General features: G+C 40.0%; 1 protein-coding gene and 1 non-coding gene across 6 annotated transcripts; both read right to left on the reverse strand.

Moving 5' to 3' along the window:
* Positions 1-16223: 16223 nt before the first annotated feature.
* On the reverse strand, positions 16224-83508 carry ZNF280C (zinc finger protein 280C). Of its 5 annotated transcripts, XM_005594561.5 has the most exons (19): positions 83372-83508; positions 75058-75104; positions 61787-61933; positions 58632-58697; positions 58395-58531; positions 54270-54381; positions 51190-51360; positions 50938-51044; positions 44938-45161; positions 43425-43582; positions 42128-42228; positions 41214-41360; positions 34841-34972; positions 29936-30246; positions 28711-28851; positions 22874-22936; positions 18794-18912; positions 18614-18650; positions 16224-18493 (listed from the first exon to the last, which is right to left on the reverse strand). In XM_005594561.5, exons 2-19 carry the CDS (start codon positions 75086-75088, stop codon positions 18478-18480), a joined length of 2220 nt encoding a protein of 739 aa, XP_005594618.1. In that variant the 5' UTR covers positions 75089-75104; positions 83372-83508; the 3' UTR covers positions 16224-18477. The 5 variants fall into 5 exon arrangements, 4 of the variants coding, with proteins under 4 accessions (XP_005594618.1, XP_005594619.1, XP_073885279.1 ...); XM_005594562.5 differs by lacking the exon at positions 41214-41360; XR_006695044.2 differs by lacking the exons at positions 16224-18493; positions 18614-18650 and adding an exon at positions 23305-23356 and having other exon boundaries at positions 18861-18912.
* A 42206-nt stretch (positions 83509-125714) lies between these two features.
* Positions 125715-125821, reverse strand: LOC123571416 (U6 spliceosomal RNA). The gene has a single exon (XR_006695581.1). It is a non-coding gene; the product is annotated as a U6 spliceosomal RNA (small nuclear RNA).
* Positions 125822-144179: the final 18358 nt, after the last annotated feature.

The raw sequence follows: 144179 nt of genomic DNA on the forward strand, positions 1-144179 counted from the left end.
CCCACCCCGGACTTGCTCTCTGAGCCAATGAGAGCTCTTGGTAGTTTTCCAGCAGGCGAGTCCTATAGTTATTTCTTATACATCTGGTCCTATTATTGATACGAAAGCTCCTTGTCCAATTGTGAAAGTAACTAAAAGTGGCTAGTAAAGACTTGTCTACAATAGCTCCAGGTGGATTTCTTTGCATGAAAGATGGTGTGCTCCTTCAGGAGTCTCTCTTGCTGGAATCCCGCTCTGAGGGGGTCTCGGGAAGACAGCTCCTGAACACTTTCCTCTGTCAGGCGTATGGGGCTCTGCTCCTAGACAGCGAAGGGTAACACACACCAGATGTGCTTCCCACTCAAATAAAGAGCTTGTCTGGTCCCGCCTGGGTCATCCTTGCAGCCCTCTCTACCGCATCCCATCCCCACCTGGCCTCAGACTCAGTCCCGCCCCCAGTGGCCTCAGACTCAGTCCAGTCACCAGTCTGGTTCTCATCACTTGACTTTGCCTGGATCTCAGTCTTTGGAATCTGCCTACCACTCCAGTTAGAGCTGCTTTTCTTACTAGTTGTCCCCATCCAACTCCCAGCCCCAGAATCTCCCCCAAAGGGCTGGGCTCCCATTGTCTGTGGATGAGCTGTGTGCCGGAAGCCTGGTTGCTATGCTTCTCCCAGATGCAACACCCCATTACCTTGTCTCACACTCCAGACGCTGACTCCTTGCTCAGGACACAACCTGCTGTTGTGTTGCCTTTTGGTTGCCATCACCTGTCTTGCAGGGCTAGGCCACTGCTCAGTTACTACAGGTGCATTTGTCTGTCCTAATGGGTACATTTCCGTTTGGGTCCAGACCCCTCTTGGTCAGGCCTCTTTCTTCAGTTACAGGGGCCAAGGATGACAACGTTCCTAGTGTTATGAGTCCTCTAACCAGGATCGCCTCTGACACCTTCTAGGCTTCTAGGCTTTCTTTTCTTTTTTCTTTCTTTTCTTTTCTCTTTCTTTCTTTTTTTTTTTTTTTTTCCGAGACAGAGTTTCACTCTCGTCACCCAGGCTGGAGTGCAATGGCACAATCTTGGCTCACTGCAACCTCCACCTCCCGGGTTCAAGCAATTCTCCTGCCTCAGTCTCCCGAGTAGCTGGGATGACAGGTGCCCACCACCATGCCCAACTAATTTTTGTATTTTTCTAGAGATGGGGTTTCACCATGTTGGCCAGGCTGGTTTCGAACTCCTGACCTCAGGTGATCTGCCCACCTCGGCCTCCCAAAGTACTGGGATTACAGTCGTGAGCCACTGTGCCTGGCCACCTTCTAGGCTTTCAACAAACATTCATTGAGAACCCACTATGTGCCACTATTCTGAATCCTGGCGTTACATACATGAACAAAGTCCTGCTCTCCTAAAGAAGACAGACACTAAATAAGAAATGAGGCCCCTAAACAAGCTCATTTGAGAGAGTGATAAGGACTCTCAAAGCAGGGTAAATGAATTGAAGGTGACAGATATGGGGGAGGGCAACATATTGCTGGAGTGGCACAAAAGACATCTTTGAAGAGATGCCACTTAAGTTGAGAAATGAATGAAGAAAAGCAACCAGGGACACGTGCAGTGACTCATGCCTGTAATCTCGGAGCTTTGGGGGGCCAAGGTGGGAGGATTGCTGGAGCCCAGAAGTTCAAGACCAGGTTGGGCAATATGGTGAGACCCTGTCTCTAGAAAAAAACATTAAAATTAGCCCAGTGCAATGTTGCGTACCTGTAGTTCCAGCTACTCGGAAGGCTGAGGTGGGAGGAACCCTTGAGCTGGGGGTGTGAAGGCTCCAGTGAGCCAAGATCGCACCAGTGCACTCCAGCCTGTGTGAGAGAGTGAGATTCTGTCTCAAAAAAACAAACAAACAAAAAAACAAAACAAAACAAAACAAAAAAAAAAAAAAAAAGGAAAAAGAAAAAGAAGAAGAAGAAAAGAAAAAGGGAGAAGAGAACCCCAAGCAGCAGAAACAGCAAATGTCAAGATCCAGAGGCAGGTGGTGTAACGTTGGTGTGTTTGAGGGACAGAAAGGGGGCCAGTATGGAGATGGCTGGAATAGAGCAAGCAAAGGAGAGTGGCAAGAAATGAGGTACAGAAATAGGTAAGGCCAGGTCTACGGGGGCCCTATGGGCCATGACTGGGAGTTTTCTTTTCTTTTCCTATTTTATTTTTAGAGATGGAGTCTCACTCTGTTGCCCAGGCTGGAGTGCAGTGGCACAATCTCAGCTCACTGTAACCTCCGCGTCCCGGGTTCAAGTGATTCTCCCGCCTCAGCCTCCTGAGTAGCTGGGGTTACAGGTGCGCCACCAAACCCAGCTAATTTTTGTAGTTTTAGTAGAGATGAGGTTTCACCATGTTGGCCAGGCTGGTCTCAAACTCCTGACCCCAAGTGATCCACCGGCCTCAGCCTCCCAAAGTGCTGGGATTACAGGCGTGAGCCACCATGCCCGGCCTCCTATTTTATGTTTTTGAGACGGGGTCTCACTCTGTCACCCAGGCTGGAGTGCAGTGGCACAATCTTGGCTCACTGCAGCCTCGATGTCTCAACCCAGGCAACTCCCCCTTCAACCTCCCGAGTAGCTGGGTCTACAGACATGTACCACCATGCCCAGATAATTTATTTTTATTTTTTGTAGAGATGGACTTTCACTATGTTGTTCAGGCTGGTCTCAAATAGCTAGTGAGATCTCTTTTGCAGCCCCAGAAGATGAATGATGGCAACAGTACGGTTGTATGAAGGTGCTCAGGCCTCCCTCAGATTGAGGGAGAGGATATGGGAATGGCCTTGACCCACAGCATACCCAGTAGAAGGGGACCCAGGAGGTCAGAGAATCATGAGACTCTTTTTTCTGTGAGGTTGGTGAGGAGTGGAGGGATTCAAAGGAAGGAGAGTGCCTCCAGCATCATTTGGCCTTACTGTGTCTCTGGAACTAATCATGTTGGTCCCTATCTTTCTTCTACGGCTCCCCTTCACTATCTACATTCGTACCTTTGGGACTTTTCCTGTGCTACAGAGACAGAACCTGGAGAAATAATTACTAGCATGTGAATGCCTATAATGTACCAGGCACCATGCTAAAACACTCTACATTCATTCACTAGCTCATTTAATGCTCCTTCAACTCTATGGAGCAGGATAATTATTTCCATTTATTTATTTGTTTGTTTGTTTATGTATGTACGTATGTATGTATGTATGTTTTGAGACAGAGTCTCACTCTGTCGCCCAGGCTAGAACGCAGTGGTGTGATCTCAGCTCACCGCAACCTCCGCCTCCCGGGTTCAAGCACTTCTCTTGCCTCAGCCTCCCGAGTACCTGGGATTACAGGTGTGCACCACCACGCCCAGCTCATTTTTGTATTTATTTATTTATTTTTAGTAGAGACGGGGTTTCACCATGTTGGTCAGGTTGGTCTCAAACTCCTGACCTTGAGGTCTGCCCACCTTGGCCTCCCAAAGTGCTGGGATTACAGGTGTGAGCCACCACACCTGGCCTCCATTTTTATTTTTTATTATTTATTTTTAGTGACAGGATCTCGCTGTGTTGCCCAAGTTTGAGTGCAGTGGTGTGATGATGGCCCACTGCAACCTCAAACTCCTAGGCTCAAGTGATCCTCTTGTCTCAGCCTCCTGAGTAGCTAGTACCATAGGTGTGTGCCACCACACTTGGCTAATTAAGGAAAAGTTTTGGCTGGGCATGGTGGCTCACGTCTGTAATCCCAGCACTTTGGGAGGCCAAGGCAGGCAGATGACCTGAGGTCAGGAGTTGGAGACCAGCCTGGCCAACATGGGAAAACCTCATCTCTATTAAAAATAAAAAAATTAGCTGGGCGTGGTGGCACGCGCCTGTAGTCCCAGCTACTCGGGAAGCTGAGGTGGGAGAATCACTTGAACCCAGGAGATGGAGGTTACAGTGAGCCAAGATGGCACCACTGCACTCTAGCCCGGGTGACAGAGCAAGACTCTGTCTCAAAAAAAAAAAAAAAAAAAAAAGAGAAAGAAAACGGTTTTTGTATAGAGATGGGGTCTTGCCATGTTGCCCAAACTGGTCTTGTACCCCTGGGCTCAAGTGATCCTCCTGCCTTGGCCTCCCAAAGTGTTGGGATTACAAGAGTGAGACACCATGCCTGGCTGATTTCCATTGTACAAACAAAGAACATGGATGCACTGAGACTTAGTGACTTGTCCAATGTAGTAAGTAATGAATGGGGATCTGTCTCACGTCAATCTCGGCTCTTTCTATGATATTACACTGTCTTTCTAGCCAGTTCCCAGCTCTGGGACTCTTGTAGGGATGCCAGGTTTACCCCAGCCAGTTTCCCTGACCCATGGGGGCTTGGCCAGCAGGCCATTCACTACCCAGGAGGCCTGTCTAGGACATTCCTCCCTGAATCAGATGCCGCAGACTGGATACCTCCAGGAAGCCTAGTGGGTTGACACTTCTGTCAGCTCTGGAGTCTTCAGGATGTCCTTGCCTTGGACAGAAGCTGGGGACCACACAGCCAGCTAACTCTGCTGCCCTGTCTTTGGGGCTATAGCATCTTGCCACTGGGCCCCCCAAACTATCCTTTCCCCCAAAACCTGCTCATTTGCTCACGCCCCTGGATCCAGCCTGGGGACTGTCTTGCCAGGGTCCTTCCATCAGAGAGCCCAGGACCAGATGCTGCTCTGAGCACCACCACCCAGAGCAGTGCCAGGGATTGATGCCCAGCCCAGAACAGCTGGAGCAGCCCCCACCCCTTGAGGGAAGCTGACTGAGCCCACCCTCAGTGTGTGCTGGGGGCAGAGGAGAGAGCGCAGATGTGCTGAGAGCTCCCTGGAAAGCAAGGCTCAGCTGCTTCTGCAACTGTCACCAGCAGAGGCAGAGAGAGGCCAGTATTTATCCACTTGTAACACCTGAGCGGACATAATTGCCGCCTTACCTTAAAGAGCCCCTCCTTTATACACCATCCCTCATTGCCTCACTGGAAGGGGCCTTGCTGCCTCTGAAAGGGTCTCCCTAGTCTCCTGAACCACCTCCAAGTCCCTTGAAAATCCCAGCATGATTCAAGTGGCACAGCCACATGAGTTAAAACCTTGTTCTGGGCCGGGCAGAGGCCGAGATGGGTGGATCACCTGAGGTCAGGAGTTCGAGACCAGCCTGGCCAACATGGTGAAATCCTGTCTCTACTAAAAATACAAAATTAGCTGGGAATAGTGGTGCATGCCTGTAGTCCCAGCTACTCGGGAGGCTGAGGCAAGAGAATTACTTGAACCAGGGAGACAGAGGTTGCAGTGAGCCAAGATCACACCACTGCACTTCAGCCTGGGCAACAGAGCAAGACTCCATCTCAAAAACAAAAAAAAACAAAAAAAACCTTGTTCTGACTCCAAGTCATCTTGACTTCTGTGCCTCTAAGAGGCGGTGCTGGGGCAGAAGTACTGAGATGGGTTCCCAGAGATTCCCCTAGATTCATGGTTCCCAAATGCCAGTTCACAGCTGACAGCATGAAATCAGTGAGGGACTTGCTAAAGTACAGACTCCTGGGGCTGCAGTCCCCAACACTCTGGTCAGGTAGATCTTGGGGGCAGGCCCAGGAATTAATTTGTATTGTTAGAATGTCCACAGCTGATTCTGATGTGCCTCCAGGTCTGGGGCGGGGGTGGGGTGGGGGCAGGGTCGTTTCCCTTAGGTTTCCTAGTGAGCCCTAAACTCAAAAATGACTTTTCCTGAGTCAGAGCTTCAAAGCCAGCTTTATGAACCCCAGGGCGATCTGGGTAACGGGGGAACTCAACCTGGTAAAGTGGATCTTTTCAGGCCTTAAACTTAGGGTAAGTGAAACAGTTCCAGTTATACCCAATGTCCCTGGGTTGTTCCCTTGAAACCAGGAAGCAAGAACCTCTTAACTATAAGAGACAACCGAAGACTAATCCCGAGAATAATCTGAGTACCAACCAATCTGGACATAAGGCTCAAAATGAGATTGAGAAAAAATAGATTGCATGTCTGCCGCGCGCCTCCTGCTGGTAAGATTAGTGAAGGCAGGAGGCAGGAAAGTTTCTAGTATTTTTCTGACCGGTACTGACCATTTCCTGGGATGGACGCTCAAACAGAAGGAGCTAATCCTGGTCCCAATCTGTGCATTTAGACACCTGGAACTAGAGGGGTTACTCATAAAAGGGAATGGGCTGGGAGTGCCCTGAAGCTACCTCTGCCAAATCACTAGGGCTTAACTCTCCTAAGGGGAGTCTGTGAAACCTACTAGCCTGGCAGCAGGGAGGGACAGAGAGGAGACATTGAGAAACACCTCACCTGCCCAGGGAGACAGATTTTGAAGCTAAATAGGTAAGCAGCCCTGGTAGTCTTTTTTTTTTTTTTTTTTTTTTTTTTTTTTTTACGGAGTCTAGCTCTGTCGCCCATGCTGGAGTGCAGTGGAGCAATCTTGGCTCACTGCAAGCTCCACCTCCGGGGTTCACGCCGTTCTCCTGCCTCAGCCTCCCAGAGTAGCTGGGACTACAGGCGCCCGCCACCACGCCTAGCTAATTTTTTGTATTTTTAGTAGAGACGGAGTTTCACTGTGTTAGCCAGAATGGTCTTGATCTCCTGACCTTGTGATCCGCCCGCCTCGGTCTCCCAAAGTCCTGGGATTACAGGCGTGAGCCACCGCGCCTGGCCAATCCTGGTAGTCTTTAAGAGAGACCACTGGCTAGGCGCGATGGCTCAAGCCTGTAATCTCAGCACTTTGGGAGGCTGAGGTGAGCATATCACAAGGTCAGGAGTTCGAGACCAGCCTGGCCAACATGGTGAAACCCCGTCTCTACTAAAAATACAAAAATTAGCTGGGCGTGGTGGTGCACACCTGTAATCCCAGCTACTCAGGAGGCTGAGTCAGGAGAATTGCTTGAACCCAGGAGGCAGGAGTTGCAGTGAGCTGAGATCGTGCCACTGCACTCCAGCCTGGGCAACAGAGCAAGACTCCGTCTCAGAAAAACAAACAAGCAAACAAACAAAACCACCAGAGGGCATAGAGAGACGCCCCTAAGCCATGATGTAGTTGAACTAGAATGAGAAATGGACCTCGTAACCTGATTTGAATCTATAGGTGATACTTAATCCCTTCCCCATCGATAAAGTAGGTACTGTGACCCTCTGAATTTAATCTTAAAGTGCTGGAGAAAGTTTCAGGTACAAGCATAAATAAAAAACCTGGGCCAGGCACGGTGGCTCACGCCTGTAATCCAGCACTTTGGGAGGCCAAGGTGGGTGGATCACCTGAGAGCGGGAGTTTGAGACCAGCCTGGCCAACATGGCAAAACCCTGTCTCTACTAAAAATACAAAAAATTAGCCAGGCCTCGTGGCCCATGCCTGTAATCCCAGCTACTTGGGAGGCTGAGGCAGGAGAATTGCTTGAACCCGGGAGGCAGAAGTTGCAATGAGCCAAGATAGTGCCATCGCACTCCAGCCTGGGTGACAGAGTGAGACTCCGTTTCAAAACAACAAATCAAACAAAACAAAACAAAACAAAACTGGCTGACCTGACCCCTACTCACCAATTTCAGGTAGAAACCCTGGAGCTTCAGAAAAAGGAGAGGTACCCCAGGTATTGTTCTTCCTGTTTATTTAGGGAGATCACCAAATGAGAAGGATGGTATTGGACCACACCTAGTTTTCAGTCTCGATGCTTCCAGTCGAAATAATGACAATTATTAATAGCAGCTAACACTTATCTAGTGCTGTGTACTACTAAGTACAATGTTATATGCTTAATGTGGACCATCATGCTTAATCTTCATATCACAATTATCTCTGAGGTACAGAATGATCAAAGCTTCCTGCCGAAGGCCACATGACTGCCAAGTGTTGGAGCAGACTAGAACTGCATGGTCTGCACCACAATGTTAATTTCCCTTATCTTTCTCTATTTCTCTCAACTCTGAGAAGAGGATGTGCTCCTGGGCCTGAGGTTAATGGTCCCATCTCTGCTTCATTTAGGATTAACTAGTAGATTAGATGGGAGTTGATGTTAGATGCCAGATATTATTTTATCAAAATTCAAGAAAATCCTGTAAAAATGATTTTCAATTCCATTTTGCAGAGGTGGAAACTGAGGTCACTTGTCATTCAGAAAATAAATGGTTATCAGGAAGTACTGACTTGCTCACATTATAGAGCTCCATTTTGCTTGCCCTGGTTTTAATCAAATCAGAGCATTTTCTTTAATGGAAGGTCTGTACTATTCAAAGCTGACTTTTGATCTGTCGACAAGTAAACAATCCTTATCTGGAGATCGACAACTTCATTCCCTTCATTCTTAGCTGAATTCATTCTTAGGTCAGGCTTAGGCCCAGAACCTGGGGGTAAGGGCTGAGCAGGCTCCTGAGGAACAAATCATCCTCCCAGGAGGGGAGGGCACTGCAGGGGGATGGAAAGTCTAGGAACGGGTGGGCCAGCTTGAACAACCGTTAACTTTTTAAAAAGAGGTATTTTAGAGGAGCTTCCTGCACCATTTGAAGGATGGGAAGAAATGACCTCTAAGGTCCTTTTCAGTTCTCCATTCCTCTGAACAACAAAAATAGTGTGATTGTGCACTGGTTTCTATGGCCATTGCATGTTAAGACAGCTATGAAGAGAATGAAGTTTTAGGTCTCCAGATAAGGACTGTTTACTTGTCAACAGATCAGAAGTCAGCTTTGAATAGTACAGACCTTTCATTAAAGAAAGGGAAGAGAGATTAAAACCAGAGCAGGAAAAATGGTGCTCTATAGTATGAACAAGCCAGTGCTTCCTGATAACCATTTATTTTCAAAATGATGTTCCTCAGTTTCCACATTTGCATAATGGAATCGAAAATCACCTTTATGGGATTTCCTTGAATTTAGACAAAATATAAAATGTATTTTGTGCATAAACATTTGTGTATTATTCCTTATCCAATTCCCCTGACATAAAGGACACTTGGAAAGAATGAAAATGGAAGATCATTCATGTAGTTCCCAATCATTCAGTTTTAAAAATGAAGCTGTGCTGAATATGTCCCCCTTTTAAATTATTCAAAACTGAAGTAACTTGACCACAAAGTCACTTGGAAGTTACTAAGAGAATTAAATCAACTTTTTGAAATTACTTCAAATTGTGGCCTTTAAGGATTTGACTCAATCAATAAGACAACTGGTTAAGTAGTTATGTTTTCCAAGCTTGGGGTATCTACTAATTTGTCAAGGAATCTTATGTTCTGAGGCGCTGAAGGTTTGCTAGATAGAAATATCCCATTCTGTTATTTTATCAAGAAAAAAGAAACTTGTACGACTTAACACTTTCCTTTGATTCTATGTTATGATAATCTATTTAGGTGGACATACTGGAGAAGATAGACGAGGGGAAAAATGGAGATAAGGGGAAAACAGAAAAGGACAATTTCAAGACTGAGTGAAAATATCCCTACTCTCTGAGAAAGCAAGGTATTTCTCAATCATTTTGAAAGTCCTACAAAAGGAAAGAACACTTTACTACCGCTATTTAAAATTACATGTTTTCGGCCGGGAACAGTGGCTCACGCCTGTAATCCCAGCACTTTGGGAAGCCGAGGTGGGTGGATCACCTGAGGTCAGGAGTTCGAGACCAGCCTGATCAACATGGTGAAACCCTGTCTCTACTAAAAATACAAAAATTAGCTGGGCATGGTGGCGGGCGCCTGTAATGCCAGTTACTCAGGAGGCTGAGGCAGGAGAATCGCTTGAACCTGGGAGGCAGAGGTTGCAGTGAGCTGAGATTGTGCCATTGCACTCCAGCCTGGGTGACGGAGCGAGACTCTGTCTCAAAAAAAAGAAAAAAATTACATGTTTTCATATAATTAATTGTATTGAGTAAGTAGCCAAGATTTCATTGATTCAAGATTCATTTCTTTCTGGAAATGAATTCCTGGTAATAATGAGTAAAGAAGTTTCTTTTAAAGAAGGGGTTCTTTAGCACAAAAGGAATGCTTCCCTCCAGAGCAGACAGGATTCTGTACTAGTTTTCAACAAGGCAGTGTCGTTTCATAGTCCTTAGACAGAAAAAGCCAGAGCTACACTCATTTCTGACATGAGAGAATTACGCCACATGTAATTGAAGCACTGTGATAAGATGTCATCCATCCGACAGTTTGAAGGAATGTACTTCAAGACCTGGGAATTATAAGCCAAAGTTACGAATAACCACAATGTTGATGGATTGCCACTAAAACTGTCAGAGAAGATTCCACTGATGTGTCGTTTCCAGGGTCTCAGCAGAAGAAGCAGTAGTGACAGTAACAGCAGCAACAGAAATAACAGCACCAACAGCTGAAGCAACAGCAGGAGTAGCAGTAACATCAGCATTGTTTATTCATTGTTTACTCTGTCATGCCAGAGCCAAACGTTATACATATATAATATACAGATGGTCCTCAAGTTACAATGGTTTGACTTATGATTTTTGTTGTTGTTGTTGTTGTTGTTGTTGAGACAGAGTCTTGCTCCCTTGCCCAGGCTGGAGTGCAGGGGCACACTATCTTGGCTTACTGCAACCTCTGCCTCCTGGGCTCAGGTGATCCTCCCACCTCAGCCTCCAGAGTAGCTGGGACTACAGGTGTGCGCCACCACACCCGGCTAATTTTTGTAGTTTTAGTACAGACGGGGTTTCGCCATGTTGGTCAGGCTGGTGTTGTGGGAAGTCAGGGACCCCGAAACTGAGGGACCTGCTGAAGCTGTGATAGAAGAACATAAATTGTGAAGATTTCATGGATGTATCCTGTCAACATGTGATGCCTCCCCCGGATACCCAGCTTTAAAATTTCTCTCTTTTGTACTCTTTCCCTTTATTTCTCAGATCGGCCGACACTTAGGGAAAATAGAAAAGAACCTACGTTGAAATATCCTGGGCTGGTTCCCCTGATAGGCTGATCTTGAACTCCTGGGCTCAGGTGATTTGCCTGCCTCTGCCTCCCAAAGTGCTGGGATTACAGGCATGAGCCACCACGTCCAGCCAACTTACGATTTTTTGACTCTATGATGCTGTGAAAGGGATACACATGCCTTCAGTAGAAACCATACTTCAACTTTTTTTCTGGGCTAGCAATATGCAGTAGGATATCATCTCGTGATGCTGGGCAGTGGCAGAGAGCCATAGCTTTCAGGCAGCCACGAGATCACAAAGGGTAAACCACCAAAAACACAGCATACTGTGTTGCCAGTTGAGTTTGCCCAACTGTAGGCTAATGTAAGTGTTGTGAGCACATTTGAGGTAGGCTAGGCTAAGCTACGATGTCAGGTAAGTTAGGTGTGTTAAATGCATTTTCAATTGATGATATTTTCAATTTAGGATGGGTATGTCATAATGTAACCCCACTGTAAGTTGAGGAGCATTTGTGTATATATATTCCTTACAACAACTTTGCAAGAATATCATCATTACATGCCTCTCACTGATGAGGAAGCTGAGACTGAACAAGTTCAGGTAATTTACTCAAGGCTACACAGCTGTTTAGATACAAAACCAGGATTGAAACCTAGGACTGTGTTATTTTGAGGCTGCACTCTCTTCGGCAGCCCCCCAGCCACCGTATATCATAGTGGTATGGATAGATATTTTTCAGTGTGGAGGATTGGAAACAGTAGGAGACATGCACAGCGGCCTCTCCAAGTCTGTTGATATTAAGCTTTTTCAGGTGGTCAAATACCAAACTGACAAGAATCAGACTGCAGAAGGGTTTCAAAATCAGAGAAGTGTATGAGTATCAGCATGAGGTGAACCATGGTGTGGCCAAGTATAGGTAGTATAATTTAGGGGAAATATCTTAATACTATTAGATTGGTGCAAAAGTAATTGCGGTTTTTGCGCCCTTGAACGTAATGGCAAAAACAGTGATTACTTTGGCACTAATCTAATATTTATAAATGACAATCACGACTAAAGTGAACCCAGGAGCACTGACATTCCTTAAAAATATTAGTCTGGTGAGCTTGAGAAACCAAGAAATATAATGGTATGCCTATCTTTAGTACTATGTGCTTCAACTGTGACCCTCAAGAAAGCCACTGGGTTAGGAAAAGAGTTAACAGTCACTGTGAAGGTGGTGTGAGGAGGTTGGAATGAAAAACTGGGTGAAGATTGGAGCTACTTCTATCTGAATAAAATTAAGATAAATAAAATCAGGAAAGGTAGTCACAAGGTAGCAATAATCGTAACAATGTTGGATTGCATTCCTGTGTGCCAATCACTGTTCTAAGTGGGATATACATATACTGTATTCACTCAATTAATTCCCTCAACTCTGAGTAGCTGCTATTACATGCAATTTACAAATGAGGAAAACGAGACAGAGCCTAAAGTCACACAAATCTAATCATTGGTAGGGCAGGAACTCCAACCTAGGCAGTCTGCTGCAGAGCCTGGGCTCTAACCACTCCACTGCACTGCACCTTTAAGGGTGCAGAGAGGGTTTACTGCAGTCAGGTATTGAATCTCGGACCTTGTAATCCTAATATTAAGAAACTCTCTTGAAGCTGTTTAAGCAGGAAGACTTTACAGAGTAAGAAACTTGTTAATGGATAATAATAGGCTGAAAATACTAATAGTTCCAAGAAAAGTAGGTAGATTAATAAGCCAAGCATGAGTTATAGAGAGAAGCTAGATACGATTAAGTCTGAAAGTTCTCAAGTTTGAAATCGTGTAAAGTGACTGTCGCAGTTACGTATTCCTTAGGTTTCACAAACACAATGACCATACTATTTTTCCTGATATAATTTCTAAAAATATGAAAATGACTTTTTGACAGTCTTGCTCTGTCATCCTTGAGTGCAGTGTGTGGGTTTACTTCTGGACTCTCATTCTATTCCACTTCTCTATGTTTCTATCCTATGAAAGGACCACACTGTTTTGATTACTTTAGCTTTGTGACAAGTGTTTTTTTTTTTTTTTTGATGGAGTCTCACTCTGTCACCCAGGCTGGATGCAGTGGTGCGACCTTGGCTCACTGCAACCTCGGCTCACTGCAACCTCCACCTTCCAGGTTCAAGTGATTCTCCTGCCTCAGCCTCCTGAGTAGCTGGGATTACAAGCGTGCACCACCACACCCAGCTAATTTTTGTATTTTTTAGTAGAGACAGGTTTTTGCCATGTTGGCCAGGCTGGTCTCAAACTCCTGGTCTCATGATCCACCCGCCGCGGCCTCCCAAAATGCTGGAATTACAGGCATGAGCTGCGGTGCCTGGCATGAAAATGATTATTGCTAGCCTCCAGTTACATATTCCACCTTAGAAGTGGTTCATGAACACCCTCGACAGTGTCTGTTCTTGTTCCCTTCGTGTTCATGAGTTCTCATTTTTAGCTCTGAGAACATGTATTTGGTTTTCCGTGCCTGTGTGAATATTTCATATAAATGGAACCATACAACATATGACCTTTTGTGACTGATTTCTTTCACTTGTTTAAGAGGTCCATACACATTGTAGCAAGTATCAGTACTTCGTTTTTTTGTGGCTGAAAAATATTCCATTGTATGGACACACCATACTTTTTTTTTTTGAGACAGTCTTGCTTTGTCACCCAGGCTAGAGTGCAGTGGTGTGCTCTCAGCTCACTGCAACCTCTGCCTCCTGGGTTCAAGTGATTCTTGTGTCCCAGCCTTCCCAGCACTTCAGGCGCCCACCACCACACCCAGCTAATTTTTGTATTTTTAGTAGTGACGGGGTTTTGCCATGTTGCCCAGGCTGGTCTCAAACTCCTGACCTCAGGTGATCCGCCTCCCTCGGCCTCCCAAAGTGCTGGGATTACAGGCATGAGCCACCGTGCCTGGCAACACACCGTATTTTATCCCTTTATCTGTGGGTGACATTTAGGCAATTTCTATCTTTCGGCTATTGTGAATAGTGCTGCTATGAACATGCATGTCCAAGTATCTGAGTCTCTGCTTTCGACTGAGTATATAGGAGTGAAATTGCTGGGTCACATGGTAATTCTACACTTAACCTTTTTGAGGAACTGTCAAACTGTTCTTCATAGTGGCTGGACCATTTTACATTGCCACCAGCAATACATGAGGGTTCCAATTTCTGCTTCAGGGCTTTTGCACTTGTTTCCCCTCTCTAGAAAGCTCCTCTGACAGATACCCAGGTGGCTCACTTCCTTACCTCCTTCAGGTCTTTACTCAAATGCCATCTTCTCAAGAAGGCCCAACTTGGCCTTCTTGGCCATTTACTCAAATGCCATCTTCTCAAGAAGGCCCAACTTGGCCTTTAAACCATCAAATTTAAAATGGCAACCTCCCAACCACCAACCTATACATTACTATCTCCCTTCCCTATTTTTCTCCATAGTCTTCATCACCATTAACATACTATAAGTTTTTATTTTCTATTGTCTGTCTCCCACAACTGAAATCTAAGTCCCAAGAAGCCAGAGATTTCAGTTTGTATTTCCAACAAATAGAACAGTGCCAGGCACATAGTAGGTAATAAATATTTACTGAATAAATGAGACCGAGGGGCTGGCACAGTGGCTCACGCCTGTAATCCCAGCACTTTGGGAGGCTGAGGCGGGCGGATCACAAGGTCAGGAGATCGAGACCACCCTGGCTAACATGGTGAAATCCCGTCTCTACTAAAAACAAAAAATTAGCTGGGCGTGGTGGCAAGTGCCTGTAGTCCCAGCTACCCGGGAGGCAGAGCTTGCAGTGAGCTGAGATCATGCCATTGAACTCCAGCCTGGGCCACAGAGCGACACTCTGTCTCCAAAAAAAAAAAAAAAAAAAAAAACAAAACTGAAAGAGGTGTTTTGCCAAAATGTGACAAAAAGAAGGGCAAGAATCTAAGTCTTTGTCATTTAGTTTTTTTTTTTTTTAATAATAATAGTGATGGACTGAAACTGATCCAATCATACCTTTTATTCAGTTGAAAACAAAAAAGGACACATGCATGAGATGGCTATTTCTGAATCAGGTGAAATAACTCTAACAGCCTCAAGGTAAAGAGGGATCAGATTGTCAAGCTAAAACTCATTAACACCTATTAAAACTCAACTGCTTATAACAAGTAAGCTTAGCACTGACTGCATAAATCGTTTTCTTTAAACAAAGTAAAAAAAAAAAAAAAAAAGTGATGCTATGGGACACATAACTTCCAGAGCATTAAATTTTAAGAAAAATAACCTGATACATAGTATAATAAAATCCTATGGAAGAACAAAGCTGTACCTCTACCTAAAATACTGCTATAGCAAGAATGTGGTTTTTTGTATTTTTGAACTGTCAGAGACAGAAAATATCTGTAAATTAAAAGAGGACCAATGCTAAAAATGCAAATAAGTTGCCATATCTGGGAAAAAGTTTAAAACTTAAAGTTAGGTGTCATTAATGCTGAATGGAAAATGGTTTTAAATGGCAAATTTTATACTACATGTATTTTACCACAATAAAAAATAATGGGTAGGAAAATGGTGTTTGACAAAACATTCTAGAGACAGGTATGGAAAGAAAGAACAGAGTATCACCAAGTCCACGACTATGACATAAGCCCCTTTTGGAGATTTGGAAAAATCACTTACAGCAGAAATCTGTTCGGAAAATTAAAATTAATCGATTCAACTCCTATGAATTACAAGTATACTACATGGCAGTGGCCACTGACACTGGCTTTCAATGTTTCAAAGTATATCATCAAAGCAGTTTTGATTTTTTTTTTTTTTTTTTTTTTTTTAAAGACAGGGTCTTGCTCTCTGGCTTAGGCTGGAATGCAGTGGCATGATCATAGTTCACTGCAGCCTTGAACCCCTGGGCTCAAGCGATCCTCCTGCCTCAGCCTGAGTAGCTAGGACTATAGGTATATGCCACCACACCCAGCTAATATATTTTTTTTGTGGTAGAGACAAGAGTGTTGGTATGTTGCCCTGGCTGGTCTTAAACTCCTGGCTCCCACCTCAGCCTCTCAAAGTATTGGGGACTACTGGCATGAGCCACTGTATCCAGTCCAGTTCTAATTTTGGAGTTAAAAAACACCCACATTGAGTCAAACGACTTCAGAGCCTACCCACCTTCACGATTATTAAGATCACAAAGGGGGCTTTTGCTAGCTGCTCAAGACATTAGTAAAGTATAAATAGTTTGCTTTTAACTGTGCTGGAGGAAAAAGTGCAAGATGTGCTCGGTAGATAAAGCTTTCCGTCTGCGGGTCAAGCAATCAGGCTCCACGGAACTAGGAGCAAAGCAATGCTCCTATAGTTGTATGACAGCTTTTATATGAAGTTATTTATTAGAAATTTCCAAGGCACTTTAACAATACAAATTTTATTAAAAAAATAACATCAAAACTGTTCAGCAAATCTATATTCAATGTAACCAAAATAAACAAACAACAAATTAAAAAAAATATACATCTATATATATATGAGCAAGAAACAAGTGCATTTTTTGGTCCCAATATTTTTTGAATATATTATCTTTATCCAGAGGAATTACATTAATGGCTAAGAAGATATTATGTATTAGATGAACAGAAATGTACCTTTAAAACTTGTTTTAAGGTCTGTAAGAAGAGCTTTGCCAATTCTTTATGTCTTTGAAATCAGAATCCCTAAGCTAATGTTAATGATAGGCCCAAGATAGAGCATGTAATAATGTCTAATGGTCTGGACAAGTATGAAATTAAGAAGCTACCAATAAGTAGCTACACGAAATCTGTAGACAATTCTAAGAAATGTCTTGGGAGTTTGAAATAAAAACAAAACAAACACAAATAATTCAAAAGTAGACATAAAATGGACATCAGCAAATTTCATGAATCTGGGACAAAGAAGTGACAGAAAAACAAAATAGAGTAAAATAAATTTGATTAAGAACAATATAAAACCAAGCTACCAAAGTAAAATAAAAAAAAATGTTTAAAAATGTGAATATTGGCCGGGTGCGGTGGCTCATGCCTATAATCCCAGCACTTTGGGAGGCCGAGGCGAGCAGATCACAAGGTCAGGAGATCGGGACCATCCTGGTGAACACGGTGAAACCCCGTCTCTACTAAAAATACAAAAAATTAAAAATTAGCCGGGCGTGGTGGCGGGTGCCTGTCATCCCAGGTACTTGGGAGGCTGAGGCAGAATGGCGTGAACCCAGCAGGCAGAGCTTGCAGTGAGCCAAAATCGCGCCACTGCACACTCCAGCCTGGGACACAGAGCAAGACTCCGTCTACCAAAAAAAAAAAAAGAATATCAGTATTGCTGAAAATTCCTATAACACTGGATAAAACTTTAAATGAAAACATGAATAACTGACTTTGTGAACCGTAACTGTAGAAATTTTGTTTTTCCAAAAACAAGAAAGTAACCTTGGTTCCCAATACAACCAGAATTTTGATATTCCTTGGACTGCATGTCTGCTAGAGGAAGATTAAAGAGCAGCAGCCAAAATGGTTAAACGTCAACCTGGATGTTGAAGCACTGATCTAAAAACAATATAAAACCAAGCTACCAAAATAAAACAAAATGTAAAAAATGTTTAAAAATGTGAATATTAGTATTGCTGAAAATTCCTAGAACACTGGATAAAACTTTAAATAACATGAACTGTGACTTTGGGAACTGTAATTGTAGAAATTTTCTTTTTCCAAGAACAGGAAAGTAACCTTGGTTCCCACACAACAAGAATTTTTATATTCCTTGGACTGCATGCCTGCTAGAGTAAGATTAAAGAGCAGCAGCCAAAATGGTTAAACGTCAACCTGGATGTTGAAGCAGTGATCTCATGGACTTTTCTTGGTTAGAATCGACCCATAAGCTTAAGATCAAAAGCCAAAGCCCCCAGTGGGAAGTTGTGCTCTATTTGGTGGGCCTTGAGGTCATCTCTGGCCAAATCAGCATCAACCTTATGGGAGGTCAGTCAGGTAGGAAGGGACTCTCCCCAAGATCTGATCTCTTAAGGCCACAAACTAGAGGAGGTCTCACAGTCAAATAATTCACATTTCTTGGAAAGAAAGAACAGGCATCAGTCGTGTCCATCAAAAGGGGACACTGTCCAGGAGTACCCTGGATATTTTTTGAAACTTATGCGTTGCTTCTTCATTTGAAAAATATGAAAAACAGAACAGTAATGAACAAGGAATGAAGAAAAAATGGCTATCTGACCTAAACATGTAAGACTTATAAGAAATTAAGAAAGCAGACAAAACAGACAGAAAAAGATGAACAGTCATATTATCTGGAATGTAGTATTATGAAGGCAAGTCAAGTATAGCAGAGAAAAACAAAAGGTATTTTTGGAGAGAGCCAATTGGAGAAAAAAATGTGTTAAGGTATGTTAACCTGACACAAAGATAAGGTGGAGTGAGAATCTAGTGGCATTTGAAAGCTGAAAAGAGCTGAATGAGAGCTAGTGTCATGAACTTGGCTGTTTAACTGCCTTTTGTGTGAGAAAACACTTCAGAACTTTGAACTTAGGAACTTCCAACTTGTCTTGCACCAGGTTGCACGAACTCCATGGAGCAGGAATCTATTTCAATGAGCAGCTTTAAAAACAAAAACAAAAACAACTTTAATATTTTTCATTTATATTAATGATACATTAAAAAATACAACAGTGCTAAAGTCCATCAAAGCAAACCGCACCGAAGGAAAATTAAACTTACCCAGAAATGGGTTCAGAAGTTGAGGTACTTTCGGAAACTGAAATCAAAAAAGTTTTACATTTACAATAGTGTATATGAAGAGTGAGACTATCAATGTAATACATGGGTCCATATGGTGTCTGATCAAAAATACTGAAATAAGTATCAGAAAATCAAAGAAACACAATTATATATACATACCATTCTCTATTATAACTTGGCAAGTATGAGTTTTACGTTGACTTAAGTGTTTAGCCATGCGATCTAAGCCAGAAGAATCAGCTAGGAAATCACATTTAAGGCACACTAGAGTAATGCCCCTATGAAAAAAAAGAAGACAGTAAAAAATATTATCATTTATGAAAATCCATAATTATATTATGAGCTCAATAATTATTTTTCCATGTACTAACTTGATTTGCATTTTAGTCTCCACAACCGTCATTTTCCAACTTTGTTATATAAACTTGATATATCTAAAATGGTTCTCCAGAAAATGGCATTGCTGGCCGGGCACGGTGGCTCATGCCTATAATCCCAGCGCTTTGGGAGGCCGAGGTGCATGGATCACCTGAGGTCAGGAGTTCGAGACCAGCCTGACCAGTATGGTGAAACCTCGTCTCTACTAAAAATACAAAAATTAGCTAGGCATCATGGCATGCGTCTGTAGCCCCAGCTACTCTGGAGGCTGAGACAGGAGAATTGCTTGAACCCAAGAGGCAGAGGTTACAGTGAGCCAAGATTGTGCTACTGCACTCCAGCCTGGGTGACAGTCAGACTCCGTCTCAAAAAAAAAAAAAAAAAAAAAAGGAAAAGAAAATGGCATGGCCATATTCAAATTATGCTAACATTTAGTGCTTTATAAATTGTCACAAACTTGTGCCTAGCTGAAAGCTAGGCATCAAGAGACTGACTGAAAGCCCAGTCTCCCTTAACAACTTAGGTAATGTGTGCAAGTTATTACTTGCAAAGCAAGGATGTAATATTCATTCACTGAAATATATAAATATACATTTGCTGAGAACCTTCTTCACCCACACTGTACTACTAGGTATTGTGGATACAACAGTAACCAAAAAAGGTACAGTCTGTGGATTCTGCAATCTAATATCTTAGTCAAATGAGGATAAAATTAGAAAAGAAATGTGAAGGTTTTAAAATCATGTAATTATCATCATCAGTTTATTTACAAAGCATACATATACTTTTGAAGTTCATCAGATACTTTAAACTTAAATATTTCACCTGTATAGGAAACCAGTGGCATACCCTGCATTGACTTCTCTAGTTTTAACAACCTGTTGTGGATTTACACCTAGCCAGAACTCCTGCACATCAAAAACTATCTTCATAAAACTGGAATCATGTGCTTTCCCCATGAAATTTAGGCGGAAAAGTCTCTCTTATGATGCCATTTCCCTAATACTGGGGCTCAAATTTCTAGTTATCTCTGACTCTCTTCTTACATAAAACATTCAATATTTCAAACATTTTATGATATTAACAATTTATTGAGTACTTACTCTATGCCAGTCTGAGGGTTTTAGACATATTGTCTGATCTAAATCTCATGGCAACCCAAAGAGATAGGTGCTGTAATTATTACCCTTTTACAGAGGACAGAATTAGTTTCAGTAATCTACTGAGGCCAGGATCAGGTTGGAAATGGAGCCCTCTGATTCTGAAGCCCATGCTCTTAAACATGATGTGATACCACCCCACCACCTTAGCCCAGGGCTTTATTAAGTAAGTCTTAACCACTACAATAGCCTTAACCAGTCTATGTGTCTCATGCAGCTACAACTCATCTTGTATACTCCTCCAAAGTGATCTTCCTTCAGCACCCTTGATTCTATTCAAAACATCAATGGCTTCCCCCCCAATGTCTTCCAAATGAAAATTAAGCCCAAACTCCCTAGGCCTTGTTTTCAAGGATTCAACAATCTGGATCTAAGTTCAAAACTATCTCCCCAGACTGATCTTTTTTTATTTTTGGAATGGAGCCCCACTCTGTCGCCCAGGCTGGAGTGCAGGGGCGCGATCTCGGCTCACTGCAACTTCCACCTCCTGGGTTCAAGCGATTCTCTTGCCTCAGCCTCCGAGTAGCTGCGATTACAGGTGCACACCACCACGCCTGGCTAATTTTTTTCTATTTTTAGTAGAGATAGGGTTTTGCCATGTTGGCTAGGTTGGTCTTGAACTCGTGACCTCAGGTGATCCACCCACCTCAGCCTCCCAAAGTGCTGGGATTACAGGCTTGAGTCACTGCGCCCGGCCAACTTTGATCTTAGTATAATACTATGCTGTATGAACTTTGTGCTTCATCCAAATTTTACTCCTAGTTACTCCAAAATTACTCCATTGTGATTCAGAAGAATGTGTAGTTTGTTTTTTCCTTTCTGAACTTTTATTAATGTTATTTCTGCCAACTAGAATGCCCCTGTGCCTCTTCTTTTAAGTAGAAACCTCTCTCCCCTTTGAAATCAGTATCTCTTATTGCACTTACTAGGAACCTCTTTGTATTACTGTAGTTATTTATGTTCACACCTTTTATCCCTTTAATAAATTGTACATTCCTTGACGGTTGGTACAAGCCTTCTTCTTCATCATGGTCATCTGTATAGGACTTGCTACATTGTGTTATACATGATAGGTGCACAATAAATAGCTAAAGAATGAATATTTCATTTTAACAAAATAGTAATTATGAAAAAATTGTTTATAGAAATATAAAATGCTATGTCCATACACAGATTTTTAAAAAAATTTTCTGAGACTGAGGCTCACTCTGTCACCCATGGTGGGGTATAGTGGTGCAATCTTGGCTCACTGCAACCTCTGCCTTCCAGGTTCAAGCAATTCTCGTGCCTCAGCCTCCCGAGTAGCTGGGATGACAGGCATGCACCACCATGCCAGGCGAATTTTTGTATTTTTAGTAGAGATGGAGTTTCGCCATGTTGGCCAGGCTGATCCTGAACTCATGGGCTCAAGTGATCCACCCGCCTTGGCCTCCCAAAGTGCTGGGATTACAGGTGGGAGCCACTGCACCTGGCCCATACACAGAATTTGACCAATTTTCTATTTAGATGTGAGAGCCACTCGAGTTGAAAAAAAAAGCACCTCAGATCTTTCAAATCATACAGTTCATTTAAAAACTAAGCATACAATTGAGCTTGACCATCACGTGGTAAAAATCAAAGTGAAATCTCATTTTTAGAATTAAATCTCTTTTCATTCTTACAAAGCATTTTTCAGTAAAGGTAACACCTAATATATTTTACTCTTTTCTAATTCCTCGAATTCAATGTTTTAAAAATAGCATAAATTTTTTTTTTTTAGATGGGAGTTTTGTTTGCTCTTTTGCACAGGCTGGAGCGAAGTGGCGCGATCTCAGCTCACTGCAACCTCTGCCCTCCGGGTTCAAGTGATTCTCCTGCCTCAGTCTCCCAAGTAGCTGGGATTATAGCCACCATGCCCAGCTAATTTTGGTATTTTTAGTAGAGACAGGGTTTCGCCATGTTGGCCAGGCTGGTCTTGAATTCCTGACCTCAGGTGATCCACCCGCCTCGGCCTCCCAAAGTGCTAGGTTTACAGGTGTGAGCCACCGTACCCGGCCTAACACGAGTATGTTTTAAAAATACAATAAAAATTTCCTCTATGAGCTCTTGGTCCAACATTATCCACATAATTCATTTTCAACATATACATTAACTTATTCAACAAATATTTACCAAGTGCCTACTATGTGCCAGGTACTATGTGCCTGGCAAACATCTGTCAACATGAGCAAAATAATTAACAAAGGAAGATGGAGTCAAAAAGATATCAAAATAATGTAAAAAAATAGATGTTTTAGTGGATTCTGAGCTAAGTGTGTGTGGTGTAACCAATGGTAATTATCAATGCCTTTAGAAATATTTATCAGTACTTTTTTCTGTACAGTAAACAAGTTATATACTTTAATTCTAAAAACATTAAGAATTATGAAGGCTATATATTGATTTCAAGTATTATGGTATTTTCAAAAACTTCCTTCTATTCAGATATGGTTGGAGAACCTTATTTTTGTTATTTTACAAATGCATATGTAAGAAGGTTTCATCTTAATGCTTGACACTACAGAGAGTTTAGTCAGAAATGATAGGCTATCTCTCCAACTTTGGTCTAAGGATATAATAAACAGAACTCTATCATTTCCAAAGTAGGCACTCCAACATCATTTTTAAAAAGTTACTGCAATATTTCAATGGAAAGAAAAACAAAAAAAAGATCAATGATTACCTGAGAGTTCCTGAATGCTTCTTGAAAATACAAAACCGTTTACCTGGATGGTTGCTATGAGAGCTTGAGAAACACGAGACAAACAAGATTTTATTAATTTTATTATACAACGCCATATTAATTTTATGACCACATTTCAAGCCAATGCCTAATTTCTTAGTTTTGAATAAAAGATCACGATCTAAATAATAAAATGCTGTTGGTTATTGCTATAATCTGAATTTCTGTGTCACCCCAAAATTCATGTTAAAATCTTAACCCCCAAAGTGATGGTAATAAGAGGTGGGGCCTTTGGGAGGTGATTAGGTCATAAGGGCATAGCCCTTATGAGATTAGTGCACTTATAAAAGAGATCCTAGAGAGCCAGTGTGCCCCTTCCACCATGTGAGGACGCAGTGAGAAGGTGCTGACTATGAGGAATGGGCCCTCACCCAGACACCGAATCTGCCGGCACCTTGATCGTGGACTTTCCAGCCTCCAGAACTGTGAGAAATAAATTTCTGTTGTTTATAAGCTACCCAGTCTATGGTATTTTGTTATAGCAGCCTGAATGGACGAAGATAGTCATCTCTGTTTAATTCAAGAATTTTAACTTACATTCCACTTTACCTGTATATTTTCTAATTACATATTTCCCTGAGAATTTTCTTAGATGATCAGTATCTCACCATTAGTAAAAAAAAAAAAATGCTTGAGTTAAAAATGCAGTGTCAAATTAAAAATTTTTTAACTATTAAGAGTAAGAACAATTTAAAAGATATTTGATAATGTATTTTGCTATGATAGAAATTGTTAAAATAATTATTTTTTGTTTCAGAGTCTTGCTCTGTCACCCAGGCTGGAGAATAATAATTATTCATTACATTTTAATCTTAGTATGTTTGGGGAGGGGGATAATCTGAATGATCCTGGAAGTAAACACTACTTGAGATAAATGCCATTGCTTAATTCAATAAACATGAAACATTTAAAGAATCCTTTGCAATTACCAGGAGAACTTTCAAAGAGAGCAAATTAAGGGAAGCAGAGCTCAAGAATTAAAACAATGCTTCTCCTATACACAGATCAGAAAACCACTAATCAAACTTCAGAGCCAATGGTAATAGCTTTTATGCCTCCCTTTAAATTGATAAGGAAAGCTTTCCTGTGTTAGAAAACCAGGCAAGATTAGCCAGGATTAGCCTAGCACAGTATTACTCAAAGTGTGGTCCATGGACCAGCATCATCAGCATACCTAGAAGCTTGTTAGAAACACAAAGTTTAAGGCCTTACTGCAAACATAGTGAACCAATCTCTGGCAGTGGGGCCCAGAAATCTGTTTTCCCAAGTTTTCCAGCTGATTCTTATGCAAGCTAGTTTGAGAAGCACTAGCCCTGTCTTGCACTGACAGACCCCACACAGCAGGTCAACAGTTACCCTCAGACACAAGGTAACCATCACCAACATACTATATGTGCATGGGAAAATAAAGATTCTGGCTAGCTGTTAATTTCAAGAAAATATCCTCAGAATAGGCACTATGGTGAATACAAAGAGCAAGCTTCTCTCTCAAATAGATAATAGAGACACATGTGAGGCAGAAGAGCGAATGTTACAGAACTCAAAGAAAGGAATGATTCCTATGACTGGCTGTGCTGATCAGATACTTCGCAGAGGGTGAAATGAGAGGGAAGGAAAGGAGCATTCCAGAGAATAATCAAGAACAAGAAAAAACTACTTTAGATACTGAATATGAAGAATCTATACATTGGGGAAGATAGATCAATTTTGGGGGCCTGTCTTCTCGCAATGGAGTTGGCATAGCCTGGGAATAAAGGTACTCAACCTCTGAGAAAATGAAGCCTCTGAACATACAGAACTCAAACCTATGACAAAAGTCCACACCGAGTAGGAGTGAGGGTGCACCATTCAGAGGGAGGTACCTGAAGTAATGAGGGAAACAATGTGCCCCTGAAGTAGGGGAAAAGCAAAGGGACCTATGAGGCCCTTAGAAGAGTAGAAGTGGAAGCTTTCACTTCTTTTTTTTTTTTTTTTTTTTTTTTTGAGACGGAGTCTCACGTTGTTGCCCAGGCTGGAGTGCAGTGGCGCGATCTCGGCTCACTGCAAGCTCCGCCTCCTGGGTTCACGCCATTCTCCTGCCTCAGCCTCCTGAGTAGCTGGGACTACAGGCGCCCGCCACCGCGCCCGGCTAATTTTTTGTATTTTTTTAGTAGAGACGGGGTTTCACTGTGGTCTCGATCTCCTGACCTTGTGATCCGCCCGCCTCGGCCTCCCAAAGTGCTGGGATTACAGGCTTGAGCCACCGCGCCCGGCCGGAAGCTTTCACTTCTAGACGAGGTTAATGATGAGTAAGAGCTCAATGTGTGTGATGACAGTGCAGGGGCTCACCAGAAATTAGGAAAAGGTTATGAAGGTAACTTTAGGTCAGTTGGGAATGTTTGGGGATAGAATGGGGCTGAAGGTTCTGCAAGACAGTTGGTGAGCCTATGGAAAATGGGAGAGAGGAGGATGGAATGACACATGGGTTTAAGTAATGCCAAAAATGTTTTCCAATTTAATCCTCTATAAATTAGGGGCAGAATTAAAGCCTCATTAGGGCAGCCAAGTGTTTGGCACAGAATAAGAGAACAACATTACTCATAGCAGTGTACTAGGGGAAGGGTTGGCTAGGGTCTGCTTTAGAGAAACTGGGGTATAGGTGCAGAACCACTATAGTAGTGGAAGAGGCAGACTGGAATATTGCAGAAGGTGGACTCTCAGGAAGCTAGAATGTATGGTGGCAGATCAACAGAACTCAATGGGTTTCAAAAACTTGGGATAGTAAATTATTTCTAGCTGGTGCTCCATGTTTATGCAAATGATGCCCTGAAACAGTCAAGACTGAGCTTAAAGGGTACTGAAGTAAAAGTGGTTTGAATCCTAGTTAGAAACAGAGTGGGGTCTCAGGGAAACTCAGCATTGAAATCAGAGGATTTACAGTTGAAAGGTAAAAGAGAAAACTTTAAGAATGGTTAAGGTACCAAGAAAGGGATTATAAGGGGACAAGAACAGTCGAAGGGAGAAAAGATAATTATATAGAGCAGGAGTAGCCAAAAGGAAAGAAGAAAAACGGTGGTAACAGTTTAACAGAAGTTGAGAAGAGTTCCAAAAGTAAGTGATCAAAAATGTCAAATACTCTGAAGAAGTCATAGAGGAGTAAGAATGAAAAATAATGAGTATATCCAGTGGTTAGGATATGACTGATAACCTTTAAAGGAGCAGCTTTAGCTGCATGTAGGTGGGGGTGGTGGGCGACACTCAAATCACAAAGGGTCAAAAAATGACAAACAGGCTAGTAAAGAATACTCTTTACAAATGTTGATGGTAAAACGAGGACAAGAAAACATGCAAAGTAAAGGCAGATTTTCCTCATCCTAAAAATATGCCTGAAAATATCTGCAGACACAATGAATGTGGTAGAGAGAAAGAGATGAACTGAAGGTCCAAAGTAATGAAATAAGGATGTGGAGGAAATGAAAGAGATGACGAACAGGGTTAACTTAAAAATAGTGGGACATGTCTGTTTTTTGAGATTAATGGCTGAAGGAAAAAAAAACCTTGAGACACAAAAAAGTTAATCTTGAGAAAAACAAAAAATATGACCTCTGAGTAATTATTAGGCAAAGTTAACCACTGAGGGACTAGAATAAAATCTGACAGATGTTGTAGATAAAAACAAAGCGGTATTTTTGGCTGGGCGTGGTGGCTCACGCCTGTAATCCCAGCACTTTGGAAGGCCGAGGCGGGCGGATCACGAGGTCAGGAGATTGAGACCATCCTGGCTAACAGGGTGAAACCCCGTCTCTACTAAAGATACCAAAAAAAAAAATTAGCTGGGCATGGTGGCGGGCACCTGTAGTCCCAGCTGCTGGGGAGGCTGAGGCAGCAGAATGGCGTGAACCCGGGAGGCGGAGCTTGCAGTGAGCCGAGATCATGCCGTTGCACTCCAGCCTGGGTGACAGAGAAAGACTCCGTCTCAAAAACACAAACAAGGAAACAAACAAAACACAAAGTGGTATTTTTAAAAAGGTAGGACCAAATTAAAGATCACGAATTCAGAGCTGACTGAATTGAGCATGGTATGGTAGTCTAGAACCGAGATAGGGATACATCAAAAAGGATAAAAGATGCAAAGATAGCAAGACTAAGCATGACTGAAGATACAAAGGAATTTAGGACAGAAACAAAGCAGCATTCAAAACAGAAGACCTTAAGGGTGTGGTTGGCTACAAAATTGAATTGATACTACTGGACTAGAAAAAAGGAGTCAAGACCCTGAAAGTCATGGGGTAATGAGAATTCAAAGTAAGTATTGTCTACAATGAGGTAAAATGGGATGGTGTTAAGAAAGGGGATACAACAAAGCAGAAAGGGATGTAAAGTGCTAGCACTAAAGAAGTAAAGGTATCATAAGGTCAGGTTGATCACCAAAGGGAAAAAAACCCCTGCAAGCCAGGTGCTGAAGCCATCAAAATGTGGGTGAATCCTTCAGAGTGGTAGCTGATTATGAGCAGAAAATAATATAGAGGTCTTTTGATAATCTGCAAGAAAACCACTTTCATTGGTTATACCTATTTCTTTTTTTTTTCTTTTTTAAAAATAGAGATGAGGTCTTGCTCTGTTGCCCAGGCTGGTCTTGAACTCCTAGGCTCAAGCAATCCCCTCTCCTTGGCCTCTGAAAGTGCTGGGATTATAGGCATGAGCCATTGTGCCTGGCTAGTTATATCTTATTTCTAACTGAAAATAAATGGAACTATCTTAATTGGAATAATCAACTTATATTTATATGTGGACACTTTTTGGTAATTTAAAATAAAATCCATTCTGAAAGAATAAGGCAAGCCCCTACGAATGAGGTTCAAATGAAAGTAAGGGGGGCTCTGAAGTTTTTCCCTTGTGTAGAGTACATCATAGGTGCTCAAATTAAGTTGAATCAATGCATGAAAAGGAATTCCAATGGTAGCATCATGACTGGAATATTCCTACAGTCGCTTATGTTTCATTGAATGAATGCAAAGATGGATGATCAGAAAGACAAATGGACAGACAGATGTGGGAGACAGAGACAGGATAATGTTCTTAGCATCATTAAAAAGCCTGGAGTCTCTCAAAGTGATCGCTTTGAAGAGGATAAGACTCAAGAGATTACATATACAGGGGTCCCTGTATCCATGGTGGATTGCTTCTAGGACCTCCTCTCCAGGCATCCAAATCTGCAGAGACTCAAGTCTCTGATATAAAATGGCATAGTACTTGTATATAAACTATACATATCCTGCTGTACACTTTAAATCATCTCTAGATTATTTGTAAACCTATGATACCTAATACAATGTAACTGCTATTACATAGTTTTATACTGTATTGTTTAGAGAATGACGACGGGAAAAAGGTTTGTTCATGTTCAGTAGAGACGTAATTTTTTAAAACGCTTTTGATTTACAGTTGGTTGAATCCACAGATGTGGACTGCAAGAGCTGATCATATTTATTTGATAAATATATTGAAAAAACCACTTTCTGAAAGACATAAAAGAAAAAAAAAGTCCCATAGAAAAACAAATTTCCCTAACAAACTCATTTTAGTTTCATTAGTCTAATTGTTCTTAAGAGTTTTTGTCGCAGTAATTTTATGAGTTACTATGCTGGAAAATAGTACAAGGAACATCTTAGAAGTTCCTATTGCTAGACCCTTTTAGTTCCTTGATGAGACAAACTTGCTTCCAATAGGATAACTCTGTTTTCAAAATACAAATGACCCAAATGGCAATTTTGATTGGCAGTTTACATGTTTCTTACCTCATCATATGATTTACAAAGGCTTTGTTACAGTTAGTATTGTACTTGCAAAAACTGCAGTGGATGTATATAGAAAAGTGGCTTGCAAAATCTTTTATTTTGGAATGACATTCAATGCACTTGTGAATTCCCCGACGACACCTTATGGAGATGGAAAAAAAATGATAAAAATAGATTATAAAACAAAAATAATAGGGGAAAATCTTATTAACATTTTACTAACTGAACCCAAAATGTTTCAATTGATCTTTTTTTTTTTTTTTTTTTTTTTTGAGACAGAGTCTCGCTCTGTCTCCCAGGCTGGAGTGCAGTGGCCAGATCTCAGCTCACTGCAAGCTCCGCCTCCCAGGTTTATGCCATTCTCCTGCCTCAGCCTCCCGAGTAGCTGGGACTACAGGTGCCCGCCACCTCGCCCGGCTAGTTTTTTGTATTTTTTTTTTTTTTTTTTTGAGATGGAGTCTCGCTCTGTCACCCAGGCTGGAGTGCAGTGGCCGGATCTCAGCTCACTGCAAGCTCCGCCTCCCGGGTTCACGCCATTCTCCTGTCTCAGCCTCCCGAGTAGCTGGGACTACAGGCGCCCGCCACCTCGCCCGGCTAGTTTTTTGTATTTTTTAGTAGAGACGGGGTTTCACCGTGTTAACCAGGATGGTCTCGATCTCCCGACCTCGTGATCCGCCCGTCTCGGCCTCCCAAAGTGCTGGGATTACAGGCTTGAGCCACCGCGCCCGGCAGTTTTTTGTATTTTTTAGTAGAGACGGGGTTTCACTGTGTTAGCCAGGATGGTCTCGATCTCCTGACCTTGTGATCCGCCCGTCTCGGCCTCCCAAAGTGCTAGAATTACAGGCTTGAGCCACTGCGCCCGGCCCTAAATTGATCTTTAAGTAGACTCGTAATTTGAAAATTTGCTTTGAAACAAGCTAGAATAAGTGCAAAAAATTTAACACCAGTTAACATTTCCCTGGAATAAAAGGGATCAAATAAACCAATTAATCTATCATAAGATAAAAGCATAAAAGAAAAGATTAGTGTAAAAGATGAAAATTAGAGAATAAACACAATGACTCAAGTTCTGCTCAGTAGTTGTAAAAAGTAACTTTTTCTCATTTGCTTGGTCTTTATGCCAGATAAGTGATTATCATGTAAATGTGTAAGAGGGTTCTGTGATATGGTAAATTTCATACTTAAGATTAAATTTGTATTGTATATCAGAAATAAAAGATATTACCTTAAGTTCTTCAAAGCAAGGCTCATTTTATTTTTTCTGTTGCGCGGTCGCTTTTGCTTGTAAGAGGGTTTTGCTTTGGACTTAGCTATACGTCCTCTTGGCTTACTTGTATGAGCTTTACTTGCAGTGGATGTAGGTGCATGAGGCTTTCTTGTCTTAGATCTACCGGCATTAGATTTTCTAGGATTTTTAGCAGTTGTATTTTGAGATGTCGGAGGTGTGACCTGAAGAAAAGAAGTGCCTGGAGTACAACCGGAAGGTGCAGTTGGTAATTTTGATTGGAGAGGTCCAAGTGAAGCTCGAATAGTAACCTATAAAAACAAAGCCAATATGTATTTTTAGAAAGTAACCATCACATTAGTATTAAAAATATCATTGTAAGCCCTCACATTTACAGTAAATTGGTTTTTGACAAGGGTCCCAAAACATTTCCAATGGGGCAAAAAATAGTCTTGATGAATGCTGCTAGAAAAACTGATATCCATGTGCAAAAGAAAGAATTTGAATCCCTACCTCATATTATATACAAAAATTATCTCAAAATGTATTAAAGACCAAATTTTAAAAGGTAAAACTACAAAACTCTTAGAAGAAAATACAGTAGTAAATCCTTGTGAGCATGAGTTAGGCAATGGTTTCTTATATAATGACACCAAAAGCACAAGCAATCAAAGAGAAAATAGATGAATAGGCATTTCTTCAAAGAAGATATACAAACAGCCAACAACCACACGAAGAGATAGATGGTGCACATCATTAGTCATCAGGGAAATGCAAATCAATTCCCAAATGAGATGTTCCTTCACACCAACCAGAATGGCTGTAATAAACAGACAATAACAAAATAACAAGTATTGGCTAAGACATAGAAAAATGAGAACCCTCATACACTGCTGGTGGGAATGCACAACAGTGTAGTTATAACGAAAAACAGTTTGGCAGACCAGGTGTGGTGGCTTAGGCCTGTAATCCCTGAACTTTGGGAGGCCAAGGTGGGCGGATCACTTGAGGTCAGGAGTTTGAGACCAGCCTGGCCAACATGGTGAAACTCCATTTCTTTTAAAAATACAAAAAATTAGCCAGGCACGGTGGCAGGTGCCTGTAATCCCAGCTACTCAGGAGGCTGAGGCAGGAAAATCACTTGAACCCAGGAGGCGGAGGTTGCAGTGTGCCAAGATCGCACCACTGCACTCCAGCCTGGGCAACAGAGTGAGACCCCATCTCAAACAAAACAAAACAAAACAAAAAACAAAACAACAAAAAAACAGAAACAGTTCGGCAGTTTCTCAAAATATTAAAGGTAAGAGTTACCATTTGACTCCACCATTGTATTCAGAGGTATATACCCAAGAGAAATGAAAACATATGTTCACACAAAAACTTGTACATGAATTTTTACAGCAGCATTACAGCCGAAAAGAGGAAACTTTTTCTGTTGCACTCTCGTTTTTGCTTGTAAGAGGATTTTGCTTTGGACTTAGCTATACGTCCCCTTGGCTTACTTATATTAGCTTTACTTGCAGTGGATGTAAAAATTCCAATAGGATAACTGTGTTTTCAAAAAACAAATGACCCAAATGGCAATTTTGATTGGCAGTTTACATGTTTCTTACCTCATCATATGATTTACAAAGGCTTTGTTACAGTTAGTATTGTACTTGCAAAAACTGCAGTGGATGTATATAGAAAAGAGAATTATGCCCACCAATAGATGAAAAGATAAATAAAAGGTAGAATATCTATGCAGTACAGTATTACCTACTGCATATTGAAAGAATGCAAAGATGGGTGATCAGAAAGACAAATGGATATGCCCACCAATAGATGAAAGCATAAATAAAAGGTAGAATTTCTATGCAGTGCAGTATTACTCAGCCACAAAAAAGAATGAAGTACTGGAACATGGTACAGTATCAATGAAGCTGCAAAACACTATGCTAAGCGAAATAAACCAGTCCCTAAAGATGACATATTGTATGATTCAACACCAAACGTCCAGAATGGGAAAATCCATAGAGACTAAAAGCTGACTAAAGTTTGCACAGGGCTAGTGGAGGGGAAATAGTGAATGCTAAAGGGTATGGGGTTTCTTTTGAGGGTGATAAAAATGTTTAAAAATTTATTGTAGTGATGTTTGCCCAAATCTGAATATGCTAAAAACCACTGAACTGTGTACACTGTAAATGGGTAAATTGTGTGATATATGAATTATATCTCAATAACACTGTTACCAAAAAATCACTACAATACAAAAAGTTAAAATCATTATTTTGAAAGTGGCAAGTATAAAACTGCAATCAGATAAGCCTTCCACTTATTCTAAATGGTGGAAGCCTTCCACTTATTCTAAATTTATCTTGATATTTACTTACTGTTGTAATATTAGTTTTATATTGATAACAATTGTATGTTAACAGATATTAACGAATAATTAGGAGTTAGTACAAATTAGATGAATATCGAAAGAGCACATTCCATAGCTATTTTACGCTTTGACAGAATTAAAAGGGGCCGGGTGTGGTGGGTCACACCTGCAATCCCAGCACTTTGGGAGGCCAAGGTGGGTGGACTGCCTGAGCTCAGGAGTTTGAGACCAGCCTGGGCAATTCATCTCTACAAAAATGCAACAAAATTAGTTGGGCATGGTGACATCCACCTGTGGCCTGTGGTCCCAGCTTGCACCTAGGAGGCAGAGGTTGCAGTGAGCTGAGATGGCACCACTACACTCCAACCTGGGTGACAGAGAGACCCCGTCTCAAAAAAAAAAAAAAAAAAAAAAAAAAAAAAAAAAAAAAAAAAACCCTAACTAAAAGGCTTTCACAAATAGAGAGGTCAAAATGTAATACAGAGGCCTGAATTACCCTCTGGTAACTATAAAACAGATTTTCAGTAAATGTGACCTCTTCCTGGTGGATCAGGGGGCACGATTTCTGCTTCCAAGGCTATGGTGGAGCTTACATCAATTCATCATACAGCATGGTAGTTATAATAATGCTCAGAATTTCCTTAATGGTAACATATAAAATTTATCATTTACTATTTGGGAAAAGAAAATGTTTGTATCTACTGGTTAATAATAGAAAACAGTCACCCACTAACATTCTCTTTAATCATTTGACTACATTCCCCCCATGTACTTGAAGAACAGCTTCTGTGAAGTCCTATGAAATATATGAAGTATCATAGAAAAGCACTGAAGCAGAACTTGTTAGCTTGCAAACTGAAAATAAATTTTTTGAAAGCACTGGAGAAGTCAAAAAATCCAAGTTTAAGAATCTTAGTACTACCTCGTCCTAGCTACATGACCTTGAGTAAGGAATTTAGCCTCTCTGAACCTCTTCATCTCTAATACGGGGATAATACTTGCCCTTGTCTATCTCACTGGATCACCACAAAGGTTAAATAATAAAATGTATGGAAAGGCACACTGAACACTTAATTCTAAAGTGTTATAAGACATATAGTATCATTATTACCAATATTACCATTACTACTGGTATCTTATTAATAAGGGAAGATGTGAGAGAGGACTGTTCTGCCTACATTAACATTCTGCATGTCTAATATCAACATGGAACAAATGGATTGCACAGAAGATGCCAGATGGTATATCTTACACTAGATATTCAGATAATTGTTTTATATTATTTTTGTTAATTTAAATGGCAGACATACTCGCATTCAAAAGTATGTACTCCAAATGAAATACAAATATGTGGGGATTATCTCACCTTGGATTATATAGCTCTTCACTGGAGAAAATATTTAAGAGCCAACTTTACGTAAAGAAGTCAGAGGGCCAGGTGTGGTGGCTCATGCCTGTAACCCCGCACTTTGGGAGACCGAGGCGGGCAGATCACTTGAGGCCAGGAGTTTGAGACCAGCCTGGCCATGTTGGTGAAACCCGGTCTCTATTAAAAATACAAACAATTAGCTGGACATCACGCTGCACGCCTGTAATCCCAACTACCTGGGAGGCTGAGGCACGAGAATCACTTGAACCCAGAAGGCAGAGGCTGCAGTGAGCTGAGATCGCGCCACTGCACTCCAGCCTGAGGCATAGAGTGACTGTCTCAAAAAAAAAAAAAAAAAAAAGAAAACTTATGTATATAAGGCAAACAAGGAGAAAGAAATTTGTAGTCTGATGTGTGCTTGCTCATGAAAAACAGCAATGCTATGCTATTCAGGAGCAACACTTGCTTCTCTGAGAGATTAGTAATACCAACTTCAACAAACCTATGGCATTCAAGGCACTACGACAGATGCTGGGGACACAAAGATAAATATAATTCCTGATCTTAAGTATCTTATAGTCTAGCAACTGAAAGACATACACATTGACAACTGGAATAGCTCAAAAACAGCCTACAGAACATTGAAACAACCTGTCGACTTAGTCTACAATCTAGTTGCACTAGAAATACCCCTCCAACAAACCACGTCAATCAACTAATAAAACAATGGTTAGAAGTTTTTCTTTACAAGCATAAGAAGGATAAAACCTAAAATTAAAGTCTTAATAACAATCAGACGTCAATTTTAATACTATATTCAATAGATAAAACCAGGCAGTAGTTTGTTTCTATTATCATACAAAATATTAAAAATACAGCATATTTAAAACTCACTTTTGGGGTGCATGTGATATTTTGATACAAGCATACAATACGTATCAGGGTAACTGGGGTATCCATCACCTCAAGCATTTATCATTTATTTGTATTAGGAACATTCCAATTCCACTCTTCTAGTTATTTTGAAATATACAATAAATTATTGTTGATTACTGTTGCCCAGTGAGCTTCCTAACACTAGATCTTATTCCTTCTATCCATAATAATAAAAAATAAAAAAAAAATTAATAGAATGTGCAAAAAACCACCAAAAAACCCCTCACAAACTCACTTTTGTTCCAGGAGGCAATCCTTCTAGTTCTTTAGGCTTTATAAATGTACGATGCTGTGCCTTATGTTCAGCTTTCTCCTTGCTGGTCAAAAATTGTAGTCTGCATTTTGGGCAACGATGAACCCCTTTTTTCTGTTTACAGAAAAGATGAGATATAATAACTTCCACCACCACAAATCCTAGGACCTGAAATTGCTCTTAATTCTAAAATCTAAATAAATTTACAACCAGAATTTTATCATCTCCCACCACAGACAATTCGAAATGATCTATTATTTAAAAGTTCTCCCTGTGTTAGTATTTGAGTTTCAAAAGCATTAGTTACCATATAAGGATCAAACATAAAAAGTATATAATTAGATTTTAATTGGAAAAATTCTATACTGATTGTAGTGGCATAAATAAGAATGGATTCCAATCTATTGTTTGAGAAACCCTTGACTAAATTCCTCCTCAAACCCTAGTCCCATTATTATTTTACCAATGGGAAATAGGACCCAAGAGAAATTTGTCACTTGCCCATAGCTGGTTAGTGTTCTTTCTACTATACATTATCAATTGCAATCTTTATGTATCTGTTCTCATTAATTAAAATATATTTTATATTATTATAAATTTAGAACAACATACAAATACAAAAGAATGCTTTCTTTAAAGATGTATCTCCACCAGCTCATCATTATTTGCATATAAAACACAAACAATCTTTTAGGAAAACCAAATGAGGTAACATGTATGAAAGTACCTAGTAGAGTTACTGGTGCACAAAAGGCATTTGCTAAATAAAAGCTCTTTACAAAGTTCAAGGCAATATATAAAGATAAGGTGTTTGCATTACTATTTTAGTTTGACCTTCAGACTATTTTAGAAGTGTGGTGTACTGGATCATACCATAGGTACAGTAAACACAAACAGATTTACCTGTAGGTGCTCAAGAGAGAAGGGGAAAGAAGAAAAACTCAGCTAAGTAACAGACAGTAAATTAAGATGATGGATAGAATGTTTCTCTAGAGTATAGTTCCCACAGATTTTTTCTCTACCTATACCTCATCACCTCATCCAGTTTCATGGCTTTAAATAGCATCCACCCACTGCCTACTTGACATCCCTTGATGTCTAATAGGTATTTCAAATCAACATGGACAAAAAAGTTGAACTCTAGATTCCCTCTCATTCATCCTGAGTGGGGAAGGGCACAAAATCTGTACCTTCCCTACTCTTCCCAGTATCTCAGTATATGGGAACTAAATTCTTGCAGCTGCTCAGGACAAAAATACTTGGTCACTCTCAACTCTTCTCTTTCTCTTACATCCCACATTCAACAAATTAATAAAACCTGTCAGTGATACCTTAAAAAAATTTATAATTTTTCAATTTCTCATCACCTCCAATCACTGTTACCATACTTCTCTGAGCCACTTACGAGGACTCTTGCAATAGCCTCCTATCTTCTCCCTATTTCTATCCTTTCTCCTTCTACAGTCTATTCTTCCCATAGCTGTCAGAGTGATCTTAAAATGTTACAGATCTTTCACATGGTTAAACCCTCCAATGGCTTTCCATAACACTCCAGAATCCTGACTCTGGCTTACAAGTCCTTAAATGATCTGGTTTACATTCTATTGCTACAACCTCATCTACTACGACGTTTCCTCTCACTTGTTTACCGTGCTCCAGTCACACTGGCCTCTTGCTCTTCCTTGAATATCCTAGGTATATGTTCACCTCACTGTCTACCTACTACTGTTCCCTCTACCTGGAACATTCTCTCCCAGATGAGTAAGCCACATGATTTACTCTCTTATTCCCTTTGGAGAAGCCCTCTTTAACCACACCATTTAAAAAACAGAAACCACTCCTTCATCTGAGCCCTGGCATTCCCTCTATCTATATTTTCTTCCCATGGTACTTACCATCAGCTGGCACACATATACATTCAGACATCACATACACACACAAATCCTTCTCTACCATGATGCAAATTTTAGCAAGCACAAACCTTGCTTTGCTTACTTCTGTATCCCCAGTACCTAAAACAGTCCTTGACATTTATTAGGCACTCAAATATTTGTTAAATAAAGAAATAAAGTGAGGCAAGAGACTGACAGAGTACAAATGAGCAGCAGTCACAATTTAACTAGTTCAAAGTGTCTGCCATTTCATTCAATGAGTATTTATTTGTCCAGAGCCCCAAGATGGGAGACATTAATCTACTATTCCCTTAGTTGGACTCAAGTCCTGCATATCTCTCTTATGTATGTATGCTTGCATTGTGCGAATGATCGCAGATGATTATACTTTTTTTTGTTTTTTGAGATACAGTTTTGCTTTTGTTGCCCAGGCTGGAGAGAAATGGCGTGACCTTGACTCACTGCAACCTCCGCCTCCTGGGTTCAAGTAGTTCTCCTGCCTCAGCCTCCCAAGTAGCTGGGATTACAAGCGCCTGCCACCACACCCCACTAATTTTGTATTTTTAGTAGAGATGGGGCCAGGCTGGTCTCGAACTCCTGACCTCAAGTGATCCACTCCCCTTGGCCTCCCAAAGTGCTGGGATTACAGGTGTGAGTCACCATGCCCAACTAATACATTTTTAAAATAAAATGTTTAACAAAAGAAACAGTAACTTGTTCCAAGGGTAGAGAAAAAGTTAAGTGTTGAACTTCTTTACATGCATACTATATGGTTTTGGGTGATACGAGAGTTTTTTTTTTGAGACGGAGTCTCGTTCTGTCTCCCAGGCTGGAGTGCAGTGGCATCATCTTGGCTCAATGCAACCTCTGCCTCCGGGGTTCAAGCGATTCTCCCCCCTTCAGCCTCCCAAGTAGCTGGGATTACAGGCATGCACCACCACACCCAGCTAATTTTTGGTAGAGACAGGGTTTCACCATGTTGGCCAGGCTAGTCTCAAACTCCTGGCCTCAGGTGATCCACCTGCCTCGGCCTCTCAAAATGCTGGGATTACAGGCATGAGCCACTGCGCCTGGCCAATTGGAGGGATTTTCAAGGGTAACTATCTGTAATTTCTGCCTTTAGACCTAATGTCAATGTGGAATATGAGTTTGCAGTGGAAGCTTGGGCTAGAAATCAATTTTTGGCTCCACCACTTATTAGGGAATGTGACACTGGGCAAATTTACTTTCTATAAAGCTTTGTTTCCTCAACTATAAAATGGAAACAATCATATACCTGCCTCATAGGGTGGCTGTGAAGATTAAACAAGATAACGCATGTAAAAGCACCAGTGGCTGTCAAATGGTAAGTGATTAGTACATGTTAACTGCTTATTGTTATTATTAAAGAGCTAATGAGGATATGTAACACATCTGGAGTCTTTCAGCCTTTGTTAAAAAATGTATAAACTGCATTGCTAACTCCAAAATCACTCAAGACATAATAATATATTATTTTTAGGAAAAAGTTGCAATCCAAGTCTTCAAAAAGAATAAAATAAATTCAATAATTCTTATTATATAAAATTGCACTAATAATGCCATCTCAATTACAAGCTTATAATACTGGTCAGCTCAGGTTTTTGAGTCTTTTGTGAATAATTATGCAAACTGCAAATACCTTCAGAGAAGCCTGATGATCCTCATCAATAGAATCTTACCTCTTCACTGCTGACTGCCTACTCTTTAGGTACTCCAAACTTAACAAAAAAAATTGAGCACCTGAAATGGACTGAATGCTTGTGCCCCCCCTCCCCGCCCCCCAATTCATATGGTAAAATCCTAATTTCCAATGTAATGGTATTGGGAGGTGGAGCCTTTGGAAAGTATTTAGATTATGATGGTGGAGCTGTCATAATGGGATTAGCATCCTTATAAAAGGGACCCCAGAGAGCTCTCTCCACCCCTTCCCCCATGGGAAGAGATAGTGAGAATATGGCCATCTATGAACAAGGAAGCAGGTCGTCACCAGACACTGAACAGCTGGTGCCCTGATCTTGGACTTTACAGCCTCTAGAACAGAGAGAAATAAGTTCTTGTTGTTTAAGCTTCCCAGTCAGTGGTATAATAGCATGTTATAGCAGCTCAAACAGACTAAGATAGCACCTGTGGCACCTCAGTGGTCCCTAAGACTACTCCCAGATGTGATGATTCAGCAGAAGGATCGATAGGACTTAAGACACTGTTATACTCACGGCTATGTTTTAGTACAGTGTAAGGGTACAGAGCAGGATTAATAAAGGAAAATGATGCACTGGATAGCTTCTAGAGGATTACCAGGTGCCAACTTCTAAGAGTTCCATTCCAGTGGAGTCACACAGGACACACTTAATCCCTCAGCAATGAACTGCAGCAATATGCATATAATCCCTCAGCACTGAACTGCAGCAACACCTATAAAGTGTTGCTTAATGGGAAAGCTCTCTTGAGTCTAAGAGCTTAGGTTTTTCATGGGGGTAAGCCACCAAATTTTCAGACGACTCCCTCCACTGCAAGAAAAGCAAGTGGTCACCATAACCGTATTTTTTTGGTGTAAATTTTCTTGACAAACTGTTACAACATGGCTCAAGGTTCCAGGCATGTAAAACACTCTTATCAATTAAGAACATTTAAGGAGCTCAATTTCTAAGATTTAGCCAAGGGGCACTTACACAAGCAGGCACTTCTGAAATTGTGCAATATTTGAGCAACTCAGACCTGTTGGGTAACTCTTTCCAATACATACAGTAAGTTAAGGCATACAATTTAGGGTATGAAGAATGACTACAGATCAGATAAACCACTTATGAGACACAGCTCACAAAGTGGGTTCACTGTGTCTTTCTTACCTTTCTAAGCATGTTATCACTCTTTTCGAATCTACATGTATATCACTCTAGAGCTTAGTAAAGCATAGGTGAAAGAAGTATGTTAGAAGACCTATAATTAGACAGTCAGAGATACTGCTTTATGTTCCATTCTTCTTTTCAAAATTGAAGGCCAAAAAACGAAATACAGACCACCAAGAATAGTGTTTCCCAAACTCTATACCTCAAGAAATGTTAATAGGTACTGTGCAAATAAAGGGCTCAAAGGTTAAAAATGTTTGAGGACCATTACATACTATGTCCCTTGCTTAGAGATTTACAATATTAGCATATTGAAAGCTCTGAAAAGTCTTGTTTTTAAAAATAAAGAAAAAACATCCCTATGAATTTTGTAAATCCAGCCATTCACTAAATTTCTTTCACTAGGAACAAGTTAAGAGGGAAACACTTACTAAGATTTGAGTGAACACTGTTGGGGGAAACCCTAGAAAGATTTTGCCAAAGGTTTTTAAGGGTGAGATGGCCTACCGGGATAAAAAAAAAAAGACACTGATACCATCTAAGTCATAACACAGGTAATCTGAATGTATTTGGAAATTCTATTTTTATGACTTTTTTTCCAATTAACTACAAGTTGATTTCATGATCATCCAACGACTACAATCACGGGCCACGTTAGTGCCAGTGCTGAATGAACTTGCCGAGACAATGCAATTAATACTAAGAAAATGTAATGAGCTGATCAGTGAGGAGGTAAAACTCGATTACATGACCAGATTTAGTAAATCCATTAACTTCTGATTTTTGGCAAAGGCACTATTGCTGTTTCAAACACTCAAGAATAGGCCCACTGTTTCATCAAAGTTTTCAGCCCACAGGATGCTCTAATTGGGGAAAAGAATCAGTAAGCATAAAATCAGAATTCAAGGGAAAGATGCAAGCATCAATACTGGTATCCCAGAAATTATATAGCAGAACTGGCAAAAGTCACAAAGGAAGTAAGTTACAACCCAAATATAGTTCTCCGGTGTAGTTCACATATCTGGTCATAAGTGTTCTTGGTGTTTCCTTTGTTAATGGCTGCTACAAAAGTTAATTCTGGGTCACTGATGACAACCACATGTCTCATAATAAAAAGTGGGCTAGAAAGTAGAAATAAGATTTCAAGACAAAGAGGAAAACACAAGGCTATGAGTCCTTAATCTTACGTTCCTCCATTCAAACTTATTTTTTCCTGCTCTTGATAAGCACCTCCAAAATCATTCCCAGTCCCACCACCCTTAGGTCCTGAAATATCTAACTTAAGAGTTTCATGAATTTTCTGTTTTTTTCCTCCACTTTGGGGTTCCTATTTCTAGCTATCTTTCAGAACTTTGACTATTTGAGTCTCAGCATCATCAGAAAGCAAGCAAGGAAAATAAGTGAAAGTTTCACAAGTTATTCAGCATAAATTATAAATTAATTGTGTCATTCGGAACAACTTTGCTTTCTGTTCAGAACAAATCTAACCAATGTTCTAAGTTATAGATAGATATAGATGTAGCTATAGATCTATACATATAGATCTGTATCTTTTCACTAAGACAACATGAACAAATAAGAACTGCTTAATCTCACCTGATGCTTCATGTAATGATTCATGTAGGGGGTTGCCATTTTACTAACTTTGAGGCAAAATGGACATAGCAAGTTCTTAGTGTTTTCATGGGCTGCTCTAAAATGAGCTTCTACATCAGAAAATGTTGATGATCTAAACTGGCAAACCTAGAAATATAAAGAAGGCTTAGTTTAACTTGAAATTTTATAACTTCTTGCAATTACATCAAAGTAGCAATAACGGGTCATCTGTTTGGAAGAACATGTACTACTAGTACAGCTCTGCCGCCTATACAACTAAGAATCATATTACTGCAAGTAATAAAGATAACATTTGAAAGATATCTTTCAAAGTTTAGGCATATATTTCAAAACACAGTAAGACTCTCTTCTTTTCAAATCTACCACCCCTATCTTGATGCGAATTTTCAAGCTCTGCCAAATCTTGTTCTAAAAAGTTTCCTGCTATATAAAACAGAGTACTCTCTTCTTCAGATTTTAAATAGCATCCATGCTATGCCAGTGTCAATTTATCTTTATCTCACTTCCTTGTTACTGGAAGCCACTTCAAATTCTGGAACACTGATCCCAAAGCATTTAAATCGGTTTTCTATAACTAAGAGATTTTCCTATTTCTCTAGCATATCTACAATCTTCCCTATATGATAACCCACATATTTGTCTTTCTCTAGTAGGGCATTTCCTCATCTACTGCAGAGGTCAGCAAAGTACAACCCACAGGCAAAAGCTACTCCACCCCCTTATTTATAATGCATGAGTTAATCCCAAGGGGGTTTCCACTAATGAAGAGGGTCTTCAGTTTTAGCATAGTAACTAATTTTACTTAAATGGCTTCAAAAAAAATCAAAAGAACAATACTATTTCATGGCACATGAAAATTAAACAAACACTTAACTACATAATAAAATGTGTACCTGGCAAACATATGGCATTTCACCAGGTTTATGGGTGTCCTTCATATGTTGTAAAAGAATATGCTCTGTTTCAAATGATAATTCACAGATTTTGCAAATAGCTGAAAGTGGAAAAAAACACATTATACCATTTAAGGATGTGTATAAAAAAGATTCATTTTGTACATCCATAACAACAAGAAGTAATAATAATAGTAGAAGTAATAGTGATGTGGTTCTAACAATTTTATAGCTGTTAACTCTGTAATGCTGTTCCAAGGATATATTAGCTTATTTAATTCTTGTAACATCACCGAGGAAGGTACTGTTATTTTTTATTCCTATTTTTCAGATGAGGAACCAGAAGCACAGAAAAATTAAGTAACTTGCTTGAGATCTCACAGTTGTAGTAAAAGGCAAAGTTGGAATCTGAACCAAATCTGTTCGCTTCTCAGACTCTAAATCTTAACTAACTTTGCAGTTACTTTTTGTCTAAAGTGTAAATCAAGACAATTGATTTCAAATTTGAAAACCATGGAATCTGGGTGTTCTAATTTAGTCCCCTACACACAATGCATGTTATGCCAAGGAAGTTTCCACTAATGAATTGTTTATAAGAAAGATTTCAATTTTTTTTTTTTTTTTTGAGATGGAGTCTCACTCTTGTTGCCCAGGCTGGAGTGTAATGGTGCCATTTTGCCTCACTGCAACCTCCGCCTCCTGGGTTCAAGTGATTCTCCTGCCTCAGTCTCCCGAGTAGCTGGGATTACAGGCACGTGCCACCTCGCCAGGCTAATTTTGTATTTTTAGTACAGATGGGGTTTCTCCATGTTGGTCAGGCTGGTCTCTAACGCCTGACCTCAGGTGATCCACCCACCTTGGCCTCCCAGAGTGCTGGGATTACAGGCATGAGCCATTGCGCCCGACCGAGGGACTTCAATTTTAACAATTATTTTTCTTCTACTTTTTTTTTTTTTGTAGAGGCAGGGTCTTACTATGTTGCTCAGGCTGGAGTGCAGTGGCTATTCACAGGTGCAATTGATCACAGCAATCTAGAGTACTGAACTCAAGGGCTCAAGTGATCCTCCTGCCTCAGCCTCCTTAGTAGCTGGGAGTACAGGCATGCACCATCACACCTGGCTTTAGTAACACATTTAATCTAAGTTTATAAAAGTTATGATTTTTCTTTTCAATTTTGCCCTCAAATTACAAAGTCTACTTCTTATTTTTATTTTTCTGTCAGAATTTTTAAGGGTTCCTCACAGTTCGGATGATCAAAGTCAGTAATATTCAGGATTCCAAAGAAACTTTCACTTACTAGAAAACTCATGGGGAGTGTGTGTACTCTCAATGTGGCACTGCAGTTGGAAGGGTGTGGGATACTGCCGGTAACAGTGCTGGCAGGTGGTGTGGTTTTCCCAGCTTTCGTTGTTCTGCTTCTCAAGTTCCAAGTGATGTTTCATGTGGTTCATAAACCTATAAACAATTTGCCAATAAGAGCAAAAATTCAGACTTATAACCAAAGAAAAGTCTCTGAACCTAAATTTTAAAAATGTAATTCTATTACTCAAAATAACATCTCCGAGGCCTGAAAGCCCTCTAGAAAAGTGTGTACTTTAAATAATTTTCATTAAGTGGCTCAGTAAGGTTTTTTTATCTTTGTTTTTAAAATAATCCATTAATGTAGTCGTATGAAACATCACTAATTTGCTGTAACACTTTATCATTATTTTAGATTTAAAACTTTTTTTTTGCAAAGAAAAATAGCAGGCTTCTTTTCCATACGTAAAATACTATTTACATTTTAAAATAAAATACTGAAAGGACGGAAACCCTACCACCAAAAGCAGCTACAGGGAACAGACAAATCTTTGAAAGCTTTGAAGGTTTCAGCGCTTCAAAAGACAAACTGCTGGTATATTTTTATTTGTGTCTTGGTTTCTAAATGCATGCAATAGCAATTTTAATGCCTATAATTACAAGAACCTTTTGTTTTATCTAATTATACTGGCTTACTGTTAGCACAAACTATTCATTTTTCTTAGCAGGCTGTACCCTTTGTAGCACCGTCTGTTTTTCAGTTTTACCGTCTGCTATTTTAGCTTCTCTAAAAGGCTTCTGAAGAGAAGGAACTATGATGTTCAATAGCAGAGAGTACAATATAAATGGACATACCGTTTTCAAAGGGCTTACTAAAACTTTTTGCTGAATTTCAAAGTAAGCATATTCAATGTAAACAATTTTAAGACTGGGTCAACTATTTACAATTATGAATCACTGAAGAAAATAATCTTGAAACAAAGTGATAATGTCATCAACTTAGATAGCAATTATTGTGAAGGTTTGGGTTTTTATCTTTTGTTACACCTCCAAAACACTTCTCTTTAGTTTTGGTAAATGTCTGAAATTTATTTTAAAATTGAAAAATTTGAGCTTTAAATAAGGTTAGTATGAAGGAGGTCATGCTGCATAGTGGTTCTTCTGGTGACATGAAGAAAAGTAAGATTCAAAGACAGCTAGAAAATATAAGTTTTTCATGAAACCTCCTAGTTCAATAATAAATGCAGGGAAAAGAAATAATTTCCCCCTAAATTAAAATACATTTTATCTTTTCTTAAACTATCTGAAAACAATACAATTAGGTGGATCCTGGAGTCAAACTCTTAAAATACAAGAAGGAACAAAAATTTTCCAACATGATAATCTGCCTCTGTTCTTAGTAGAAAGTATTATAATTACTTACTGAGGATGGCACAGCAAAGTAAAGATACTATATTCTTATCTGTCATATTCCAACTTTCAAACAGAAATAAAAATAAATATTTACATACCTAATATTATTTTTAAGAACTTTTGAGCAACTGAAGCATTTAAAGGTTGTGTAAGTCTTTGGCTCTTTCTCAGTGACTCCTTCATGCCTTCCATAATAAAACTCATTGACTAACATGATCAACTTTCCCGTCTCTGCATCAGTCTTATTTTTGTCTTCAGCACATGGATGTTCTGATTTAACAATTACTCCCAAAAATTTAGTTATCATGTCTGGACAACAATGCTGAAAGAGGAAAAAAATATGAGCCTTGTCTATAGCTCTTTTAAAGATTAGATATCAAAAAACGATTGAGTTTACATCTAAGGCCAGATGATATAAAACTATGCTTGGCAATGTATCTAGAAAGATATTCACCAAAATTGTGGCTTCCATTTTTATATATTCTAAAAAAATTCAAACAATAAACACCTACTATCTTAATAAAGGAATAACTTCAAAAACAAATTGAAAACCTTAAGATCAGGGATGTTTATATATCTAATATTTTTTCTTTACAATTTTTCTTTTTAGATGTAAATATTTAATAATAATTTTTTTCTTGGCCCAAAACCACCCATTTCACATCTGTGTCAAGATACAGCTTACGTGCTTATACACTGTTGGTAGGAATGTAAATTAGTTCAGCCCCTGTGGAAACAGTTTGGAGATTTCTCAAATAACTAAAAATCAAACTACCATTTGACCCAGAAATCTCATTACTGGGTATATACCCACTGGAAAATAAATCGTTCTACCAAAAAGACACCTACACTTGTATGTTCATTGCAGCACTATTCACAATAGCAAAGACATGGAATCAACCTAGGTGCCCATCAACAGGGGATTGGATAAAGAAAATGTGGTACACATACACTATGGAATACCAGACAGCCATAAAAAAGAATGAAATAATGTCCTTTGCAGCAACATGGATGCAGCTGGAGGCCATTATCCTAAATGAATTAACACAGAAACAGAAAACTAAATATCTTACGTTCTCACTTACAAGTGGGAGCTAAACACTGGGTACACATAGACATAAAGATGGAAACTACACTGAGGTCTCCAAAAATTGGGAGGGAGGGAAGAGGGCAGGGGAAGAGAAACTTCCTATTGCACACTATGTTCACTATTTGGGTGACAGGATCAGAAGTCCAAACCTCAGCATCATGCAATATACCCTTGTTAACAAACTTGCGCATGTATCCCCGAATCTACAATAATTAAAAAAAAAAAATAGCTCAGGTCGGGCATGGTGGCTCATGCCTATAATCCCAGCACTTTGGGAGGCTGAGACAGGCAGATCACGAGGTCAGGAGTTCGAGACCAGCCTGGCCATGGTGAAACTCCGTCTCTATTAAAAACACAAAAAAATTAGCCGGGCATGGTGGCGTGTGCCTGTAGTCCCAGCTACTCAGGAGGCTGAGGCAGAAGAATTGCTTGAACCCGGAAGGCAGAGGTTGCAGTGAGCTGAGGTCGTGCCACTGCACTCTAGTCTGGGTGACAGAGCGAGAGTCTGTCTCAAAAAAAAAAAAAGCTTAAAAGGTAGTTTTATATGCCATTATGTATAAACTTGATTATAAAATAACACAGTAATATTTAAGTGAAGCCTGGTTGGAACCAGACTTTGAGCACAGCTAACCTGCTATTCTCCAGACTTAACATGCTAGAAAATGTGTGGAACACAAAGAAAGAAGCATCAGTTACATTTTGAATATCTCAACATATTCTATCTAGAATGCCTAAATATCTGAAGGGGAAATCTACCTCATGAATAAAATCAAGACATCATATAAACTGATCCTAATGTGGAATACTTTCATACAAAAGCCTTTTTTATCCAATGAGATAAAACTAATTTATTTATTGGGTATATTTTACAGTTGTAGAATTTCTCTAGAAGAATTCTCTAAGAATAACTGGAGAAAAAAATAGGAGAAACTGTATCTGAGAAAGCGTTAAAATCCAAAATATACGAGAAACTCCTACAACTCAATTTTTAAAAATGGACACAGGAATTGAATAGACAAAAGACGACACATGAGTAGCCAACACGCACGTATGTGCAAAAGTGCTCAACATCACTAATCATTAGGGAAATGCAAACCAAAACTACAATGAGCTATCCCCTCACACCTATTAGAACAGCTATATCAAAAAGATAAAAGATAAGTGTTGGTAAGAATGTGGAAAAACGGGAACCATTTTACACTGTTGATGGGAATTTTATTGGTGCAGTCACTATGGAAGACATGGGAGGTTTCTCAAAAAGTTAAAAATAGAACTACCATATGATCCAGTAATCCTACTTCTGTGTATACGCCCAAAGGAACTGAAATCGGAATCCCAATGAGACATCTGTACTCCCATGTTCATTGCAGGGTTATTCATAATAGCCAAGACATGAAAGCTATCTAAACGTCTATTAATATACAAATGGATAAAGAAGATGTGGTATATATACACACACACAGAAATGGAATATTATTCACCCGTAAAAACAGAAGGAAATCTTATTTGCACCAACATGTATGGATCTGGAAAACATGCTAAGGAAAATAAGCCAGTCACAGACAGACAAATATTACATGATTTCTGTTACATGAGGAATCTAAAATAGTCAAACTCATAGATGCAGAGAGTGGAATTGTGATTGCCAGGGGCTAGAGGGAGGGGAAAATGGGAAGGTATTAGTCAAACGGTACACAGGTTCAGTTATTCAAGATGAGTAAGTCCTAGAGATCTACTATATAGAATAGTGCATATAGTTAACAACACTGTATTACATTACTTAAAAAATCTGGCTGGGTGCAGTGGCTCACGCCTGTAATCCCAGCACTTTGGGAGGCCAAGGCAGGCAGATCACCTGAGATTGGGAGTTCGAGACCAGCCCGACCAACATGGAGAAAGCCCATCTCTACTAAAAATACAAAATTAGCTGGGTGTGGTGGTACATGCCTGTAATCCCAGTTACTCAGGAAGCTGAGAAGGGAGAATTGCTTGAACCCAGGAGGAGGGGGAGGTTGCGGTGAGCTGAGATTGCGCCATTGCACTCTAACCTGGGCAACAAGAGCAAAACTCCGTCTCAAAAAAAAAAAAAAAAAAAAAAAAAATCTGCTAAAAGCGTAGATTTTCTATTGTGTTCATATCACAAAAAGGTAATAGAGGGTAGGAGGAAACTTTTGAAGGTGATGGTTATGTTTATGACACAAATTGTAATGTTTTCATGGATGTATACTTAGCTCCAAACTCATCGAGTTGTATACACTAAATACAGATTTTTATAGGTCAATCATACCTCAATAAAGTGTTACAAAAATACAAGACTACATACTAACTAAATACTAAATAAAGTGTTAAATAAAGACAAGACTACATACTAAAACAAGGTAGAGTGGAAAACAAAAGAAAAAACTTCCCTAAAATCACAAAGTGAAAGACTAAAAAAAAAAAAAAAAAAAAAAAGGACAAAGAAGCATAACAAAACATTGTGACAAAACTAAGACCAATTAAACCTATCAGCCCAGTTAAATTTCTCCTACCAATGAATATACATGGGTTTAGCTCCACTTCTAAAAGAAAAGTTTTCATATAGGATCACAAAAGAAAAAACAACTCTGGTGAAAGCAAGAAAGAAGAAAAACAAAGTGATTTGGGAGGGTTGAAAGTAAAAGGATAAGCAAAGAATAAAACAGGCAGGTGGAAACAATAAGAAAACAAGGGTTGTGAGCCTGATATCAAACAAAAAGCATTAAACAGACAAAAAGGACACTATAAAAATGCTAAAGGGTGCACTCACAATGAATCATAAAAGATGGATACATCTATGTCCTAAAGAACACCACCATGAAACAGAACTGGAAGACACCATGGGAAAATAGTGGTAATGTGAGACTTGGATTCCCCTTTTCCAAACACACTCAGGGAAGTGGAAACAGCAAAAGACTCAATACAGTCTTGCGTCAGAGTAAAGACGTTTGTATTTGGAATTTTAGAATTCTTTTTTTGTAAAATGCCAAATTTTAATAAAAATTTGCCAATCTTTGAAATAGTGAACAATTCCTTTTTCTAAGTTGCTTCTTCTTTGTTTTGCACTCTTCTCATTACTTCTTTCCCACATATAATCAACACTGACTTTTTTTCTTGCCTCCTTTGCCCCTTCCTGTCATTTACATCGGGCATGCAAAGAGAATACAGACCATCTTTATAAACACATAACAGAATACTGTAATATCTACTAAAATATTTTAAGTGGAGTGTTACCTTAATCCCATACTCCATTAGTACTGTGAAAATTACCTAAAACCTAATTTCAAGAGCTTCCTATATTAATAGAAAGCTAGAATTCATTTATAACTATATAAACCACATTATGGATTGAGTTAAAACTATCATTTTTTTTTTTTTTTTTTTTTTTTTTGAGACGGAGTCTTGCTCTGTCGCCCAGGCTGGAGTGCAGTGGCCAGATCTCAGCTGACTGCAAGCTCTGCCTCCCGGGTTCACGCCATTCTCCTGCCTCAGCCTCCCAAGTAGCTGGGACTACAGGCGCCTGCCACCTCGCCCGGCTAGTTTTTTGTACTTTTTTTTAGTAGAGACGGGGTTTCACCGTATTAACCAGGATGGTCTCGATCTCCTGACCTCGTGATCCGCCTGTCTCGGCCTCCCAAAGTGCTGGGATTACAGGCTTGAGCCACCGCGCCCGGCCAAAACTATCATTTCATATGAAATGCTCCATCATTAGAAATTTATTTGAGTGTTGAAAATTAAAATGTAAGACTAAGGTTTTCACAGGGTAATGTGACATGCATATGTCACCATGGGCAAAAACAAGCTTTTCTTAGGGTAATGTGACATGCATATGTCACCATGGGCAAAAAATAAGCTAAACAAAAGGAGTTTTTACTTTACACAAAAGATTAAGCACCTAATAAAACACCTGCTTTACAGGAAGTTTGAAGAATGGCATAATTTAGTCAATAAAATATTCCAATTTGTACATTATTTTTATTTAAAATTAAAATGCAGGCCAGGTGCGGTGGCTCACACCTGTAATCCCAGCACTTTGGAAGGCTGAGGCCAGTGGATCCAATTGATGCCAGGAGTTCGAGACCAGTCTGGCTAACATAGCAAAACCCCGTCTCTACTAAAAATACAAAAATTAGCCAGGCACGGTGGCGCCACGTGTAATCCCAGCTACTCGGGAGGCTGAGGCAGGAGAATCGCTTGAACCGCAGAGGCAAAGGTTGCAGGAAGCCAAGATTGTGCCACTGCACTCCAGCCTGGGCGACAGAGCAAGACTCTGTCTCAAATAAATAAACAAACAAACAAACAAAAATAAAATACAATATGCATACACTGTAGTGCATATGAACTTCATTAAAAAATTTAAATTGATATATAATGTTTGTAAATTATCATGGGGTACATGTGATATTTTGTTAAGTGCACAGAATACGTAATGATCAAATCAGGATGTCTGAGGTATCCATCACCTCGAGTATTTACCATGTCTCTGCGTTGGCAGCATCTTAAGTACTCTCTCCTAGCAATTTTTCACTCTACTTTGCACCAAACATTAGAACTTATTCCTCCTATGTAACTGTATCTTTGTGCATAATAACCAACCTCTCTTCCTCTTCCCCTACTCCTCCACACATACCCTTCCCAGCCTCTGGCAACTATTGTTCTACTCTCTATACCTCTGGAAGATCAACTTTTTTAGCTCTCACATATGAGTGACAACATCCATTTGTCTTTCTATGCTTGGCTTATTTCACTTAACATAATGGCCTCCAGTTCTATCCATAACTTAATTTAAAAAATTTCATCATTGGAAAGGACTTTAAAATCTTATATAATCATTGTGAATATCAATTTTAACTTAAGTTATATGGAAATGCCAATGAGAAGGTTTCTTATCTAAATATCTGGATAAACCAGCATTTACTATATATTAATTTTTAATATTTTCAAGGATCTATAAACATTTTTAACAACTGAATTTTGAAAAAAGTTTTACCTTCATGTGGTATTTCAAAGGATCCAAAAGATTGAACTGAACATTGCACTTAGGACAAGCTCTTAGGTAATGTGCTCCAGCATCATATGGAGATGAGGTATTTGTACCTATAATAAATTAAGGACTTTTAAGACTCAGATTCATCTTTTTAAAACCTTAAATGACCACTAATAATGGTTTTAAAATTCATCACCATTTCTAAAATGTATGTATAAATAATATTTTTTTTTACATGCCAGATTTCATGTTTACCTTTTGATAGCATAACTTGGGAGGATGTCACTGGAGGAGAACCAATTAAAGGCAATGAAGTGGAGGGATTTATTTGAGGAACATTTTCACTGGTCTTTGGTTTTTTTGGAGTAACACTGTTTACTTTAGAAGTAGAAGGATGTTTTAATACATATGAAGTATTTTTCATACCTACAAAGATTTAAATAGTGAGAAAGATATTTGTAAATATTTCAGTATGGAATATTGCTTATGTAAAACTGCTACCAAAATGGCTTTACATTTAAAATTGAGCAAAAACAGTTTGGAACAAAATTAAAGGTAATATAATTTAATAAGCATATCATACAAATGACAATAATGATTAAAATTTATATAAGCAAGTAGAAATTGCACAGCTACTATGAACTACATATCTTTACTTCACAAAATAAACTTTATACACAAAACTTCTAAAAATGCTTTCAAATAAAGCAAACAAGTATCATGAAAAAAGTTATAACAAAAAATTCCAAGCTAAATAAATAAAAGTTACAGCACAGAGAATACTCTGAGCTGAAATTCTACACATCAACTTATATTTAGATGCTTAAATGCATTTGAGTTTGTAAAATATTTAAAAAATTTATTCTAAACGCTTAGAGAAACACTTTTAAATGTTTTTTAAAAAACTTAAGATGTGTAATGGAAAATTCAAATTGGTTCTTTTTCCACCTAACAACCTAACAGGTGGTTTAAATTATCTTGTTTACTCCCTATATACAAAGTAGAAACAACTAATCTTGAATGATAATACCTCACTCATTCATATGAAAAGGTTTAGAGTTAATATGATGACTTTCAAAGTATGTTCCCCTTAATCCAATGGGTCTATCTTAGAAAATATAATGGGTATGTCAGATAAAGAAACCCTTTTACGTTTTATTAATTTCTGCATAAATTTTGAGTAAGAATTTCATTGCTAAAGATAGTTCTGAGTTTGAGAGCCATCACCTTAAAGACCAAAGGATTATATAATTCAGGGCATTCCCAAGACAAGTGGGGCTATTTAGGCTATAACCAGACCCAACACAAGTGATTTTTGAAAATAATATACAATTGTACTTTGTGATAAGGTTTCTAAAACTGCACGTCATGTTTTAAAAGCTCACAACTACATTAATAGGAGAAGCACTAGAGTAGATACATGCAAGGAAAATAAGTATTACATTAGTGGGTTCCTCTGTTAAATCTATGTTTCATTCTTTGAGATAAAAATGATTTTTTCCTTAAACAGAAATGATTTTTTCCATCCTCAAAGCACATAATTACTGCCAGCTATACTGAAGGCACCTAAGACTAATTTTTGTGTAACCACTAACATTTTTCTGAGATGCTTAGGTTACCTGAACAACCAACGAGTGCTAGTACTTTGGACTAGGCAACTGATTATACAACCAGCTGGATAATAAAAACAGACTGTTAAATATGCTTATTTTAAGCATGATAAATCTAAGTTAAATAAAATCAACCTGAGTTCAATAGTTTTAAATTCTGACTCTTTAGCTTATTTATTTCTGTTGTGTTTGGCTTGCGGTGTTCCCTACCTCAACTCTTCTTATCTGTGTTAATAAAAATCCTATCTTCATTCTTCAAAATCAAGTTCAAATCCAACTTTCTCTAAGAACTTTCCATGATCATCTTAGGAGTCCATTAATCATGTTTCTGAACATATAGCACATATTATCATTCATGATTATTATTCTAACAACTTTATTGTCAAATCCTTTATAACTGATAATGCATTTTTCACTTTCCACTTATTTTTTGGGGGCCTTTAAAAAGCCCCGAGATTGCCAAGAATTAAAATTTAATACCCAAATGGCTCATTTCAGGTCTGGAGAATAACTGCTTTATGTGAGAAAAACGAAAGTATTTTAATAATGTGAGAAAACTGAGGTATACAGAGGTTAGATGACTTGATAAAGGCCACAGAAATCTTTAGAATAAAGGCTTAAACCTGTATCTTTCCAATTAACTATAACCCTATTTACCATTCAGGACAAAGTTCCACTCTCTGCTGTATTAATCTTAGAGAGACAGTAGGAGTCACTGTCTTTACCCTTTGGGAGCTTCAATAATTCAGATTTTTTCTATGAATAAAGATCATGTGCTTTGCAAAACCCGAGTTAAAACAACTATTTTATCTCCCTGTTTATTTTGGTTCTTGGCTATTTTACTAACTAGGTAAGTGACACCTAGATAGGTGAGTATCAAACCAAGTAATATCAAAATGGGAAAATATTTTTGGCATTCATATGACTACAATTTTTTTGTTTTGGTTTGGTAAAGGTTATATACTAATTTATGAGAAAATAATTACATATTCAAAAAAATTGTGTTCCTCTTTCCATTTAGTGAAACATATTAAACTAGCTATTATAGAGAACAATAATTGCTTTTATTATAGAGAATTTTTCAATGAGACAAAATTCCTTTATTGGCATACTAATTTATTTTAGGTTAATGAAGAACTTTGTTATGGTGGACATCAAAGAACTCTAACACTTCAACTGGAAAATTTCCATTATTACTTCAAAGTATATTTACTGAGTACTTACCATGTGGAAATCACTGTTGCTTTAGTTCTTTCATTTTACAATACTAATCTATAATCATGTTTAATTATCACATCTACATCATTTATTTGAATAGAAAAACATTAGCATATTGAGAAATCAACTATAACCATGCACCTTTTCTCATACTAAGTGTCTTCCAAATAATTACTACTTGTTTTCACAGAGTATTTAAGGCATCAGGGGACTTCCTTGACTCACAGAAATTATATTAAGATTGTTCAGTCCATGGCTGGTTCCAAGTGAAAAAGAGTGCAAAGAATATGTGCTAGCCAACTTAATAGAAATAAATAAAATATTGTATTACTAAACACAATTTTATATATCACCCAAGAAAGGCATTCAGGAATGATTAGCTCTATTCCATGTTATAATATATGAAAATCTTAACATGAAGGTATGGGCTTCAAAACAAATTCAATTCCATATGTATATTCAACAAGTCTCTATTTATAATTTTTATGAAAGAGTGGTAAACCAAACCTTCTCTAAAAATTGCTGGTATGTCTTGGGATGGTGGTAGTGATTCCTGGGTCGAGTCAAACAGCAAAACTGAAGAATTATCTGATCCAACTTGTGAATTCTTTGTAAAATCCTGTAAAAAGTTATGATTATTTTTTTTCATGAACTTTTATAGAGGTAAATTTAGCTGTACGTCAATACTATAAAGAATCTTAATAATCCAATTACTAATATGGTATAAAACACAAAGGTAATTATTAGTCTCTGGCAAAATTAGCATCTACTAAGTGAGAGGTATATGGAAACTTTGTATTATTTTTGTAATTTTTCTGTAAATCTAAAATCAGTTTGAAATAAAACGTTAAAATGTAAAAATAATATTACTGGCAAAGTAGAGGTTATATTTTGGAACAACTTTTCTGCGGGGAAATTTAGGCAGTGTCTATAACAAGGTCTTTAAAAAAAAGTTCATATTCTCTGGTCCAATTATTCCAACTACTCCATTTCTAAGAATCTATGCTAAAGAAATGAAAATGTTTAATGAAGAATGATTTATAATAGCAAAAATTGAAAACCTATATGCCTAACAATAAAGAAATGACTAAATAAATTAAATGATACTATCACATAACATATTTTTTGGAAATATCCAATGACAAAGAACAATGTTCCCAGTACAATGTTCAGAGAACAATGAGGAATAGATATCAAATATATATTAATATGGTCCCCTGACTGATATACTCTAATGTCACCCTAACCATCTACAGAAAACAAAAATCAAAATACAGTATGTACTCTTCCCTGTTTCTTTTCTAACCTACCCCTCCTTACACATTACTTTTATAATGAAGATATAAAGATTTTGCTTGCTTATTTTGTGCTTACAATTTGAGAGATGATTAGGTTTTAGACTATGACTTAATTGTGACTAACTGCAATCTTACCACAAAATATTATTTTCTCTAAATATTTTTTATTTAAAAGTTTAAAAGTGGAAAATATCCATTTGCAATTTCCAAAAATAGTTAACAGAAGTTCCTCTGAATAAAGGTAGCACTTTCAACCTTTTCCGAGGTGACATCTCTGATAAATTAAGTACCACAATTTCAGAAAGCAGACACATTATTCAACAAATAACCTGTTAAATAATTCTCCAATTGGGAATTTCTTATGTCTCATAAAATATTTCAGAAAGGTAACAAATGTAACTGTAAGGCAGACTAGGCAATAGGCTGAGATTCAGAAGACCTGTCCATTTATTTAACTATGTTACCCTGGGCAAGCCACTTCTGAACTTCAAGTTATTTACCTTTCCAACTGAAATAAGAGCCACTAAAAATTATGTATTTAAAATGTACTTGCCTCTTTCATAGTACATGTATTATATTAACAGCCATCATAACAGTACTAATAAAGACGTAATATTATCTCACATTTTATAAAAAGGTAAACTAAAATATCTTGTAGTTAAGGTTCCCAGTACAACCCAGCCTGTTACAGATGAAGGAGCTGGAATCAGAACTAAGGTCTGCCTGATTACAAAGTCTGTGTCCTTAAGCTATATCACACTCGCTTTAAAAGAGATAATACTCTCCTTCCCTGCCTGAAAGAGTTGAGACACAGATAATGAAACAGATTTAAAATTTTTAAACAAAATTTCCTTATGTAGGATTCTCAATTCATTCGAGAATATTTGTCATTCTCAATTCTGGCTGCACATTACAATCACTTGAAGAGTTTTACAATGTCAACACAGTGAAGAGCACAAATGTCTGTGACAACAGTTTTAACCTCACAGACCCCTGAAAGAGACTTAGGGAATTGTAAGGGTACACCAATGCTCTAAGGCAGTGCTTCCATTTAAAGAGTACATACTTAACAGGGCTGAGCAGTGGCTCACGCCTGTAATCCTAACACTCTGGGAGGCTGAGGCAGAGGACAGCTTGAGGCCAGGAGTTCAAAACCAGCCTGGGCAACATAGTGAGACCCCCCCCCCCACCTGCCATCTCTAAAAAATAATTAAAAGCCAAATTAGTTGCGCATCGTGGTACATGCCTGTAGTCCCAGCTACTTAGGAGGCTGAAGTGGAAGGATCGCTTGAGCCCAGGAGTTGGAGCCTGCAGTGAGCTATGATCATGCTACTGCATTTCAGACTGGGTGACAGAGCAAGACCCTGTCCCTAAATAAATAAAGTATATGCTTAAATGTATAAATGGATGTGTGTATATGAATATTTTAAAAATTCTGGGTTATCCTGGATTGAAATACCAGATCCATCACTTACCAGCTGTGTGTCCTTGAGTGAATCATTTATCCTCTCTGAGCCTGAGTTTCCTCAACTATAAAATGGGAATAATAATAGTGCCTACCTCAGCTTGGCGCGGTGGCTCATGCCTGTAACTCCACACTTTGGGAGGCCAAGGGGGGCAGATCACTTGAGGTCAGGAGTTCGAGACTAGCCTGGCCACCATGGCGAAACCCCGTCTCTACTAAAAATACAAAAATTAACTGGGTGTGGTGGTGGGTGCCTATAATCCCAGCAACTCAGGAGGCTAAGGTAGGAGAATCTCTTGAACCTGGGAGGCAGAGGTTGCAGAGAGCTGAGATCGTGCGACTGCACTCCCACCTGGGAGACAGAGCAAGACACTGTCTCAAAAAAAATTAAATAAAAAAATAAAAATTGTGCCTACCTCATAAAGATGCCATAAGAATTAAGTAAGATTAGCACAAAGACTTGTACATATTAACAGGCCAGTAAATGTTAAGTATTATTATCTATTACTTTTACTAAAAGTTTTTAAAGCTAAACTATGAAAGTATCTTTTCAGAATAAGCAGCAATAATGACTTCAGAACACTTTTTCCAATTTAAGACCACCTGTTTCAGTTTATTAACTTTAAAATGTTGCCATTATGCATTATTCATGTTGCAAATATGCCAACATTTCATTACTGATTAAACGTTTTAATTTTTTATTTTGTTGTTTTTTGTTTTCACGAGATGGAGTCTCACTCTGTTGCCTCGGCTGGAGTGCAGTGGTGCGATCTCAGCTCACTGCAACCTCCGCCTCCCAGGTTTAAGCGGTTCTCCTGCCTCAGACTCCCAAATAGCTGGGAGTACAGGCATGCGCCAACACGCCTGGGTTTCACCATGCTGCTCAGGCTGGTCTCAAACTACTGAGCTCAAGCAATCCACCTCCCTCAGCCTCCCGAAAGTATTAGGATTACAGGCATAAGCCACTATGCTGAACCTGATCATACTTTTTCACTCATGTTTAGATAGTATAGTTTTCAATACTCTATTTAAGCATATTAGCTGATTTATTAACATGTTGGATAATTCCTGCAGTTATTATTTTGGGTTTTGGTTGAGTTATATCATAAAGATGGGGATAATTTTTCTACTGAAAAGGTAACTAGCTATGATAGTTCACAATTTTGGGGGTTTGTGTTGGCTTTTGTTTTTTTCTTGAATCAGGATCTCACCCTGTCACCCAGGCTGGAATGCAGTGGTATGATCTTGGCTCACTGCCGCCTTGACCTCCAGGGCTCAAGCGATCCTCCCATCTCAGCCTCCTGAGTAGCTGGGACTACAAGTGGGGCACCACTATGCCCAGCTAATTTTTTGTATTTTTGTAGAGATGTGGTCTTGCCATGTTGGCCAGGCTGGTCTCGAACTCCTGGGCTCAAGCGATCTGCCTGCCTTGGCCTCCCAAAGTGTCAAAGATTACAGGTATGAGCCACTGTGCCCGGCTGATAGATCACATTTTTAACACAGTATTGTAACAGCCAATGTGTTCCTGAATTAACTGTGTAATTTTTTTTTTTTTGAGATGGAGTCTCACTCTGTCGCCCAGGCTGGAGTGCTGGAGTGTAATGGTGTGATCTTGGCTCACTGCAAGCTCCGCCTCCCGGGTTCACGCCATTCTCCTGCCTCAGCCTCCCGAGTAGCTGGGACTACAGGTGCCCACCACCACGCCCAGCTAATTTTTTGTATTTTTTAGTAGAGACGGGGTTTCACTGTTAGCCAGGATGGTGTTGATCTCCTGACCTCGTGATCCTCCCACCTCAGCCTCCCAGAGTGCTGGCATTACAGGCGTGAGCCACCGTGCCTGGCCAATTGTGTAATTTTATAAACACTTACAGGTTTAGACACATTCTCAACAGTAACAGAGCTTTGTGAAGGTTTAGATACAGGATGAAATCTAGGCAAGGCAGCCACTGGATTTGATGGTGGGTCTCTGTAGCGTTGACTTGCAGTCCTGAATATTTCAGGAATACCTGTATTTTAAAATTACACAACATATTGAATATATTTCTATACAACCAATTATATCAAAATATTTCACTTTAAAATGGAAATACTACAGTAATACTGTACCTGGACTGTGTGGCTCACTCTTTATTCCTTTTGAAGATGAGCTGGAGTGGCCTCTGTTCAAAATATCTATAAAATTATATTTATTTTAAAATTTGTTATGTGAAAGAAATTTATACTAATAGAAAAATTCCTCCAAAAATATATCTTTACATAACCAATAATTGAAGCATATTTCTTTCCTTTAATGGTGACAGGATTGTGTACAGATTCAGATTCCCGTGACTTGAAATCAAACCCTTCCCTAACCCTGTGCCACATTCACACCTCTAAAAATCTGGAAGTTTCATGATGGGAGGGCTGACTGGATTAACTTTCTGTACCATTACTCTTGAGTTCTGAATAGGAAATTATCAGAGACTACAGACTAAATTAAACCTGTAGTTCCAGAGTATCTGATTAGTTAAGGGGTTTCAAATCTATTACCACACTAGAAATCAATTTGAGCCTCACAAAACCCTCTGGATCAGTTTAAGATTGCACACCCTTGTGCCCATATGAACTCCATAACTTCTAGGTTACTGAGGGGTCAAATTGAAATTTGGAAGAATAGTGATTTGCTTAAAATTGCTTATCAGGAAAAGGTACAAAGCATTAACAAATCCCATAAAACTTCAACAATTTTCCTTTTTTCTCTCCTAGCAGAAAAGAACCAGATCCCGGCTGGGCGCTGTGGCTCACATCTGCAATCCCAGTACTTTGGGAGGCTGAGACAGGCAGATCACGAGGTCAGGAGATTGAGACCATCCTGGCTAACACGGTGAAACCCTGTCTCTACTAAAAATACAAAAAATTTAGCCGGGCGTGGTGGCAGGCACCTGTAGTCCCAGCTACTCGGGAGGTTGAGGCAGGAGAATGGTGTGAACCTGGGAGGCAGAGCTTGCAATGAGCTGAGATAGCGCACTGCACTCCAGCCTGGGCGACAGAGCAAGACTCCGTCTCAAAAAAAACAAAAAAAAAAAAAGAAAAGAAAAGAACCAGATCCCATGAAACAATTCTATCAATGTCTAGTACCTTTGTGGATTGTTAGACTTCTGTTAGAGTAATTAGGCTTGGCATTATTATAATGTTAAAGTGAAGATATTGGTGATGCTTATTAGAGTATCTTCTCCCTGTAATCCTAGCAGTTCGGGAGGCCAAAGTGGGTGCATCACTTGAGGTCAGGATAAAAGTGAAGGGTCACACAAAAGTAGGGTTGCTTTCTGATCATAGAAATTTAGCATTTTATGAGTAAACATTACAGAAGTCTTCTAGAAGAAAAATCTCCTCAAACAACTTGATAATGTTTTCATTCAGAAATTCAGGATAAGTATTAATCCACTAAGAGCTATTTTTACTTTTTGGTGGTTATAGTCTACCAATCACAAGTTTTTTCCTCTCCTTCTCCTGCCTTCATTGTAGTTCCATAGGAACATTTAGATGATATTCCACATGCTAAAATATTTTATAGCTCACAAATAAAACATCAATAAAATCACTTAAATTCTGAGTTATCAATATTGGGTCCAATACCCTTTTTGGTAGAATCTCTGAAAACTAATACACATTGTTTTGGTTGAGTACTACTAAGTCATCTACAATCAATATAAATTCAACTTGAATCTTAATTGTCATGCTTCAATAAGATGATTTGAGTGATAATTTTGAAATATGGTAATATTTCAGCATAAAAATTAAAACAGTGACTTGAAATAAGAGAATATTCTATTCTACTATCAACAATAAATATGTCAAATATGTCTAGCTCATTTAATAATTTAAGTGGCTCTCCACTTAGAACCTCCCAATTTGCCACAGGAAATGACATTGAGAATTCAATAGCTAAATTATTCTGCCTCTGATAAAACTGAGTAGAAATGCTATCCCAAGTTTAGAGCCAAGAGAAGAAAGAACTAGGCTTTCAGAAAATTTAAAACTCATCTCTTAACCACACTATTACTCATTGCCATGGTAAGAAAGAAGACTGGTATGCTGGCTACATTCCTTGACTTCTCCAGGCCTAAAAAAAGTAAATAAAATGAAAAAAGATCTGTTTCCTCTTTCTCTCCTGAAATTCAGTTATGTTGTCCCTTGCACTTTACACACTTCTGAGGACTTTTTTTTTTTTTTTTGAGACATAGTCTTACTCTCTTGCCTAGGCTGGAGTGCAGTGACATGATCTTGGCTCACTGCAACCTCTGCCTCCAGGTTCAGGCGACTCTCATGCCTCAGCCTACTGCATAGCTGGGAACATAGGCACGCGCCACCACGCCTGGCTAATTTTTGTATCTTTATAGTACAGAGGGGCTTTCACCATGTTGGCCAGGCTGGTCTCAAACTCCTGGCCTCAAGTGATGCACCCACTTCGGCCTCCCGAACTGCTAGGATTACAGGGAGAAGATACTCTAACAAGCATCACCAATATCTTCACTTTAACATTATAATAATGCCAAGTCTACTTACTCTAACAGAAATCTAACAATCCACAAAGGTACTGGACATGTTTTGCCAGAAAGCCATGAAGATTTACGTGTGCTGACTGCCTGCATTGTCCAAGCATAGTGCTGGAAAACCAGGCCCTCCCTCCTTCATGAATATAAACAGTAGTCGCAGAAGATGGGTGTAGCCAGAGGCTACAGCACATGCTGGTAGACAGACCAGAGATTCTATAATGATGCAGCACCTATGCATTTTATAGTCATATATCAAGATGATACTTTGATGAGGCAGTTGCTTAGACATTAGAACCCCCATAAGACACACAAACTTATTTAGCATATTATGATATTTTAAGAAAAGTATTCCAAACACTTCATTTTCTGTACATCTGAGTTTAAGGGAGAAAAAAAAATTAACAAACAGGCTACTTGGCTCCATTAAAAATTATGATTTTCAATCTCAGAAGGCTTACAATGTTGTTCAGGTCATCTTAACCCTCAATTAACTTAGTTATTTCCTTTTGCTCACATCTGATATTTTAACCTCTCACCTCCTTACTCCAGTCCTCAACTACATTCTTACTTTGATTCTCACAAGTTCTTACAGACCTTTACTCTCCCTCTTACCTCTAACTCCTTACAGAAGAACAACAGTATCAAGGACAGATAAGATATCCCATATATCTTCCATTAGAAACAACCATCTTATGAAACGTTACTTCACTGAAAGTAAATGCTTACTTGATATGGCTGGTTTTGAACTTGATATCTCTCCAACAAAGATCAGTTCATCGTCATCCTCGTCCTGAGTTTCTTCTACTTTCTTCTGCCATGGCTCTAGCTCTTCTTCTTCACATTCCATAAAGAGTTCTGCCATTTTTGAAATGTCTAATTTTCAAAAGGAGAGAAGCAAACTTTGTTTTCAAAGAGAAAAATATTTTTTGTGCAATACACAGTATGATATTTAAGATGCACTTTAATAATCCTAATAGCAATTAGTGACTTGATATTTGTTTGTTTTTGAGACGGAGTTTTGCTCTTATTGCCCAGGCGTGATCTCAGCTCACTGCAACCTCTGCCTCCCGGGTTCAAACGATTCTCCTTCCTCAGCCTCCCAAGTAGCTGGGATTACACGTGCCCACTGCTACGCCCAGTTAAGTTTTATATTTTTAGTAGGGACGGGGTTTCACCATGTTGACCAGGCTGGTCTCAAACTCCTGACCTCAAGTGATCCGCCTGCTTCGGCCTCCCAAAGTGCTGGGATTAAAGGCGTGAGCCACCACGCCCAGCCTTCTGACTTGATTCTCGTGCCTCAGCCTCCTGAGTAGCTGGGACTACAGACATGGTCTACAGTGGACCCTTCCCAACTCTGAGTGGCCATCTCTGCCTTGTAATCAGTACATGGTAGCAAAAGAAATAAACTCAGAACTAAATCTCTAAGATCTAAGCTAGTTAAACTTGGCTAGACAGATAGATAATGAAGGATAGTAGTCATTTACAGTGGCCAATACATTTTAGGATCAAATCCAAAGTGAGTTTTAGTTATATGACTAGAATGATTATATCTACAACAAGGATTTGTTAGCTATTATCTGAAAAAAAAAAAAAAAACTCCACTTGTATAAACAAGGGAGATAAACTAAGAGAAAATAGGTAAGAGATATACTAGAAGAATGGAACCAGATTCAGGTATATCAGGCACAGAGCAAAGCAGGGATAATGTCCTAGACTGAAAATACGGAAATTAAGTGAAACTTAATTCCATTCCAGGACAGATTAGACATTTCTCATTTGAAGAAACTGAGTAAAAAACATACTGTGAATATCACCAGCCTACAAGTTCTGACCAAACTCAGATCTCCTGGGAAGCATTTTAGTGCCTCACTCTTAAATATGGGTGGACAACCAATGAGTACCAGAAAATAGAGGAAAACCTTCAATGTGAAACACCAAAGCAATAAAACATATTAAAGGATTTTAAAGAAAACTGAGAGCTACGCAGGATGGCGGACTAGATACAGCTAGGTGGAACAGCTGCCACCAAGAAACTGGGACGACTGGTGTACTCCTAACAGATCTTCAAAGGGGAGGCACTGAGTGGGCTGAGGGAAGACACAGAAGCTGGAACGAAGCCAGAGGAAACTGGGAAGCCCACATGGGGCTACTGTGCACAGGGACTGGTTCCTGGCCCCTAATGACTCCAGGGGAATGGGTGAGTTGAACTGGCAAGGAGCAACTCACTCTTGCCACAGACCTCTTGGGATCCCGGCAGCAGAAAATCCCTCGATCATCACGGACACTTTGGTTGGCAGGGAGAGCTGCTTAGAGAAGCGATAGAGGCAGCACGTGAGCCAGTGTGAAGCCCAGAGGGTTTGCTGCAGGAGCATCTGTATTGGAGCACAGCCTGGGATGCTCATCCCCCTAGGCTCTGCTTGTTTCTATAAGAGACTGTAGCACTAGAGGAACTGTCAGACCTGAACTCTGCAGGGTGGCCTTGCCCATCAGACAGGACCGGTCTGACCTGAGCACTCTTTGGTCTGCTGTCCTGTCCTGGGGCCCCAGCCTGCCCATTCCCTTTTGCAGTACAGCCTAGGGTGCCCTGATGGCCCTCATCATAGCTCCTGAGCTGGCCGTCCAGGTTTGACCAGCAGAGAGCTCCAGCAGGGTTGCTCCTGTGGCCATGCACTGGCCCACCTGCTCATTCTCCCCACTCCTGCTTACCCGGGGTCCACGGCCTCCCTCCACATCACTTTGCCAGTCAGTGTGTATGTGCGCAGGTGGATCGTGCCTTCCCTGCCCTGTAAGCACACATGTATATGTGCACTTTGCCCTGCCTGCTGCCAGTGGGAGTGCACTCCGCCCACCCTCCTCTGCCATAATGCCATTGTAGTCGGAGCCTTGGTGAGCACAGAGCCCGCAAGCCCTGTACCCACCAGCACCCTGACCCTGAGCCACCACTGCCACTAGAATGTAACTAGGCACAGAGAACAGTGGACCCTCCCCGACCCTGAGCAGCCATCTCTGCCTGTATCAACATGTACAAAGAGCGCATACAGTCCTGCACTGGCCAGTGACCCATCCCCACGCTGATGTCACCACCAGCATGACCATATGCAAAGTTGCCGGCTGGGGCCCCTGCACCCCTGAGCCATGCTGCCTCTGCCGCTTCTGCGAAAGTCCATGCAGAAGCTGCTAGCATCCTGCAGCAGCTGATGAATGTGCACTCTGCTGTGCTGCTGCTGCCACTGGCATGTGTGAACAGGAACGGACCCTGCTGTCACTGCCCTACAAAACAGTTTGGCTGGCACCACCCATTGGCATGCTGGGACAAGAGGTACATGAGCACCTCAGTCCCCCTAGCACAGTGGGTTCCTAAACTTGAGAAGCCAGAGAAAAAAGCGGAGGCCCAATATCAGTCCTGCAAAATTAGAGCATACACTCCGGGAGTTGTAAGCTGAGCCTTGGCCCCCTAAAATCTAGAAATGAAGCCAGTTGACTGAATCTATCTTATACCACAATCAAACTCTTAAGGTCATCAGATAGAAGAAAATAAAAAAAAAAAAAAAACCCAAAAGACAGCAACTTCAAAGACTGAAGGAACATAAGCCCACAAAGAAGAGAAAGAACCAGCAAAAGAACTCTGACAACTCAAAAAGCCAGAGTGCCTTCTTTCCTCCAAATAACCACACTAGCTCTCCACCAAGGGTTCTGAAGGGGGCTGAGATGGCTGAAAGGACAGAAAAAAGAATTCAGAATATGAACAGGTATAAAAGTCATTGAGATGCAGGAGTACACTGAAATCTAATCCAAGAAAGCTAAGAATCATAATAAAACAATACAGGAGCTGACAGACAAAATAGCCAGTATAGAAAAGAACACAACTGACCTGATAGAGCTAAAAAACATACAAGAATTTCAAACTGCAATCACAAGTATTAATAGTAGAACAGAACAAGCAGAGGAAAGAATCTCAGAGCTTGAAGACTGGCTTTCTAAGATAGCCAAAAAAATATAGGGAAAAAAGAATGAAAAAGAACAAACAAGACTTCTGAGAAGTATGGGATTATGTAAAGAGACCACTAAACACCCACATCAAAAAGACATCTCAATTTAACATCCTACCATGACAACAAAAACAACTAGAGAACCAAGAAGAGCAAACCAATCCCAAAGCTGACAGAGAAGACAAGAAATGTCCAAAATCAGAGCTGAACTGAAGGAGACTGAGAAAAGAAAAACCATTCAAAAGATCAATGAATCCGGTAGCTGTTTTTTTGAAAAAATTAATAAAATAGGCCACTAGCTAGACTAATACAGAAGAGAGAAGATCCAAATAAACACAATAAGAAACAACAAAGGAGATGTTACAACTGAACCCAGAAAAATACAAATAAACATCAGACAATATTATGAACACCTCTATGGACACCAACTAGAAAATCCAGAAAAAACGAACAAATTTCTGGACACATTCACTTTCCCCAGACTGAACCAGAAATAAACTGAATCCCTGAACAGAATAATAACAAGCTCTGAAATTGAACCAGTAAAAAGAGCCTACCAATAAAAAAAAGGTGAGGACCAGATGAATTCACACTTGAATTCTACAAGATGTACAAAGAAGAGCTGGTACTATTTCTACTGAAAGTACTTCCTAACTCATTCTATGAGATGAGGCCAGCATTGTCCTGATAACAAAACCGGGAAGAGAAACAACAAAAAAATAAAACTTGGCTGCACGCGGTGGCTCACACCTGTAATCCCAACACTCTGGAAGGTCGAGGTGGGCGGTTAACTTGAGGTCAAGAGTTCGAGACCAGCCTGGGTAACATGGTGAAACCCCATCTCTACTAAAATACAAAATTAGCCAGGGTGATGGTGAACGCCTGTAATCCCAGCTACTTGGGAGTCAGAGGCAGAAGAATCACTTGAACCCAAGAGGCAGAGGTTGCAGTGAGATGAAATCACACCACTGTACTCCAGCCTATGCAACAGAGTAAGACTGAGTCTCAAAAACAAAAACAAAAACAAAAAAAACAACAACAGCAGCTTAGCCAGGCATGATGGCAAGTACTTCTGTCCCAGCTACTCAGAACGCTGAGGTGGGAGAATCACCTGAGCCCCAGGAGGTTGGGGATGCAGTGAGCCATGATGGCACCACTGCACTCCAGTCTAGGCAAGATTAAGGACCTGTCAGAAAAAAATAAAAGGAAGAATAAAGACCAGCAATATTATACAGCATTTCCCTCTCATTCACCCTTTCTTTCTCAGGAAGAATCCACCAAACAAGACTTAAGAAGGAGGACAATGCAGGATGCAGAAAATCTGACATTTGGCACAACACAAAAACAAAAGAAAGTCCCAGGACAACAGCTGTGCAGTAGGCCTACAGCGCGAACAGCCAGAGCAGTGCAGGAGAATATCACTTCCAGGAGACTTGCCAATCTTCCAAAATATTAAGCATTAAATTGTTAGATAACCTGACAAGTTTCACAGTGTAGGACAAGTGAATTAATAGGCCATAGGACCGGGCATGGTAGTGGTGCATGTCTGTAGTCCCAGCTGCCCAGGAGGCGAAGGAATGAGAATCTCTGGAACCCAGGAAGAGAACGAGAATCTCTGGAACCCAGGAAGGGGAGGTGCAAACACTGCACTCCAGCCTGGGAGGTAGCGTTAGACTTCGTCTGAAAAACACACACACACACACACGTGACAGAAGGAGCCAGGCGCAGGGGCTCACAACCTTAATTCCAGCACTCTGGGAGGCCGGGGTGAGCGGATCACTTGATGCCAGGAGTTCAAGACCAGCCTGGCCAACATGGCGAAACACTGTCTCTACTAAAAACACAAAACTAGCCAGGTATGATGGTGCACAGCTGTAAGCCCAACTATTTAGGAGGCTGGGGCAGGGGAATCGCTTGAACCCAGGAGGCGGAGGTTGCAGTGAGATGAGATCGTGCCACTGCACTACAGCCTGGGCAGCAGAGTGAGACGCTGTCTCAGAAAAAAATGAAAAACGAAAAACGAAAAAACCAATAATCAAAAAACCAAAAAGCTTTCATGCCAACATCTTTGATGAATATGGATGCAAAAATCCTCAACAAAATATTGGCAAACCGAATACAGCAGCGCATCAAAAAGCTTATCTACCACTATCCTGTAGGCTTTATCCCTGTGATGCAGGGTTCGTTCAACACATGCAAATCAATAAATGTGATTCATCACATAAACAGAACTAACGACAAAAACTATCTGATTATCTCAACAGACACAGTAAAGGCTATCAATAAAATTCAACACTTCTTCGTGTTAACAATTCTCAATAAACAGCCAGGTGTGGTGGCTCAGGCCTGTAATCCCGCAATTTGGGAGGCCGAGGCGGGTGGATCACGAGGTCAAAAGATCGAGACCATCCTGGCCAATATGGTGAAACCCCGTCTCTACTAAAAATACAAAAATTAACTGGGCGTGGTGGCGCGTGCCTGCAGTCCCAGCTACTTGGGAGGCTGAGGCAGGAGAATGGCTTGAACCTGGGAGGCGGAGGTTGCAGTGAGCCAAGATTGTGCCACTGCACTCCAGCCTGGCGACAGAGTGAGACTCTGCCTCAAAAACAAAAAGAAAAAAAATCTCAATAAACTAGGTATTGAAGAAACATCTCAAAATAATAACGGCCATCTATGACAACCCCACAGGCAACATCATATGGAATGGGCACAAGCTGGAAGCATTCCCCTGGAAAACCAGCACAAGACAAGGATGCTCTCTCTCACCATTCCTATTCAACACAATATTGGAAGTCCCGCAATCAGGCAAGAGAAAGAAACAGACGGCATCCAAATAGGAAGACAGGAAGTCAAACTACCCCTGTTTGCAGACAGCATGAGCCACTACCTAGAAAACCCCGTAGTCTCAGCCCAAAAGTGCCTTAAACTGATAAACAACTTCAGCAAAGTCTCAGGATACAAAATCAATGTACAAAAATCACCGGCATTCCTACACACCAACGACAGTCAAGCCAAGTGCCAAATCAGGAACACAATCCCATTCACAATAGCCACAAAAAGAATAAAATACCTAGGAATAGAGCCAACCAGGGAGGTTAAAGAATCTCTTCAATGAGAATTACAAAACACTGCCGAAAGAAATCAGAGATGACACAAACACATGAAAAAACATTCTATGCTCATGAATAGGAAGAATCAATATTGTTAAAATGGCATAATGCCCAAAGCAATTTATAGATTCAATGATATGCCTATCAAACTACCGATGACATTCTTCACAGAACAAGAAAAAGTTATTTTAAAATTCATAAGGAACCAAAAAAAAGGCCTGGACAGCCAAGGCAAACCTAAGCACAAAGAACAAAGATGAAGGCATCATGCTACCTGCCTTCAAATGGTACAGGGCTACAATAACCAAAACAGCATGGTCCTGGTACAGAAACACATATATAAACCAATGCAACAGAATAGAGAGCCCAGAAATAAGGCCACACACCTACAACCATCTGACGTTTGACAAAACTGACAAAAACACACAACGGGGAAAGGACTCCCTATTCAATAAATGGTGCCAGGATAACTGGCTAGCCATATGCAAGAGACTGAAACTGGACCCCTTCTTTACACCAAACACAAAAATCAACTCAAGATGGATCAAAGACTTCAATGTAAAACCCAAAACTATAAAAACCCTGGAAGACAACCCAGGCAATACCATTCTGGACGTAGGAATGGGCAAAGACTTCATGACAAAGACATCAAAGGTAATTACGACAAAAGCCAAAATTGACAAATGGGCTCTAATTAAACGAAAGAGCTTCTGCACAGCAAAAGAAACTATAGACAGAGTAAACAATCTATAAATGGGAGAAAAATTTTGCAAACTATGCATCTGACAAAGGGTTAATATCCAGCATATATAAGGAACTTAAACAAATTTATAAGAAAAAAAGCAAACAACCCCATTAAAAAGTTGGCAGTGGATATGAACAGACGCTTATCAGAAGAAGACATACATGTAGCCAACAAGCATATAAAAAAAAGCAAAACATCACTGATCATTAAAGAAACGCAGATCAAAACCACACTGAGATATAATCTCTCACCTGTCAGAATGGCTATTATTCAAAAGTCAAAAAAATAACAGACGCTGGGGAGGGTGCACAGAAAAAGGAACATTTATACAGTGTTGGTGGGAGTGTAAATTAGTTCAACCACTATGGAGGACAGTGTGGTGATTCCTCAAAGAGGTAAAAACATAACTACCGGCCGGGCGCGGTGGCTCAAGCCTGTAATCCCAGCACTTTGGGAGGCCGAGGCGGGTGGATCACGAGGTCAGGAGATCGAGACTATCCTGGCTAACATGGTGAAACCCCGTCTCTACTAAAAATACAGAAAACTAGCCGGGCGTGGTGGCGGGCACCTGTAGTCTCAGCTACTTGGGAGGCTGAGGCGGGAGAATGGCGTGAACCCGGGAGGCGGAGCTTGCAGTGAGCCGAGATCACGCCACTGCACTCCAGCCTGGGAGACACAGCGAGACTCCGTCTCAAAAAAAAAAAAAAAAAAAAACATAACTACCATCAGACCCAGCAATTCTATTACTAGGTATATACCCAAAGGAATGTAAACTGCTCTATCAAAAAGACACATGTATACATACGTTCACTGCAGCACTATTCACAGGAGCAAAGACATGGAATCGACCCAAGTGCCCATCAATGGTAGACTGGATGAAGAAAATGCGGTACATATACACCATGGAGTACTTTGTAGCCATAAAAAAGAACAAGGCCATGTCCTTTGCAGGAACATGGATGGAGCTGGAGGCCATTATCCTTAGCAAACTAATGCAGGAACAGAAAACCTAATACCACTTGTTCTCACTTATAAGTGGGTGCTAAATGATGAGAACACACGGACATATAGAGGGGAACAACAGGTGCTGGGGGCCTACTTGAGGGTGGAAGGACGGAGAAGATTAGGAAAAATAACTCATGCGTACTAGGCTTAATACCTGAGTGATGAAATAACCTATACAATAAACCCCCAAGACATGAGTGCACCCATAACAAACCTGCACATGTATCCCTGAACTTAAAAGTTAAAAAAAGTAGACAGAGATAATACAGAGAGCAAGAGACAACAGGATATAATTAGCATCTTTAGAGAGATAAGACAACGATATTATATAAAGACAGCCAAAATTCAGTAAAGAAAAAAAAAAAAAAAAAAGTCAAATGTCAAAGTTGAATAAATGTGAAGCCAAAAGACAAAAAACACATATATTAAACACAGAAAACAAGATTGGTAGAAAAATCAATTTCAAAGGTATAAAATGCACCTAACAAAAGTTCCAGGAAAAACAAAAGAGAAAAAGGAGAGGAGAAGTAATCAAAGGAAAATACAAGAAAAATTCCCAGTTCTCATGGATATAAATCTACAGAATCAAAAGGGCCCACTAGCAGTCAGCATGTTGATCAAGAATAAAAACTACACTAGAAAGACATATGAAATTTCAGAATACTGGAAATTGCCAAGTGGCTGGGTGCGGCGGCCCAGGCCTGTAATCCCAGCACTTTGGGAGGCCGAGGCAGGTAGATCACTCGAGGCCAGGAGTTCGAGACCAGCCTGGATAACATGGTGAGACCCCGTACCTACCAAAAATACAAAAATTAACTAGGCACAGTGGTGCGCACCTGTAATTCTAGCTGCTTGGGAGGCAGAGGCACAAGAATCGCCTCAACCCGGGAGCCGGTGGTTGCAGTAAGCTGAGACTGGGCCCTGCCACTGCACTCTAGCCTGGGTGATGGAGTGAGACTCAAACAAACAAACAAACACACAAACAATAAAGAACAGCTTAGCCAGGCATGGTGGCATGCACCTCTAGCCCCAGTTACTCAGAAAGTTGAGGTGGGAAAATCACCTGAGCCCCAGGAGGTGGGGGCTGCAGTGAGCCATGAAGGTACCATTGCACTCCAATCTAGGCAACAGAGTAAGGGCGTATCTCCAAAAAAAAAAAAGAAAAGAAAAAAAAAAAAAAGAATAAAGACCAGCAATATTATACAACATTTCCCTCTCATTCACCCTTTCTCAGTAAGAATCCACCAAAACAAGACTTAAGGAGAATGACACAGGATGCAGAAAATCTGACATTCAGCACAATACAAAAACAAAAGAAAGTCCCAGGACAATAGCTGTGCAGTAGGCCTACAGAGCAACAAGCCAGAGTAGTGCAGGAGAATACCACTCACTCCCAGGAACCTGCCAATCCCCCCAAATATTATTAAAATATTAAACATTAAATTGTTAGATTACCTGACACGTCTCACAGTGTAGGAAAAGTGAATTAAGAGGCCATGGGGTCGGGTGCGGTGGTGGCGCATGCCTGTATTCCCAGCTACACGGGAGGCAGAGGCATGAGAATCGCTGGAACCTGGGAGTGGGAGGTGCAGTGAGCCAAGATCACACCACTGCACTCCAGTCTGGGTGACTGGGAGACTTCATCTCAAGAAAAAAAGGGGACGAGGAAGTGGCAGGGCGTGGCAGCTCACGACCTTAATCCCAGCATTTTGGGAGGCTGAGGCAGGCAGATCACTTGAGGTCAGGAGTGTGAGACCAGTGTGGTCCACATGGCAAAATCCTGTCTCTACTGAAAACAAAAATACAAAAATTTGCAGTGCATGGTGGCACACACCTTTAATCCCAGCTAGAAGGGAGGCTGAGGCAGGAGAATTGCTGGAACCCGGGAGTGCAGTAAGCTGAGATCACGCCACTGCACTCCAGCCTGGGCGACAGCGTGAGACTGTCTCAGAAAATAAAAAAAGAAAAGAGGCTCTGGAAGGGTGTGAGTGGCTACAGGTTTTAATAAACTTTGCTAACTTATAAAATGAAAATTTTAATTGAGCAATATATAAAAACAGAAAAGGAAATGTATCCATCATAATACATTAATATAGTACCACGCTCACCTGTGAACAGTATTATGGTCATCATAAAATCATCGAATACGATTTACTCAAAAATTGAGATATAACTATATTGAGAGATGCTTAAAAGGAAGAAAAAGTTTTAAGAAAACTAAAATCCTCATCTTCCTTGATAGAAAATCACTAGGTAATGGCAAAACATGATGATTCAAGAGACAACTATATGTACATGAGTTTTTAAAAATTGAGAAACGTAGAAGTAATTATTAGAAAAACAGCTATACAACTGAAAGTACATGCTTTTCAATTTTTTAGCTTAAAAAACAGGGAGGATATAGGTATGTGCATGCGCTCACATATACACAGCTATCTCTACCTCTCTCTCTCCCCTTCACTCCCTCCCTTCAAGAGACTGTGCTTATGTAACTTAAAAGTCTTTTCAAGTTCGTTTGACTTTAAAAAAAGATCCGTGTATTGTTTAGGTTAAAAAGCAGTGAAGGAGATGTAAACTAACATAACAGCAATAGAGTCTGGGCACGGTGGCTCACACCTTTAATCCCAGCACTTTGGTAGACTGAGATGAGGCCAGGAGTTTGAGACCAGCCTTGCTAACACGACGAAACCTCGTCTCTACTAAAATTACAAAAATTAGCCGGGAGCGGTGGGGCACACCTGCAATCCCAGCTACTTGGGAGGCTGAGGCAGGAGAATCACTTGATCCTGAGTGGCAGAGGTTGCAGTGAGCAGAGATGGCACCACTGCTCTCCAGTCTGGGCCACAATGCTAGACTCTGCCTCCAAAAAATAAAAAATAAATAAATAATAAAAATGGGAATGTATATAAGTGATGGAGAGACATGTGGATTGTGGGGGACAACTATAAGAATAAATAGAAACAATATAAAACAACTTCAGGGTTCTGGTTTAAACAATGATATCTTTGTTTTTCAAGTGCAGTCATTCCTAACAGTAATTTTACTATACTAAAATAATGCCATTTCTACTTTTGACTCAAAAATTAAGACCATCCTTTAGCATGGCCTTAACATGTAAAACTTGAAAACAATGATTTGAAGACAGGACACAAACAAAACCTCTTAACAAATTGGTTCCATTCTTTTAAAACATTTTGATTTCCTCTTCTATACAGATAATGCCAGATACCATGGCTTGGCATAACACTGTTTCATGTTCAGTAGTCTGCCTACCAAACAAAGAAACCCCCAAAACAAAAAATCTTCACATTCTCCCAAAAGTAACCAATATTATGAACTGACCCGTTTTTTCCAAATACCACCTCAAAAAAACATATAGAATGTTCTAAGTCAGACAATTAAAAGTATTAATTCATATTTCAGTATTTGTATATTCTGAATACTTGAAAATACCACACTCATTGTGTCCCCTGAAGTCCTCATTCGTACTGCTTCTTCCACCTGGAATATCCTTTCTCCTTACCTTATACTGTCCACATCATTCGAGTATAGTGGAAAGAGCATGGACTTGACATCAAATTGAATAGTTCAAATCCTCATTGCACCATTACTAATTATGTGACTCTGGAGAAATTACTCGAACCTATTTTCTCACCTCTAACATGAGCACAATATCTACCTAATAGAAGTGGTAACAGAGATTCAGGAAAATGCCGTATTAATAAGTATCTAACTTCAAATTTATTCCTTGCCCCTTCCCAACTCTTAGTTCAATTATAACTTCCTCAGTAAACCATTAGACTTTTCTTTAACCTCTTACTGCACTGACAGTCTGTGCTAAGAAATTCAAGATTTAATATATATGATCTCAAACTGCCTACTATTTCTTAGTGTGTCTTAATTATATATGTTCAACTCCAAAGTAAGCTCCTGGAGAGTGAAGAACATATTTTCTTTCTTTGTATTTCCTCCTACACACAGTAGTGTATTGGATACGTAGTAGGTACTTAACACATGATTATCTATGGGGTAAGAAACTAGGTAAACCCAGGCAATGCCAGATTTAAAGAAATAAGGGAGACTCATATATACTGATAATTTAAAAAATAATTTACATTCATGTTGATACCACTGTGATGATATTATGGGAACAAATAATAGGTCTTCCCTATGCTTTTTTACTGAGTTCTGCCATTGTTAATTTCAAGATATACTACTGAGCAAAAATTTTTAAAAGGCACATAATAGCATATATAGTATGATCTTATTTAGAAATTATTTTTTGTCTATGCATAGAAAAAAGTTTGTGATTATGTATACTCAACCTACAACAGTAGTTATCTCTGGGGATGAGAAGGAAACATTTCATATCTATTACCAACATGTTTACTGTATTTTTTTTCAAACTAGGAATATGTATTACTTTAACAAATATTTGTTTTGGCCAGGCACAGTGGCTCACGCCTGTTATCCCAGTACTTTGGGAGAACGATGTGGGTGTATCAGTTAGTCAGTTCGAGACCACCCTGGCCAACATGGTGAAACCCCATCTCTACTAAAAATACAAAAATTAGCCAGGTGTGGTGGCGGGTGCCTGTAATCCAAGCTGTTTGGGAGGCTGAGGCATGAGAATAGATTGAACCTGTGCAGTGGAGATTGCTGTGAGCTGAGATCATGCCACTGCACTCCAGCCTGGGTGAAAGAGTGAGAATCTGTCTTAAAAATAAACAAATAGGCCAGGTGCAGTGGCTCATGCCTGTAATCCCAGCACTTTGGGAGGCCGAGGCAGGCGGATCACGAGGTCAAGAGATTGAGACCATCCTGGCTAACACAGTGAAACCCTGTCTATACTAAAAATACAAAAATTAGCCAGGTGTTATGGTGGGCATCTGTAGTCCCAGCTACTCAGGAGGCTGAGGTGGAAGAACGGCGTGAACCCGGGAGGTGGAGCTTGCAGTGAGCCGAGATCACGCCACTGCACTCCAGCCTGGCCGACAGAGCGAAACTCTGTCTCAAAAAATATATAAATAAATAAATAATATTTGTTTTTAAGAAAGTGTGCCCATTTCTGTCTCTAATCTTTTCTTTTGAAAGGTTTACAGTACAAAAACCATGCCTATTAGTATCAACTACAGCGGAAATACTTACTTTTTGGTTGAAAAGGTTTGTTGTCATCCATGAAGTTGCAAGGTCACCTAAGTACCAACACATGACATCAATCAATGTTATGAGTCACTTTAAGTAATACCAAGTACTAAAACATGAAACCTGAGATCCAAAATCTTTGGGTCTAATTTTGATCTCTAGCACACTCACCATATGACTCCAGACAAGATAGTAAGCTAGGTCTCAGTTTTCCACCCTCTAAAATAAAGATGTCTACTACTAGTGTGGATTTTGTTAAATTAAATGCACACTAATTTAGTCTCTTTCTCCTACAAAAGCCTACCTTTTGAGTTTGATATGTTTGATACACACAGGTAATTCATTTTCTGTAACTGGTTCATTCCCAAATGAATACATTTAACGTATAGAATTCTGTAATTTACTACTTGAAGAAATCGGAGTTATCAGATTACAAATAAACTTCAAAAGGCATCTTTTTGCAAAAATGAGTAATTATCCTGTAATATATGTTTTAGTAAATCTGAATTCTGAAATGCTAAGTGACATTAATCTTTAACTGATTCCTAGTCACATTTCAGAAATATTATTACTAAAAGAAAACACATACATTTAGATATTTTTAGTTTTTTGAATCAACTCTGAATCGAAAAGTAACAGAAAATTGGATAAATTGCATAACAGAACAATTCATTATAAAGTAACTGCTCATTGCCTTTTGTGCTCAGGGTACTGTGCTAGGTTCTAGGGAAAATACAAAGATGAATAAGTCACAGTCCTTGCCTTCAGAAGTTTACAATCTGTCTACGATTCTTCGGGATTTTCAAAAAGCTGTTACATTAAACATTATCAAAAAAAATTGAATTGCTTTCTAAAACGGGAATTTGTATCCTGAGTTCTCGTGCACTGTACATACCATATATTCTACATACAGAATAAACACTTTTAAAATACTATTTCAGTTATAAAACAAAAAAGGTAAAAATCAAACATCAGAAATCTAAAGTAGGATATACAAAGCTAATTCAGTCTCCACATTTGTCTTTATCTTCCAACTGGCAAAAGCTAACTTTCCCTAATTCCAAATTATTTGGACTGAATTAGACCAAAGGGGAAAACATTACTTTAACTCCAGAAGAAGTTACTTGTATAAACGTTTGGATTTCTAATACAAGAGTTTCTAGTGAATTCTGTAATTAGGTACATGTCTCTAGTTCTGAGTTCTGACTATTCAAATCTCTTCAAACTCAACTACTTGGATAGTTAGTGTTTGTTCCTAAATTAGAATTAAGGTAATACATACATCACGTAAATACATGAGAATTCTTCCTCAACATTAAGGATCTATTGCTACCAAGAGCACAGAATTTTTTAAAGTCACAATTGCACAGCCTATGAGACTCATATAACGCATTTTTTTTTTAATTTTTATTTTTTAGAGACAAGGTCTCGCTATGCTGCCCAGGCTGGAGTGACGCGGCCATTCACAAGCACGACTGATCGTCGCATACCACAGCCTTGAACTCTTGGGCTCAAGTGATCCTCCCAAGTAACTAGGACTACAGGTGAACATCACTGTGCCTGGCTTAACACTTTAATTAAATGATCATATAAAATATTTATTGGCATAACCATCCTAAAATGATTACTAAACGTACAAGTAGACTATATAAACAAGTCAAATTTACTGCCTATGGCTATAGAAATAGCTTTTGAGGCCCAATGCAGCCACCAAAGAGTCTTAATTGGTATGCTCATAAACGCTCTAAAAAGTCAGAAATCTCTGAATGCCATTAGAGCCATAACTTCAGTCCAAAGCTATGCTATCCAATAAAGTAGCCACTAGCCACTAGCCACATGTGGCTACTTCAACTTAATTAAAAAATAAAAATCCAGCTCCTCAGTCACTCTAGCCATATTTCAAGTGCTCAAAAGCCACAAGTGGTTAGCGGCTACTGCAGTGGATGACGCAGCTATGGAATTTCTATGGGACAACACGTCAATAGAATACTACCATACTTAGTTCCAGTTTTTAAAATAAACAAATACATACAATTGCATGGATTCCTTTGGGGAAGGACTGCAGCCTTCTAAAACTATCACAAAAACCCCTAAAGTCACCACATCAGAATTTTGGTGGCAAGGGAAGGAATTGTATGGGGGATTAAGTAAGCTGTCAGAGAAATGGAATATCCAGCAAAGATATGTAGTGGGCATCTTAGAGCTCCTATAATAGCAACTCCGGAGGGTCTCTAGGTTCTGCAACTCAGAGTTGGCATCAAAATAGGCACAAGAGGAAAGAACACTCCATATTTCAGCTACTGATTCAGGTGGAGACACTATACCCATGTTTAATACACTGTTCTTCTGGGGGAAAAAAATGAATTCTGAATAACTGACTCGGGAAACACCTACTGAACACAACCTATTCATTTTTTTGAAGACTGCCTGTATAAATAATTCCTATTTAGTTATTTTTTGGTTTCAGCTTTTATGTATCTAAAACTCAACTGTGTTTTACAAAGAGTTTATTCTACAAAAAGTTAAAAATAATAGATTAACATAGTTAAAATGGTAAATAGTATATGTATTTTGCCACAATAAAAAATATTTGAATAGTTAATGGATGTCACTTTACACCCACTAGGATGGCTAGAATTAAAAGACAGATAATCACAAGTGTTGGCAAGGATGTAGAGAAATTGGAACCCTCATACACTGCTGATGGGAATGTGAAATGGTGCAGCCACTGTGGAAAACATTTTGGCAGTTCCTCACAAAGTTAAACCGAGTTATCATATGACCCAACAATTACACTCCTGGAGACAATTGAAAACATATATCCACACAAAAATTCGAACACAAATGTTCACAGTGGCATTATTCACAAGAGCCAAAAAGTGGAAACAATTCAAATACCCATCAACTCAGGAATGGATAAACAAAATGTGATATATCCATACAACTGAATACTATTTGGTAATAAAAAGAAATGAAGCACTGATAAATGTTACAATATGAATGGGCCTTGAGAACATTATACTAAGTGAAGGAAGACAGTCAAAAAGACCATATATTCTATGATTTCATTCGTGTGAAATGTCTAGAAATGGCAAATCCATAGACAGGAAGTAGAGTAGTGGCTGCATATGGTTGGGAGGGTTGGTGGGAAATGGGGAGTGACTGTTAATGGGTACAAGATTTCTTACTGGGGTGATGAAAATGTTCTAAAATTAACTATGGTGCTAGCTGCACAACTGTAAATATACTAAAACCATTGAATCGCACACTTCAAATAAGTAAATTGTATGCTGTATGAATTGTATCTTAATAATGCTATTAAGAAAATAGTAAGGCCAGGCGCAGTGGCTCACACCTGTAATCCCAGCACTTTAGGAGGCAGAGAAGGGCAGATCGCAAGGTCAGGAGTTCGAGACCAGCCTGACCAACATGGTGAAACCCTGTCTCTACTAAAACTATAAAAATTAGCCGGGCGTGGTGGCATGTGCCTGTAACCTCAGTTACTCAGGAGGCTGAGGCAGGAGAATCGCTTGAACCCGGGAGGTGGAGGTTGCAGTGAGCCGAGATCATACCACTGCACTCCAATCTGGGAGACAAGAGTGAGACACCATCTTAAAAAAAAAAAAAAAAAAGATAAAAAGAAAGAAAATAATCAGCTGGTAGGATATAAGCTTGGGAGTGATGTGGAGAAAAAGTACCAAAGAAAGAACCTAACAAAGATAGCAAAGCTGTAAGATTCTGAGTAGAGAAAGGGAGAGTAGGTAAACATTCAAGTCCTGATGATACCATTTAAACACCTGAAGCTAGCCATGCCTGCAGCAAATTATCCACAACAGCTTTTCAGTTGAGAGAGAAAATAATTATTCATTTTTGGTTTAATCTACTTTGAGCTAAGTTTCCGGCAACTGTGTTTAAAACTATTAATAAACTCATCAATGGATTACCTCTTTTTCAAACCAGGGTCAACAGACCTCTCAGGAAAATAGATATATTCCAGGTTGTGCAAGAGAGCTCTATAACAATATAATTCTCTTTTTGTTTTGCTATCTAAAAAAATTAACAAGCCTGCTCTGGGGATTCCCTGGGTGACCACCTTATATAACTAAATGATGCATTTGCACTAAATGAAGGGCAATGACAATACGGTTAGCTACAGAAATGAAGGTACTGAAAGGGTTCAAATAAAAAACCTTGCTATTATTTATATATAATAAGTAGGGAATGTATATATATAGTAAATATAAGCAGGTATGAAAAACTCAATAGAAGTAGGCAGTGACTCAGCAAAATACATATTCAATATATGAAAACTGATTCAAATGGCAATGATTTTGTAGTTTCACTTGACGGCTTTGTTTTATGGTTATGTAAGAACTCTGAGAATGTTTCAAACATTTTAAGTTCAGGGGTGTCTGTGAAATTTTTTTTTTATAACAAGAATTGGTATAGTACTGAAATCCAAGAAAACTGGATTATATCTTGGTTCCTTAGACAATTTCGCTGGCATTTAAACGATGGAAACTTTCAAAGTAGGTTTTGGGAACAAATTACATACAATTCAGAAAGAAAATAGAGGCTCTTCACCTTTTCTTTGTCCAAGTTTTTATACTATGCAAATTATCTTTTTTTCTGAAAGGCTGAACACATAAGTCCAGGTATATTTTGAGAAGACATTTAATAACTTTATTATTTTTATCCTAATTTATTTGTTTTCAACTTTTGTCTCTGTTAATTTTCATACTTCATCTATTTGTAGAAAATAGCTGGTTTACACTAAGATTTAAAACTCACTAGCATAATACTTTGCAAAGTTTGCCTATATTTTAAAACATTTTATGTCAGCTTTGGGATAGGGCACTATAATAAAATATACTTCTACAAATAAGTTTTGTATTATATTCAGGGTAAAGACTTTATAGGCATAGTCTTTTATTATAATTCCTATGTAAAAGATATAACATGGGGAAAAGACGAATGTACAATTACTGGCCTTTGGAAGCCACTATGTAAATACTTTATGTAAGTTTCATAAGATATTCTATAGTCACTAATTCCTAAAGTAACCTCAAGAAGTATGTATTATTAATTAATTTGCTTTTTATAGGAGTAAAACTTATCCACCAGGGAAAATGTCAAGTAAGTGCACTGATGGGAACACTGGACACAGGAGCTGAAAACCTGAGTGGGAATTTCTGGTCTACCACTTCCTGGCTGCCAAATCTATAAGAAGTATAATCAACCTCTGTAAGCCTTAGTTTTTCTATCTGTAAAACGAAAACAGTAATATCTTCCTTGCAGCGCTAGTGTGAACATTTAATAAAGCACAGGAAATATTATTGAACAGTACTTTGCACTATTTTTCTCAACTTCTCCTTCTTTACCTGAAGTCATACCGTAAGTTGATGAGTACAAGCACTTAAAACAAATCTAGTTCACATAAAGAGCTCAATTAAAATCATATCATAAATAAATTGCATCACATCAGTAGTTCTCAAAACCTTTTGTCCCAGGATTTCTTTTCACTTAAAACTTAATGAGAACCCCAATGAGCTTTATGTTTATATGGACAGTATGTGTTGATATTTCCCATATTAGAAATTAAAACTGAGACAGATTTCAAATGTTTTTATTTAAAATATTTATAAGCCCATTACAAGTTAATAAAAATACTTTTAATAACTTTTAAAAAAGAAATCTAATGAGAAGAGTAACATGGATTTACATTTTTGCAAATGTCTTTAATATTTATCTTAATAAAAAGCAGCTGGATTCTCTTATCAGTCTCTGGGGAAAAATACTGTATGATCTCACTTACATGTGGAATCTAAACAACTTTATCTGGTAGAAACATTGAGTAGAAAGATGGTTACCAGAGGCTTGGGAGTTCGGGGGTGGGACAGATGGGGAAAAGATGTTGATCCAAGAGTACAAAGTTCAATTAGACTGGAGGAATAAGTTTTAGCTATCTATTGCACTACAAAGTGACCACAGCTAATACTAATAATGTATGGTATATTTCAAAATTGCTAAAATAGATTTTTAACATTCTCATAACAAAATGGTAAGTTGGTAAGATGATGGCTATGTTAGCCTCTTTCAATAATGTATACGTATCAAAACATCACATTGTACCCCATAAATACACGCAATTATCATTTGCCAATAAAAAATTAAAAAGGAAACAAAAAAATGAAAAAAAATACACTCCTTAAAAGAAAACTACTTTGCAGCGAAAGAATAAAGTCTAGACGAACACTATACTTTAGGGGTCATTTCTACAGTTCATTCCTAGTGATGTTTCTCTGATTGTGCAGAGCACTGGGAAGAAAAATCTAGACAAACATATTTGATTCAAATTACTGAGGAAGGCTGGGCTCGGTGGCTCACTCCTGTAATCCCAGCACTTTGGGAGGCCGAGGTGGGTGGATCACGAGGTCAGGCGTTCCAGACCAGCCTGGTCAACATAGTGAAACCCCATCTCTACTAAAATTACAAAAATTAGCCGGGCGTGGTGGCAGGCGCCTGTAACTCCAGCTACTCTGGAGGCTGAGGTAGGAGAATCGGTTGAACCCGGAAGGCAGAGGTTGCAGTGAGCTGAGATCGCGCCACTGCACTCCAGCCCGGGGGACAGTGCGAGACTCCGTCTCCAAAAAAAAAAAAAAAAAAAAAAAAAAATTACTGAGGAAATCAAATCTTTTTGAATCATTACCTAAGACAAACTCACTGAAAACCAAGTAGCTGAGACTTGGAGTTATTCAACCTAAGAACTTTTTCAATAGGATATTCTTCAACTCTTCAACATGCTTAGAAATAATATTAAAGTATTAAAAAGTTGAGAAAAAATGAAGCCTTAAAAATATAAAGGAAAAGGGAATTGAATAATACTTCTTCAAATTTTTAAGTGAGCCTCCTTGCTTATTCTCCGTGACCACCTCACTCTCACAAAAAGTGAGACATAATATAGCAAATTGAACATCAGATGAAGGTCAGAAAGCCTAGGTTTAAGAATTGGTTCCATCACTTCCTAGGGACATGACCTCGGTAAAGTTCTGTCCTCGAGGCTGTTTCCTCATCTTCAAACAGTTCTACCAATACCCTACAGCCCATCTCAAAAGGGGTGCTACCAATGAAATATACAAATGCAAGATACGATTATAATGGAATTTGCGCTGCTATAGAAACATCAAAGGTACACAGCCCTAATTGTACAAGCAAAGCAGTGCCTTTGTAGGCTCAGTAAAGTTTCTGCTTAACGAGATAAGTTTGCACGGTAACCCCCAAACCAGGATACCTCACAAATACTAAGAGGAGACTTTTGCAGTTTAAAACTCTACTTCTAGGTTTCAATTTTATGTTAGGGGCAGTAAAAGACATTACAACTCATAGTGCAAACCTGAAAACAATAGTAAAAAAAAAAAAAAAAATGTAAGGTCGCAGATTTAAAAAACTCCACAAAACTAACAAATCTTTCCAAACAAAGAGAATCCCTTGGATGAAGGTCTCCCATGCTTGCAGAAGCTGGTTCACTTGACATTTTCCTCTCGAATTTCTCCTTAAAAAGCATTAAAACCTGACAGAAGTTGAGAGGAACTCCTTCCATCTCTACAGCAGGAGTATACCTCAGCATAATTTTTTCCATCTCTTTAAGGGAAACCTGCAAACCTCCTAGTTAGAATATAGTGTATTTAACTCCACGTTTCTCCTCAGGGCTCTTATCCTTAGACAATAACGGAATGGGGCACGATTTCTGTGACAGAGAAGGCAAGTCCCCTTGGCCAGAACAAGGTTGTGGGCATGGAATGACCGGTCCTGTGTGGGGGGAACCTGGGCAGAAAGAAGGGGTCACAGGATCTCTGACGCCTGAAAGTTCGGAATCCCTTCAAGTCTCTCTTCGTTTGATTGAAGAGACTTGAGGGTGGGCGGGTCTCCGTCAAACATCAGTATCAAACGTACAAAAGACGAAAGGGAGTTGCCTCCAGAAAGAAAAGCCCAAACCGGGTTGGAAACAGACCGGTAGGACTCAGGAGGTGAGAAGGCTGCCGCAGCTGCCGCGGCCCGCGAAACCACTGCCCGCCGCGGGCCGCCAGGCTCTACCTCCAGAAAACCCTCCCCCTTCAGGGCCTGGCGCAAGATGGTGGCCCACCAGCTACCACGCCGCCAAGCCTGTCCCCTCCCCCGCACCCCCGTCGATCCGCACCGGCATAGAGACCCTCAGCCCGCCGCCCTCAGAACCGCCCTCTGGGGAAGGCTGCCTCGGCCGCGCGGGAGAGCTGCAGCCTGCTTCCGCGCGGCACAGACGGGGGCGGGGGCCGCTTACCGAGAGCAGAGCAGATCGGCCTGACTGGGGTTCGGATAAGGAGGAGGAGAAAGAGGAGGAGGAAAGGGAGGAGCGCGAAAACCTCGGGCGACAGCCTCAGCAACAGCGACTCCCGCAGAGACTTCCAGCGCGGAACCGGCGCCTCAGCCGGGGGCAGGAGTATATAACTGCGCGCGCTGCTTCATGGGTAGACGCCGACTCCACCCCCTGAACATCCGGGGCCTTTTCTAACCGACCACGGACGGCTGGTACTTACATGTGCAGCTACTTTACTTACCGTCGACGGCAGCCGAGAAAGTGCAATTGACCAGCGTGGATGCAGCTCTTCTAAGCAAACCCTCTATTTAACCTGGAATTGTCATCCCAAAAAACACGTTGTACCTGACTACAGAGAAACATGAATTCCGGGTCTTCCTTGTGTGTGAGGGCTAAAGACACGAGTTAAAAAACAAAATATATATATATATAGTTTTTTAGAAATACTGTACTTGAAACACGTCTGAAAATATAAGTTATTTTCACCACGTTTTGTTTTAAACATATGGTTTTGCTTGTCTGTTACTTCTAATTGCCGTATGGATGCCTATACCAGTTACAAAAATGCTAGGGAAAAATACATTTACGGCTGGGTGCGGTGGCTCACGCCTGTAATCCCAGAACTTTGGGAGGCTGAGGTGGGTGGATCACCTGGGGTGAAGAGTTCGAGACCACCTCCCTTTCCTCCTCCTCTTTTTCCTCCTCCTTCTCTGAACCCCAGTCAGGCCCAGTCAGCCTGACCAACATAGTGAAACCCCATCTCTACTAAAAATGCAAAATTAGCTGGGCGTGGTGGTGCATGCCTGTAATCCCAGCTACTTGGGAGGCTGAGGCGGGAGAATCACTGGAACTTGTAAATACGTTTACAGGAAAAGCACTTGCCAAAATACTGTTTACAGAAACATTTTCTAGACACTGCTTTGAACTGTAAAAGTTTCTTCTCCCAACTTTCTCTTCAAGGTTTATAGCAGTACTGGTTCATCTCTCTCTCTCTTTTTTTTTTTTTTTGTGACGGAGTTTCGCTCTTGTTGCCCGGGCCGGAGTCCAATGGCGCGATCTCGGCTCACCACAACTTCTGCCTCCCGGGTTCAAACGATTCTCCTGCCTCAGCCTCCTGAGTAGCTGGGATTACAGGCGTGCACCACCACACCCTGCTAATTTTGTATTTTCAGTAGAGACGGGGTTTCTCCATGTTGGTCAGGCTAGTCTGAAACTCCCCACCTCAGGTGATCCCCTTGCTTTGGCCTCCCAAAGTGCTGGGATTACAGGCGTAATGCCTGGCCCGATTCATCTCTTAAGAGTTGCCCAGACTGAAAATATCATGTGACTCACATAACACACACATAAATCCAGTCACTGAATCCTATCGTTTTTTTTTTTATTTGAGCTAGTTTCTTCTTTCTTATTGATACAGCTATTTGCTTCTGACCCTGAAAGTAAGCTTTACAGGAGAAGACAGAATAATCAAAATAAACAAAAAAGTGAAAAGTCCCAAAATCTTGGGGCATGCATAGTTGGTCCCTGCTTCCAGTCAGGGTGATAAGTAAGTCCGGCCACCTTTTCCTTTGATGCCAGCAGATTTAACATTAGGAAGTCTACAGCCCGCATGACTCTGCCTCTGGCTCTAGCAGGAAATTTAAAACCTGTAATTCTCCAGCCTGCCTCCTTCTTTGGTATTGGCGGGAAATTTAAAACTGGCAGCAAAAATTGGCGCAGCTGAGAAATTTAAAACTTGCAAATCTGCAGCCTGTGCGGCATTTTCACCAGTCCCACTTCCAATATGCTATAAAGGCCCATCCAACTTCCTCTGCCTCTCTCAAACCAGCCCAGACCTGTTTGCAGCACCCACCCCTCCTCACTTACCCCCACTAGTCCCCAGAGTAATAAAATTTCTCTCAAATTCTCTTGGTATATCTAGTGTCATGAGTGTCCACATCCGACCTAAAATTAGGAGGAGGAATGGTCAAAATGCCTCAGCAGGATGACCAGAAAACACTTATACACCCAAATTTAAATCTAACTTATTTTTTTTCATGAAAAATACTGCCAAGAAGGCCAGCAGGCTCTGGTCAGTTGACTCTGCAGATTCTGGTCAGCAAATTTTCTATCAAGATGAAAATTTGAGAAGCTAAATAATAACAATAATTAAAAGGATGTCTGGTGAGAATGGAATTAACACATGGGATGTTGTTTGGGTGATTTTTAACTATTCTTAAAACTCTTACCCAGGCTTCTAGAAAACCACTCTATATTGGTTCTCTTGACTAGCTGGCTGTATGTTCTTTTTTATTTTTCAGCATTTCCAGTAAATGAGGGCTTACTCCTGTACCGGTTTTTCTGACAATTTTAAAAATTGAGACAGATTTACATGAAAAAAATCTGCCATTTTGAAGTGTACAATAGAGTGATTTCTTATATATACTTACAGTATTGTGCAACCATCACCACTATCTAATTCCAGAGTATTTTCATTACCTCCCACCAAAAAACCTGCAAACCTATTAGTAGCCACTCCTAATTTCTTCCTATTTGTATCCTCCCACCAATCATTAATTAACTTTTTGTATCTCTGGATTTGCCTGTTCTGGATATCACATATAAATGCAAACATACAATATGTAGTTTTTTCGTGTCTAGCTTCTTTCATTCACTATTATGTTTCTGAAGTAGGTTCATCCATGTTGTAGCACATATCAATTCGTTCTTTTCTTTCTTTCTTCCTCTTTCTTTTTTCCTTCCTTCCTTCCTTCCTTCCTTCCTTCCTTCCTTCCTTCCTTCCTTCCTTCCTCCCTTTCTTCCTTTCTTCCTTTCCAGATTGACTCTAGCTCTGGCTCTCAGGCTGGAGTGCAGTGGGGCGATTTCCACTCACTGCAACCTCTGCCTCCCAGGTTCAAGCAATTCTCCTGCCTCAGCCTCCTGAGTCGCTGAGATTACAGGGTCCTGCAACCATGCCTAGCTAATTTTTGTATTTGTAGTAGAGATGGGGCTTCACCATGTTGGCCAGGCTGGTCTTGAACTCCTGACCTCAAGTGATCCACCTGCCTCGGCCTTCCTAAATGTTGGGATTACAGGCGTGAGCCACTGTGCCCAGGCCACTTCATTTCTTTCTATTATTGCATGGTATTTCATTGTACAAACATCACTTTCTGTTTATCCATTCTTCAGTTGATGGACGTTTGGGTGGTTTCTGCTTTTGGGTTGTTATAAATAATGTAGCCATGAATATCGGTGTATTAGTCTGTTCTCACACTGCTATTAAGATATTACCTGAGATTGGATGATTTATAAACAAAGGAGGTTTAGTTGACTCACAGTTCTGCATGGCTGGGAAAGCCTCATGTAACTTATACCATGGAGAAAGAAGAAGCAGACACCCTCTTTACAAGGTGCTAGGAGAGAGAAAGAGTGTGTGTAGGAGGAAATGTCAAACACTTATAAAACCATCAGATCTTGTGAGAACTCACTCATTATCATGAGAACAGCATGGGAGAAACTGCCCCTATGATCTAATCACCTCCCACCAGGTCTCTTCCTCAAACCCTGGGGATTACAATTCAAGATGAGATTTGTGTGGGGACACAAAGTCTAACCATATCAATTGGTGTACAAGATTTTTTTTTTTGAGACGGAATTTCAGTCTTGTTGCCCAGGCTGGAGTGCAGTGGCATGATCTTGGCTCACTGCAACCTCTGCCTCCTGGGTTCAAGCGATTCTCCTGCCTCAGCCTCCTGAGTAGCTGGGATTACAGGCACCCGCCACCATGCCCGGCTAATTTTTTGTATTTTTAGTAGAGACAGGGTTTCAACATGTTGGCCAGGCTGGTCTCGAACTCCTGACCTCAGGCGATCCACCTGCCTCGGCCTCCCAAAGTGCAGGGATTACAGGCGTGAGCCACCACGCCCAGCTGGTGTACAAGGTTTTTAAAAAAGCTTTATGAAGATAAAGTTCATATAAGATACAATTTATGCACTTAAAGTATGCAATTCAGTGGTTTTTAGTATATTCACAGGTATATACAACCATCACCACAGTCAATTTTAGAACACTGTCATCGCCCTAAAAAGAAATTCTGTGCACATTTGTCACCATATCCTTACTCACCTCACCCCTCCTTTCAGCTACCCTCCTGCCCTATACAACTACTAGTCTACTTTTTGTCTGTGCAGATTTCCCTCTTTTTTACATTTCATATAAATGGAATTATATAATATGCTGTCTTTTGTGACTGGCTTCTTTCCCTTAGCATAATGTTTTCAAGGTTCACTCAAGTTGTAGCATGTGCTTATTTCCTTTTTATGACTGAATAATATTCCATTGCATGACTATAGCATATTTTGTTTATTCATTTGTCAGTTGATAAACATTTGTGTTGTTTCCACTTTTGGGCTATTATGAATATTCCTGTGCAAATATTTGGGTGAAAATATATTTTTGATTCTCTTTGTTATATAACTAGGAGTGTAAATGCTGGGTCATATAACTATAATTAACTTTTTGATGGACTGTTAAACTTTTCCACTGTGGCTGAACCATTTTTCATTCCCACTAGGATTTATTAGGATTCCAATTTCTCCACAACCTGACCAACACTTGCTATTTTCCATTTTTTTTGTTTGTTTGTTTTGGTTATAGCCATCCTAGTGGGTGTAAAGTAGTGCCATGGTTTCTGATGGCTTCTAATCTCAGAATTTCTGCCACTTCCTATAGTTAGTCCATTGGTCCCGGGTTTCACCCTTCAATCTGCTGTGGTGGGCCCACTTGTTCTCCATTCAACATCCATGTTACACAGGAACTGGGAACAGGTCAGGGAAACTAAGCCTCAGATCTGCCATCTGCCTGAGTCTGAGGCATTCTCATTTTTATTTTGATATCATTGTGCTTTAGGATGGTACACAGAAGCCCAATAAACAGCCTCTTTCTAGAGCAAGATGGCATGGGTGAGGGGTTGGAGGAGGTAAAGGAAGAGAGGGATGGAGGGAGAGGACAGAGGAGAGGACAGGGGATGAGGATCAGAAGGGATAGAAGGAAGGAGAAGAGATAAGAAAGGATGGAGAGGAAGGGAGAATTATCCATGACCTGAAAAAGTTGAACCCCTTCCTCTAGTTTCATTTCCAGTTTCTTTCCTGGCCTGAATTTGGGCCGAGCCTGATGCCCAAGGCAGGTGTTTTGTGTACATCTAGCAGCAATAATGTTACCAAGCACAGAGAAGTTTGAAGCAGGTCACATAGGAATATTTATTGGACTTCCCAGGCAACATCATGAAGTGGGCTGACAGATTATTTGTGTTTTCAGTTTACTCTACCTATTATTATAAAAAACATCTGTAAGATTGTTGTTTTGTTTTCTTTTTTCTCAATATGAGTATGGATCCTCAGTGGCTTTTGGTCAGCTCATTCTCCTTCTGAATATGGAGACAGGTTGGAAGCAAATACACAAAGTGCTGAACCCCTAGTCATATGCCCTCAAAAGTAACATTGGCAAAATGTTAAAACTAACTCTTGTTATCTTTCTTTTAAATATCTTGGCCAGGCGTGGTGGCTCATGCCTATAATCCCAGCACTTTGGGAGGCCGAGGTGAGAGGACCCTGAGGTCAGGAATTTTGAGACCAGCCTGGCCAACATGGTGAAACCCCATCTCTATTAAAAATACAAAAATTATCTGGGCATGGTGGTGGGTGCCTGTAATCCCAGCTACTTGGGAGGCTAAGGCAGGAGAATCGCTCAAACTGGGAGGCAGAGGTTGCAGTGAGCTGAGATGGCACCACTGCATTCCAGCCTGGGTGACAGAGCGAGACTCCATCTCAAATAAATAAATAAATAAATAAATAACTATCCCTTCCCATCTGGCATCCAAGAGCATATATCACTTCCCCACATTCTGCCTATCCACGTAAACTCCAGGTCCCCTAAACTCTCCTTGGCTGGAATCTAAATGTCTAAAAATGCTGGAGTTGCCCCCTACTCACGTTAGAAGAGCTGACTATAGATATCTCTTCTTGACTTGTTCAGTTATGTCATGCTGGTAGGTTGAAACTTGCCATGGTGAAAGTATTAACACCACAGGAAATCAACAAACACTACTACTGAGAGCTGGATTACCAGCACAAACCGCTGGTTGAATTCTATGGCTTCAGTCTCTATGGCCTAATGCTTAAGTAAAGGTGCCTCAGAAAGCTCCTCCTATTCTTTTAAACCAAAGCAGCAACTCCATGTTTACATTTTGAGCTTCTTCCTAATATTTTTTTTAAATAAAAGTTTCCATCGATATGAAATAAATGACAAACATTTGAAAGCTGTTGTTCTAGGCCAAGTCACCAACTTTGAAGATGTGTTCATGGAAACCTAGAAAGGTTAAAATAGTTATTCAACATCACACATGGGACAAGAGAAAAAAGGCAGGGCAATACTAGAACCTAGGTTTCCTTAATCCCAGTCCAATGCTCTTCCCATTTGTACTTATAATACTGAATTAAAATGTTTCCTGTTCTGTTTCTCATCCCATCAAAAATGAGTATGTCAAGTAGTCTGTCTAATAACATAATAAATGTTCCCAGGAACATATGTTTATTATGAGTGGGACCTTCTAGAGAAAATGCCCCTTCAGAACACTTTAGTGAATGGAAGGTATTCACTTTAGTGAATGGAAGGTATTCACTTTAGTGAATGGAAGGAAAGAAAATAGGCAGGAGTAGAGATACCGGATATATACAAATGACAAAAATTGTGGATAAAAATTGTACAGCACTTACTGTGTGCAAAGCACTGTTCCCAGTACTTTATAAATATGAATTATTTCATACAACAACTCTATCAGTAAAGAACTCTTATTACCATCCCACTTTACAGATGGCACAGAGATATCAAATAAGTTGTCACAAAACTGGAAAGTGGTAAAACTAGGATTTGAACCCAGGCATTCTGGTTCTAGCATCTGGCATCTTAGCCATTATACTATCCTGTCTCTTTAGGTGATCAATAAATATATGTTTCTTTAGGTGATCAAAAAAATATATATATATATATTTATACTATCCTGTCTCTTTAGGTGATCAATAAATAAATATACTGAATAAATGAATAAGCATATAAATAGCATGAGACACCAAGATTAGAGGTTTTGGGGTATGTTTTAAATAACAGAGGGAATATCACACCCTGCTGTCTTCATGTAGAACCAAATATAAGTGAAATAGAGTAAGTAGCCAGTAGAATGTATCTCCCAGGAAGAAAAAGTTATTCCTATCAAAGATTTGGTGGAAGGGATATGCTTAATCACCTGGGTCTCTAAGATTTCAATTAATGCCTTTCCATGCCTCTCACATTTCTGATTAAGCCACTTAGTGGTAGAGAACTCTTGAGCTAGTCCCAAGGATGATCAGGCCACTTATATAATTTCTAGGAAAAGAGTTTTCACATTCCTCTGGTAACTGTATACGTAGATTGACTTAGCCTTTCAAAGTGAAAGGTTTAAATGTATGTAATCAGTACTTTGCATTATGCTATATGTCAGAGGAAAGGCACAAGTAAGTATGCAACATAGACGCTTCTCTTATGGCATTAACATCTATTGGCAAGTTAGGCCCAACACCCCAGAAATGGTGAGTGAGCAATGCAAGAACATGTATAATCAACTATTAACTCTGTGTGGTTCAAACTGTCCAGTACAGAAAAAAATTCAGAGAAATGGAAAATTACAGCAGATGGAAGTAGACATGGAAGGCTTGCTCTTAAGCTTGAGTTTAGACTAAGCAGGATCTCAAAGGTTGAATACAATTTAATAAGACAAAGAAGAGGCATTTCAGATAAGAACAGTGACAGGGAAAATGTAAGGAGACAGAATTGAAAAGAATGCTTCTCTGAGACAATAATGGGACAAGTCTGATTAGAGGAAATGTTGTGTATGAGCAAGGCAGGAGAATAGGGTCTGGAGGCAGGGAACCTAAGGCCATTTCCTGCTGACTTCCTAGAACTAAATTGAAAGGAAAACCCTAACTTTCCACGCCTAAGTAACAAGAGGACCAGAGGATACTCTCTTTGCAAACCGTCACCTTTCTGCACTGCAGATGGAACACTGAAAGCACCTCTGATTGGTTGCTTTCTGTCAGGCCTCTGAGCCCAAGCCTGCATGTATACATCCAGATGGCCTGAAGTAACTGAAGAATCACAAAAGAAGTGAAAATGGCCGGTTCCTGTCTTAACTGATGATATTACCTTGTGAAATTCCTTCTCCTGGCTCAGAAGCTCCCCCACCTTGTGACCCCCGCCACTGCCCGCCAGAGAACAACCCCCTTTGACTGTGATTTTCCACTACTTACCCAAATCCTATAAAACTGCCCTACCCCTAACTGCCTTTGCTGAGTCTCTTTTCGGACTCAGCCCGCCTGCACCCAGGTGATTAAAAAGCTTTATTGCTCACACAAAGCCTGTTGGTGGTCTCTACACAGATGTGCATGACATTTGGTGCCATGACTTGGATCAGGGGACCTCCCTTGGGAGATCAATCCCTTGTCCTCCTGCTCTTTGCTCCATGACAAAGATCCACCTATGACCTCGGGTCCTCAGACCAACCAGCCCAAGGAACATCTCACCAATTTTAAATCGGGTAAGTGGCCTCTTTTTACTCTCTTCTCCAACCTCTCTCACTATCCCTCAATCTCTTTCTCCTTTCAATCTTGGCACCACCCTTCAATCTCTCCCTTCTCGTAATTTCAGTTCCTTTCCTTTTCTGGAAGAGACAGAGGAGACGCATTTTATCCGTGAACCCAAAACTCTGGCACCAGTCACAGACTCGGGAAGACAGTCTTCCCTTGGTGTTTAATCACTGTGGGATTATTCACCCATGTTTCAGAGGTGTCTGATCACCACAGGGACACCTGCCTTGATCCTTCACCTTAGGGGCAAGTACCATTTTCCAAGGGGGCAAGTACCCCCCACCTCTTCTCTCCGTGTCTCTACCCTCTCTTTTCTCTGGGCTTGTCTCCTTCACTATAGGCAACTTTCCACCCTCCATTCCTCCTTCTTCTCCCTTAGCCTATGTTCTCAAGAACTTAAAACCTCTTCAACTCACACCTGACCTAAAACTTAAACACCTTATTTTCTTCTGCAATGCCCGTTGACCCCAATACAAACTTGACAATGGTTCCAAATAGCCAGAAAATCGCACTTTCGATTTCTCCATCCTACAAGATCTAGATAATTCTTGTCATAAAATGGGCAAATGGTCTAAGGTGCCTGACATCCAGGCATTCTTTTACACATCGGCCCCTCCCTCGTCTCTGTCCCCAATGCAACGTGTCCCAAATCTTTCTTCTTTCCCTCCTGCCTGTCCCCTCAGTCCCAACCTCAAGCATCACTGAATCTTTTCAATCTTCCTTTTCTACCGACCCATCTGACCTCTTCTCTCCTTCCCAGGCTGCTCCTCGCTGGGCCGAGCCAGGTCCCAATTCTTCCTCAGCCTCTGCTCCTCCACCTTATAATCCTCTATCACCTCCCCTCCTCACACCCGGTCTGGCTTACAGTTTCGTTTGGCAACTAGCCCTCCACCACCTGCCCAACAATTTCCTCTTAAAGAGGTGGCTGGAGCTAAAGGCATAGTCAAAGTTAATGCTCCTATTTCTTCATCTGACCTCTCCCAAATCAGTTAGCATTTAGGCTCTTTTTCATCAAATATAAAAACCCAGCCCAGTTCATGGCTCATTTGGCAGCAACCCTGAGATGCTTTACAGCCCTAGACCCTGAAAGGTCAGAAGGCTGTCTTATTCTCAATATGCATTTTATTACCCAATCTGCTCCCGACATTAGAAAAAGCTCCAAAAATTAGATTCCGGCCCTCAAACCCCACAAACAAGACTTAATTAATGTCGCCTTCAAGGTGTACAATGATAGAAAAGAGTTACAATTACTTGCCTCTGCTGTGAGACAAAACCCAGCCACATCTCTAGCACATAAGAACTTCAAAACGCCTAAGCCACAGTGGCCAGGTGTTCCTCCAGGACCTCCTCCATCAGGATCTTGCTTCAAGTGCCAGAAATCTGGCCACTGAGCCAAGGAATGCCGGCAGCCTGGGATTCCTCCTAAGCCGTGTCCCATCTGTGCAGGACCCCACTGGAAATCGGCTGTCCAACTTGCCAACCAAGCAAGTAATTATGCTGAACCCCTGTGGGCACTCTCTAATTGGATGTCGTGGGTCTTCCCAATTCTTAGTGCTTTAATACCTGTTTTTCTCCTTCCCTTATTCAGACCTTGTGTCTTCTGTTTACTTTCTTAATTCATACAAAACTGTATCCAGGCCATCACCAATCATTCTATATGACAAATATTTCTTCTAACAACCCCACAATATCATCCCTTACCACAAAATCTTCCTTCGGCATAATCTCTCCCACCCTAGCTTCCCATGCCACCCCTAATCTCGCTCGAAGAAACGCTAAGAAACATCACCCATTATCTCTCCATACCACCCCCCAAAATTTTCACTGCCCCAACAATTTACCACTATTTCATTTTATTTTTCTTATTAATATAAGAAGACAGGAATGTCAGGCCTCTGAGCCCAAGCCTGCACGTATACATCCAGATGGCCTGAAGTAACTGAAGAACCACAAAAGAAGTGAAAATGGCTGGTTTCTGCCTTAACTGATGACATTACCTTGTGAAATTCCTTCTCCTGGCTCAGAAGTTCCCCGGCTGAGCACCTTGTGACCCCTGCCCCTGCCTGCCAGAGAACAACCCCCTTTGACTGTAATTTTCCACTACCTACCCAAATCCTATAAAACTGCCCCACCCCTAACTCTCTTTGCTGACTTTCTTTTCGGACTCAGCCTGCCTGCACCAGGTGATTAAAAAGCTTTATTGCTCACACAAAGCCTGTTGGTGGTCTCTTCAAATGGATGTGCGTGACACTTTCTGCAACCAATCAGATGTTTGCACAGGAGTGTGACCTTTGTAATTTCACTTCAGCCTCTGATTGTGGGCCACCACTCATTTACGAGGTGAGCACCAAGTGGCCAATGGGAAACCTCTAGGGGGTATTTGGACCTGAGAAGATTCTGTATCTGGGGCCCTTGAGCCACTTCTCTGGCCTGCACCCACACTGTGGAGTGTACTTTCATTTTCAATAAATCTCTGCTTTCATTTTGTGGTTGCTTCATTCTTTCCTTCCTTTGCTGTACATTTTGTCTAATTCTTTGTTCAAAACTCCAAGAACCCTGGACAACTTGCAGTCAAGACCCTCTACCAGTAACATATTTTGGCAAGCCAGCCAGGAGAAAGCATGTCCAAAGTTTGGGATTTATTTTTCTCCTTTCCCCTTTTACATGCAGGGAAATCTTTCTGTCTCTCTCTTTTCCTTTCTAACTCAGGACCCTCAGTGGGCAGCACCTAAGCATGCAGACAACTGCAACTTTCTGGCCAGGTCCACTCTCTGGTGAAACTGAAAGGCTTCCATGTGGAAGCGCCTGACCACCACCGCCCGGTTTGGGTAAGGGACCTGAGTCCTTTTCCTTGTTTTCCTTTTTCTAAGTCCTATTCCTTTTTTCCTTTTTCTGAGTTTTCCTTTTTCATTTTGCAGTCTTTCAGTGGCTGTTTCCTAGTAGCTCCTTGGTAATTGAGGGGAACTGGCTAGGGCCACTCTCTGTTGTTGTCTGAAGGCCAAGGAGAGAGCAGGGATGGCTGCCCTTCCCAGAAGGGGGAAAGACTCTTTTCTATCCTTTTCAGTGATAGTCCCTGATCCCTATGTGTGAAGCAGTTGGCAGTGGCAGTTCATCCAGGGTGAACTCACACATGTTCAGGCGACTTAAACCTTCTTTTCTTATGCTAAATTCTTCGCTTCCCCCACTTGACTGGCTAAGGACAGAAAACCCAGCTAGCTATGCCAAAAAAAAAAGGGGGCGTTATACTAGTCAGAAGGTCTGGGTATGTGCTAGGTGGTCTGTGGGGGGTGGGGAGGGGAATTCATGAAAGGAAATTTATTATTGCCTCAATTGAGAGTTAAAGGGTTGCTTTCAGTGGGATAGAAAAACCTTAAGGAAAGTTCATAGTAGGTCCTCAGTGGTGGAGGGAACCATTCCAAAGTGGTGCCACCATACATCTAAGGTTAGATATCTGACAGACTAAGTTAGGGCCCTTAAGGAGTGATGCCCTCAAGGAACCCAGCCTGGGCCCAGGATTTTTCCACAGGGACACCTGGATAAAATTTGGGTCACCTAGTGAGCCTTCCACCAGACCACTAGGGGCAACTCTCAATCTATTCCACCTGATTCCACTGTGGGCCACTCTCTACCGATTCCACCTGATTCTCTGCTTAGTTACATCATCCACCATTGGAATCAATTTGACTCTGACAATCTAAAGAGAAAATGCATAATTTTTTTCTACAATACTGTCTAGCCCTATTATGAGCTGCCCAGCCTGGAACAATGGGCAGTCAATGGTAGCTTAATTATGACATTATCCTGCAATTAGACCTATTTTGCAAGAGGCAGGGCAAATGGTCAGAAATCCTATATGTAAAGGCTTTCATGACCCTATACCAAACCTAACCATCTGTGAGACTCCCAGAACTCACCTCCACAAAGTTCTAAGGCAGAACTAGATATTATAGGTGACCCCCTTTTACAAGGGCCACCTGTTTCTCAGGGTGAACAACGACCACCCCATATGGCCCCTTGCCAAGTGCTCCTGAGGCTAAAACCCAGGAGCAAACACTGGAGACCCTACTAAGTCCCCCTCACACTCAGAGGAGAACACCACATTTAACTCTTAACCCTGCTACCTTTTAGGGAATTAGCAGGAGCCAAGGGGTCAGTCCTAGTACAGGCCCCCTTCTCTATAACTGATATACAATAATATAAGGAAAAGCTAGGAAGCTATTCTGAGAATCCTAGGAAATTTGCAGATGGGTTCCAAACTTTGACCTTAGCCTTTGATTTCTCATGGAGAGATGTTCAATTCATTCTAGCAACCTGTTGCACTCCTTCAGAAAAGGAACGAGTCTTTGAGACCACCCACCAGGAAGCAGACAAATTATTTGCCCAAAACTCTCAGGGTAATTGCTCAGGCCCAGACACAGTTTCCACTGCTGATCCTAACTGGGAATATAACACCCTTGTGGGAATGAACAGCTGGGCTAAATTTCTTGAGGCTTTCCTTTGAGGAATGAGAAAGGGAATAACTAAGACAGTAAATTATGATAAAGTAAGGGAGATTATGCAAGGCAGGGAGGAAAACCCAGCCATGTTTTATGGCAGGCTGGAGGAAGCCTTTAAAAAATACCAATCTGGACCCTTCCTTTCCCAAAGGCAAAACATTAATGGCACAGCATTTCGTTAGCCAATCTGCCCCAGACATTAGATGTAAGCTCTGAAAGCTACAAATGGGGCCACAAACTAATAAAAATCGGCTTCCTGATACCACCTTTATGGTGTATAACAATTGTGACCTGGAGGAAGGAAGAAAGGGAACAGAATAAAGAAAAATTACAAGCCAAAATTGTGGCAGCCATCATTGGCAATGCCCTGAATGGTCAAAGAGTGTCGAAGGCATATCCAAAGGGCCATAAGGATAATGCCAGCAAAGGCTCTTGCTTCAAATGCAAGAAAAATGGGCTTTGGGCAAAGGAATGTTCTAAGCCCCAGCCAGGCCCCTGCTGTCAATGTGAAGGCACCAGTTGGGGCCCCTGGCACTGGAGAATTGACTGTCCCTTCTCCCACCAAGGGGCTCAGTCAGGCAAAACTCTAGCAGTGCGAAAGGAGGAATTAGATGAAGACTGAAGGGGCCTGGATTCTTCCTCACTGCCCCAGTCCAGGAACATTTTAATTACTACTGAGGAGCCTTAGGTAACTCTGGACATCACAGGCACCCAAATTCAGTTTCTTTTCGATACAGGGGCAAATTATTCTGTTTTTACTGCTTATGCAGGAAAACTTTCCTCTCAGTCCATGAGTGTTATGGGAATGAAAGGGAAGCCACAGACAAGGTTTTTTATTCCTCCTTTGATTTTTCAATTTGAGAGACAAATCTTCCAGCAGGAATTCCTAGTAGTACCAAGCTGCCCAATCCCCCTGTTGGGAAGAGATATTGTGGTTAAAACAAGGGCACTACAACAATTTAAGCTTCACCCAGTGAAATTGCTAATAGTCAAAATTACAGTGTGTCCCAGATTACATTAATAAACAAGTTAACCCACTGGCATGGTATACTGGAAAACCGAGGAAGGTTAAAATGGCAGTGCCAGTCAAAATACAGCTGAAAAACCCCAGCTATTTTCCCAGTTGTAAACAATACCCAATTAAGCAGGAAATAAGAAAAAGCCTAACACCAATAGTTAAGGTATTACTTACCCATGGGCTCTTAAGACCCTATAATTCTTCAGGCATGGTGGCTCATGCCTGTAATCCCAGCATTTTGGGAGGCCGAGGTGGGCAGATCACCTGAGGTCAGGAGTTTGAGACCAGTCTGACCAACATGGAGAAACCCCGACTCTACTAAAAATACACAATTAGCTGGGCGTGGTGGTGCATGCCTCTAATCCTAGCTACTCGGGAGGCTGAGGCAGGAAAATTGCTTGAACCTGGGAGGTGGAGGTTGTGGTGAGCCGAGATCATGCCATTGCACTCCAGCCTGGGCAACAAGGGCGAAACTACGTCTAAAAATAAATAAAAAAAAAAACCCTGTAATTCTCCCCGTTCTAAAACCTTCAGGGGAATACTGGTTAGTACAGGATCTCAGAATAATTAATGAAGCTGTTATTTCTGTATACCCTCCTGGCTTAGGTGCCAGGGGATGCAAAATGGTTCTCAGTCCTAGACGTAAAAGATGATTTCTTCTCCATTCCCCTGGCCCCAAAGTCCCAATACCTTTTGGCCTTCTAATGAGAAAATCCTAATACCAGGGAAAAGCAACAATACACTTGGATAGTACTCCCTCAGGGCTTTTGGAATAGCCCCCATTTCTATGCCTGGGCTTTAGAGAGGGGTCTGAGGGATCTGCAATTAGAGAATGGGAGTATACTTTAGTATGTGAATGACCTTCTTGTGTGTAGCCCAACTCAGGAGTTTCTGACCAAAATACTATAAAAACTTTGATTTTCCTGGCAGACAGGAGATATAAAGTGTCCAAAAAGAAGGCACAGATTACCCTTTAATGGGTCCAATATTTAGGGTATGTCTTAACACTTGAAGCCTGACGAATATTTCCAGAATCAGTGCAAGCCATATGTGGTTTGAGGACCCCCCACACCAGGCAACAGCTTTGTTATTTTTGGAGAATTGCCAGGTTTTGCAGAACATGGGTACCAAATTTAGGACTCAGAGCAAAGCCCCTGTATGAGACAATAAGTGGGCCTGAAAATCAGCTAATGGAATGGACCCTGGAAATGAGAGGAGCCTTTGCCAAGTTAAAACAGACTCTCACCCAGGCTCCTGCTCTTGGAATCCCAGACCTAACTAAGCCCTTCTTTTTGTATGTAGCAGAGAAGAGGGGAATAACTGTGGGAGTGCTAGCCTGGAAATTTGGATTAGAACCCAGACCAACCACCTACTTTTCAAAGAAGTTGGACAGAGTGGCCTTGGGGTGGCCAAGTTGCCTGCAGGCAATAACAGCTACTGCTATGTTAGTGGAGGAAGCCACTAAAATTCCCCTGGGCCAACCACTGCAAGTTCTAGTCCCTCATCAGGTAAAGTTAGTTTTAGAGATAAAGGGACACATCTGGATGACAGGGGAAAGGATAACCAAATACCAAGCTATGCTCCTAGATGATCCAGTTGTAATCCTTAAAACCTTTAACACTCTGAATCTAGCTTCATTGCTGCCCACAGGCCCAATAACTGATCATTCCTATGAGCAGGTCATTGCACATATGTTAGCTGACCTGCTTTAAAAGATCAGCGTCTCCCAGATTCTGAGGATGACCAATTCATAGATGTCAGTAGTTTTGTGTCAAATGGGGAGTGCTGAGTTGGATATGCAGTAGTGAATCATAACACAATTACTGAAGCCCAGCCATTGCCCCCTGGCACATCAGCACAAAATGCCGAAATCATTACTCTTACTCGAGCATTAATGTTGGGACAATGGAAAAAGCTTAACATCTATACAGAATTTAAATATGCATTCCCTGTGGTAGTTTATGCTACAATCTGGAAAGAAAGGGGATTACTAACTAGCAAACACTCCCCCATAAAGCATGGGCCTGAAATTCTTCAGCTACTGGAAGCAATACACCTGTCAAAGGCCATAGCTATAATCCATTATAGGGGACATCAAAGGGACTTAACACCTATAACACAAGGGAACAGAAAGGATGATAGAGAAGCCAAAGTCACAGCCCTCAGGGTGCAATCCCAACAGATCCTAGCACTACTTCCTTTCTGTGATTCCCCAATATAACCGGAGTACACACTACAGGAAGAACAGTTAATAAAGGAACAAAGGGGACAAAAACAAGGATCCCGGTGGTATTGGCATCAAAAATATATCTCCCTCAGACAGCCCAGTGGAAAGTTATAAAAGCCCTGCATGTCTCTTTCCATGTAGGGAGAGATGCAACTCTGGCCATAGTAAATAAGCTCTTTACTGGGTCTAACTTGGCTTCAGTGGCTAAGCAGGTCTGCCAAGCCTGCTCACTGTGTGCACTTAACAACCCAGGAAACAAAATGCCTCCTCCAATAGAACCAATCCAGAGGAGAGGAACTTATCCAGGGGAAGACTGGCAATTAGACTTCACCCATATGCCAGCTTGAAGAGGATGCAAGTTTTTGTTAGTGCTAATGGATACCTTTACTGGTTGGGTCGAAGCTTCTCCTACCAGAACAGAGAAGGCTAATGAGGCTATAAAGTTTCTCTTAGAAGAAATAATCCCCTGGTTTGGGTTACCTCAGAGCCTCCAAAGTGATAATGGCTCATCCTTTATCTCCCAAATAACTCAAGGAGTTGCTAAGACTCTTGGAATCAAATACTATTTACATTCAGCATGGAGGCCTCAATCCTCTGGGAAAGTAGAAAGGGCTAACCAAACTCTAAAATGAGTGTTAGCTAAGCTATGTCAGGAAGCATCAGAAACTTGGGTTGGCTTGCTGTCCACAGCCCTCTTAAGGCTCCATAATACTCCTAGAGCAAAAATTAATATAAGCCCATACAAAATGTTATACAGAAGGCCATTCTTAACTAATAATTTAATTACTGATCCAGAAACAGCTAGTTTAGTAAAATACCTAGTCAACCTAGGACAATTTCAGCAGGCTTTACAAAAGCCTGTAATTCAAGGACTTTCCACACTGGGAACTAATCAGTAACCCCAAATCAGGCCAGGAGATAAGGTACTTATTAAAACATGGAAGGAAGGATCACCTGCTCAACACTTATAACCCAAATAGAAGGAACCATTTTCAGTAACACTGGCCATGCCTTCTGTGGTCAAAGTACTTGGATTAGATAGTTAGATATATCTTTCAAGGATCAAACCAGTAAAACCAGAAGCTCTGGACCAGGAACCTGAAGTTCCCATTAGCCACTACACCTGTGAAACTGTGGAAGATCTGAAGTACCTGTTTAGAAGACAGCCGAAATGCCTACCAACCTTCCTTGGTGTCTTTGTTTCAGAGTTACTGTAGGCTGGATAATAGTAGCCATTTATTTTTAATTATTGCAGTTTAATTGCCTTCTTCCAAATGGATGGAATCACTACCTTCGTAGTAATTAAGCAGAATGTTTTCAATACAATTCTGTAACAAACATTCCTGACAGCATAGGTATCCACCCCCAAAGTTCCCATTAAATCTTTTAACTGAATTCATTTCCCCTCACATAGAGACCATCACGCTTCAGATGCTCATGCAACAAGGTTTCCAGCTAGTTCCAGGTGAAGAAACCACCCCCAGCCATCAAGAAGCCACCCGGTCTCCGCTAGACAGAGTACGGCAAAAGTTCTGTGATCTCCAACAGGTAGGAACTATGCCCCAAGTCAGCAAGAAGCAGTTACAGAAGAAAGACTGTCAGGCCCTTTGCATCCTATAAAGATTTATGGGGATCACATCTTTCAGGGGGAGATGAGGCAGAATAGGTTCTGGAGGCAGGGAACCTAAGGTCGTTTCCCATTGACTTCCTAGTAATAATTTGAAAGGAAAACTCTAACTTTCCATGCCTAAGTAACAAAAGGACCAGAGGCTACTCCCTTTGCAAACCCCTATCTTTTCTGCTCAGCAGATGGAAAATTGAAAGCACTTTCTCTAACCAATCAGACATTTGCACAGGGGTGTGACCTTTGTTAACTTCACTTCAGCCTCTGATTGTGGGCCACCACTTCATTTAAGAGGTGAGCACCAAGTGGCCAATGGGAAACCTCTAGGGGGATTTGGACCTGAGAAGATTCTATATCTGGGGCCTTTGAGCCACTGCTCAGGCCTGCACCCACACTGTGGAGTGTACTTTCATTTTCAATAAATCTCTGCTTTCATTCTGCAGTTGCTTCATTCTTTCCTTCCTTTGCTGTGTGTTTTGTCCAATTCTTTGTTCAAAACGATAAGAACCTGGACAACTTGCAGTCAAGACCCTCTACTGGTAACACAAGTGTTGTGGGAAATGAGTTTAAATACTTATTCATTTATTCATGTACATAATCATCCATGCAGCAAATGTTTATTGAGCGCCGTGTCACGTGTTGGGAATACTGAGATAAATGAGACACAGTCTCTGTCTTCAAATTGCTTACATTCCAGTGGTGAAAACGGGTTTACAAACATATAAGTAATATGATAAAAGTAAGCTACAAGTGGACTCCTGCCTCAGCCTGGACTGAGTCATATTTCATTTAAATGCTCTGATTTCACTTCTGCTACATCTACCTTCTTGGACTCATATTTCAGGACTGCATTATGAATTGGCTTCTTTCAGGATAAATTAGACACCAAAGGTCCATGATACCATCTGAAGAACCTTAATTGGTAGAACATACAAAAGCAGTTTTTTGTTTTGTTTTTTTTTGAGATGGAGTCATGCTCTGTCGCCCAGGCTGGAGTGCAATGGCATGATCTTAGCTCATTGCAACCTCCGCCTCCTGGGTTCAAATGATTCTCCTGCCTCAGCTTCCCAAATAGCTGGGACTACAGGTGTGTGCTGCCACACCCAGCTAATTTTTGTATTTTAGTAGAGATGGGGTTTTACCATGTTGGCCAGGCTGGTCTCGAACTCCTGACCTCAGGTGATCTGCCTGCCTCAGCCTCCCAAAGAGCTGGGATTACAGGCGTGAGCCACTGTGCCTGGCCACAAAAGCAGTTTTGTATTTCCATATAGTGTAGCACTTTTTTTTGAGAGTCCTTCCTTTAAAAAATTTTTTTTTCTAAGAGCAAAAATGGGAATATTAAACGGGTGAATTTTGAAATGTAAAAAAGAAATTATAATTCTATTTTACTATATATCCTCAAGCAAGTATAGCCAAAGGAGGAGGGGTAGGTAACAGTAAATATTTTATCTCCTAACAATGTATGTATAAACCATTCTGCTGAAGAATCTGACAGATTACTGTGAGAAAAGAAAGGCTAACAACTCAGATAATACATAAACTCAGATCAGATATAGGCTCAATTTTTGTTGCAATCATCCATCCATAACCTGCTCAGATGACAAGCCCTGTTATTAATAAAGCATACTGTACTACGAGTACATTGCTCTGTGATCTGCTTATCTTTGTAGAAACTGTAGTTGTCTAAAACAATGGCCTCAGTGAAAAAGGTGATATGTTATTAGTTGTGTAGAGGTTAAAATAATTTAAACTTATAATAGTAGTTGTTCGTGAAGGATTACGACATGAGGGACGCTGTATAGAGTTAATAACTCAGCACTGGGTTTTTTTTTGTTTGTTTATTTTGATATGGAGTCTCACTCTGTTGCCCAGGCTGGAGTGCAGTGGTGCCATTTTGGCTCACTGCAATCTCTGCCTCCTGGGTTCAAATGATTCTCCTGCTTTAGCCTCCCGAGTAGCTGGGATTACAAGTGTCTGCCACCATGCCCAGCTATTTTTTGTATTTGTAGTAGAGTTGGGGTTTCACCATGTTGGCCAGTCTCATCTTGAATTCCTGACCTCAGGTGATCCACCCACCTTGGCCTCCCAAAGTGCCGGGATTACAGGTGTGAGCCACTGTGCCTCGCCAGCATTGTTGTTAAGTTTGTTTCCATTCTGATCCTTGTGAGAGAGCCATAAATTTCAAGCTACATATTGTGGGAGAGACAAAATTACCCCAACAGAATGCAAGTTCCATGAAGTCAGGGAACCATGGCTCATTTACCAACATCTACCAAAGACATAGTGATTGGAATAGAGTTTAATATTTGTTGAATGAATAAATAAATGAATGGGAGTATACAAAAGAAATGGAACAAGTTTCAGATTCAAGCCAAGTCATTTTTAGAGTTCCTCCAGGATGGGACACAGAAAATTAGAGTGGAATCCAATCTCCAGGGGATTGGGACCATCAGGGAGTAGGGGAGAGGGGACAGAAGCAGACAACAGACAAGTGGCTGACGATACCACATGGTACTTTTACATCCCAGAGTGGGACAGAGAATCCTCGTGTACAGAATCCTGGAAGTAAACAATAAAGCGTGCTTCTGGTCCTTGCTTTCCCACCCCTACTCCTGCCTCACCTAATAGGATTTGAAAATGTTCTTGTATCTTTAAATCTGGATTCTTCTGGAAAAAAGGAAAGAACGTTAGATCTCCTCTGATTATCACTAATGGAGTGACAAGTAGAACAGGATGCAGGTATGGTTCAGGGACCAGTGTGAGGGTCTAGGACAAGAACAGGGTCAAGGATCTATGAGGTAGAGAGATAGAGCACTAGATCTTGAAATGGAAGGGGGACTACCACTCCTCTTGAGATACTAAAGAATCTGGGTGAAGATAGACCAATTTAAAGGTGATGAAGAAGGGTAGGTACAGAAACATTTTGCAGCTGGGGGAGTATGTACAATTATGGTTTAACAGGAGGAGAGAGAGGGTGAAAACATTTGTTAGGTTCTAAGCCACAGCCATTTTTCCTTATTTCTTTCTGGCAAAATTTGGTGTTGTTTTGAGCCTACCCTCCCACCTGCTCTGGGAAAGTGATGAGGTGTGGATTTGATTAGTTTCCTTCTCCTTACAAGGAATTAGTTTAGGATAGACGTGTGACACAATTTTGCCTAATGGGACCCAAGGAAAATTCTGCTAGAGGTCTCTGGAAAGGACTTTCCTTCCTTTGTTGATAGAGATAGAAACAGAGACATAGATATGAGAGAGAGAGAGAGAGAGAGAGAGAGAGAGAGAGAGAGAGAGAGAATGAATCATAGGTGTAGAAGGTAGTATCCCTTTCCTTTGCTAGGTGCTCCCATTTGTATCTGACACCAAGCAATGCTGAAGCCATGTTACAGCAATGACAGGAGGTAAGAGGAGTATTACTCACACACTGTAGGTGGCAGAGCAGAAAGAAAATTCACTTGAGTCCTTGATGACATCTTTGGTTTACTCGATTGACCTACCTTGGAACCATCTTTCCCCAAACTCATTTTATAAGATAATAAATAATTATTTTTAAAATAAATACTTATTTTTAAAATAAGTCATATCTGGTTAGGTCTTCTGGTGCTTCTTGCAATTGTGTTGATGCCTTGATCTTTTCTAGTAAGGTAGAAAGGAAGAGCATGTGTTATAAATATGGAGTGTGGGATTTGAAAAGATATTTGAAACAGATATTTCAGTTTTCATCAGTTTTCAGCTATAGCCCCATCTCCCTCTTTCTTCCCTGACCCCATCCCTATCCCATCTCCCACCAGACTCAGACGAGGGCCAGGAGACACAGGACTGGACTTAGAGAATCTCTCTTCTGACGACCTAATCTTTGTTTTTGGTTCAAGCTCATTGTATTTAGCTCCTTCTTCCCTGAAGACATTCTCTCCCAGGAGGCTCTTCAATCACTGAAGTAACAGACTTCTGGGATATTGCCTCTCAGACATGTTTAAACTCTAAGCCATAGCTTAGGATCAAGTGGGAAACCCCAACTACAGTGCTATTTTGTGCCTGTATCTAGCAATACTCTGCTGCCTTTGAGCATGAATAGAGAAATAATAAAAATGGCTCAGGCTCAGCATTGGAAACTGCTTCAGGCATTATCAGGCCCTGATTTCATTGGGCACCAGATATCAGGGGAACCAGCCCCCAATATTTCAACGTAGGTTCTTTTCTATTTTCCCTGAGTGTCGGCCAGTCTGAGAATAAAGAGAATGAGTACAAAGAGATAAATTTTACAGCTGGGCCTCCAGTGGTGCCATCACATATTGGTAGGACTGTGATGGCAACCCCGAGTTACAAAACCAGTAAGTTTTTATTAGGGATTTCAAAAGGGGAGGGGTGTACGAATAGGGAGTGGGTCACGGAGATCACATGCTTCAAAGGACAATAAAAGATCACAAGGCAAAAGGTCAGAGCGAGATCACAAGGCAAGGGTGAAATTAGAATTACTGATGAGGGTCCATGTCCTGCTGGGCACGCATTGTCTTAATAAACATCTTAACAGGAAACAGTGTTCGAGAGCAGACAACTGGTCTCACTAAAATTCTCCAGGCTGGAACTTCCCAATCCTGGTAAGCCTAAGGGCACTGCAGGAGACCAGCACGTATTTCATCCTTTATCTCAACCACATAAGACAGACACTCCTAGAGTGGTCGTTCATAGACCTCCCCCTGGGAATGCATTTCTTCCCCAGGGTTATCAATTATTAATATTCCTTGCTGGGAAAAGAATTCAGCAATATTTCTCCCACTCACATGTCTGTTTATACTCTCCCTGCAAGAAGAAAAATATGGCTCTATTCTGCCTGACGCTGCAGGCAGTCAGATCTTATGGTTATCTTTCCTTATTCCCTGAAAATTGCTGTTATTCTGTTCTTTTTCAGGGTTCCCTGATTTTGTATTGTTCAAACACACATGTTTTACAAACAATCTGTACAGTTAACGCAATTATCACAGGATCCTGAGGCAACATACATCCTCAGCTTACGAATATGATGGGATTAAGAGATTAAAGTAAAGACAGTCATAGGAAAGTATAAGAGTATTAATTGAGGAAGTGATAAATGTCCATGAAATCTTCACAATTTATGCTCAGAGATTGCAGTAAAGACAGGCATAAGAAATTATAGAAGTATTAATTTTGGGAACTAATAAATGTCCATGAAATCTTCACAATTTATGTTCTTCTGCTGCGGCTTCAGCCAGTCCCTCCGTTCAGGGTCCCTGACTTCCTGAAATAAGGCATGGGAGAATGTCAGAGTATGTTGGAGTGTGTGTGACTCCAGTACACTATAAGTCCCATAAAAGCCACGTAGCATACAGCACAGAACACAGCATATACAGAGTTAGTACTCAACAGACATGTACTGAGTTTAGTTGAAATGATTGGTTTCTGGAATGAAGGTCAAATGGCTTCCTTTTACTGAATCTTCCATTCAGAGAGTGCATTTTATCTTCTGTCCGTTTAACTCCCAAAACAAAACCTTTAGTATTTTTACCTCAGTTGTTTACATTTCTTTTTACAACATACTTGTGAGTAGGGAGTGGTGAGAATAGTTTTATTTAATTTACTAGGAAGAAAGAAAGACAAAGAGATAATCTGACTTTGCATAAGTACCAGAGGGTGTCTGTGGCAGAGCTGGGATGGCCCATTAAATCTCTCAAGCCATTGTTTTGATGTCCATGTGTAGTGGTTTTGACAGCACTTTCTTCTTTCTCTCTTACTAGGCTGCTAATTATGCATGCCAATTATATTCAGGAATACCATGGGCCTAAGGGTCAGCCATGGTCTCAGGAGGATTTAATTCAAGTGAGAAAATAAGGTACAATACAGTATTTCCCTCCTTCTGATGTGCATATTAATTGTGGCCTCATAAGTCTGAAAACTTGTGCAGGAGAGTGGTGCTGGTTTTATTCCCCTTCCAGATATAAAAAGAAAAATATATAAGTTCTCTGAATGTACTACAGCTGAAAATCAAGTGAGAAACCCACCAGCTTGATAACCTCTTAATAAGAACACTCAAGAATATGGAAAGAGTTCTCCACCAGTCTCTAAAAAAATCAAGATGGAAACTCATTTTCTTCCTCCTTATCGAGGCACCTCTAGGGTATCACTTTACTCCCAGTCTTTTAAGAAAGTCTGAAGATGGTGGAAGATTTAGTGTAAACTTTGACAAAAATGCTAAGATTTAGTAAAAACTTTGACAAAAATGCTAATTGCTATTTGCAAAAAATGCTAACTAGCTAAAGAATTAGCTAATTGCTAATTCTAACCAACATTGGCATTTTTCCTCAGTTATTTTCACTTTAGAAAGCAAGAGCAAGGTGTTCAGAAGACAAGATCCAAACCTGGAGAAGGTCCAAAGGAGAATGCGGGGGAAGAGAGAATGCAGTATGAAAAGGGAACATGTGTGGGAGTTGAGGCTATTTGGGTGAGGCGATTGTGAACTAGCCCTAGGCTAATGCCCTGCCACTCATCCTTGCAGACAAAGGTGCTGATGCCCTGGACTTCATGCTGTGCTGGACCACTGTCCCTTCTCTGGGGCTGTGGGTGCCACCTAGAGCCTGGGGGCAGAGAGAGGCGGGTGGACTGGACCCTAGCTCCTCTCTTGGGGCCAGACAGGTGTATTTCACTCCCCTAGGAAAATGGTCTTCTACCATTATGTATGATACTCTTTTATTGTGAAGAACAATGTTAGTTGTAGGTTTTTGTATATATGCTTTATCAAGTTGGGGAGGTTCCCCTCTATTCCTAGTTTACTGAGCGCTTTTATCATGAATGGAGGGTTAAATTTTGCCAAATGCTTTTTCAGTGTAAATTTCTATAATCATAGCATTTTTCTTTTTTAGTCTGTTGATATCGTTGGAAATGTTGAATGATCTTTAAATGCTGACCCAGCCTTTCATATGAGACATAAATCCCACTTAGTCATACTATATAATTCTTTTCATACATTGTTAGATTTAGTTTGTTAGTATTTTGTTGAGAATTTTGCATCTAACTTCCTGTTAGATCCTAGTCTAGAATCTGTAGTTTTCTTTCTTTCTTTTTTTTTTTTTTGTACTGTCTGTCTGGTTTTGGCATCAGGGTAATAATGATCTCATAAAATAAGTTGGGAAGTTTATCTCCTATTCGGTGTTCTAGAGGAAATTGTGAGAATTGGCATTATTTCTGTTTAGGTGTTTGGTAGAAACAAATAAAACCATCTGAGCTTGCAGATGTCTTTTGAGGTTTTAAATTATGAATTCACATTCTTTAATAGTTATAGGAGTATTCAGATGATCTATTTTGTTTTTGGTGCATTTTGTTAGTTTGTGATTTTCTTTTTCTTTCTTTCTTTTTTTTTTTCCAAACAGAGTCTTGCTCTGTCACCCAGGCTGGAGTGCAGTGGTGCGATCTCAGCTCACTGCAACCTCTGCCTCCCAGGTTCAAGCAATTCTCCTGCCTCAGCCTCCTGAGTAGCTGGGACTATAGGCGTGTGCCACCACGTCTGGCTAATTTTTTGTACTTCTAGTAAAAATGGAGTTTCACCGTGTTAGCCAGGATGGTCTTGATCTCCTGACCTTGTGATCTGCCCACCTTGGCCTCCCAAAGTGTTGGGATTACAGGCGTGAGCCACTGCGCCCGGCCTAGTTTGTGATTTTCAACCAATTGGTCAACTTCATCGAAATTCTAAAATATATTTGTGTAGAATTGTTTGTATTGTTATCTTACAAACCTTTTGATGTCTTCAGCATCTGCAGTGATATTCCCTGTTTCATTTTTGAAATTGGTAATTTGTACCTTTTTTTCTGTGTCACACTTGCCAGAGGTTTGTCAATTTTATTGATCCTTTCAAAGATCTAGCTCTTTGTTTTATTGATTTTCTTTATTGTTTTTCCTGTTTTAAATTTCATTGATTTCTGCTCTTAGACACAGGTCTTTTGGGAACTCACCATCTAACAGCAAAAACTTGTGTAACAAATAATTATAATTTTATGATCTTATTTACTTGAAATGGCCAGAAAAAGAAAATCTATAGACACAGAAAGTAGATTACTGATTACCTGGGGTTGGAGGTGGATATGGGCATTGACTGTAAATGGAGCCTGAAGGATTTTATTAAAGAGAAGAAAATGTTCTAAAACTTGATTATGGTGATGATTGCACATTTTGGTAAATTTACTAAGAGTGATTGAACTGTACACTTGAAATGGGTTAATTTTATGATGTGTAGTTTGTACGTCAATGAAGCTGGAAAAACAAATAATAAGGATATAACATGAATAAATGCAACAGTAAAACAATGTAGTTGTCTTAGCCCCCTCTAACTGCCAAGGAAACAGAGGACTAGTTATTTTAGGGTTAGTATATGTATCTAGTCCTATTGTGCCAAGATTAGTCATCAGTTGAGGCAATAATAAGAGACATAGAGGCATATACCAGGAAATAGGTATCCTTCCTACAAGTGAAGGTTACTCCTCTTTCAGAATGGTCCTCACCCAGTGACGCAGAGATTACCCCAAGTGGTGATCCCACACACATACTGCCAGCTGTACAAGCCAGTTAGCCTCTGGCAGACACTTTGGCTTGATCAGCGTTCTTAGTTTCAAGCAACAAATACCAATTCTGAGTGATTGAGGTGGGAAAGAAATTGGACAGCTCACAGAATCTTGTGAAGGCTCTGTAGCCAGGAACGATGCCTGAAACCATGCTGTAGACTCAGTCCAGTGAGAAGACTGCTTTAAACTCACGCTACTGAGTGTCCTGGACTCTGCCCCTTCCTCTACCACCACTATTGCTCTGGGAGATCAATTTGCTCACGACTGTAGCTGTTGCAAGAGAGAGAACTCACTGCTATCCTAGCTGTTATGTGACTAGCTCCTAACTCAAATTCCTGTGCAGGTTTTTTGATTGGTAGAGTGTAGGCCACACAACTAAATCCAGGCTGTGTGGGAGGCTGGTAAAGTGAGTATTTGATACCTTCTATCAGCTTCCATAGTGGGTACCAGGCTGAACTTTTCCTCAAGACTCATATATTGGTTAATTCCCTTGATGCAGAAAGTGAGTTCAGATGTTGGACCGTAAATATATATACACGCGCACACACACACACACACCCCTTTCCACTGCAACCTTGCTCAGACTGTAGTAGTCCACAGACCAGCAGGTTTGGCATCAACAGGAAGCTTGTCAGAAATGCAGAAACTCTGGTCCCGCTCTAGATTTTCAGAATCAGAATATGCTTTTTAACATGTACCTCAGATAATTTGCATGTACATGAAAGTTTAGAAGTGCTGCTCTACTTTATATAATATGTAGTCCTTTTTAATTTTCAAAGATCAGTCACCACTACTCTCTACTCATCCATAGGGTTGCTAGAGTTACCAAATAAAAATACAAGACTCCCAGTTAAATTTGATTTTCCAAATAAACAGTGAATCATTTTTTTGGATATAAGTATGTTCTGTATTTTATCTGGCAGCCCTACTTACCCACATACCCCTCCCCCCAAGATTAACAAAACGAACAAAAAGAAACAGAAATGGACAAAATAACCTACAGGAATGCATGCACACCAGTTTTCTATTTTGGCATAGGAGATTATAAACAGCATGTCAGCAGAGAATGTACACATTACACAGTTTCAAGCACACCGAGTTCTGCGTAAGCATTCCATGCCTGAGGTCCCTATAATTTGAAGGATGAGTCACTTCCTCTACGAACTCTTCCACAGGTTAAGGTCGTTTCTGTTTTCTAAAAATATACCTATTAGTTGCAATTACTTTTTCTTAATGAATTTTGACCAAAAGTACTTTTATCCCACAGACTTTACTTTGGTTCCTTCAAAATAGGGATAAACTGAATCTTAAAATAATTAGAGAGAGTATGTGGAAATAAAATATGAAAAAACATGTGCTGGCTTCCCTCTGGAGAATGCTTCAGTTTTTCCTAAAGAAAAGAGTTGTTGTCCATGTCCAGGACTCTTAGAAAAATAGCTTTCAAATATTCTATATAGGAAAGAGGCAGATTGCATGGTGTATCAATTAGAATTAGAAGTATCACATGCAAAAATTAAAGAAAACTTTCAGTACTCCAAAATATCTACCAATTGCCTTTATTCATAAGGTGGCTCAATTCACCCTAATATTTTAGCTAACACAAATATTGCTAACCAAAGCAACCAAATAGGTAGTTTTGGGTAGTTGGGAGAGACTGACTTTCTGTTTATAATTCTTAAGAGTAAGGGAGTCATTTTTTGGTAACAACTTCTTGCACAGGTGAACAAGAAGTAAGCCACCTTCAATGAAGCCTACCAAAAAAATCTTTCAGTAATCATACTCCCATAAAGTCTTATCCTCTTGACTGATGATGAAATGTCCAGGAATTGTCAGAGGGATTATCATTTCAAGAAGCAGAATATCCTTAGGGGCTAATGAGTATCAGGGATTAAATATATACATATCCTCCCTCACCACAAAGAGGTTTTATTCATGTCTGTTAACACCTTTTAATTCATTGTTTGCAAGCCCCATTCTAGAGGCATATGTCTCTAATAGGCAAATGATATACCCTAGTTTATTTTATGTGCCAGGCCATAAATGAGCCAATGGACCAGGCTTTTGTTAAACATTAAATAGAATTGAAGTAAGATATTACAAGATAGTCCTGGAACATCTTGTCATACCAGAAATTAAGTACCAAAGACCACTGAATCATGTCAAAAAGGACTCAAGGGCCAACTTGAAGATTCAAAGAGAGGACAACATGAGCATCAATTAGTATAATAACTATAATGAATTGGAACATATCAAATCTATTTCAATGCATTTGTTCAGATTGATATTCCAAAACAATGCTAGGGAATCAACTTACTATTTTGAAGACCATAAAATAAAATAGAATGAAACAAGTACTTATTCTACCTTTCATATGCATGATGTACCTCAGATTAATCATAGTTAATAAAAGGACATTTCTCTTCACAGAAGTATTCCAACTAATACGTGAAGAAGAAATGATAGAAATTATTACCCCCAATGAAACAGTGTGGATGGAAAGAATCCGCAATGGTGATTAACTTCACAACAGACAAGCAGACATTATTGCCCTGATGGCATATATACAACACCACATATGAAGTATTCTTGCAAAAAATCAAACTAAACTCGGATCAAGCCTTTAAATGTATATAATAATTTACAGAAAATACAGAGGATAAATAACACATTAAATGATAATTTTTTTAAACCTAGACTATGGAAAACTCTATAGGACAGATATTCTAGTATTGCCTCAACACATAAATTGAAAGAGAAGAAGGGAGGCATTCTAGATTCAAAGATGCTTAAGACATATCAAACGAACATAGTGTGTGGTACTTATTTGGATCTCAGTTTGAACACATCAACTGTAACAAAACCATTCATGATATAGTTGGGGGGAATCTGAACACTGACTGTTGATGTTATTAAAAATTATGAGAAGTATAGGTATATTAATGGTATTATTGTTATATATTTTTAGAGGTGTCCTTATCTTTTAGATATGTAAGTGAAATATTTATGGATAAAATTGTTACCAGATCTTTAGGGTATTAATTTTCTTCCCAGAAACCTCTGTGACTGGTGGCACCTTTGCCTGAATTCTTGACCTGTGTCCAGGAAGAATGATGCATGCAGACAAGTGAAGGGTGAATGAGATGAAGAGTAGCTTTATTTAATGTTAGAACAACTCAGAGGAGACCCACAGTGGGTAGCTCCTCTCTGTAGGTGGTCATCCTGTGGACTGTTCAGCTCTCAACAGAGAAGAGGCCCTGGAGAGGCTGGCTCCTCTCTGCTGGCAGGTCGTTCAGAAGTCTCTGCAGATCTCTGAAGCTCTCAGCAGAGAGGGTAGCTCCTCTCTGCCACTGGTCATCCCATCATCTCTCTGTCCTCTGCCCTGCTCTGGCTGAGCCTGGGGCTTTTATGGAACTCAGAGGGGAGGAAGTTCATACTGATTGGTCCATGGGCTGCCATGGGCAGCCTGGAAGAGGCACCACAAGACTCCACTCTGGTCAGCAGGTCTGGCAGCCTGGCCTCCAGCCTTCAGGTTCTCCCTGGCCTGAAGGTGGGGCCTTGCCCGGGCGACTTATCCCTTCCTGCCCAGGAGCCTGTCTGCTTCCTGCCGCTGCCTATGGCGCCCAGACCACTAGAGACGAGGGGCACCTGCAGGCCATTGCTGAGCTGTCCCCAGCCCCATCTTGGCCTCCCTCCTGTGCTCATTGGTGCCTAAAGTCTTGAGGGTCCCAGACGGCAGGGGGCCTGCGTGTCAACACTGCACCGAACCTGTGCACACCCGGCCAGGGTGGGACAGCACAGGAGCTCAGCGCCAACCTTGCTCCAAGATCAGAGGGAGTACTGGGAGCAGAGAGAAGCCAGGCAGCAGCAGAAAACACGCATGAGCCTGCGGGGACACAGTGGGCTAGGGCCTTCCAGACCCCCGAGGCTGCAGGTTGCAGAGCCGCCAGGGTCCTGCACCTGGGAGCGTGGCTGCGGTTGCATCCGGGGAGCTCCAGTCCAGCTAATTCAGAAGGGGCGGGGCTTCCGCTTGTCCCCAGCTACTGTCTGTGGAGTGGAGCGAGAGACCCGGGTCTGCAACCACAGGTCAGGCGGCTGCAGCTGTATTTGAGAGGGCAGAGATCTTGCCTGCTCCTGGCACCCACCAGGAGCACAGGGAGGTTCACATCTACAGCTACAGTTTGGGCAGCTGCAGCCCCACCCAGGAGGGTGGGGCTCCTGCCTGCTCCACGGAGTGGGCAGCCCCAGCCACGCCTCCCTGCTGCAGCGGATACCATCAATATGAATTGATATCTGGGATTTGCTTCAAATTAATCAAGAAGTAAGGAGAAGGCAAAATTGGCTGTGAGTTGAATATTTGTTGATCTAAATGGTAGGTACATGGAAGTTAATTATACTGCTGTATCCACATGATAAGGGTATACATTTTTTCATAGAATATAATTAGATTGTAAACTTGTACTTAAAATAAGATCTCACTTTCAGTTTTCAAATATGTGCTATATATGTACACACACACACACACACACACACACACACACACACACACACACACACACACAGATTAGAAGGAAAAGAATATATACCAAAAAGTCCTTACTGGCTATTTGTTTGGTGGGATTAGAAATAAACGTAAGTTTTTATTGGTTTCTATATTTTTCATTATGGAAAACATTTTTAATTGGGATGTAAAATTCACATACCATAAAAGTAATCATTTTAAAGTATACAGTTTAGTCGTTTTTAGTATATTCAAAATATTGTGCAACTGTCATCAATCTAATGCCAGAACATTTTAACCACCCTGAAAAGGACACCTATACCATTAAGTAGTAAATTACTAAACTCCTTTTCTTCCCCAGCTATAAGCAACCTCCATTCTTGATATTTCTATAGATTTGCCTATTCTGCACCTTTTATATAAATGGAATGGTACAATATGCAGTCTCTTGTCATTGGCTTATCTTACACAGCATCATATTTTCAAGGTTCATCTATGTGGTAGCATGTCGCAGTACTTCATCCCTTTGATGGCTGAAAAATATCTCATTGTATTAGCGTACCTCCTTTTGCTTATCCATTCTTTGGTTTATGAACATTTGGGTTGTTTCCACTTTGGGGCTGCTACTACAAACACTTGCGTACAAGTTACTGTGTGAATATGTTTCCATTCTCTAGGGTATATATCTTAGAGTGGAATGACTGGGTTATTACAGTGTTTCCAACAGTGACTGTACCATATTAAATTCCCATTATCAATGCGTGAAGGTTCCAGTTACTCCACATCCTAGCCAACACTTTTTACTCAAAAAAAATTATCACAATCCTGGTAGGGATGAAGTGGTAGCCCACTGTGGTTGTTGGGTTGTGCATTTCCCTAATGATTAATGATGTTGAGCCTCTATTCACATGCTTATTGGCCTTTTATATAACTTTCATGGGGAAATCCTTCAACTCCTTTACCCAATTTTAAACAGGGCTGTTTATCTTTTTACTCTTGGGTTCGGAGAGTTCTTTATATATTCTGGACACTAATTCCTTATGAAATTTGTGATTTACAAATATTTTCTCCCAATCTGTAGTTTGTCTCATCACTTACTTGATAGTATCTTTTGAGGCACAAAAATCTTTAATTTTGTTGAAATCCAATGCATCTACTTTTCTTTTCTAAATGTCCTTTTGGTATCATAATTAAGCATGCATTGCCTAATCTGAGGTCACAATGATTTACACCTATGTTTTCTTGTAAGAGTTCTATAGTTTTAGCTCTTACAATTTGGTATTTTATCCATTTTGAGTTAATTTTTTTGTATGGTATGAGGCAAGGGCCAAATTCACTCTTTTTTTTTTTTGAGACGGAGTCTCACTCACCCTGTCACCCAGGCTGGAGTGCAGTGGCATGATCTCGGCTCCCTGCAACCTCTGCCTCCCGGGTTCAAGTGATCCTCCTGCCTTAGCCTCCTGAGTAGCTGGGATTACAAGCATGCATCACCAAGCCTGGTTTTTTTTTTTTTTTTTTTTAAATTTTAGTAGAGACAGGGTTTCACCACTTTGGCCAGGTTGGTATTGAACTCCTGACCTCAAGCGATCCACCTGCCTTGGTCTCCCAAAGTGCTGGAATTACAGGTGTGAGCCACTGCGCCCAGCCCCAGATTCACTCTTTTGCATGTTTATATCCAGTTGTCCCAGAACCATTCGTTGAAGACACTATTTTTTTCTTATCGTATGGGCTTTATTTCTAGACTCTCGTATTTCTCAGCTAATATTTTAATATGTATTCTTTTGGCGTAACCACAGTGTTGATTACTGCAGATTTTTGGCAAATTTTGAAATTGGGAATGTGAGTGTTGCTACACTGTTGCTCTTTTACAAGGCTGTTTTGGATATTTGGCTATTCCATTGCAATTCCATATCAATTTTAGAATCAATTTGCCCATTTCTGCAAAAAAGAGGGGGCATTGGCATTTTGATAAATCTTGTGAGTATTGCCATCTTAACAATATTAAGTCTTCTAATTCATGGAACCAGGTATCTTTGTACTTAAATCTTCTTTAATGCTTCTCTGTAATATTTTGTAGTTTTCAGCGTATTCATCTTGTATTTCCTTGGTTATATTTATTCCTAAGTATCTTATCCTTTATGAGACAAGTTTCAATGCAATTGTTTCCTTAACTTTGCCTTTGGGTTATTCAATGGCAATATATAAAAGAGCAACCATTTTTAGATATGTATGCATTTTATTAAGATATAATTCACGTACCATAGAATTAACCCACACAAAGTCTATAATTCTATGTTTTTTGTATATCACAGATACATGGAAACATCACCACAGCCGATTATAGCACATTTTCATCACCTCAAATAGAAGCTGTGCACTTTATGTGTGATTCAGTGTCTCTCCATTATCCCAAAATATAATCAACTTGCTGTCTCCCTAGGTGTGCCTATTCTGTACATTTCATATAAGTGGAATTAAAAAATATGTAAGTTTTGTGTCTGGCTTTTTTCACCAAGCATAATGTTTTCAAGGTTTTTTTTTTTTTTTTTTTTTCATGTGGTAGCATGTAGCCATACTTCACTACTTTTTATGGCTGTATAATATTCCATTTTATGGCTATACCTAATTTTGTTCATCCATTTATCAGATGATCATTTAGGTTGTTGTTACTTTTTGTGTATTAAGAATAATACTGCTTAGCAAAGACATGGAATCAACTCAAATGCCCGCCAATGATAAACTGGATAAAAAAATGTGATACATATTCACCATGGAATACTATGCAGCCATAAAAAAGAATGAGATCATGTCCTTTGCAGGGACATATATGGAACTGGAGGCTATTATCCTTAGCAAGCTAATGCAGGAACAGAAAACCAAATACCACATGTTCTCATTTATAAGTGGGAGCTAAATGATGAGAACACATGGACATATAAAGGGGAACACCACACACCAGGGCCTTTTGGAGGATAGAAGGTGAGAGGAGGGAGAGGATCAAGAAAAATAATTAATGGATACTAGGCTTAATATCTGGGTGATGAAATAATCTGTACAACAAACTCCCATGACACATGTTTACCTATGCAACAAACCTGCACATCCTGCACATGTACCCATGAACTTAAAATAAAAATTAAAAAAAGAATAATGCTGCTATGAACACTTGTGGACACATTATTGTCTGAAAATATGTTTTAAATTCTCTTGGGTCTATACCTAGGAGGTGAACTGATGAGTCACATGGTAACTCTATGCTAAACTTTGTAAAAAACTGTAAAAAATTGTTTTCCACATCAGCTGTACTACAGAATGTTCTCACCACCCTTGTATCAGGGCTTCAATACTTCACATCCTTGCAAATACTTGGCGTTGTTAAAAATTTTTAATAATAACTACCATAGTGGATGTGAAATGGTATCTCATTATGGTTTTGATGTGTATATCCCTAATGACTAATGATGTTGAGCTCCCCTTCATGTGCTTACTGATCATTGGTTTATCTTTTTTGAACAATGAGAACACGTGGACACAGGGAGGGGAACATCACACACCGGGGCCTGTCGGGGTGGGAGGAAAGGGGAGGGAAGAGCATTAGGACAAATACCTAATGCATATGGGGCTTTAAACCTAGATGACAGGTTGATAGGTGCAGCAAACCACCATGGCACATATACACCTATGTAACAAACCTGCACGTTCTGCACATGTATCCCAGAACTTAAAGTAAAATAAAAAATAATAAGTAAATAAATAAAGGAATCTGAACTTGAAAAAAAGAAAAAATGTCTATTCAAGTCCTTTGCCTTTTTTTTTTTTTTTCTGAAGTTGCCCATCTTTTTAAGTTACAAGTGTTTTTATATATTCTGGATACCACAACTTTATGAGATATGTGTCTTGCATATATTTTCTCCATCCCCTAAGTTGTCTTGTTACCTTCTTGATAGTTTCCTAGAGGCACAAAACTTTTACAATTTGATGAAATCCAATTTATCTATTTTTTCTTTTGTCGTTTGTGATTTCAATATTATATTAAAGAAATCATTGCCTAATACAAGTTCATGAGGATTCACACCTACGTTACTTTCTAAGATTTTTAGAGTGTTGAGGTCTTGCATTTCAGATCTTTGATGCATTTTGAATTAATTTTTGAACACAGTATGAGGCAGAGGCCAAATACATTATTTTGCACATGGGTATCCAGTTTTCCCAGAAACATTTTTTGAAAAGGTTATATTTTCTCTATTGAATTGTCATGGTAACAAAATTTAAAATCAATGTACCATAAATGCATGGGCTTTTTCCTGGACTCTCACTGTATGTCATTGCTTTGTTTTTCTTTTTAACCCTATGGCATGACCACAGTGTTTCGATTACTGCAGGTTGATAATATTTTGGAATTGAAAACAATAAGTTCTACTTTGTTATTCTTTGTCAAGACGGTTTTTATTCTTCAGGATGCTTTTCGATTACATATACATTTTAAGATCAGGTCGTCTATTTCTGCATAAAAGCCAGATCATATTTTGATAAACCTTGAATTCAAACTGTAAATACATTTGGGAAATATTGGCATTTTAACAATAGTAAGCCTTCTAGTCCATAAAAATAGATGTCTTTTCAGTTAATTAGGCCTTCTTTAATTTCTTTCAACAGCATTTTGTAGCTTTCAGTGTACAAGTCTTGTACTCCCTTGGTTAAAATGATTTGTAAGCAGTGTACCTTTTTAGAAACTAATTTATTTTTAATGCTTTTTAAAGATATATTTTTAAAATTTATTTTTAATTTTGTGGATACATAGTAGGTGTATATATTTATGGGGTACATGAGATATTTTGGTACAGGCATGCAACACATAGTGATAATATCATGGAAAATTGGGTATCCATCACCTCTAGCATTTATCCTTTGTGTTACAAATAATCCAATTATACTCTACTACTTACTTTAAAATGTACAATTAAATTATTATTGACTATAGTTCCTTTGTTGTGCTATCAAATACTAGGTCTTACTCATTCTTTCTAACTATTTTTTTGTACCCATTAACTAGTCTTACCTCCCACCCACTCCCACTACCCTTCCCAGCCTCTGGTAACCATCCTTCTCTATCTCCATGAGTTCAATGGTTTTGATTTTTAGAGCCCACAAATAAGTGAGAACGTGTGATGTTTGTCTTTCTGTGCCTGGCTTATTTCACTTAAAATAATGACCTTCAGTTCCATCCATGTTGTTGCAAATGACTGGATCTCAATCCTCTTTCTGGCTGAATAATACTCCATTGTGTATATTTACTACACTTTCTTTATCTATTCATCTGTTGATGGACACTTAGGTTGCTTCCAAATCTTAGCTATTGTGAACAGTGCTGCAATAAACATGGGAGTGCAGATATCTCTTTAATATACTGATTTACTTTCTTTTGGTATGTACCCAGCAGTAGGATTGCGGGATTGTATCATAGCTCTATTTTTAGTTTTTCTGAGGACCCTCCAAACTATTCTCACTTCTTGCTATTTTCAAATTTACTTTCATGGGGGAGGACTTTTTCCTGAAGATATATGTATGATGTTGTTTCAGTAGGGTACTTCAGCTTTGATTCTGGGTGCATGCGGTAGTGTAGTCTCTGTATGATTTCTTTGGCTGTAAACAGTGTTAGTAGTACCTGTGATTTCCTCGGTGGGTGAGGGTGTGATTATTAGTGGAGGCTGTGGTGAAGTTGTGCTGGGGACTGAGATGGCAGGCGGGCCAGGCTTCAGGGCACAGTAGCGGCGGTAGCGGGCTGAGTGAACCTATCTTTGTGCTGCAGGGCAGAGTGCACTGGAGCCTTTGTTGGGAGTTACCGGCAGGTCTATTCTTTCGCCTTAGGGCGGCTTGATCAGATTCCAGTACTGGAAGCAGTGGACTGGGCAGGTTGGAGAGTTCTCAGGTTTCTGGGCAGCTGGTGTGGCTTGAGCAATAAGAATAGCAATGGTGAAATGGTTCTCTGGGTCACAAAGTGTGTGCATTGATATTGGTGGTGGCTGCAACTGGCTTGGTAGGACAGTCTCCAGGCCTGCAGGTAGGTGCCAGCTGAGGTGGTAGCAGCTGGGAGTTTAAACCCAACGTCAGGCACCCAGGAGGAGTGCTCAGGTGTCCAAGGTGTTGGATTGAGTTTGGCAATTCCTGGGACCTCAGGCTATGTCCTCTGTCTCGTGGGGATTGAGGGAAAACCTGGGCTAAGAATGTTGTGCTGAGGTCCCCCAGTGGTGACAGTAGGCATCAGCTATGGAGGGCAGGGGCAGGAAGTTCCTCAGGCCCCATCTGTAGTGCTTGAGTGAGGGGTGGTAGCAGCTATGCAGAGGCTCTGCTACTGGAGAGGGTGGGGCCTCCCTTAGTGGTCATAGCCTGGGCTGAGGAATAGAGAATGTGTATTTCCTTCACACCCAAGTCCCTGTGGGGCTCAACTCCCCCATTCCCCTACCCCTGGCTGTAGGAGACCACTGTCAGCTTGTGACCAAGTCCCAGCAGCAATTCATGTCCTGCCTATGTCCCTGTCCTAGATTCCAGCACCAGCCGCTGCTGCCCAGGTATTAGTCACCTCCTAACCCTGGTTGCAGCAGAACTTCCAGCTCACTCCCACATCTCAGCAGTGATAGCCCAAGTTTCCATAATACCTCAGTCCCAGCACTTCCAAGACTTATTATTTTCTTAATTTTTGTTTCAGGTTGTTCAATGCCAGTATCTAGAAATATTAGTGGCTTAAAAAAGAAAAAACAGCTTTGAGCTGGGTGCATTGGCTCATGCCTATAATCCCAGAAACTTTGTGGGGCTGAGGTGGGTGGATCACCTGAGGTCAGGAGTTCGAGACCAGCCCGGCCAACATGGTCTCTACTAAAAATACAAGAAAATAGCCAGGCGTGGTGGTGGGCACCTGTAATCCCAGCTCCTCAGGAGGCTGAGGCAGGAGAATCACTTGAACCTGGGAAGTGGAGGTTGCAGTGAGCTGAGGTCGCACCATTGCATTCCAGCCTGGGCAACAAGAACGAAACTCTGCCTCAAAAAAAAAAAAAAAAAAAAAAAAAAAAATGTATTGCCTAGGTTTTCTTCCAGGGTTTTTGTTTGTTTGTTTGTTTTGTTTGTTTGTTTTTTTCTTTTTTTTACAGTCTTAGGTCTAACATTTAAGTGTTTAATCCATCTTGAGTTAATTTTTGTATAAGGTGTAAGGAAGGGATCCAGTTTCAGCTTCCTACATATGGCTAGCCAGTTTTCCCAGCACCATTTATTAAATAGGGAATCCTTTCCCCATTTTTTGTTTTTGTCAGGTTTGTCAAAGGCAGGGGGAGGGATAGCATTAGGAGAAATACCTAATGTAAATGACGAGTTAATGGGTGCAGCAAACCAACATGGCACATGTATACATATGTAACAAACCTGCACATTGTGCATATGTACCCTAGAACTTAAAGTATAATAAAAAAAGAAAAAAAACCCCCAAAACCCCCAGTTGTATTGGCATCTAAATCAAATACACACACATTTGACACATTTAAACTGTAAAATTTAATTGTTTTTGCCTACTTGCAGATATACTACCATAACCACATGCAGTTGCCAGAGGCTAGTTTTCAAAACGGTGCCTGACTGTAGCTGCTTAGGTCTCAGCGAGGGTATGGGACCCAGTATGATCTCCCTCCCTGGAACAATTCTGACCCACAGTCTCCCAGCAGCTTCCTATGTTAGTTTCAGAGGTTGGGAGGGACAAGGAGTTCTGTGGCCAGGATTGCATGGTTCCATGTTGGGGATGTGGGTCACTGGTAGACTCTTACTCACCCCTTCCCTGCACTGGGAAGTCACTCCTGGCTCCCAGCCAATTCTGGCCAGGGAGGCTGCCTCTCCTCCTTCTCCTTTCCCACTTTTGGTATTTCCCTTTCTTGATATTGCCCTTGAGGCCTAGAGTTTTTTTTTTGAAGAATGCTAATCATCTAGTTTTTCTTTTGTTCCTTGTGATTTTGTTATATTGAAGAAACTGTCGCCTAATCCAAGATCATGAAGATTTACACCATGTTTCCTTCGAAGATTTCCATGTTTTCAGGCCTTACATTTAACTCTTTGATCTATTTTGAGTTAATTTCTGTATGCATTCTGAGGTAGGGGACCATGTCATTCTTTTGCATGTATTTATCCAGTTGTCTTAGCACCGTTTGTTGAGGAGACTATATTTTCCAGATTAAATTTTCTTTTATCTTTTTTTGAGATGGAGTTTCACTCTTTGCCCAGGCTAGAGTACAATGGTGCAATTTTGACTCACTGCAACCTCCACCTCCCAAGTTCAAGTGATTCTCCTGCCTCAGCCTCCTGAGTAACTGGGATTACAGGCATGCGCCATCACACCCGGCTAATTTTTTGTACTTAGTAGAGATGGGATTTCACCATGTTGTTCAGGCTGGTCTCGAACTCCTGACCCCGGGTGATCCACCTGCCTCAGCCCCACAAAGTGCTGGGATTACAGGCGTGAGCTCCTGTGCCCGGCCCAGATTAAATTTACATGGAAACCTTATCCATCAAAAAGTATTTGACTACATATGTATGGGTTTATTCTTGGACAATCATTGTATCCCACCAATCTGTTTATTTTTTTATCCTTATGTCAGGACCACAGTGTTTTGATTATTGCAGCTTTCAGGTACACTTTAAAATTAGAAAGTGTATCCTCCTACATTGTTTCTCTTTTTCAAGATTTTTGGCTGTTCAGTGATCTTTACAATTCCATGTAAATTTTAGGATCAGCTCACCCATTTCTGCAAAAAGGCTGGTGATATTTTTATAGATCTTGCATTCAATATGTAGACAGATTTTGGAATATTGCCATCTTAATATTAATTCTTCTAGTCCCAAGAAGAAACCACAATGCGTTTCTCCTTATGTGCATCTTCTTTACTTTAAAAAAATATTTGCACCTCTCTATGTACAAGCTTTGTACTTCCTTGGTTAATGGTATCCATTTAGGTACTTTTTTTTTTTTTTTAGATGGAGTGTTGCTCTGTCGCCTAGGCTGGAGTGCAGTGATGCAATCTCAGCTCACTGCAACCTCCACCTCCCAAGTTCAAGCAGTTCTCCCTGCCTCAGCCTCCTGAGTAGCTGGAATTACAGGCACCCGCCACCACACCTGCCCAATTTTGTATATTTGGTAGAGACAGGGTTTCACCATGTTGACCAGGATGATCTCGAACTCCTGACCTCAGGTGATCTGCCTGCCTCAGCCTCCTGAAGTGCTGGGATTATAGGCATGAGCCACCATGCCCAGGCCCTATTCCATTTTTAGTTAAATGAAATTATTTTCTTAATTTTTGTTTCAGGTTATTCAATGCCAGTATATAGAAATACTACTGGCTTAAAGACAGCTTTATTGGCATATAAATCAAATACACACATTTGACACATTTAAGCTGTAAAATTTAATTACTTTTATTTAGTTCCAAATATACTACCATAACCACAGTTTTTTTATGGCACCATTCCATTGCTTCAAAAGAAACCCCATATATTTTAGGTATCATTGCCCTCTTCTTCCATTCCACAGCTCTAATGAATCACAAATCTATTTCTTGTCTCTATAGATTTGTTTATTCCAGACATTCCTTATAAATGACATCATACAATGCATAGGTTTTTGTACCTGGCTTCCTTCACTTAACATATTGTTTTCACGGTTTACCCTTGTTGGTAGCATTAGCAGTCCTTCACCTTCATTGCTTTCTATAGCTGTATAATATTCCATGACATGTGTATGTCTCAGTTTGTTCATTCATTCATCAATTGATGAACATTTGGGTTGTTGCCACTTTTTCTGTATTGAGAACAATGCTGGTGGCTCACGCCTCTAATCCCAGCACTTTGAGAGGCCGAGGTGGGAGGATCATTTGAGTCTAGGAGTTTGAGACCAGCCTGGGCAACATAGTGAGACCTTGTCTCTACAACAGAAAAAAAAGAAAGAAAGAAAGAAAGAGAAAAAGCTAGCCAGCTATAATGGCATTTGTCTGTAGTCCCAGCTACTCTGGAGGCCGAGGTGGGGGGATCACTTGAGCCCAGGAGTTTGAGGCTGCGGAGAGCTGTGATTGCATAATACCCTGCACTTCAGCCTAGGCAACAGAGCAAAACTCTGTCTCAAAATAAATAAATAAATAAATAATGCTTCTATGAACATCAGTATATAAGTTATTGTGTAAACATATGTTTTTAATTCTCTTGGGTATGTTCTTAAGAGTGGAATTTCTGGGTCACATGGTAAATCTATGTTTAACTTTGTGAGGAACTGCCACGTGTTTTCCACATCACTTGTACCATTTTATATTTCTCACAGGATTGTAGGATGGCTCAAAACTTTCCACATCTTGACTAACACTTGTTGTTTTATTTCTTTTTAAATTATAGCTATCCTAGTGGGTGTGAAGTGGTATTTCACTGCAGTTTCTATTCACATTTCTCTGTTGACTAATGATGTTGATTATATTTTCATGTATCTATTTACCATTTGTATATCTTCTTTGGAATAGTGTCTAATTGGGTCCTTCACCCTTTTTTTTGAGACGGAGTTTCACTCTTGTTGCCCAGGCCAGAGTGCAATGGCGTGATCTTGGCTCACTGCAACCTCTGCCTCCAGGGTTCAAGCAATTCTTCTGCCTCAGCCTCTCAAGAAGCTGGGATTACAGGTGTGCGTCACCACATCCAGCTCATTTTGTATTTTTAGTAGAGACAGGGTTTCTCCATGTTGGTCAGGCTGGTCTCGAACTCCTGAACTCAGGTGATCAGCCCACTTTGTCCTCCCAAAGTGCTGGGATTACAGGCATGAGACACTGCGCCTGGTCCCTCCACCCATTTTATACAGGGCTGTTTTTCTTTTTGTGTTTGAGTTGAGAGATTTCTTTATATATTCTCATAGTAGAGTCTTATGAGACTTACAATTTGCAAACATTTTCTCCCACTATATGGGCTGTGTTTTCACTTTGTTGATAATATTTTTTGAGGCACAAATATTTTTACTTTTAATTAAGTCCAATTCATGTTTTTTCTTTTGTTTCTTCAGCATTGGGTATCACACTTGAGAAATTGTTGCCTAATCCACAATCATAATTATTTGCATTTATGCTCCTTTTTAAGAATTTTCTTTGTAAAACTTTTATTATTTAAAAAATAATAACAGTAGTAAAAACAGAGCAAGCTCTTATTCCCTGTCCCTGCACCAAAAATCCCCAAAATACGGAATGCATCACAAATTATTGTGTCATCCTTGCTTAAGGGCCATGCTAATCTTCTCTGTATTGTTCCAATTTTAATATATGTGCTGCCGAAGTGAGCACTCCTTTAAAGAATTTTCTGGTTTTAGATCCTACATTTAGGTCTTTGATCCATTTTGAGTTAATTTTTCTGTATAGTATGAGGTAGGGGCCAAATGCATTCTTCACATGTGGATATTCAGTTGTTCCAGAACTACTGGTTGAAAAGACTTTTTCCCTATTGAATGATTGTGGCATCCTCATAAAAATCAGATTTCCATCGATGTATGGGCTGATTTCTGGACCCTTGTTCTGTTCTAACACTGTATATTTCTATGCTTATGGCAGGACCATAAGGTTGTGATTACTGTAGTTTCGTAGAGGTGTTGTGTTGTAAGTTTTGAAATCAGAAACTGAGTTCTTCTACTTTGTTCTTTTCCCAGACTTTTATTTTTTTTTTGGACATTCAGGGTCCATTGCAATTCCATATGAATTTTAGGATCAATTTGTTCATTCTGCCAAAAACAGCATCTAGTATTTTTACACGCCTTCCATTTCAACTGTAGATCAATGAGGACTATTGCTATCCTAACAATGTTAAGTATTGTTGTTCATGAAACTGGTATGGTTTTCCATTTATATAGGTCTCCTTTAATTGCTTTAGACAGTATTTGTTAGTTTTCAAAGTACTAGTCTTGCACTTTCGTGGTTAAATTTATTCCAAAGTATTTTATCCATTTTTAAATTATTATTATTATTTTTTGAGACAGGGTCTGGCTCTGCTGTCCAGGCTGGAGTGGCTGGAGTGCAGTGGAGTAATCTTGGCTCAATGCAACCTCCACCTCCTGGGCTCAAGCCATCCTTCCACCTAAGCTTCTTGAGTATCTGAGACTACAGGCACTTGCCATCACACCCGGTTAAATTTTGGGGCCAGGCAAGGTAGCACATGCCTGTAATCCCAGCACTTTGGGACGCCAAGGTGGCAGGTGGATCACTTGAGGCCAGGAGTTCAAAACCAGCCTGGTCAACATGGTGAAACCCCGTCTCTACTAAAAATACAAAAATTAGCCGGGCATGATGGCAGATGCCTGTAATCCCAGCTACTTGGGAGGCTGAGGTGGGAGGCAGAGGTTCCAGTGAGCCGAAATTGCGCCACTGTACTCCAGCCTGGGCAACAGAGCAAGACTCTGTCTCAAAGGAGAAAAAAAGAAACCATTGCCTTATCCAAGGTCACAACGATTTACATCTATATTTCCTTTTAAGATTTCTAGAGTTTTAAGTGTTATTGTTAGATATTGAATCCTCTTTATGTTAATTTTTGATTATGGTACGAGGTAAGGGACAAAATTCTCCTTTTGCTTTTGAATATCCATTTCTCCCAGAGCCATTTGTTGAAAAGATTTTTTTCCCTCATTGAGTGGTTATGACACCCTCATAAAAAATCAGTTGACCATAGGCCGGGTGCAGTGGCTCACACCTGTAATCCCAGCACTTTGGGAGGCTGAAGCAGGCAGATCACTTGAGGTCAGGAGTTCAAGACCAGCCTGGGCAACTTAGTGAAACCCATCTCTACTGAAAATACAGAAATTAACTGGGCGTGGTGGCACATGCCTGTAATCCCAGCTATCCAGGAGGCTGAGGCAGGAGAATCGCGTGAACCAGGGAGGTGGAGGTTGCAGTGAGCTGAGATTGTACCATTGCACTCTAGCCTGGGCAAGAGAGTAAGACTGCATCTCAAAAAAAAAAAAAAAAAAAAAAAAGAAATCATTTGACCATCGATGTGTGGGTTTATATCTGGATTCTCATTGTATTCCATTTCTCTGTGTTCCTATCCTATGCTTTGTAATAAGCTTTTTTTTTTTTTTTTTTTTTTTTTTTTTTTTGAGATGGAGTCTCACTCTGTCGCCCAGGCTGGAGTGCAGTGGCGCAATCTCGGCTCACTGCACCCTCCACCCTCCAAGTTCAAGCGATTCTCCTTCCTCAGCCTCCTGAGTAGCTGGGATTACAGGCACCTGCCACCGTACCTGGCTAATTTTTTGTATTTTTAGAAGAGACGGGGTTTCACCATCTTGGCCAGGTTGGTCTTGAACTCCTGTCCTCGTGATCCACCCGCCTTGGCCTCCCAAAGTGCTGGGATTACAGGCGTGAGCCACCGCGCCCAGTCTATTTTTTTTTTTTTTTTTTGAGATGAAGTCTTGCTCTGTCGCCCAGGCTGGAGTGCCGTGGCACAGTCTCAGCTCACTGCAATCTCCGCCTCCCGGGTTCAAGCAATTCTCATGCCTCAGCTTCCCGAGTAGCTGTGATCACAGGCGTGCACCACCACGTCTGGCTAATTTTTATTTGTTGTTTGTTTTTTGTCTTTCTTTCTTTCTTTTTTTTTTTTTTTAAGTAGTGATGTGGTTTTGCCATGTTGACCAGGCTGGTCTTGAACTCCTGGCCTCAAATGATCCGCCCACCTTGGCCTCCCAAAGCGCTGGGATTACAGGCGTGAGCTACCGCACCCAGCCTGTAATGAATTTTGAAATTAAGAAGACTGTGTTCTTTTACACTGTTCTTTCTCAACACTGTTTTTGCTCTTTAGGGAACTCTTCAGTTTCATATGAATTTTAGGATGAGTTCATCTATGTTGGGGAGAAAAGGCAGATTTGATAGGCCTTGTATTCTATCTGTAAATGAATTTGGGGAGTTTGCCATCTTAATAATATTACATTCTCTAGACCATGAAACTGGGATGGTGCTCCATTTATTTATATCTTTTTAAATTTATTTCAACATTTTGTAGTTTTTAGTGTATAAGTTTCACAATTCCTTGGTGAAATTTATTCCTAAGTGTTTTATTAGCTTTGATTATGTTTGAAATACAATTCTTTTCTTAGTTTTACTTTTGGTTGTTTATGCTAGTATATAGGAATACAACTGTTTTTCAAATAGCTTTGTTTGAAAATTCACCCGTTTAAACCGTGCAATTCAATGGTTTTTAGTATATTCACAGATATGTGCACCATCACCACAGTTGATTATGACATATTTTCATTGCCTCAGTCAGAAATTCTGTAGTGTTTAGTCATCATTTTTCTATCCTACATAACCTTTAATCATGAACACCCACTAGTCTACTTGCTCTCTGTTAAATTTGCGTTTTCTGCATATAAATGGACTCATAGAATTCTATAAGTTGTCTTTGTGACTTTTTTTTTTTGAGACGGAGTTTCACTCTTGTTGCCCAGGCTAGAGTGCAATGGCGCGGTCTCGGCTCACCACAACCTCTGCCTCCTGGGTTCAAGCGATTCTCCTGCCTCAGCCTCCCGAGTAGCTGGGATTACAGGCATGCGCCACCACGCCTGGCCACCATGCCCGGCTAATTTTGTATTTTTAGTAGAGACGGGGTTTCTCCATGTTTGTCAGGCTGGTCTCAAACTCTCGACCTCAAATGATCTGCCTGTCTCAGCCTCCCACAGTGCTGGGATTTCGGGCGTGAGCCACCGCGCCCGGCCGTGTGTGATTTCTTTACTTAGCATAATGTTTTCAGTGTTTGTCTATGTGATAACATATGTCAATTCTTCATTCCTTTTTTAGGCTATATAGTATTCCGTTGTATGGATATATCTCATTTTGTTTAGAATTCATCAGTTGATGGACATTTGGGTTTTTCTACTTTTGTCTGTTATTAATAATGCTGAACATTCATGAAAATTTGTGGACAAGTATTGTGTAAGCATGTTTTCAACTCTTTTGGGTAGACACCTAGAAGTGGATTGTTTGGTCATATGGTAACTCCATGTTTAGCTTTGTGAGGAACTGCAGAACTATTTTCCCCAGGGACTGATCCATTTTAGATTCCCATCCACAATGTATGATGGTTTCAATTTGTCTGCATTTTTCCTAATACTTGTTTTTTTTAACTTAAAAAAAATTGTAGCTATCCAGTGGATGTGAAGTAATATCTCATGATTTTGATGAGCATTTCTATAATGACTAATGAGTTGGCTATCTTTTCATTTGCGTATTTATTTTGTGTATCTTTGGGAGAATGTCTGTTCAAATTCTTTGTCTATTTTTAAAGTGGGCTTTATGAGAGAATCCTTTATATATTCTGGATACCACCTTCTTATGAGTTATATTATTTGCAAATATTTTCTCCCTTTCTGTGGACTGTCTGGTCAACTTTCTTGATAGTGTCCTTCGAGGTACAAACATTGTTAATTTGAATGAAGCCCAATTCATCTACTTTTTATTTTCATACCTGTACTTTCGGTATCATAATTAAGAAACCATTGCCTATTTCAAGGTCATAAAGATTTAGTGTGTGTTTTCTTTTACAGTTTCATAGCTTTAGGCTATATTTAGGTCTTTGATCCATTTTGAATGATTTTTTTTTTTTTTTTGTCTATGGTATGGGATAGAGACCAAATACATTATTTTTCACATGAATATCCAGTTGCAACAGAACTATTTGTTGAGAACACTGTTGTTTCCCATTGAATCAGAATAGTACCTTTGCTGAAAATCAATTGACCATAGATTTATAGGTTTATCTCTAGGCTCTTGTTCTATCCCATTGCTGTATATTTCTTTTTTATGACAGACCTACACTGTTTTGATTTCTGCAGCTTTGTAGTAAGTTGTTTAATTCAGTAGTGTGGGTTCTTCCCCATTGTTCTTTTCCAATTGTTTTGGCTATTTGACGATTTTTGGAATTACATGTAAATTTTAGGACAGACTTATCTATTTCTGCAAAAAAGGCAGGTGGTGTTTTGGTAGGTCATGCATTCAAATTGCAGATCAATTTGGGGAGAATCGCCATCTCAAAAATATTAGCTTTCTAGTTCATGAAACTAGATTGGTTTCCCACTTATTTAGGTCTTCTAAAATTTTGTTCAAGAATAGCTTTCATTTTCTTGGTTAAATAGGTTCTCTAATATTTTTATCCTTTTTGATGCTACTTTTTTGGGCTGGTAATGGATTTTTAAACAGCCTTATTGAACTATAATTCACAAACAATACAAATAATCCATTTAAAGAGCACAGTGCAATGGTTTTTGTATATTACATTATTTTTAAAAAACAACTTGTGGCAAAATATGTGTAATATAAAAATTGCAAATTTTACATCATAACAATTTTAAGAGTTACAACTGAGTGACATTAAATGCATTCCCATTGTAGTATAACCATCACCACTATTGATTTCGTAACTTTTCATCTCCCCAAACAGAAAGTGTAACTATTGAGCTCCCCATTACCCTTGTCGTCTGGCACCTAGTAACCTCTCTTATACTTTCCCTATATATAAATTTGTTTATAATGGATACCTCATATAAATGGAATCATACAATGTTTGCCTTTTTGTGTCTGGCTTATTTCACTTAGCATAATGTTTTCAAGGTTCATCTATGCTATAGTATGTATCAGTATTTAATTTTTTTTTTTTTATGGAGTTTCACTCTTGTTGCCCAGGCTGGAGTGCAATGGCACGATCTTGGCTCACTGCAACCTCCTTCTCCTGGGTTTAAGCGATTCTCCTGCCTCAACTTCCCGAGTAGCTGGGATTACAGGCGCCTGCTACTGTGCCTGGCTGATTTGTTTACTTTTAGTGGAGACGGGGTTTCACCATGTTGGCCAGGCTGGTCTCGAATTCCTGACCTCAGGTGATCCGCCCACCTCGGCCTCCCAAAGTGCTGGGATTACAGGCGTGAGCCACCGCACCTGGCCTATTCCATTCCTTTTTAAAGCCAAGTAATATTTCATTGTGCCACATTTTGTTGATCCATTAATCTATCAATGGGTACTTAGGTTGCTTCCACCTTTTGGTTATTGCGAATAACCACTGTTATAACTATGGGTATAAAAATACCTGTTTGAGTCCCTGCTATCAATACTTTTGGGTAAATATCCAGAAATGAAATTGGTAGATCATGTGGTAATTATACATTTGACTTGAGAAACTGCCAAGCTGTTTTCCACAGCAGCTACACTATTTTACTCCCCCACCAGTAAGGCACAAGGGTTCCAATTTCTTTACGTTCTCCCCAACACATGTTATTTTCTCCTTTTTTTTGAATAGCCATAATAGTAGGTGTGAAGTGGTATTTCATGTGGCTTTGATTTGCATTAGAATGATGTTTAGCATCTTTTCATGTGTTTATAGGACATTTGATATCCTTTTTGCAGTAGTATCTGTTCAAGTCTTTTGTCCATTTTTAAACTAGGCTGTTTATCTTTTTGTTGTTGAGTTGGGGATGTTATTTCTATATTCTGAATACTAGAACCACATGAAATATATCATTTTCAAATATTTTCTCCCATTCTGTGAGCTGTCTCCTCATTTTCTTATTCCTTACTGGGTACATAGTGTTATTCTTTGATGATGAAAGGATTTGAGGTGGTGGTTGCACAGTGCTGTGAAAGTAGTAGATGCCGCTGAATTGAACCCTTGTAAATGGTGAATTGCATGTTAGGTGAATTTCACCTTAATAAAAATAAACAAGAATACCAGCAAGGTTTAGGGAAATCTTTGTATCTACCAATGTTAAAAGAGTAAATGTAAACAAATTTTCTGCCAGGAACCCCCAGAAGTGGGAAATTCTTGCCAGCTGTTAGAGGAGAATAATGAGAGTTCAGCTGTGATTGGTATGTGATTACCTGAAGGGTTTGATTGTTATTAAACTAATTTTTCCATCATATTGTTCCTTCTAGTCCCAAGTGGACAGAGATATTATAGGAAATACACTGGTGGGAATAATATTTTCTCATTGAAAAGGGCATATGTGGCCGGGTGTGGTGGCTTATGCCTGTTATTTCAGAACTTTGGGAGGCTAAGGCGGGTGGATCACCTGAGGTCAGGAGTTCGAGACCAGGCTGGCTAACATGGTGAAACCCTCTCTCTACTAAAAATACAAAAATTTGCTGGGCGTGGTGGCAGGTGCATGTAATCCCAGCTACTTGGGAGGCTGAGGCAGGAGAATCGCTTGAACCCGGGAGGTGGAGGTTGCAGTGAGCTGAGATCACACCATTGCACTCTAGCCTGGGTGACGAGAGCAAAACTCTGTTAAAAAAGTAAAAGAAGAAGAAGAAGAAGAAGAAGAAGAAGAAGAAGAAGAAGAAGAAGAAGAAGAAGAAGAAGAAGAAGAAGAAGGGGAGGAGGAGGAAGAGGAAGAGGAGGAGGAGGAGGAGGAGCACGTGCAAAGGACCCATTAGAGCATGAAAAAAAAAAAGCCTTGTTATAATGTCAAATGATGATAAATTTCATTCCAGCTCCCATTTTTTGAGTGTCTAACTTATTAGCTGAATAATGTAGAAAGATGCCTGGCAGCCCCAATCTTCAAGGAATTCACAGTCTAATAAGAAAAAAGGAAGTATAAAATATTCTGGGCAATGATAGACATGAAAAATTTCACAGCTAGGCACAGTAGCTCATGCATGTAATCCCAGCACTTTGGGAGGCTGAGGGAAGAGAATCGCTTGAGGCCAGGAATTCAAGACCAGCCTTGGAAACGTAGTGAAACCCTGTCTCCACAAAAAGTATAAAAATTTAGCTGAGCATGGTGGCATGCATTTCAGTCCCAGCTACTCAGGAAGCTGAGGAGGGAGGACCTCTTTAGTCCATGAGGTCGAGGCTGCAGTGAGCTGTGATTGTGCCACTGCACTCTAGCTTGGGGAACACAGTGAATCCCTGCCTCAAAAAAAATAATTTTTTTCCACCAGTCAGTCCCACTACAGGAGCTGTCATGACTGAGGATTTGGGCAGATGGCTACTTCTTCCTCTGAGTCAGTATGTATGGGAAGGGTAAGAAGCTGGCTTTCCATTATTCTTAAAAATAGGCATGAATCAGGTTAGATTACATTTCTCCTCGTTTTCTCAGGATTTCCCTATAGCTCTGCCACTGAGCTGTGGAATCTTACCACTGGGATGAGGCCTTAAACGTGATCTAATCCTGGCCAGGCACAGTGGCTCATGCCTGTAATCCTAGCACTTTGGGAGGCCGAGGCGGGCAGACCACCTGAGATCTGGCGTTTGAGACCAGCCTGGCCAACATGGCGAAACCCCGTTACTACTAAAAATACAAAAATAAAATAAAATAAAATAAAATGAAATAAAATAAAATGAATTTAGCCGAGCATGGTGGCATGTACCTGCAGTCCCAGCTACTCAGGAGGCTGAGGCAGGAGAATCACTTGAACCCGGGGGGCCAGAGGTTGCAGTTAGCTGAGATAGCACCACTCCACTCCAGCCTGGGCGAACTCCAGTTTTCTGAAACTCCATCTCAGAAAAAAAAAAAAAAAGTTATCGAATCCTTCTGTTCATTTCCTACTTGGGTCTTTGTTACCAAAAATGACCAATGGGCTTGTATCAGTTAGAAATACTAAATCACAAGTAAGAGAAAAGTCAAATTCCTCTGGCCTAATCAATAAAAGTAGACCTGGGTTTAGAACCTATTTAATTCAGAGACTCAAAAATGGCACCAAAGTTAGATTTCTTTCTGCCTATGTTTTCTTGATGTCTGCTTTATTTCAACTTGGTTCTCCTTGTGGCTGAGATATGGCTGCCCACAGCTCCAAGTCTCCTTGTTTCTTTGAGTGCATGAAGAGGGGGTTGCCTTTGAAATTCCTCCCGAATATGAAAGGAAAACTATTCCCAAAGCCCTGACAAAATCAACCAATGGCAGGGAATGGGACTGTGCTGATTGATTTAAATATGAATTATGCTAATTTGCTTATTTTAGAATTATAGTTTCAGGGACGAGCTAGAGCAGGGATGTGACAGTAAAGGACATGGATGCGGCCAACAAGAAAAGAGAGGTGAATACTGGGCTGGCTACCTCAGGGTCTTGGCTTAGCCATTGGCAACATCATGGAAACCCCCACCCTCAAGATACAATTGCTTTCCCCTGCTGGACAACTCTTTTGGTAAAGAAATATTTCCATATTTTCCATGGAATCCAACTCTAAGTTCCAATAGCTCTTCTTGACATGCTATTGCCCTCAGATGGTGGCTACTTCCTTCGATTTATTACTTTGGATGTGCCTTGCCTTCTTTCTTAGCAGTGTCTCTTCTGCCTGAGTCTTATAGATATTTACCACATCCAGTGACCCCAAAACTGACTGGCTATCATTGGAGAAATCCTTACTTTCATCCCCGAATTGAACAGAACTGAAATTTAATTGTCTCGTCTTCTCTATTGCACTTGAGAGGCTTCAGAGGGTGCAAGCTGCAAGCTTTGGCAGCTTCCAAATGGTGTTGAGCCTGCAAGTGCACAGAAGTCAAGAATTGGGGTTTGGGAACCTCTGCCTAGATTTCAGAGGATGTATGGAAACACCTGGATGCCCAGGCAGAAGTTTGCTGCAGGGGTAGGATCCTCATGGAGAACCTCTGCTAGGGCAGTGCAGAAGGGAAATATGGGGTTGGAAGTCCCATACAGAGTTGCTACTGTGGCACTGCCTAGTGGAGCTGTGAGAAGAGGGCCACCGTCCTCCAGACCCCAGAATGGTAGATCCACTGACAGCTTGCACCGTGTGCCTGGAAAAGCTGCAGACACTCAATGCCAGCCCATGAAAGCAGCTGGGAGGGAGTCTGTACCCTGCAAAGCTACAGGGGCAGAACTGCCCAAGACCGTGGGAACCCACCTCTTGCATCAGCGTGACCTGGATGTGAGACATGGAATCAAAGGAGATCATTTTGGAGCTTTAAGATTTGACTGCCCTACTGAATTTTGGACCTGCATGGGCCCTGTAACCCCTTTGTTTTGGCCAACTTCTCCCATTTGGAATAGCTATATCTACGCAATGCCTATACCCCCATTGTATCTAGGAAGTAACTAACTTGCTTTTTATTTTTAAGGCTCATAGGTAGAAGGGACTTGCCTTTTCTCAGGTGAGACTTTGGACTGTGGACTTTTGAGTTAATACTGAAATGACTTAAGACTTTGGGAAACTGTTAGGAAGGCATGATTGGTTTTGAAATGTGAGGACATTTGAGATTTGGAGGAGCCAGGGGCGGAATGATAATGGTTTGGCTGTGTCCCCACCCAAATCTCATCTTGAACTCCCACGAGTTGTAGGAGGGACCTGGTGAGAGGTAATTGAATCATGGGAGCATGTCTTTCCCATGCTCTTCTTGTGAAAGTGAATAAGTCTTATGAAATCTGATGTTTATATAAGGGGGAATTTCCCTGCACAAGCTCTCTTTTTGCCTACTGCCATCCGTGTAAGACGTGACTTTGCTCCTCCTTTCCACCATGATTATGAGGCCTCCTCAACCACGTGGAACTGTAAGTCCATTAAACCTCTTTTTCTTCCCAGTCTTGGGTTATGTCTTTATCAGCAGCATGAAAATGGACTAATACACTTTCTGTTTATTTATAACTAATCTACTCCATTGTTAAACATTTATCCTATTTATGTACTTTGTTTTTCTACCTTTTAAAAACTCACAATTTTTTCTTTTATTTCCTAGAGTAGTTGCCAGAATTTTTAAACTGATACATAATAATTGTACATATTTATGGGATACATGTGATATTTTGACACATGCATGCAATATGTCAATCAGGGTAGTTGGGGTATCCATCACCTCAAATATTTATCATTTCCTTATGTTGAGAACATTTATTTCAAATCTTTTTTAAACATTTTGAAATATACAATACATTATTGATAACTGTAGTCACTCTACTGTGCTATCAAACATTTGGACTTGTGCCTTCTAACTGCATTTTTGTATCCATTAACCAACCTCTCTTCATCCCCCTTCCCCTCTTCCATTCTCAGACTCTGATAATCACTATTCTACCTTCTACCACCATGAGATTAATTTATTTAACTCCCACATATGCATGAGAACATGCAATATTTGTCTTTCTGTGCCTGGCTTATTTCACACTAGTCTGCCATCTTCTCTGTTTACTGGGTCGTCACTGTTCTTGCTCTAACTTCTTGTCTCTTGGCATATGAGCTGTCGTGCAGTGAACAAAATGGATTTGGACTTGGTTACAGTTCTGTGAAAAGTTACAAATCAATTTTGATTCAAAACCATGCTGGGAACTCTTACAAGTCTTAGAGTGAAGGTCCAGATTCATTCATGTTGCTTCAAATGACAGAATTTCATTCTTTTTTTTTTTTTTTTTTATGACTGAATGACATTCAATTGTGTATATAATATATACCACATTTTCATTATCTATTCATCCGTTGATGGGCACTTAGGTTGGTTACACATCTTGGCTATTGAGAATAATGCTGCAATCAACATGGGAGTGCAGATATCTTTTCAATATACTGATTTTCTTTCTTTTGGATATATACCCACTAGCGGAATTGCTGGATCGTATGGTTGTTCTATTTTTAGTTTTTGAGGAACCTCCATTCTGTTTTCCATAATGGTTGTGCTAATTTACACTTCTACTGACAGTGTATGAGAGTTCCTCCTCCTCTGTGCCCTCACCACCATCTGTTATTTCTTATTTTTCTGATAACAGCCATTTTAACCTGGGTGAGATGACCTCATTGTGGCTTTGATTTGCATTTTTCTGCTGATTAATGATGTTGAGCATGTTTTTATATACCTGTTGGCCATTTGTATGTCTTCTTTTGAAAATACCTATTCAAATCATTTATAAATGGGATTATTTGGGTGTTTATTTATTTATTTATTGCTATTGAGTTGAGTTATTTATGTATTGTTGTTATTAATCCCTTTTCAGATGGATAGTTTGCAAATATTTTCTTCCATTCTGTAGGTTGTCTCTTCACTCTGTTGATTGTTTCCTTTGCTGTGCAGAAATTGTTTAGCTTGATATAATTCCATTTGTTTATTTTTGTTTTTATTGCTTGTGCTTTTGTGGTCTTATCCCAAATCTTTGCTCAGACCAGTGTGCTGAAGCATTTTCCCAATGTTCTCTTAAAGCAGTTTCAGTTTCAGGTCTAACAGTTAAGTCTTCAATTTTGAGTTATTTTTGAGTTATTTTTGTATGTGGTGAGAGATAGGGGTCTAGTTTCATTGTTTTGCAGATGAATATCCAGTTTTCCCCAGTATCACTTATTGAAAAGATTGTTCTTTCTCCAATGTATGTTCTTGGCACCTTTGTTGAAAATGTAAAAACTCACAATGTTTAGTAAACATTCCAGAAGCAAGGTCCATTTTATCTCATAAGGAAGATGTGAGAATTAAATGGAGGACACTTTAAAAAGTGTTTAGCATAATATCTGTATAATTTATTACGTACTGTATACATGTTTGTTTTCTTTTTACTTCTGGTTATGTAACAGTAAAATAGCAGAAGAACTAACGTAACTAACTCCATTTTTGTTTAAGGGGCCTTTACCCATTCCTGCATGTAGTTAGGATAATTTTAGAGCACTGAGATAAAATGCAAAAATGGCAATCATATAGTTTTTGAAACTAACTCTGGCATTAAAGGGGAAGTATATAAACAACAAACTATGTTTTGTTAAAGATTTATAGGAGTATTGTGACCTGGCCAAGGAAAACAGATCCCAACCTCCTTGGACCCTCCCTGGTGCCCAGATATCTGCAGCCATTGCTCACTTCTTGATTCCAACCCCTTGCTCTTTCCCCTGCCCTTAACATAAAAGGAGCTGAAATTTTTACTGAGTTAAGATGGTTCTTAAGTTATTAAGAATAGTAGTCCAGGCCGGGTGCGGTGGCTCACACCTATAAACCTAGCACTGTGGGAGGCTGGGTCTGGTGGATCACTTGAGGTCAGGAGTTCAAGAGCAGCCTGGCCAACATGGTGAAACCCCATCTCTACTAAAAATACAAAACTTAGTCGGGCGTGATGGTGCACCCCTGTAATCCCAGCTACTTGGGAAGCTGAGGCAGGAGAATCGCTTGAACCCGGGAGGCGGAGGTTGCAGTGAGCTGAGGTCATGCCACTGCACTCCAACCTGGGCGACAGAGTGAGACACTGTCTCAAAAAAAAAGAAAGAAAGAAAGAAAGAGAACAAGAATAAGAACATTGGTCTGCCATCTTCTCTGTTTACTGGGTCTTCAAAATAAAGTCACTGTTCTTGCTCTAACTTCTTGTCTCTTGGCATATTGAGCTGTCGTGTGGTGAACAAAATGAGTCTGGACTTGGTTACAGTTCTGTGAAAAATTACAAATCAATTTCAAGTCAAAACCATGCTGGGAACTCTTACAAGTCTTAGGTTTCCCCTTGGAGAGGCACCTGTTTTGAATTTCTAGAGAGTGTCTTTCCTGAACAAGATGATGAACCTGTTGTCATTTTTTAAAGAGAGGTCTTGCTCTGTTGCCCAAGCTGGAGTGCAGTGTCACAATCGTGGCTCATTGTAGCCTTGAACTCCTGAGCTCATGCAGTTCCTGTTATTGCCTCAGCTTCCATGTTATCATTTTTAAGTGTTCAACAAGAGGTTCTGTACATCAGGAAAATTAAACTCTATTTGTAAAATTGGAGTCATTGGAAAAGTTCACTGCATTAAAAAATCTTGAGATTTGGAAATTATTAGGGGAAAATTGGGGCAACCTAGATTCTTGTGACTGAATGCAGATTGTTAGAGAGAGGATGCTTAATTTCCTGAAATCTGTTTAAAAGGTGGGAGGTTTAGGAGCAATCTACCTGACAGGGTAGTTATGAGACCTAAATAAGTCAAGATTTTAGTGTGATATATAATGGTTAGCTTCTTCTTGAACTTGAACCTACTATAGAAAAAAAAATAAATTTTAAAAAGTTAGCTTCTTTTGTAATGTACTTTTGTTGTCATATATTCTAACATTTTTATTTTGAGAATAGCAAGCTTGAAATTATTTCTTTCAACATATTGAACTGATACTTAAACCTGTATATATCCAGTGCTGTCTAATTGCAATAATGATTTTAAAGTGGTTAGTATGTAATAATATGCTGATTTTTTTGCACGAAACACAGCATATTCTTGGTGTGTAGTGCAGGCAATTATTTAGTGATTATGCAATTATATACCAGTTGTCTTGAACCAAAAATCTTTCTGTACTGATTTTAATGCTGCATCTCATTGTGCTTACTTTCCTGTTTCCTTGTCGTGCATATATTATTTTTAATTTCCCACCAACCATGACTTCCTCCCTTAGATAATGTTTCCTCTCTTCCTAACTTGGAGTCTTGTACTCTGACTGTTGGATGTCTGTACTCTTGTTCTTGGGCTGTTGTATCAGTCCGCTCTCATGCTGCTAATAACGGTCTCAGGCTGCTAATAAAGACATACCTGAGACTGGGTAAATTATAAAGGAAAGAGGTTTAATTTACTCACAGTTCAGCATGGCTGGGGAAGCCTCAGGAAACTTACAATCATGACAGAAGGGGAAGGAAACACGTTCTTTACATGGCGGCAGCAAAGAGAAGTGCTGAGCAAAAGCGGGGAAAGCCCCTTATAAAACCGTAAGATCTTGTGAGAACTCACTCACTATCATGAGAACAGCAGCATGGGGGTAACTGCCCCCATGATTCAATTACCTCCCACCAGGTCCCTCCCATGACACATGGGGATTACGGGAACTACAATTCAAGATGAAATTTGGGTGGAGACACAGCCAAACCATATCAGCTGTTCGCATGGAAATCCTCCCCACCTTTATATTTTATTCGTGAAACATTTACTGAAATTCCACTATATTCTAGTCACTGGCACTAATTGGGCAAAAGAAAAATGATCCATTATCATTCCCTGGGCAGAAGGAGTGCTCAGTCTCATGAAAAAGACAGATTATTGTACTGTAGGATGATTAGCGCTATAATAGGGATGGCCCAGGAGGTAGTAGAAGCACAGAAGTAGAAGCAACACTTACTTATGAAACCTTCAACGCATATTCCATGCCACTGAAAACGATAATCTGTTGTGTAATGCAAAAAGCAGAGGATTTATGGTTGGTGACATCTCCTATTTCTTTCAAGTGAATTACTCTTTCTAGGCATTAGAGTTCTCATATTTAGAGCAAAAGTCTTGAACAAGATCATGGTTTTCAAATTGTGTTTCACAGACTATTACTAATATGCAAATAAAGAGCTTCATGGCCAAATATACTTGTGTATTACTGGGTTAAACAAAATTAAATTTATTTGTTGGATTTCTGAGTTTTAATAGGTTATTGCAAATTATAAACATTTACAAAAGGAATATACTTCTTCATATATTTTTTACAACATGGAATTCTTCTATATCAGTTAGGAATTTAGTTTGCTACATAACAGTCTCAAGAAATAGTTTTTAAACTCTTAACCTTTAGGTCTATGATTCATTGAGATTTTATTTTTTATACGGCATAAAATACAGGTCTAACTTTTGTGGTTTTTTGCATGAGATTATTCAAAATTTTTTGTGTGTATTTATTTTTTAGAGATAAGGGTCTCTCTCTGTTGCCCAGGCTTGCCTCAAATTCCTGAGCAATCCTCCCACCTCAGCCTCCCAAGTAGCTGGGACTACAGGTGTATGTCAATGTGCCTGACAAGGTTATTGAATTTCGACAACATTATTTGTTGAAAATATTATTTCTCTCATTGAATTGCCTTGTCATCTCAGTTAAAAATAAGTTGACCATATTTGTGAGTCAATTTCTGGACCATTTATTCTACTCCATTGATCTATGTATTTCTCCTTCTGTCAATGATACTCTGTCTTGATTACCTTTATAATAAATCTTGAATCAAGTAGTGTAATTCTTTTAACTTTGTCATTCTTTTTCAAAATTTTTTGTGTATTTCAGATCCTTTGCATATCAACTAAGAATTTTAGAATCCACTTATCAGTTTTATAAGGAAGCTTCCTGGGATTTTGGTTGGTATTGTGTTGAATCTATTGATCAGTTTGAGGAGAATTGACATTTTCATACTATTGAGTCTTCCAAACCGTGAGTATAGTATATCTTCCTATTTAAGTTTTCTTTAATTTCTCTTAGTAATTTTTTATAGTTTTCAATGTGCAGATCTTGTACATTTAGCATCACATTTATCCCTAAATATTCTATATGTCTGATGCTGTTTTAAATATTTTTAAAATTTAAAATGTCCAGTTATTCACAGCTAATATATAAAAGTACAATTGATTCTTGTGTATTGACTTTATATTCTGTGACCTTACTAAGCCCACTTATTAGTTGTAGATTATTTGTACAACATTCTAGAAGATTTTCTATTTGGACAACATGTTATCCATGAATAATGAGAGTTCATTGTTTTCCCTTTCCAATCTGAATGCCTTTTTTTTCTTGCCTTATTTCATTGACTAGAATTTCTTCTATTTAGTATCATACTGAATAGAAGCAGGATGAATGGACAGCCTTGCCTTATTACTGATGTTAGGAGAAAAGCATTCAGTCTCTCATCAGTAAGTGTGATACTAGCTACAGGTCTTTTGTAGTTACCCTTCTTTAGGGTATTCTATTCTTAGTTTGCTTAGTGATTTAATCAGGAATGAATGATGCATTTTTGTGAAATGTTTTCTCTGTGTTTATAAAAATGTTTATATGTTTTTTATTTATTCTTTTATTCATATAGTGAATTATAGTGATTTATTTTTGATTGTTAAATCTACTTTACATTCCTCAGATAAACCCCATGTAGTTATGATAAATTGTCCTTTTTATATAGTGTTAGATTCAATTTGCTAAAATTTTAAGAATTTTTGAGTCTTTTTGAACAGTATTAGTCTTTAGTTTTCTTTCTTGTAATGTCTTTATCTGATTTTGGTGTCAGGGTATTCTGACCTCGTAGAATGATTTGGGAAATATTCTATTTTATTCTATTTTCTGGAAGATTTCATATAGAATTGTAATTGTGTCTTCATTAAATGTTTGGGAAAATTTGCCAGTGAAGTCTGGGACCAAAGTTTTCTTTGTGAGAAGGTTTTTAAACTACAAATTAATATTTGACTATTGTTATTGATTTCTTCTTGAATGAACTTTGGCACTTTTTGTATTTTAAGAAATGTGTACATTTGTCAATTTCACCAACCTCGTCAAATTTATTGGCATAAAGTTGTTTCTATGATTTGAATATTTGTCCTCCCCCAAAACTGATGTTAAAATTTAATCCCCAACTTGGCAGTATTGAGAGGTGGGTCCTTTAAGAGTTCTTTATGTATTCAAGATACTAAACCATTATCAGATATATAATTTGCAAATATTCCCTCCCATTCTGTGAGTTGTTTTTTCACTTTCTTGGTGGTGTCCTTTGAGGTCCATTTTAAAAAATTGATAAAGTTTAACTTATCTATTTTTTCTTTTTTGTTTATTGTTTATAATATTCCCTTATTATCCTTTTTATGTCTGGAGGATACATGGTGATATCTCCTCTCTTATTTCTGATATTGGTAATTTGCATCTTCTTTCTTTCTCCTGATCCGTCTGGATACAGATTTGTACATTTTATTGGTCTTTTCAAATAACCAACTTTTGATGTAATTGATTTATCTCTGTTTTTTCCTATTTCCTATTTTACTGATGTTTTCCCCTTACCATTATTATTTCCTTTCTTCTGCTTACTTTGAGTTAAATTTGTTATTGTTTTTTGTTTTTTTGTTTTTTGTTTGTTTCTTAAGATCAAAGTTGAGGTCACTGATTTGAGGGCTTTCAGCTTTCCTAGTATAGGGATTTAGTGATTTGAATACCCTTCTGAGTACTGCTTGAGCTGCATCCCACAGCTTTAATTATGTTGCGTTTTCATTTTTCTTTTAGTTTACAATACTTTATAGCTCCCCTTTCAATTTCTTATAGCAGTGAACTTCAGGGACATGTGTGGAATATCTGTGCCCAGTGAAGATTGTTTCAAGTCTCAAGGTCTGAGGCTCTGATGGAAGACTTAGTCGTATATGCACATCCTGCTAGCAACTGGCCATGGCAATCGAAGCTCAGGAGGCAGGGTGTGCTGGCTCATGCCTGTAATCCCAGCACTTTCGGAGGCCGAGGCTGGCAGATCACTTGAGGTCAGGGGTTTGAGACCAGCCTGGTCAACATAGTGAAACCCTGTCTGTGCTAAAAATACAAAAATTAGCCAGGCATGTTGGCGTGCGCCTGTAATCCCAGCTGCTCAGGAGGCTGAGGCAGGAGAATCACTTGAGCCCAGGATGCAGAGGTTGCAGTGAGCCAAGATTGTGCCATTGATCGTGGTCAGGACCCCAGCAACGAAACCAGGTTCACATACGTCAATCTTGATGTTTGGGCAAAGCAACTCTAACAAGGTGCTATGGCATGGTGTATTACTCCAGGTGTACAGAGCAAAATAGTCAATCCATCAGTGACCTAAAGAACATGCTGAAGGCTACATTCCCAAGGAGTGACTTGGAGACATGCAAGGAGTAAGCCACCAAACATGCTGTGTTAATGCCTTCTTCACAACAGCCAAACAGAAGATTTCTCTATTGCTAACCACTGCCACTTTGAGGTACAGGTTAGATGTGGGAGTACGGGATGGTTAGGGATTAGGCACCATTTGGTCTG

This window comes from Macaca fascicularis, chromosome X (genome assembly GCF_037993035.2).
Source record: "Macaca fascicularis isolate 582-1 chromosome X, T2T-MFA8v1.1".
NCBI lineage: Eukaryota > Metazoa > Chordata > Mammalia > Primates > Cercopithecidae > Macaca > Macaca fascicularis.

What these genes read in the sequence shown, in the direction of transcription:
- ZNF280C (XM_005594561.5), bottom strand. Translation starts at nt 75,088, where the DNA reads ATGGATGACAACAAACCTTTTCAACCAAAAA. An exon ending in GATTGCCTCCTGGAACAAAA is followed by an intron (nt 30,247 to 34,840) that starts GTGAGTTTGTGA and finishes TTGTTTTTATAG; the next exon opens with GTTACTATTCGAGCTTCACT. An exon ending in CCAAGTTATAATAGAGAATG is followed by an intron (nt 18,651 to 18,793) that starts GTATGTATATAT and finishes TTTTGATTTCAG; the next exon opens with TTTCCGAAAGTACCTCAACT.